The sequence below is a fragment of the Aquarana catesbeiana genome, linkage group LG01, assembly GCF_042186555.1.
Source record: "Aquarana catesbeiana isolate 2022-GZ linkage group LG01, ASM4218655v1, whole genome shotgun sequence".
Taxonomy (NCBI): Eukaryota; Metazoa; Chordata; class Amphibia; order Anura; family Ranidae; genus Aquarana; species Aquarana catesbeiana.
The window spans coordinates 704,441,501-704,585,679 of record NC_133324.1 but is presented as its reverse complement, the minus strand read 5'-3'; the positions used below and the strand labels follow the sequence as shown (position 1 = coordinate 704,585,679).

The window sequence follows — 144,179 nt, the reverse complement described above, 5'->3', positions numbered from 1 at the left end:
ATCACTTCACTAATTATGTGACTTATGAAGGCAATTGGTTGCACCAGAGGTTTTTTATGGGCTTCATAACAAAGAGGGTGAATACATACGCACTTGCCAATTATGATTTTTTTATTTCTGAAAAATAGTTTTATGTATATATTTTTCAAATTTTACTTCACCAACTTAGACTATTATGTTCTGATCCATCACATATAATTCAGATTAAAAAAAAAACATGGAACCAAAGGTTGTTATCTAACAAAATAGGTAAAAAGTCAAGGGGGTGAATACTTTTGCAAGGCATTGTATATTTATTAGTGATCCATAAGAGTAATATTGGCACTTGGGGCACTTTTTCTTACCCACGTAACATGGTTATTAGGAGGAGGGGAGTGTTAGTGGGATACATGACAAGATTGTCATTGATTAACAGTATGTGTGTTGAGTATGGTTCCTCTTTTTTGATATGTCCTATATAAATTCAATAAACTGTTTAGTACTTTCAAGGGTATAATTCTCTGAGGCACCCATCTATTAATTATAATTGCCATTTTTTATTTGTGTTATGTATAACATACGCACGAGAATCTTCATTGAATTCAATATGCATTTATTATGCAATCCTGGTATAAGATATTGTCTGCTTATTAATTTCATCTGCATATGATTGATATACATCTACAATTTATTGAGTGAATATTCTAAACTTCTTTAGAAAATCAGCCTGGTTATTTCTGCTGCAGTTAATAGCACGCAAAGTTGCTGGTACTCTAATTCCCCGTACACACGGTCGGATTTTCCGACGGAAAATTTGTGATAGGACCTTGTTGTTGGAAATTCCGACCGTGTGTAGGCTCCATTATACATTTTCCATCGGATTTTCCGACACACAAAGTTTGAGAGCAGGATATAAAATTTTCCGACAACAAAATCCGTTGTCGGAAATTCCGATCGTGTGTACACAAATCCGACGGACAAAGTGCCACGCATGCTCAGAATAAATAAAGAGATGAAAGCTATTGGCCACTGCCCCATTTATAGTCCCGACGTACATGTTTTACCTCACCGCGTTTAGAACGATCAGATTTTACGACAACTTTGTGTGACCGTGTGTATGCAAGACAAGTTTGAGCCAACATCCGTCGGAAAAAATCCTAGGATTTTGTTGTCGGAATGTCCGAACAAAGTCCGACCGTGTGTACAGGGCATAACAGTTAACCTAAAAAAAACAAAACATGAAAAACAACAAAGCTTAACAAAACATTTTTTGTGCACACTTTCTTGAGGTGACTGGCAGTATCTTGATCACTTGAATCCCCAGAATTCAAGATTCTAAGGGTCGGTTCACACTGGGACGACTTGGGATCCGACTTGTACGCCCTCAAGTCGCCCCAGAAAGAGATTCACAATTAAGTGAATGGGAGCGTCTTAATAGACACTACTGAAGTCGCTCCGACTTCAGAGCGTACTCCCTGTACTACTTTGATCCGACTTTGATCCAACTTCAGCCTATTGACTATCATTGAAGTCGGATCGCCGTCTCGCATGATCCGACTTCGGCATGCGACTTGTGCTCAGATGATCTTGAGGGGGAACTCCGCGCCAAATTTTAAATAAAAATCCGGCATGGGTTCCCCCTCCAAGAGCATACCAGGCCCTTGGGTCTGGTATGGACCTTGAGGGGAACCCCCTACGCCGAAAAAGCGGCATGGGGGGTCCCCCAATCCATACCAGACCCTTATCCGAGCACGCAGCCCGGCCGGACAGGAATGGGGGTGGGGGACGAGCCAGCGCCCCCCCATCCTGAACCGTACCAGGCCGCATGCCCTCAACATGGGGGGGTTGGTGCCTTGGGGAAGGGGGGCGCGCTGCGGCCCCCCCACCCCAAAGCACCTTGTCCCCATGTTGATGAGGACAAGGGCCTCTTCCCGACAACCCTGGCCGTTGGTTGTTGGGGTCTGTGGGCTTATCGGAATCCGGGAGCCCCCTTTAATAAGAGGGCCCCCAGATCCCGGCCCCCCACCCTATGTGAATGAGTATGGGGTACATCGAACCCCTACCCATTCACCTAGGGAAAGTGTCAATTTAAAAAAAAACACTACACAGATTTTTAAAGTAATTTATTAGACAGCTCCGGGGGTCTTCTTCGGTTCTTCTCCGCGCTCTCCGGGTCTTCTGCCGGGCTCCTCCGCTATTTTCTGCTCTTTTGCCGCTCTTTTTCTATAGCGGAGGAGCCTGGTCTTCAATCTTCTGCCTTCTGCCCTCTTCTCCTGATGTTGACACGACGCTCTCTGGGGCTGGAATGCACTCTGAGCGCTCCGCTCTGACTTATATAGGTGGTGACCACGCCCCCTTATGCCATCACAGTCCCTGGGCATGCTGGGACTGTGACGTTTTAGGGGGCGTGGTCATCACCCAATGACCACGCCCCCTTATGCAGTCATAGTCCCAGCATGCCCAGGGACTGTGACGGCATAAGGGGGCGGGGTCACCGCCTATATAAGTCAGAGCAGAGCGCACAGAGAGCATTCTAGCCGGAGAGAGCGTCGTGTCAACATCAGAAGAAGAGGAGAGGGCAGAAGACGGAAGACCGGGCTCCTCCGCTTTAGCAAAAGAGCGGCAGAAGAGAGCGGAGGAGCCCGGAGGAAGATCCGGAGAGCGTGGAGAAGAACCGGAGAGACCCCCGAAGTCGGAAGAAGACCCCCGGAGCTGTCTAATAAAATACTTTAAACATCTATGTAGTGTTTTTTTTTAAATTGACACTTTTTCCCTAGGTGAATGGGTAGGGGTACGATGTACCCCATACTCATTCACATAGGGTGGGGGGCCGGGATCTGGGGGCCCCCTTATTAAAGGAGGCTCCCGGATTCTGATAAGCCCTCCGCCCGCAGACCCCGACAACCAACGGCCAGGGTTGTCGGGAAGAGGCCCTTGTCCTCATCAACATGGGGACAAGGTGCTTTGGGGGGGGGCCCGCAACGCGCCCCCTCCCCCAAGGCACCAACCCCCCATGTTGAGGGCATGCGGCCTGGTACGGTTCAGGAGGGGGGGGGGGGGGCGCTCGCTCGTCCCCACTCCCATTCCTGTCCGGCCGGGCTGCGTGCTCGGATAAGGGTCTGGTATGGATTGGGGGGTGACCCCCCACGCCGTTTTTTCGGCGTAGGGGGTTCCCCTCAAGGTCCATACCAGACCCAAGGGCCTGGTATGCTCCTGGAGGGGGAACCCATGCCGGTTTTTTATTTAAAATTTGGCGCAGAGTTCCCCCTAAAGATTCATACCAAACACAGTGGCGGGGATCCAAGTCGGATCCCCGTTCATTGAAAGTCGGACACATGTCGCAGGGCAAAGTCGGATCCACAAGTTGCGTTGAAGTCGGGTTGAAGTCGTGTTGCAAAGTCGCGTTGAAGTCGTGTTGCCCCTGTGTGAATCGAGCCTAAGGATTAAATGACAAACTCATCATAATCACTTTTTATAACAAGTCAGAAAGTCGGTGTAATTATAATATCCAGGTTTCCAGGTACCTGGACAAAGTTTACACACATCCGATACAAGCATAAAAATTTTTGGGTCCCCTATTTTTCAAAAAGAATGACTTATAGACAGCAGCTTTAACTATGTAGCTCTTTACTGTATTGGAAAGCTTGCTCTAGGAACAGCAACAATACCTCTGCAATGCATATACCTAGCTTTTAGGCAATGCACATTCCTTATATGAATACAACATACATTAAAGTGGTTGTAAACCTCAGACATGAAATATGAAACACTGGTGAGTGTTGAGCCATAAGGAGAGTAGATGTCACTGTGCATAATGTGGTGAAGCAGTTTTGGAGATTAAGAAGCACCGGGGAAGTGAAATTTGTCAACAAAGTCATCTTAGTTAAAAGAGACAATTTGTTTGAACTTTTTAGAACTTTGCGTATTAACTGCAAGGGTGGATTGCTAATGTCACTTTATCTCTAGGTGATTTATAACATTGAATACTATGTCTTTGGTTTACTGATACACTACATTGTCAAAAGTATTGGGACGCCTGCCTTTACACGCACATGAACTTTAACCACTTCAGCCCCGGAAGGTTTTACCCCCTTCCTGACCAGAGAACTTTTTACAATTCGGCACTGCGTCGCTTTAACTGCTAATTGCGCGGTCATGCAATGCTGTACCCAAACGAAATTTGCGTCCTTTTCTTCCCACAAATAGAGCTTTCTTTTGATGGTATTTGATCACCTCTGCCGTTTTTATTTTTTGCGCTATACACGGAAAAAGACCGAAAATTTTGAAAAAAAATGATATTTTCTACTTTTTGTTCTAAAAAAAATCCAATAAACTCAATTTTAGTCATACATTTAGGCCAAAATGTATTCGGCCACATGTCTTTGGTAGAAAAAATGTCAATAAGTGTATATTTATTGGTTTGCGCAAAAGTTATAGCGCCTACAAACTAGGGTACATTTTCTGGAATTTACACAGTCTTTAATTTATGACTGCCTATGTCGTTTCTTGAGGTGCTAAAATGGCAGGGCAGTACAAAACCCCCACAAATGACCCCATTTTGGAAAGTAGACACCCCAAGAAATTTGCTGAGAGGCATGTTGAGCCCATTGAATATTCATTTTTTTTGATTGAATAATGACAAAAAAAAAATTACAAAAAGTTGTCACTAAATGATATATTGCTCACACAGGCCATGGGCATATGTGGAATTGCACCCCAAAATACAATTAGCTGCTTCTCCTGAGTATGGGGATACCACATGTGTGGGACTTTTTGGGAGCCTAGCCGCGTACGGGGCCCCCGAAAACCAATCACTGCCTTCAGGATTTCTAAGGGCGTACATTTTTGATTTTACTCCTCACTACCTATCACAGTTTTGAAGGCCATAAAATGCCCAGATGGCATAAAACCCCCCCAAATGACCCCATTTTGGAAAGTAGACACCCCAAGCTATTTGCTTTGAGGCATGTTGAGTCCATGGAATGTTTTATATTTTGACACAAGTTGCGGGAAAGTGACACATTTTTTTTTTTTTTTGCACAAAGTTGTCACTAAATGATATATTGCTCACACAGGCCATGGGCATATGTGGAATTGCACCCCAAAATACATTTAGCTGCTTCTCCTGAGTATGGGAATACCACATGTGTGGGACTTTTTGGGAGCCTAGCCGCGTACGGGGCCCCGAAAACCAATCAGTGCCTTCAGGATTTCTAAGGGCGTACATTTTTGATTTTACTCCTCACTACCTATCACAGTTTCGGAGGCCATGGAATGCCCAGGTGGCACAACCCCCCCCAAATGACCCCATTTTGGAAAGTAGACACCCCAAGCTATTTGCTGAGAGGCATGGTGAGTATTTTGCAGCTCTCATTTGTTTTTGAAAATAAAGAAAGACGAGAAAAAAAAATTTTTTTTTTCTTTTTTCAATTTTCAAAACTTTGTGACAAAAAGTGAGGTCTGCAAAATACTCACTATACCTCTCATCAAATAGCTTGGGGTGTCTACTTTCCAAAATGGGGTCATTTGGGGGGGTTTTTTGCCACCTGGGCATTCCATGGCCTCCGAGACTGTGATAGGCAGTGAAGAGTGAAATCAAAAATTTACGGCCTTAGAAAGCCTGAAGGCGGTGCTTGGTTTTCGGGGTCCCGTACGCGGCTAGGCTCCCAAAAAGTCTCACACATGTGGTATCCCCGTACTCAGGAGAAGCAACAGAATGTATTTTGGGGTGTAATTTCACATATTCCCATGGCATGTTTGAGCAATATATCATTTAGTGACAACTTTGCGCAAAAAAAAATAAAAAAAATAAAAAATTGTCTCTTTCCCGCAACTTGTGTCACAATATAAAATATTCCATGGACTTGGCATGCCTCTCAGCAAATAGCTTTGGGTGTCTACTTTCCAAAATGGGGTCATTTGGGGGGGTTTTGAACTGTCCTGGCATTTTATGCACAACATCTAGAAGCTTATGTCACACATCACACACTCTTCTAACCACTTGAAGACAAAGCCCTTTCTGACACTTTTTGATTACATAAAAAAATAATTTTTTTTTGCAAGAAAATTACTTTGAACCCCCAAACATTATATATTTTTTTAAAGCAAATGCCCTACAGATTAAAATGGTGGGTGTTTCATTTTTTTTTTTCACACAGTATTTGCGCAGCGATTTTTCAAACGCATTTTTTGGGGAAAAAACACACTTTTTTAAATTTTAATGCACTAAAACACACTATATTGCCCAAATGTTTGATGAAATAAAAAAGATGATCTTAGGCCGAGTACAAGGATACCAAACATGACATGCTTTAAAATTGCGCACAAACGTGCAGTGGCGACAAACTAAATACATTTTTAAAAGCCTTTAAAAGCCTTTACAGGTTACCACTTTAGATTTACAGAGGAGGTCTACTGCTAAAATTACTGCCCTCGATCTGACGTTCGCGGTGATACCTCACATGCATGGTGCAATTGCTGTTTACATTTGACGCCAGACCGACGCTTGCGTTCGCCTTAGCGCGAGAGCAGGGGGGACAGGGGTGCTTTTTTTTTTTTTTTTTTTCTTTATTATTATTATTTTTTATCTTATTTTTAAACTGTTCCTTTCATTTTTTTTTTTTTTTTAAATCATTTTTATTGTTATCTCAGGGAATGTAAATATCCCCTATCATAGCAATAGGTAGTGACAGGTACTCTTTTTTGCAAAAATTGGGGTCTATTAGACCCTAGATTTTTCCTCTGCCCTCAAAGCATCTGACCACACCAAGATCGGTGTGATAAAATGCTTTCCCAATTTCCCAATGGCGCTGTTTACATCCGGCGAAATCTAAGTCATAAAATGCTCGTAGCTTCCGGTTTCTTAGGCCATAGAGATGTTTGGAGCCACTCTGGTCTCTGATCAGCTCTATGGTCAGCTGGCTGAATCACCGGCTGCATTCTCAGGTTCCCTGTTGAGACAGGAGAGCCAGAGAAAAACACGGAAGACGTTGGGGGGGGGCATTCCCTCCCACTGCTTGTAAAAGCAGTCTAGAGGCTAATTAGCTGCTAGGATTGCTTTTACATGAAAGCCAATCGCTGGCTGAAAAGAATGATACCAAGATGATACCTAAACCTGCAGGCATCATTCTGGTATAACCACTCAAAGTCGTGAATGGCGTACCTGAAGACAAAAAAATGGTTAACAATAAAGCACAGTAAACGGTAAGGTATAAAAAATTGCATATCTGAAAAGCAAACATGATAAAACATAACAACAATAAAACATTGCAGAATAGAATACAGTACAGTAATACAGTAAGAGCAGAACAATAGAGAGAGAATAGAGAGAGAGAACAATAAAACGACAACTATTTTTTTTTTTTTTTATATTTTTGTTTGTGTTTTTTTTTTTTACACTTTTTTTTGTAACTAACTTTTATAACTGTAACCGGTTCCAGGTTCGGGTCTCTCAAAATGCGATGGCATCTTGGGAGACCCTGTGAAAGTGTGCCTAGTCTGTGCAATGCTGTACCCTACGCTAATACTCAACTAGTGAATGGTAGTGTTCAAAACATTCACCAATGCAAAGACCAGGATTGTCAGGACAGGAGGGACAATAATAGCGGGTGTCACGCCTATATCCGCGTTTGCTGCAGACACGACATCTTTTTTGGGGGGGGGTTCGTTGGGTAGGGGTACTCGGGAGGACATAAAGAAAATGCCTCTCATGCAGCCGACTGCATTTGGTTGGGGATGTGAATGGGGGAAGTACGGGCGCTGCAGAAGCGGTGGGTTCCCAATTAGGATTGGCGAATGCAGCAGGAAGGGCACTATGGACACGACGGGCCTGTGTTTGTCTTCTTGGTGGCAGCGGGACACTACTTGTGCTTGCCACCTCACCAGCTTGAACTGCATTTATGGGACTCGCCATGTCACCAAGTGTTACTGCAGTGCTGGTTTGACTACGACCGGGGTGTACTAGGGCGCTGGTGCTTGCCAGTTCACCAAAACACTACCAAAAAAACTGTTAGAGATTGCAGGGATCAGGCCTGACTCTGCGAACGCTGCAGTTATGCGTTTAGTGTTTTGTAAGTGTCAGTGATCGATCGATACTGCACTTGGGTGGGCTGGGCTGGGCTGGGCTGGGCCGGGCAGAGGGGCAAAACGCAGGTGCTAGCAGGTATCTGGGCTGATCCCGCTAACACTGCGTTTGTGGGAACCCTAAACTGCTGGGGACGCTAGTATAGATCTGATCAGATCAGATATTGATCCGATCAGATACTATACCACTAAGGGAGGTGTACGGTGTGTGCGTGGGTGTTAGCGGTACTGGCGCTAACCTGATGCTGCCTGGGGCTGGCGCTTGCCAGTTCACCAAAACGCTACCAAAAAAACTGTTAGCGATCGCAGGGATCAGGCCTGACTCTGCGAACGCTGCAGTTATGCGTTTAGTGTTTTGTAAGTGTCAGTGATCAATCGATACTGCACTTGGGTGGGCTGGGCCGGGCGGAGGGGCAAAACGCAGGTGCTAGCAGGTATCTGGGCTGATCCCGCTAACACTGCGTTTGTGGGAACCCTAAACTGCTGTGGACGCTAGTATAGATCTGATCAGATCAGATATTGATCCGATCAGATACTATACCACTAAGGGAGGTGTACGGTGCGTGCGTGGGTGTTAGCGGTACTGGCGCTAACCTGACGCTGCCTGGGGCTGGTGCTTGCCAGTTCACCAAAACGCTACCAAGAAAACTGTTAGCGATCGCAGGGATCAGGCCTGACTCTGTGAACGCTGCAGTTATGCGTTTAGTGTTTTGTAAGTGACAGTGATCAATCGATACTGCACTTGGGCTGGGCCGGGCGGAGGGGAAGAACGCAGGTGCTAGCGGGTATCTGGGCTGATCCCGCTAACACTGCGTTTTTGGGAACCCTAAACTGCTGGGGACACTAGTATAGATCTGATCGGATCAGATATTGATCCGTACAGATACTATACCACTAAGGGAGGCGTATGCTGCGTGCGTGGGTGTTAGCGGTACTGTCGCTAATCTGACGCTGCCTGGGGCGACGCATATCACCGCCGGGCGATCAGGGGGCTAAACCTTTATTAGGTAATAAACGGCGGGTCCCCTGACACTATAAAAAATAAACGAACTAACCAGCGTCACCCGTAACAGTTATACGGTGATCAGTGGTGAAAGGGTTAACTAGGGGGCAATCAAGGGGTTAAAACATTTATTAGGTAGTATATGGGGGTCCCTGTCACTATAAAACGCTGACGGCGAACGTAAATATTTACGTTCCTAACTAGCGTCACCAGCGACACTAATACAGCGATCAGAAAAATGACCGCTTAGTGACACTGGTGACAGGGGGTGATCAAGGGGTTAAAACTTTATTAGGGGGGGTTAGGGGGTATCCTAGACCTAAAGGGGGGTAATATTCACTGCCCTAACACTGTAACTGTCACAAACTGACACCATGCAGTAATCAGAAAAAAAAAAAAAAAATACTGCTTGCTGTCAGTTTGTGACGGGGGGGGGTGATTGGGGGGGATCGGGGGGCGATCGGGGGGGATCGGGGGTGTAAAGTATGCCTGGCATGTTCTACTGTGTGTGTTTGTGTTGTGTGCACTTACATGTCATCTCCCCTCGGCGCTGGAACGGAAACTGCCGAGCCGAGGAGAGATGACATCACATCCTCTGCCTGTGTGAAACTACACACAGGCAGGGGAGGATTCCGATTGGCTGGGAGCGATCGCGAGGGGGGGGCCACGATCGGATGGTCTCCCCCTCGCCTCCCGACGCTCCCAGTCAAATGCCAACCGCCGCTGGCACCGGGGGGGGGTCCGATCGGACCCCCCCGCCCGCGGGAGGCAGATCACGTACAGGTACGTGATTCTGCCTGCCCGTGCCATTCTGCCGACGTATATATACGTTAGGCGGTCGGCAAGTGGTTAATGGCATCCCAGTCTTAGTCCATAGGGTTCAATATTGAGTTGGCCCACCCTTTTTTAACAGCTATAACAGCTTCATCTCTTCTGGGAAGGTTGTCCACAAGGTTTAGGAGTCTGTCTATGGGAATGTTTGACCATTCTTCCAGAAGCACATTTGTGAGGTCAGGCATTGATGTGGACGAGAAGGCCTGGCTCGCAGTCTCCGCTCTGATTCATCCAAAAGGTGTTCTATCGGGTTGAGGTCAGGACTCTGTGCAGGCCAGTCAAGTTCCTCCAAACTCACTTATCCATGTCTTTGTGGACCTTGCTTTGTGCACTGGTGTGCAGTCATGTTGGAACAGTAAGGAGCCATACCCAAACTGTTCCCACAAAGTTGGGAGCATGAAATTGTCCAAAATGTCTTATTATGCTGATACCTTAAGAGTTCCTTTTACTGGAACTAAAGGGCCATGTCTATCCCCTGAAAAACAACCCCACACCATAAACCTTCTTCCATCAAATGATTTGGACCAATGCACAAAGCAAAGTCCATAAAGACATGGATGAGCAGATGGGGTGCAGGAACTTGACTGGCCTGCACCTTAACCTGATAGAACACCTTTGGAATGAATTATAGCGGAGACTGCAGGCCAGGCCTTCTCATCCACATCAGTGCCTGACCTCACAAACGCGCTTCTGGAAAATGTTAAAAAATTCCCATAGACACACTCCTAAACCTTGTGGACAGCCTTCCTAGAGGTGTTCAAGCTGTTATAGCTACAAAGGGTGGGCCAACTCAATGTTGAACCCTATGGACTAAGACTGGGATGCCATTAAAGTTTATGTGTGTGTAAAGGCAGGTGTCACAATACTTTTGATAGTGTATATGGTAGCAGCTTTTACACTAAAAGCTACCATAGAATTTTTCCTCTTGAAGCATGGTAGCATTGGTTGAATATTAAAAATAGCACTGTCTGACTGTTTCTGTAGCCCCAAAGCTGCTATGTAAAATCATGTAAGGCATACGCATGTCTCTGATGACTGCTATGCTCAAAAAATTTGGAGCGGGATTTGATAATTGTACTCTTGTACTGTATGCTATATTTTGAGAGCTTGCTGCGAGGCTGTACATGGGGACCTACAGTGTAAGTTTCTCCCTGCTTTTTTATTAATTAATACTGCAAATCTGAAGATATCTCCCATTGTTTCTTGATCATTATGCTATCAGTCAGCAGGGCAAAGGCATGGTAAATTGGCCCTGGGTGAAACATCAACTGCAGAAAAACTACAGAACACTGCTGACTAGTCCTTTGGAATTTTTAGGCACAGCTTTCATGGTATACATTGCTTTGAAAAAGGTATTCATACCCCTTGAAATTTTCCACATTTTGTCATGTTACAACCAAAAACATAAATGTATTTTATTGGGATTTTATGTGATAGACCAACACAAAGTGGCACATAGTTTTGAAATGGAAGGAAAATGATAAATGGTTTTCAAAATGTTTTACAAATAAATATGTGAAAAGTGTGGTGTGCATTTGTGTTCAGCCCCTGAGTCAATACTTTGTAGAACCACCTTTCACTTCAATTACAGCTGCAAGTCTTTTTGGGTATGTCGCTACCAGCTTTGCACATATAGAGAGTGACATTTTTGCCCATTCTTCTTCTTCTTTGCAAAATAGCTCAAGCTCTGTCAGATTGGATAGAGAGCGTCTGTGAACAGCAATGTTCAAGTCTTGCCACAGATTCTCAATTGGATTTAGATCTGGACTTTGACTGGGCCATTCTATCACATGAATATGCTTTGATCTAAACCATTCTATTAAAGCTCTGACTGTATGTTTTGGGTTGTCCTGCCGGAAAGTGAACCTCCCCACAGTCTCAAGTCTTTTGCAGACTCTAACATGTTTTCTTCTAAGATTGCCCTGTATTTGGCTCTATCCATCTTCCTATCAACTCTGACCAGCTTCCCTGTCCCTGCTGAAGAAAAGCATCCCTACAACATGCTGCCACCACCATGTTTCAAGCTGGGGAAGGTGTGTTCAGAGTGATGTGCAGTTTTAGTTTTCCACCACACATAGCATTTTGCTTTTAGGCCAAAAAGTTCAATTTTGGTCTCATCTGACCAGAGTATCTTCTTCCACATGTTTGCTGTGTCCCCCATATGGCTTCTCCCAAACTGCAAATGGGACTTCTTATGGCTTTCTTTCAACATTGGCTTTCTTCTTGCCACTCTTCTATAAAGGCCAGATTTGTGGCGTGCACAGCTAATAGTTGTCCTGTGGACAGATTCTCCCACCTGAGTTGTGGATCTCTGCAGCTCCTTCAGAGTTACCATGGGCCTCTTGGCTGCTTCTTTGATTAATGTTCTCCTTCCCTGGCATGTCAGTTTAGGTGGACGGCCATGTCTTGGTAGGTTTGCAGTTGTGCAATACTCTTTCCATTTTCAGATGATGGATTGAACAGTGCACAATGAGATGTTCAAAGCTTGGGATATTTTTTTATAACTAACTCTGCTTTAAACTTCTCCACGACTTTATTCCTTAACTGTCTAGGGTGTTCATTGGTCTTCATGATGCTGTTTGTTCACTAAGGTTCTCTAACAAACCTCTGAAGGCGTCAGAGAACAGCTGTATTTTTACTGAGATTAAATTACACACAAGTGGGCTCTTATTTACTAATTAGGTGACTTCTGAAGGCAATGGGTTCCACTAGATCTTAGTTAGGGGTATCAGAGTAAAGGGGGTTGAATACAAATGCATGCCACACTTTTCACATATTTATTTGTAAAAAATTTTGAAAACCATTTATAATTTTCCTACCACTTCGCAATTATGTGCCACTTTGTGTTGGTCTATCACATAAAATCCCAATAAAATACATTTACATTTTTGGTTGTAACATGACAAAATGTGGAAAATTTCAAGGGGTATGAATACTTTTTCAAGGAATTGTAGGTGATATGTAAAGAGTAACTCCACTTTTGTTGAGAAAAAAAACAAAAAACATTCCCCTCTGGGTGATCAATGTGCAATACAGGAATTTTAACAAATTTTGTTGCAGATTCCTACCTGTTTCTACTCAGAAGAAAAAAATTGCTCCAGTATGTCCTTTGGATATTGATTCTGAATGGGAAAGACTGCTTCGTTATAGTTAGCCGGTTTGCATTTTGTGTTCTAATGATTAGGGATGAGCTTCATGTTCAAGTCGAACCCATGTTCGACTCGAACATCGTCTGTTTGCCCGTTCGCCGAATTGCGAACGATATGGGCCGTTCGCGCCAAATTTTCACGGCCAATAATTCACTGTGGCATCGCAGTGCATTGCTGGCTGATGATTGGCCAAGCATGCACTATGACCCGCATGCTTGGCCAATCACAGCGCCGTCTGAACAGAGAGCCGTAATTGGCCAAAGCCAAGGAGGCTCTGGCCAATTATGGCTCAGGGGATTTAGCACACGCCCCACACTATATAAGGCCGCCTGCACGGCGGCCCTGTGTAGTGTGTGTTCCGGCGTTCATAGATAAAGAGAGAGAGAGACAGACAGTGTCATTTGATTTGAGTTAGATAGATTAGGCAGAACAGTCTGTCAGTTAGCTGCACTTACAGTGTATTGTGTATATATGCGCATCCCAGGTGTTGCATATATATATACACTGTATTCATTTTAGCTAGATCCGTTCCTGTTATCTTCTTACTGACAGGCAGGCTTGTCTTGTTACAGTATTTACAGCTACTTGAAGAAAATTGCTGGTGTTCTTTTGATCCTATTAGTACCACAGTCAGGCAGCTAGACTATTTACAGTTAGTGCAGTGCGTCCTGCTCACAGTGTTCAGCTAAAACTACAAGTTAGTGTGGTGCGTCCTGCTCACAGTGTTCAGCTAAACCTACAAGTTAGTGCGGTGCGTCCTGCTCACAGTGTTCAGCTAAAACTACAAGTTAGTGCGGTGCGTCCACCACACAGTGTTCAGCTAAACCTAGAAGTTAGTGCGGTGCGTCCTGCTCACAGTGTTCAGCTAAAACTACAAGTTAGTGCTGTGCGTCCTCCTCACAGTGTTCAGCTAAACCTACAAGTTAGTGTGGTGCATCCTGCTCACAGTGTTCAACTAAAACTACAAGTTAGTGCGGTGCGTCCACCTCACAGTGTTCAGCTAAACCTAGAAGTTAGTGCGGTGCGTCCTGCTCACAGTGTTCAGCTAAAACTACAAGTTAGTGCTGTGCGTCCTCTTCACAGTGTTCAGCTAAACCTACAAGTTAGCGTAGTGAGACCTCTGCACAGTGTTCATCTAAAGCTACAAGTTAATGCAGTGCGTCCTGCTCACAGTGTTCAGCTAGATCCGTTCCTGTTATCTTCTTACTGACAGGCAGGCTTGTCTTGTTACAGTATTTACAGCTACCTGAAGAAAATTGCTGGTGTTCTTTTGATCCTATTGGTACCACAGTCAGGCAGCTAGACTATTTACAGTTAGCGCAGTGCGTCCTGCTCACAGTGTTCAGCTAAAACTACAAGTTAGTGGGGTACGTCCACCTCACAGTGTTCAGCTAAACCTAGAAGTTAGTGCGGTGCGTCCTGCTCACAGTGTTCAGCTAAAACTACAAGTTAGTGCTGTGCGTCCTGCTCACAGTGTTCAGCTAAACTTACAAGTTAGTGTAGTGAGACCTCTGCACAGTGTTCATCTAAAGCTACAAGTTAGTGCAGTGCGTCCTGCTCACAGTGTTCAGCTAAATCCTTTCCTGTTATCTTCTTACTGACAGGCAGGCTTGTCTTGTTACAGTATTTACAGCTACCTGAAGAAAATTGCTGGTGTTCTTTTGATCCTATTACTACCACAGTCAGGCAGCTAGACTATTTACAGTTAGTGCAGTGCGTCCTGCTCACAGTGTTCAGCTAAACCTACAAGTTAGTGTGGTGCGTCCACCTCACAGTGTTCAGCTAAACCTACAAGTTAGTGCAGTGCGTCCTGCTCACAGTGTACAGCTAAACCTACAAGTTAGTGCTGTGCATCCTGCTCACAGTGTTCAGCTAAAACTACAAGTTAGTGTGGTGCGTCCACCTCACAGTGTTCAGCTAAAACTACAAGTTAGTGCGGTGCGTCCACCTCACAGTGTTCAGCTAAACCTACAAGTTAGTGCTGTGCATCCTACTCACAGTGTTCAGCTAAAACTACAAGTTAGTGTGGTGCGTCCTCCTCACAGTGTCCAGCTAAACCTACAAGTTTTTTTTTTTGCGAGCTCTGCACAGTGTTCAGCTAAAGCTACCTGTAGAAGGTTGGTGGTGTTTTCCTGATCCTATCACTACCGCAGACAGCTAAAAAAGCTACAAGTTAGTTTTTTGCGAGCACTGCACAGTGTTCAGCTAAAGCTACCTGTAGAAGGTTGGTGGTGTTCTCATACTACAGGCAGGCAGTTGATTTTGCTAGCTGCAGTATCAGTATATATATATATATATATATATATATATATATCCCAGCTTAGTGCAGCTACAGGCCATTAGTATGTCTGAAAGGCCAAGAAGGAGAGGCAGACAGTCACAAGCCAATAAGAGAGGGCAAGCAGGCTCTGTGTCTAGTGCTGGTTGTGGAGACGGTGCATCCTCATCAGCACGTGGCCGTGGGACACGCTTGGCCTTTTTTTCGGCAGCTGGCCGTGTTGAGCCGCAACATGCGGAAGACTTGGTCGAGTGGATGACCAAGCCGTCCTCATCCTCCTCATCCTCTCTCACCCATGCCCAGGGTACTTTGTCTGGCAAAGCAGCGGACTCTTCCCTTGGTTCAATGTCATCAGTGACTCCTTCCCTAGCCCCACCATGTCCTCCTGAGGAGTCCCTCAAACTGTTTGAACACAGTGTTGGGTACATGCTCCAGGAGGATGCCCAGCGTTTGGAAGGCTCTGATGATGATACTGAGCTCGATGAAGGCAGTAACGTGAGCACAGACAGAGGGGGTGCCCAAGAAGGACAGCAATCTGGCAGTCATGCTCCCCCTGCTGCAGCATACTGCCAGGTTTGCTCCAGTGATGAGGAGGGAGGGGATGATGAGGTCACTGACTCAACGTGGGTGCCTGAGAGGAGAGAGGAGGAGGAGGAGGCGGCACATCACCAACGAGGCAGGATGCCCTCCAGGGGCCAGCCTAAGGGCAGCACCTTGACTGCATCACACCCCAAAGCTCCACATGTGCAGGGCGCTGCAGTCTCTGCGCGTTATTCAAAAAGTTCTTTGGTGTGGGCCTTTTTTGAGACAAGTGCATCAGATCGCACCGCTGCTATTTGCAACATATGTCTCAAGCGTATCTCGCGTGGCCAAAACATCTCCCATTTGGGTACCACATGCTTGACCAGACATATGTTGACCTGCCATGCAGTTCGTTGGCAAGCGTATCTAAAAGACCCACACCAAAGAACAAAGAGGACCTCTCCTTGCTCCTCATCAGCTGAGATCTCCAACCCCACTATACCTTCAGTCCTCTCTGAGACCTGCACTGAGAGGAATGAAGGTATAGAATTAGGTGTGTCACAGCCAAGTACTTGTGGGCAATCTGCTTTTGGTACACCGATGTCAGATTGTACCAGGCAAATTTCCCTGCCCCAGCTGCTGCACCGCCGAAAGAAGTTTGCTCCCAGCCATCCACATGCCCAGCGGTTGAATGCTAGCTTGGCAAAATTGCTAGCACTTCAACTGCTGCCTTTTCAGTTGGTAGACTCTGCCCCCTTCCGTGAGTTTGTGGAATGTGCGGTTCCTCAGTGGCAGGTACCCAAACGCCACTTTTTCTCATGGAAGGCGATTCCGGCTCTCTACCGGCATGTGGAAGGCAATGTCCATGCCTCGCTGGACAGGGCGGTCAGCGGTAAGGTGCATATTACCGCTGACTCATGGTCCAGCAGGCATGGACAGGGACGTTACCTAAGTTTCACGGCATATTGGGTGACTCTGCTGGCAGCTGGGAAGGATGCAGGACAAGGTGCAGTAGTGTTGGAGGTTGTTCCGCCACCACGCCTCCAAAATGCTAATGATTGTGACACACCTCTCTCCTCCACCCCCTCCTCTTCTTCTTCCTCCATGGCCTCTTCCTGTGCTTTGTCCTCGGAACCAGCGGTGCTCCATAGCCGTTCAAGGGGCTACGCAAGTACGCAGGCCAAAAGATGCCATGCGGTGCTTAAGCTGGTGTGCTTGGGGGACAGGAGCCACACTGGGGCAGAGGTTCTGTCAGCTCTGCAGGGGCAGGTTCAGAGGTGGTTGACGCCACGCCAACTTAAGGCAGGAATGGTGGTTTGTGACAATGGCACCAACCTCCTCTCTGCCCTCCGACAGGGACAAATGACCCCTGTGCCCTGTTTGGCTCACGTCCTTAACTTGGTGGTGCAGCAGTTCTTGGGCAGGTACCCGGGCTTACAGGATGTCCTGAGGCAGGCCAGGAAAGTCTGTGTGCATTTCCGCCGGTCATATAATGCCAGTGCTCGGCTGACGGACCTCCAAAAGGAGTTTAACCTGCCCAAGAACCGCCTAATCTGTGACATGCCCACCAGGTGGAACTCAACGTTGGCAATGCTGCAGCGGCTGCACACGCAGCAGAGGGCCATCAATGAGTACCTGTGCGACTATGGCACCAGGACAGGGTCAGGGGAGCTTGTTTTTTTTCCCCACGCCAGTGGGCCATGATCAGGGATGCATGCACTGTCCTGTCACCATTTGAGGAGGCCACGAGGATGGTGAGCAGTGACAGTGCATGCATCAGTGACACTGTCCCCCTTGTCCACCTGTTGGAGCACACGCTGCCTGGAATAATGGACAGGGCACTTGAGGCAGAACAGAGGCAGGAAGAGGAGGACTTCCTTAGCTCTCAAGGCCCCCTTTACCCAGACAGTGTTCCTGCGTGCCCGCTGATCACACAGGAAGAGGACGAGGAGGAGGAGGAGGAAGATTGTGTCAGTATGGAGGTGGAGCCTGGCACTCAGCATCAGCAGCAGTCTTTAAGGGATCAGTCCCAAGAAACACATGGACTTGTACGTGGCTGGGAGGAGGTGGCTGTGGACCATGTCGTCCTTAGTGACCCAGAGGACTCCGGACCGAATGCCTCAGCAAATCTACACTGCATGGCCTCCCTGATCCTGCAAAGCCTGCGTAAGGATCCTCGTATTCGTGGTATCAAGGAGAAGGACCAATACTGGCTGGCAACCCTCCTTGATCCACGTTACAAGGGTAAGGTTGCGGACCTTATCTTGCCATCGCAGAGGGAGCAGAGGATGAAACATATTCGGGAGGCCTTGCAGAAAGGTCTGTGCAACGCGTTCCCAGAGACTGGGAGGTTACAAACTCCTGTTTCTGGACAACGTGTTGCTGAGGCTTCGGTCAGTCAAAGAAGGAGCGGTGGAGAAGGTGGCTGTCTGACCGATGCGTTCAGACAATTTTTTGGTCCGCAGCCCCAAGGTATGATCAGTTCCAGCAACCATCGCCAGCGTCTGTTTTACATGATGCAGGAATACCTAGGGGCAAGATCTGACTTGGACACCTTTCCCACCGAAAATCCTCTGGGTTACTGGGTCTTGAGGATGGATCACTGGCCAGAGCTTGCACAGTATGCAATTGAGCTACTGGCCTGTCCTGCATCCAGCGTTCTTTCGGAACGCACATTCAGTGCTGCTGGAGGCTTTGTAACCGATCGCAGGATGCGTCTGTCCACCGACTCGGTCGATCGACTGACCTTCATAAAAATGAATCAGTCTTGGATCACCACCAGCTACCAAGCTCAGATCCCTTCAAAGACTGCCTATGCTGATGCTGAGTGACTATCCCTGAGTAATTATCCTCTTCCTCCTCAATCATCACACTGATAGCTTGTAAGAACATTTTTGGTTCTGGGCGCCACCACCAGTGCCTAAGGCCCAATTTTTCAGCCCCTGTTTAACAGGGGCGTGTAATTACAATTTTTGATACAATACTTTGCAGCAGGGCTCGTTTCTGCGTTACAACTGGAGTATCTGTGAGGGGTTGCAGTGTTGTGGCACCAGCGCCAGTGCCTAAGGCCCAATTTTTCAGCCCCTGTTTAACAGGGGCCTGTAATTACAATTTTTGATGCAATACTTTGCAGCAGGGCTCATTTCTGCGTTCCAACTAGAGTATCTGTGAGGGGTTGCAGTGTTGTGGCACCAGCACCAGTGCCTAAGGCCTAATTTTTCAGCCCCTGTTCAACAGGGGCATGTAATTACAATTCTTGATCTAATATTTCACAGCAGGGCCCACCAAGAGCGAGTGAGGACTTACAGTGTTGTGGCACCACCACCACCAAAGGCCCAATTTTTCTGCCCTTGTTCAACAGGGGCATGTAATTACAATTCTTGATCTAATATTTCACAGCAGGGCCCTGTGAGGGCTTACAGTCTTGTGGCCACAACAACACCTAAGGCCCAAATTTCTGCTGAGTATATAGGGCAGGCCCCTACTTTCAAACATCTAACTTACAAACGACTCCTACTTGCAAACGGAAGGAGACAACAGGAAGTGAGATGAAATCTACCCCTAGGAAGGGAAATTCTCTCCTGTAAGAGTTAATATGGGAAAAACATTTCACCTTTCCACTGATGCTTTCCAATCCTTGTTCCACAAAAAACCCCAAATTTTCAAAAAACATTTGTCATTGGGACAAAAAGTGAGGTGAAATCTTCTGAAGAGGAGGAAAGACAGCAAAACAAATGTCACAGGGGTGATAACCCTTCCCTATGTTTTCCAAAAAGCTTAAAAAAGATTTTTTGGCTGGAGCTAAACACGTTAAAAATGTACCCATTAAAAATTACAAACAGATTCTACTTAACAACAAACCTACAGTCCCTGTCTTGTTTGCACCGCCTGTATACTGCTGTTCAGAGTATAAAGGGCCTGGTGGCCCCACACCTTTCCTTATTTTAATTTGGGTGCGGGGTTCCCCTTAATATCCATACAAGACCCCAAAGGGCTTGGTAATGGTCTGGGGGATACCCATGCCGTTTGTCTCACTGATTTTCATCCATATTGCCAGGACCCGACATTACATTAAACACGCAAACAGTTTTAAATGAGATTTTTTCCTTTAAAAATGACATTTTGTGCAGGGACTGTTCTAAACACGGGAAACACGCGCCACTTTACAGGCATACTACAGACACACCCCAGGTACGATATTTAAAGGAATATTTCACTTTTTTTTTTTTTTACTTTAAGCATCATTAAAATCACTGCTCTCGAAAAAATGGCCGTTTTTAAAAGTTTTTTTTGCATCGATACAAGTCCCCTGGGGTAGGACCCGGGTCCCCAAACCCTTTTTAGGACAATACCATGCAAATTAGCCTTTAAAATGAGCATTTTTGATTTTGAACGTTCGAGTCCCATAGACTTCAATGGGGTTCTAACGTTCGTGCAAATTTTCGGTCCGTTCGCAGGTTCTGGTGCGAACCGAACCGGGGGGTGTTCGGCTCATCCCTATTAATGATATAAGCTGCAGGGTTTGCTTCCCTTTTGATGTACAGTATTTATCTTAGTGCAGACCTCTGGGAGAAAAAGTCAGCCAATCACTTAAGCAGGAAATAACATTTCCTGGGGTGTTCTGTACATCAACAGCACACCATGACATCTTACAGAAAATTACAAGTACCACAGAGAGATGACAGCAATGAACCACTAAATTTAAGATTCAACCCAGATTAGAATAATGCACAGCCAACGGTATTTACTGCTCCATTTTTGGTTCCTTTTTTTCCACTGTTGTAAAATAACTAAGAAGATCTTTATGAATTTCAGCAGCTGCTCCTCTGCCTCTGTGTGCAATGTTTGCCCATGAGTCTGGTTACGTCTTCAAAAAGGTAAACATGGAAAGGAATGTCCACTAACCAGTCACTGCACAGAAATCATATTTAACAAAAAAAAAGAGAGAGACATCAAATCTAACCTCCCCACTATAAATAATGGTCACATTTATCCTTTTTGTTTTTTGCTTTTTTCCCCCACTGACCCACACATGGTCCTCCTTTTTATAAAGCATCCATTCAAAACTCAGGAACACCCACCTGCTTTATATGTGGCTGGGTATGCAATAGCTCCGTCTGTTGGTGTTGAAAGGAAGAAGTTTCTATGCAGGTTCTATGAAGGATAGAGTTATGCCTTAGCTAAGAACTATGTCTTAAAGAAGAGCTCCAGGTTCCTTTAGAAAAAAATTAAAAGTCAGCAACTACAAATACTGTAGCTGCTCACTCCTAATATTAGGACACTGTCTTCACCCCAGCCAATCGGCTCTCGGGTGCTACCACCGCCACAATCGGCTCCCTACTACGCATGCGCAAAGCACGCTGCGCTTTGTGAATGGCTCGGTGGCAGGGGAAGATGGAGGGGTGCCGAACTTCCAGGTATCAAAAACAGGTACCCGTTCCCCCCTTCCCTCCCTCAAATGGGGCCAAATGTGGCAGTGGAGGGGGCGAGCAAACAAGCGGAGGTTCCCCTTTAGGGTGGAGCTCCGCTTTAAATATTATCATTTGTGTTTTCTTTGAAACCTTTAGTTAAGATTATGTCCAGAGGATTGTTGCACAATAGCACAGGAAATAAACAAGAATTGGGAATTGGGAAACAGTTCTCGGAAAGCAGATAATTAAGATGATATATAATATCTTAGCATCTTAAAAACATGTATTCTTGCCAGTATGATGACCTAATTTTTAGACAAACATGTTATATAACCATAACGCAATTATCCTGTATTCTTATTGGTAAAGAACACGTTTCCACCTTTCTTTTCAATTCATTTGTCCATCCTCCATTCATAGACCCTGTTTTATTCATAGAAGCTGTAATATGGCTTCTACAAATGATGAAAAGAGAGGGCATTGTCTTGATTAGTGCCTGTCAAAGTTCCCTACGATTTATTACCCTCTGCCGCACCTGAAGACTACAGTGTCAGGGGTAGGGAGGTATCAGAAGATAAAGATTTCAAGAAAAGTGAGATCCAGCAGCACAACATACACATCAGATTTTTTCACATCATGTTTTACATCATGAATAAATATACATTTTGACTAAATATAGTCAAACATATTTTGACTATATACTGCATCAGTAGGTTAAACTCATTATGGGGCGGCACAGTGGTGCAGTGGGTAGCACTCTCGCCTAGCAGTAAGAAGCGTCGCTGGTTCGAATCCCGACCACGACACTACCTGCCTGGAGTTTGCATGTTCTCCCTGTGTCTGCGTGGGTTTCCTCCGGGTACTCCGGTTTCCTCCCACACTCCAAAGACATGCTGGTAGGTTAATTGGATCCTGTCTAAATTGGCCCTAGTATAGGTATGAATGTGAGTTAGGGACCTTAGATTGTAAGCTACTTGAGGGTATAGGGACTGATGTGAATGTATAATATATATATATATGTAAAGCGCTGCGTAAATTGACGGCGCTATATAAGTACCTAAAATAAAAAAATAAATTTAAGCTTTTGGGCCTGGAAGCAAAACTCAGTATTTTCCAAGCCATGGTTGGTTCCATACTGTATCATATGACAAATCTAAGCTAACAGAGATCGCCAGAAAATGTAGTTCTAGCACAGCAGGAAAAATCACACTCCTGTAATGTTCTCTTCTGTGCAGTTCTAAATGTGAAATTGTGGGGGACTCCCAATGGCTTTTTGAAGTATTGTTAAAGGCAGAATTAAAAAGAAAAATAAACATGTTATACTTACAGTACCTACTCTGTGCAGTGGTTTTGTACAGAGAAGCCCCAATCCTCCTCTTCTTGGCTCCCCTGCTGGCGCTCCTGGCCCCTCTCTCCTGCCGAGTGCCCCGAGAGCTAGCAGCTTGCTATGGGGGCACGAGGCTCCGTATGTCCATTTACATGGAAATAAAAAAACTTGAGCCTTTAGATCCACTTTAAGGATATGTTTTAAGAGCTTTTTAAATAGATCATAGTGGTGTTCCAAATGGTGAGAAGTTGACCTACCTAAAATGTATTTACATTGTGCCTGCAATTCTAATTTCATTTTCAATACAACTCATTTCAATGTTGAATTTGAAACAGTGAGTTGGGATTCTTTCATTTTTTTACATCCATTTTCTCATTACACATACAGTACATTCTTTTAGTTGTCCCGTCTATTAGGGATGATGTGTAATATGACCACATTTATAATGATGTAGCTGTGTATCCACATTTAAACCGATGTAGCAGCATAAAACAGCCTTAATTATCTTTACATATTATGTGGCCTCACTAGCTACCATTATTTTTTTGAGCACAGTTGCAATTTCTAGCATTTGTTTCAGTTAAGAAGACCATTTTGCTTGACTGCAGATGAAAATCAATGTAACTCATTACTTGTAATGTGTTTTGAACAGGGATATAGTTAATATGCAGCATCTGATGGTCCTGTTTTAAAATCATTGCAAGCACCGCTGTCAGGAAACAGACCAATAAACATTGCATATAGTGAAGTTAAACACATCAACGGGGAGAGCTGAAGCTTAAACATTCCCAGTTTAGAGAAACAGCAGATCACTTAATTTATTTTGTTTCTCAACTCTAGCAGACTAAATTTATATTAGAGAGGTAGCATAGCCAAAATATGGAATACCATTTTCACTTGTATGTAAATTACTGAGCTTGGCAACAAAGCTGATCATATTAGATTTGACTGTATATATATGTGTTCTTTGATCAAGCAAAAATTGATTGAAAGAGGAAATAAATTCTAAAAAGGGAACTAATGTTATCCTTCTTTTGGTCTGTTCATTAAATGATTGAAAGCATTGTGGTATACAGTATCTGTTATACAAAACAATAAATGCAAAACAATACGGATTGATCATGCCATAATTCCAGTGAGCTTGTATCTTCCTATGCTGTTTGCTTCTGCTGCACCAAAAACTAAAGCAGTGTTATTATCACTAACCAATTTGCTTTTGTGAATTACAGAACACCTCCACCTATGTTTTGGAGATAGGAAGAAAGGAAGGTAAGTAAAATCAGCAGCAAGGATCCTAAGGTGACAATGCTCCTCCTCCCTAGATAGAGTACAGTGAGTGAGCATTTGACCCTAGCACAATAAATGGGATAGGATCTCCAGGTAAAAATAGGGGGAAAAAACAAATGCAGCCACCATGTCCAAGGACTGGTTAGCTACAATATATTCTGCTTTTGCTATTGGGTTTGGACATACTTCACCTACTTCAAAACCAGGCAATTTCACCCCCTTTCTGTCCAGGCCAATTTCCAGCTTTCAGAGCTTTCACACCTTGACAATTGCGATGTCATGCAACACTGTACCCATGTGACATTTTTAAAATTGTTTTGAGACAGATAGAGCTGGGCTTTTTATTTTTTGATAAACAAATAAAAAAAATTAACATTTAAAAAAAAAAAAACATTTTTCCTAGTTTCTGTTAATAAAATTTTGCAAATAAGTAATTTTTCTTCTTCATTGATGGGCACTGATGAGGCTGCACCGATGGGTACTGATGAGACTGCACTGATGTGCACTGATGAGGCTTCACTGATGGGCACTCATGAGGTGGCACTGATGGGCAATGATAAGCTGCACTGATTGGAACTGATGAGGAGGCACTGATGAGACTGCACTGATGAGGCGGCACTGATGGGCACTGATAGGCAGCACTGATGGGCTCTGATTAGCAGCACTGATTGGCTCAGATGGGGCTGCACTGATAATCAGGGCACTGATGATCAATGTACTCACTGTGCCTTGTCAGACTTGCTGGTTATCCGCTCTCCTTTCCTTACACAGCATGTGAGGAAAAAATGCTGATCACATGTAAAGGGCCGCTGTGATTGGGCCTTTATGTGATCTGTGATCACCGCGGTCACAGAGCTCATTTGATGCATGCCCCCTATGCTTCTAAATATCTTCAGTCCAATCAACATTTTGAGACCTGGCTCCCATCTCAGATTCTCTATTGTTAGATGCCAGCTGCAAAGAATCTTATGAGGATATCTCTAATACTCAAGGAGTGGAGACTAAAGCTGAGCATATACCAGTAGAATTTCATTTTTGGAATGTTTGTATTTGTTTTTGACTATAGTGATAAAACTAATTTGTAAAAGCATAATGGAAAACTTTTAAAATTACAAAAATATTAACAAGAATGCAGTTTTCATTTGGGACAAATCCTATATAATGCAATGAAACCTCTTTAATACATCTGGGATTCCATTCAAATAGCAGGTCTGGATGACATTTTAGGGTTTTTCAAATGAAATTAGTTGATACAGTGATGGCAAGAAGGAATGTTCTGATGAAAGATGTTTCCATGCATGTTCAAATAAAAATCAAACTGTATTGTCAGCTTTGGGCACTAGCTGTATATCATGGAAATCACTCAGGCTAGAATGATTAGCAAAAAAAGCATCTCTAAATATTGTTTGAATATTCTCCTAGGTTTTATATTCATTTTTTGTATCTAAAATCACTTGCAAGAGCAAAGTGAAAAACTAAACACAGGTTTAATTATTTTCTATAGCAAAAATACTCTGCAAACCAATCTACTACAGGTTGTTTGTCACATAAAGATAACACAGAACCCACGGACCACAGGATCATTTTTATGAAGTTTAAAACATTTACAAAACAAACTGTAAAATGTGTATATATAGCCTATAATTCTGTAATTTGTCATCAATAAAAAAGGAGGAAAATTATAAGGAAAGATAACTTAAGTCAATATATCTAAATTCTATTGTTTTTTTCTTTATTGCAAAATGGCTAATTAATGTTTGAATGATGTCACTAGTTTTAGGTATAATTTGCAAATAACTAAGACATTATTTAACAAGTAATTGCACAGGACACATAAATACAAGACAACAGAGCTGGATATAGTAATCAGTTGACAAGCCTAAATACTATTATTAGTTAATGTGTAGAAAATAAACTTGTATAGGCAAGAAAAAGCAATATTTGGTTGTTTAAAAAAAATGATAGTAAACCTTGGAAAAATGTATCTGCAAGATGTTTATATATACAGTAGATTTAGGCAAGAAATCTTTCAATGCAATGAAAAAGTATTCTTTTTAATGTAAAACTTTGTTTTATAAAATTAACACTAGGACATACTATTCTCACATTGCCTGGCCCTGTAATATTTCAGATTATAACCATGTCTAAGAGAAATGAGTAATTAGTAAGAAAGTAGAACTGTGGTTTCAAAACTTTTTTTTAACCTTTAGGAAAAACTGAATTTAAAGAGTAACTCCACCTTTGTTGAGAAAAAAGCAATCACTCCTGGGTGATCAATTTACATACAGTATTTTAACAAATGTTGCTGCAGAATCCTACCTTTTTCTGCTCTGAGGGGAAAGCTGTTTGTTCCAATATGCCCATTGGATACAGCTTGTGAATGGGAGGGTCTGGTTTGTTATATTCAGCTGGTGCACTCTCTGTACTCCGAGGGGAAAAGGAAAAGTTGAAGTCTCTGTATCTATTTAGAAGTGGTTAACCTTAGGAAGTATCTCATTAAAACTAAAATTTCTATTGAAAAGGGTGCCTACATTTTTGACTTGCATCGTAGTGCAGACATCTTGGAAAATCAGTCAGGCAATTACACAAGCAGAAAATGACATTTCCTGGGCTGTTATGTACATCAATAAAGGATACACCTCCAGATTGCCATATTATTATTATTATTATTATCATTTAAGGTACTTATAGAGCGCCGTAAATTTATGCAGCGCTTTACATATAAATTGTACATTCACATTGGCCCCTACCCTCAAGGAGCTTACAAACTAAGGTCCCTAACTCACATTCATATATTAGGGCCAATTTAGACAGAAGCCAATTAACCTACCATCATGTCTTTGGAGTGTGGGAGGAAACCGGAGTACCCGGAGGAAACCCACGCAGGCACAGGGAGAACATGCAAACTCCAGGCAGGTAGTGTTGTGGTTGGGATTCAAAACAGCGACCCTTTTTACTGCTAGGTGAGAGTGCCACCCACTACTCCACTGTGCCGCCCATATTCTATTGAATTCTACAGAAAATTAAAGTTTCTGCGTAGTGAAAAGGTAATATTTACTAACATTAAATTACATGACTTGACTTATGTAACAATTGCATACACTATATTCTTTTTTTTTTCATTTGCTATATTTTTTCACAAAAGTGGAGCTCTTTAAAGCTTTTTGATTAAAGGAAATTAATTATTGATAATACCTGTATTTCTGTAATAATTATATTGTTCATTCTATTTATTTTTTTTTCTGCTGGTATAGATTTAATTTTTATTTCATTACTGATACAGAAAATTTTTTGTTAACACTGTACCCAAAAGCATTAAAGCCATATAAATATTTAGAATAAAACAATTAAAAAACAAAAGAAAATAAAAATACAAAACTCAAAGCAGTTATATTAGCCTAAGAGGCAAATAAATTAGCATGTAGCAAAAAGTAGCATAAAAAAAGCTAAAGATCTGTAACACAGCAGTGAAGATTTAAATAGAGTAAAGGCCATATGTGTGGGTTTATGCACATAAAAATCTACATGGTAATAATAATTCACAATATATTTTAAGAAAAAAGACCCCCAATTTCTATATGCCTGAATTTAAACATTGAAAATACTACTTATGTGCTTGTATCATATGCACATGTGGATATATTCCTAAAAAAGGGGCGTAACCAAAGCTTAAGGTATACATAAATTTAAAAAGAAAATTATTGTAGCTCACCAGTCCTTAGATGTTAATGTTGAATTCGTTTTCACTTTGTGGGGTAAAGCACAGAAAATACCTTTTGACCCAAACAGAAATGTGGTATCCTTGTCAATTCCTATGAGCTTAAAAGAATGCACAACAAACTTTATCTTTATTTTCTAGTCCCATCAATCCACTGTGTAATGGAGATGAATGGGGATAAGCAAATCTGTCCTGTTTCAATTTGCCAAGGATTTTGTTGAATGCTTTTAGAAATTTAATGAAAACAAACTTAGTGGTGAATCCTAGTGACATATTTTAGAAAGTGAATTCTGTCAGCAAACTCTGGCAGTTTTTAAGGACAATAGCAAACTACTGGGAAAAAGCCTAAGTAAAGCATGTACCAATGCAAAAAAAAAAAAAAAAAATTAAAAATACCATACTTCAGAGAGGACCTAATTTGATGTGGCTCAAGGAAAACCCTGAAAATTCACAAATCCTTTAAACAACATGCATGGACGTGGGGATGACTTGATGCTGTATGCGGTGTTATGGGACAATGCAAAATTGTTTGTCTGAGTGACAGCGTAGACAGGCAGCACATATTGGACTCTGAAATAGTCTTTTAGCTACAATTAGCTTGGCTTACATACAGCAATATCAGCAGCCCAATCCTTTTTCCTTTCAATTTGAAAAAAACATTTTTTTTCAGGTAGATTTAGCAGCAACACATTTTATTTTTCAGCAAGCTGCCATAAGCTTGCTTTGATCGACAGACAGAAAATTGGCTAGTAATTATCTGAAATTGTCTCTTACACAAACTGTTACTGCTAATGCTAAATTTTCCTGTCACAGGCCAATATCTATCAACCTCTCATTAATAATTAGGAGAGCACAGATGATTCAACAGTGTAAAATTTTCTAGAAAAATTATATTGATATTGAGTGCAGGCATGTGTTTTACAACAGGAGTTAAAGAGGGAGTCCACCTAAATCCACCTAAAAAAAAATATTAAAAGCCAGCAGCTACAAATACTGCAGCTGCTGACTTTTAATAAATGGCCACTTACCTGTCCCAGGGTCCAGCGGTGTCGGCAGCCGACACCGATAACCCGCTTGATTCTCGACAGCTGCCGCCGCCATACTAGGTGTGGGAATCAGGAAGTGAAGAGTTGCAAGTTCACTTTCCGGTTCCCTACTGCGCATGCACGAGTCGCGCTGCGCATCGTAACTGGTCCCCGCTATCTCCTGGGACCTGTGTGTTTCCCAGGAGACAGCGCGGAGGGACAGGAAGAGGTGTAGACTCCCATGGGAGTCTATGCCGGAAGTGGATGCAAATACCTGTCTTATACAGGTATCTGCACCCCCCTCCCCCCTGAAAGGTGCCAAATGTGACATCGGAGGGGGGGAGGGTTCCGAAAAGCGGAAGTTCCATTTTTGTGTGGAACTCCGCTTTAAGAGAATACAGATGATATGACACTAAAAAAATTGGCCAGCAACAGGCCAAATTTAGTCAGGGATAATAGGCCTAACCAGTAAATGCCAAACTTTTACTTTTACTATGGGGAATAAAATGATGCAGTGGTATGCTGTGAATAAATGTTAGCTCCAAGAGCACATGGGCAGTGGTAAGTTAATGCTGTGTTTTGAAAATTAAAAAGCCATATCAACAAATACTAAAAATCAAAAACCCCAAAAGTAATACAAAAATGCCAAAATACTTTGTCTAAAATAAAAGCCAACATTTGTTAAAGGGAAGACCTAAAAAATAACCTAAAAAACCCCTCTTAACATACATTAAAAAAATATTTTTGGGGGAGCTGGTTTACTCAAAGTAAATGAGTTGTTGCGGTTGCAAAATAATTACCCCCGGAGCTTAGTAATTGTGGTTAATGCACATTTTGACAAGAATACCTAATAACATACAAGGAAAAAATAAATAGCATTTTGCTTGCACATGATTGGCTGATGGAAGTCAGCAGAGCTTCACCTTATTCAGGCATTCTGCTCTGGGATAATCCCCTTGCAAAGTGAACAGTCTGTTTGACTTTAGTAAATCAACCCTTATACTGCTAAAATAAATTAAATTCCCCAAATAGTATCCCCTGAAAGCCTAAGATGCCTTGCTGAAATAAAAGAAATGTAACCTAAAATAAATGCCCTATTAAAATAAAAAAATGACATACCCCTAAAATGATTGAAAATCCCAGCATACTGCCCTCCTAAAACAAAAGCCCTATTGCAAAGAAAAAAAAATGTTACCATTGAGGCAGCAGCTAAAAATGGCAGCTGGTCTACCAGTTATCACAAAAAATTATGACAAAAAATACCCTGATAATAAGAACAAAAATGCAGCAAATGACTGATTTCCAAAGAGCCAGCAATCAGAGCTACAATATAGTCTCCAACTTTTTTTTTACAACAGAGCAGTTGAACAGAAATCTATCAGTAGATCTACTTCTGTTTAACCACAGTGGCCATAAAATGATCCAAATTCAGCTGGTCCCTGCTGAACCAGCTACATTTTCAATCCATGTATGGTCAGCTTAAGTTTGTTGGCTACTGCACTGTGGTTTTAAAAACAAATTCTCCCAGAAGATCCCAGGCAATGTCAAACCCATATGATTTGTTTCAAACCCATGGTAGGGGCAAACCTGAACCTCATTCCTAGAGAGGAACAAAGGCAGACATGTTTGAAGTCCAGCCTGTGTTACAACAATGGATGCTTCCAAAGATACAGTGGAGAAATGAGTGGAGACATGAAGGTACAGGTAATGTGTTATTCACAGGATTAGCAGGTAAGAATAGAGGTAAAACATCTGAAATTAGTAAACAAATGCAGCCAATGCATCTGAGAACTGGTAAGCTGCAATACAATAAATTATTGTTTTGAGGTTTGAATACTCTTTCATTTGCTGTAAGCTTCTGTTTACATTGGAACTCTTGTTTTAAAATAACAGAAAATAAAAAAGAGTGACACAGAAAGAAAGAGAAAGACCAGATGGAAAGGCAAACTACTGTTATTGTATAGGACTTCCAGAAGTAGACTTTCACACCTATACAGCCAAAACAATTTACTATATATGTAATCTAATAAAGTGCATTGTTGTCCCCTGTAGACCTAACAAGAAAATACAATACTCTGCAGAAATTCCTCTACCTCTATGCAATTATGTCACTGTTGTTACCATGTACTTTGGATAGCATTACAGAGTTCTTGTTGTTTAAAGGAAACATATAATATTTTTATATATTTTGTTTTTTGTTATTATGTTCAGAACTAAAAATACATTTTTCAAGATATCTTTGTTATCTGTTTTTAGTCCGATTAATATGAAATATATCATACCAGGTATAGCTCTAGGCTCCTAGTAACAACCTTAGCAGCTTTGCTATAAAAAAACAAAAAAAACCCCAAAATATAGATTTTAATTTACAAAGAGGGAGTCTGAATGCCAACAGCTTCTGCTGTGCTTTCTTTAGAAAACCCCTAAAGCTCTATGAATCCTGTGTCTTGGGTTTTTTTAATAATGACTTTATATGCAGTATAAAGTTAAAAAAAAATACTATTAGGGTTAAAAACTTAGAAAAGTAAAAAAAAACGAAATTGACCAAAAAAAAAATGAATTCCCTTTAATAAGTAATTCTGATCAACACAACATGTTGATAAGGAACCTTACTTGACAGATGACTTTAGGCCAACTATTAAAATCAAGAGATGTTGTTTAAAGTGATGACATGAAGAAAACAAATGCTACCCACCTGGCCAACCGCAAAAATGAACTTCTAATTATTTACATAGAACCTATACAGTCATACTAGTGATACATTTTTTTCAGCTGTATACAGGGGGTCCCCTACTTACAAACATCCGACTTACAAACGACTCCTACTTACAAACGGAGGGAGACAACAGGAAGTGAGAGGAAATCTACCCCTAGGAAGGGAAATTCACTCCTGTAAGCGTTAATATGGGAAAAAGGTGTCTCCACTGATGCTTTATCACCTATCCTTATTTCCCTAATAACCCCAAATTTTCAAAATCCAATTGTCATTGGGACAGAAAGTGAGGTGAAATCTTCTGAACAGGGGCACAGACAGCAAAACAAATGTTACAGGGGTGATAACCCTTCCCTATGCTATCTACAAAACTTAAAAATAGATTTTTTGGCTGGAGCTACACTTAAAAAATTTACCTGTTCCGACTTACAAACAGATTCAACTTAAGAACAAACCTAAAGTCCCTATCTTGTTTGTAACCCGGGGACCCCCTGTACTAGACATTATCAGCTACTCTAATGGTTACATTTCTATAATAGGGATGGGTTTTTATGTCTCTGTTGTATGATAACAAGTGAGACAGTGTGCTAAACTAGAAATTATAACCAGACAAACAATCATGTCTACCATATTACAGCTGGTGTTTTTTGAGTGAAATATAAATAATTTTTAGAAGATTGATTAGAATGAGAGACAGGCTGACTGCGGACCATTTAAAAGTTGGTTCTATGTGCTGTGATATGTAAATGATATATAAATAGTCATGTGCAGCTACATATTCATCCAAAATATGCCATTTCAAATCATTTCATTTTAGCCACTTCAACCAAATTCATGGAAAACAAACCTATTCTAAGCAAGCACTTTCAAATAAATGTGTTTAAATGGTTTGCCCAAAACTGACATAGACATCTTTATAACCAAATTACCATGTTACATAACTTATTGTCCACAAGTATGTTCTTATGAAATAATATTTTTTGAATGGCTTACATGGAGGCAGGGGTACCAGAGTGTGCCACACTTCATTAAGGTAGACAATTATGTTCTAGAGCTGTCCACAGCAGTAATACAATTTAAGGTAGTTAATTAAGTAGGGATTTCATCATTATGTATAACAGGAAGAATCACATAAAGCTGGCCCCTACTCTCTTACAGTTTTTTGGTCACACATTTTTTTTAAAAATACATTATCTAGATCATCTTAGAGGTACAGAATGACAGGATGTCTATAAGCACAAATGGTATTGTAAGATACATATTTGTAAAATATTACTTATTTAACAAAATAATTTAATTTAATGAAAACCAACACATATCAACTACAACAGGTTTCTTGAATGAGTTGTCCAACAATTGCTGTTTTTTTATAGTTGATGCACTAGCTAAATTTAAAATGGCCAAACATGGTACAGCAGGGTTGAAAATTAACTAAAATGTTAAATGGATTGCTGAATACAATCAGCAAATTAATTCCCCATACTCTACTGCAAAAATAAGTTAATAAGAGTCTATGGACCAAAAAACATTTGATAATTCTCTTTCAGTCACCTATAAACATACCCTGCACATTATCAGTTAACACCTTCTACATTAAACCTGTATCTGTAATCATTCACTTAATGCTTATGTCAGATGTTTATTATTTTATACATTGATTGCAGTATCAACGTTGGTGGATGAAATGGTCATTCACTCTCTATACCTTGCACACCACCCATCCCATTTCTAAGGGATAACCAAAAAATAATTTTTGTATATATTTATAGCCAAATTAAGTAATGCCTAATGTTCTAAAGCTGAATAAAAGAAAGATGCTGGTTTTAAAAGCCTGAGCTACTTGCTCACTTATTGAATTCACACAATAAAAATCCAAACAAGTAACTAAATTTAAGCTATTGCCTTTTAAAATACATTGTGTTTGGTTTGACATCTAGCAAATGACAACTGTTCTGACACAAATAAAAAGTAAACTCTGGCAAAAATTACAACAAACACACTAGAATGTGAAAAAATAAAATAAAAATAATAACATTTTAATATTTTGATGATATCTGAATCTTTTGACATGGAAGTAAAAATTAAATTTAAAATGATTGTCCTTATGAGCCACTTGTCTTTAATAAAACATATTACTCTGCATATATATATATCTATTTATATATCTATATATCTAGATAGATATCTAGATATATAGATATATATTTAGATATCTATATAGATATATAGATATATTACAATTTTACACTGAAAAAATATTATCATACACACAGATAATATTGAAGTGTTTAATATGTGAAATGGTCCTAGCTTCAAATCTTGCTGTGTAAAAAATGAATTTGAAAACACTATGTTTCATGATTTGTCTATTAAAAAACATTTCTAGGCAAGATTAGAAGATATATATATATATATATATATGTATATATTTCAAGTTTCCACAAAACTATGCTAGAGAAAGATACGTGTAAGTTATATGATTTGGGGCTAGTTTTTCAAAATAGTAATCTTCAGATACATATTTTACAATTTCAAACTGTACAGATTAACCAGTGTTGTTTTTTAACAACATTTACAGATCAAATCCTATTTTTTTTATAAAACATACTTGTAAAATTAAAATCCACAGGATAAAATAAGGAAGATCAAAATATGCCTTAGTAGGTCATAGTGCTCAATCTTGAAAGCTGCATCTTTGGTATTTAGAGTTCCATACAAATTGATGTAGCCTACAGCTTCTTTTGACATGGAGAACAGGAATTGGTCCAGATCTATAATTATGAAACACTATTTAATAATTATATTAACAATAAATAATTTAGGACCTGAATAATTTTCTTATGTTTTCATCACATGGGCGTTGTAAATCATTTAAAAATCAACTAAATTGTACCACTTTTTCAGAAAATTATATAATATATATATTTTATATTTATTTAGAAGCTTTGAAATAGTACAGTAAACACTTTGCAACACGGTGTATAAACTACAGAATGTCTTCTGAGATTCCATGGGTCTGTGGATAAACAATATTTTTTCTTTTTAATGACCCATGGGTGAAAAAAAACATGATCACAATCTTTCTTGTAAAGTTTGGATAATCTGGGAAACACTTGATCACACAAAAATAATATAAAACAGTCAAGTTTAAAACAGTGATATTGCATTTGTAATGCACGTTCTATCTGTACGATTGGCTTCTTGTGGTGACTATAAACATCTAAAGGGCTCAGTGATGTTTTGGAGAAAGAAAGATATATAGTGCTGTAAACAGGCACACACTGATAAGTGAGGCAAAGTCTGTCGCCTCCACAGTTTCAACAGTTCTCCTTCACATTTCAACTCATTTCTCAGGCCTGCTGAGAGCAGAAAGGTCCTTATATTGGACATGTCTTCAGCAGCAGACTTATAATCCTTCTGGGATTCCACACTAGATGGCCAAGATAATGATTCTATTAAGTTGATGCTTTTGTTGGTCAACTTGTGCAAATCATGCTGCTTCAGTCCAGTAGAATTGACTAGCATATCCTTTTTCGTGCTATGGGAAAACAACAAAACAGATAAAGTTTAAAATGCAGTATTCTAATGTGCACACAAGTTAAATTTGATCTACTAAAGGAATAGATAATGCTGACTTGTCATAGCAAAGTGATTATTCACTAGAGTCTAGTGCATACACAGAGGCCATGTTTACTGTGGATACCCAGCATTGTAAATAGAAAAAAAAACCTAGATTTTACTTCCTTCATTTTTAAATGACCAAAGTGAAATAAATTTTGCTTTATTCTTTAAGCTACATGAATATTTTCCACTCCTTTAGTAAATAAATCCCAATATGTTACATGTACATGATGTGGTGTTTGGCACTCATGAGTTTATTTATTAAAGAAGCAATTCCTATATTTTTTTTCAGGTAAGTATAAGTGGGGGGCTGGAGGGGGAGCTGCACTCTGAAGATTTTTTTTTTTTTACCATAATGCAGAAAATGCATTAGGTAAAGGGAAAAAAACCTTCAGCCTTTATAACCAATTGGGGGCGGGGGGGGGGGGGGGGGGTAAAACTGTGGTTCAATCATCTATTTTTTTAAGCCCCCCCCAATTGCAAGTGTAAACTAGGCTTAAAGTGTTACTACCCCACAACAGTAAAATAAGTGTGAATATGCAGTAAAGCTTGCTTGTTATACTCACTGTGGTACCTAAGGGGTGAATATAATATTTACTGCTTTATATAAACGCACCAGAGGGAGTACTTTTACTACCGTAAATTAGAATTACATGCTTTTTAGGAATACGTGTAGGTAAAAAAAATTGGTAAAATCCTGAGTCACAGGAACAGAGGAATAATGAGTTGTATTGCGTAGTTTCCCTCAAAATTGCAAACATTTTCAGTAATTATCTTGATTTTGTTTTTTTATCTTGATAGACTTATATTCATTAATAAGACACCCAGGAGGGAGAAAGCCAGCATTATTCTAAATATTTTAAAATAAAATGCTAAAGGGTCTTTATGGCTTCTAGACATACATATTTTATTTGTGAGTCAGTCTTGTTAGTACATCATGTTATGGTTTTTTACGAAAATTGCTATTCATATTCAGCAGAAATAAAACAGTATCTTGGACACATAAACAAAATATGAAGTTTGTTTGTAATATAACTTAAAGCAACCATCATAGTTTGTCCGTCATTTTGGAATAGGACTTTTTTTATTATCTGGAAAAGGAAATGTCTGTTTTACTTGAAAGTAGCCAGTCACATTTAAATATGATCATTACATATGTTCTAAAAAAAAAAAGGTCTAGTCTGTGGTATTCATGGTTAAAGTGAAACTTAAAGAGGAACTGCAGTCTGCTCACATAATTTGTAATAAAAACATCTTTGCCATTCTGAAGCTTCCCTCCAACCACTTTATTATTTTATATATACTGTGATTCTGTACTTGCCAAATATGCTGCAGAAATCTCCTTCCACCGAGTCTGGCTGTAGCCATTTTAACTGTGGTCAGCTGAAGCTGCTGCCTATTCACTTCCTGGATTTACACAGACTCACAGAGGCACACCTCCAGCTCTGCAGCCCTGAAGCTCTCATTGGCCCTCTTATGACTCATCTTCCCTCCCTTCCTGGCAAACTCTCACAAGAGTGAGGAAGAGAGCTGTTCATGATGTTATAAGTCTAGTCTAACGACCAGACAAGAAACAGAAAGTGGGCTGTATAAGGTATTTACTGGCAGAAAAAAAATGTTCTCTTTAGGTAAATTAACCACTTCCCCTCTCATACCTCTCCTATGGACAACAGCAATTTTTACTTTTCTGCTATGAACCTGTTTACAGTATTCAGCCATAACTTTGTCAATACTTTAGATAAAAAAGTGATTATTATATTCTTTGAGGACAAATAAGTCCTTCTTGTTGTGATTTTGTGAAAAAAAATATTCACTTCAATTATCCAATCATGTAAATAAGTAGGAATCAGGAATTTGCTTTTGAAATGACTAGATAACAGAAATTAATATTCATTCTTTTTCTTGAATGAAGATTCTCAGCTCTTTTAGTAAATCAGCCTCTGTATGTTTCTTTTGACATAAATGTTTTTACTTTGACTGTCAGCCTGCCAGTTTCGAGTACAGTCTAAACATGCCTTGGGTGCTGAGGTAACTCCCACATGTGAAGAAGTTAGGTCATCCCTGCCCAACAAATCAGGAAGACCAAAGACTCTAAACCCCAAAGAAGACTGGGAGAAGTGAACGCACCTGTATTGGAGTGACATAACATCTCTGGAAGGTAAGAGTGCCATAATGTGCATTATGCTGAAGATAATAAGACATTATGACAAGAGCTACTGTGGCCCCAAAATTTGCATGTGGTTTAGCTCAAATTTAAATGTACTTAATATGTATCAAAGACAATCTTTTTTTTTTTTTTTTTTAGTTTATGATTAGTTCTTAATTTTTAATGGTAAGGAGTTAGAACCTTTGTCAGGTTTTTTTTGCTGTCTGTGTCCTTGCTAGGGAGATTCATCCTCTCTATTTGTCTTGGTGGCCACTGTAACTGAAAGCAAGATCAAATCTGAACTGTTTAAGAGGCCTCACTTTGGAGAGAGTCTCTCTTATTGTGTCTACAGGACCATAAGGCTACTTCACACTGAGGCGTGCGGGCGCTGGCAGTACAGTGGCACTAAATATAGCGCCGCTTTACCATCATTTTAGCGGCACTAGCGGGGCGGTTTTAACCCCCCGCTAGCGGCTGAAAAAGGGTTAAAACCGCACGCAAAGCGCCGCTGCAGCGCCTCTGCAGCGGTGCTTTGCGGACAGGTTTGCAGTGCTGCCCCATTATTTTCAATGGGAAGGGGCGAATTAGGAGTGGTAAATACACCGCTCCTACAGCGCTCCAAAAATGCAGCTTGCAGGAATTTTTTGACCGCCCTGCAAGCGCACCGCTCCAGTGTGAAAGACCTCGGGGCTTTCACACTGGAGTGCATTGAGCGGCTCTTTCAGGGCGCTTTGCAGGTGCTATTTTTAGCACTTTAGCGCCTGTAAAGCGCCTCAGTGTGAAAGGAACCTAAGTGCAGGGAAACATTCCCAATGCGAAACAGATGGTAGAAATGGGTTTTAACCATTCTCCATCTTATATAAAATGTAAAGCATTTTGCTTTACATACTTTAATACTAAGGATAATTCAATAATACTAAGGATAATTCAAATTAGGTATTGTCCCATGTATGCTGCTATTTACAAGACTAGCACCATTTACAAGACTAGCACCATTTGGATATCACATACTACAAGCTAAATGCATGTTGAGAGATAGAAAGATAGATAGATAGATAGATAGATAGATAGATAGATAGATAGATAGATAGATAGATAGATAGATAGATAGATAGATAGATAGATAGATAATCTGATATCTTATATATATCCTATATATCTTATATATTGTGTAAATTAAGGCAATCATTTTGAAGTTTTGTTATGTATTTTATACTCAGCAAATTATTTTACCAAAATCTATAAGGCAAATATGTTAAAAAAAGCTAACTGGGGTTAGTAGTAAGTGTAACAACCTAAAAGAATTGTGTTCTGTTAATAGTGCAATTAGGAATTAAGAGACAAATCTGTGTAAGTACTTAATCAAATGAATGCTTGTATCAAGGGCTAAGGGTTGAAGCAGAAGTTAAATACTATACATTAATTTTATACAACTTATCAGCATGAAGTTACCAGGATAAATAAGTTGTTAGTATACAAATTTAGCATTTTAGAATGGCCAGCATTAGGATACTGAGTGCTGCAGATACATTTTTAAAAATGGAATTTCTGTTCCTCATGCACTATTTTCCAAGGTCATGTTATGCTAATTAAGATTGTGTTTTTGCAAACTGATTCCCAAGTGAGTTTCGTAAGGAAAAAAAAAAATCCTACCAAAATAGGTTTGTGGAAATGCATATGAATTAGATATGGCTATAAACAATTATACAAAAACCCAGTCTGTTCATTAACGCTGATTAAACATGTAAAAGAGAGCAAATCTGGAAAGTGCATTATTTGGGAAAATCTGGCTGTATACTGGTTGGCTCTAATAACATTGTGCAAAGAGCAGCAGGATGTGACAATTCATTGAAAACCAATCCATTTTCTTCTCTCAGAAAATCAAAGTTGGAAAATAATTTAGAGAGAATTTTTAAATTAGCAATACAATACAAAAAAATTGCTTTTTTGTATTGTGGTATGAAGGCAGACCTTAAGCTAAAAAGCAAGGTTACTTATTTCTTGTGAAATAGTTTCTTGGGATAATGCATCAGTATAGGGTTAGAAATCTTACAGGGTGGTTAACTCATACATTTATGTCTTGATTAGCAAATGAGCTATATTTGAATGAGCACAAAAACATGCAAAATTGTGTCAGATAAGCATCCTTGCTAGGTTTCCAGTAGACAACTGGAAACTGCTCACTAAAAACTGAGAACTGAGTCATCAGTGGTCTTTGATTGTTCGGTTCTCAGTCTTAGAAGTGGTGGGGACAGATGCAGAATTGAATTAATGTTGCATCCACCGAGGTAAGTATAACTGTTTGTTTTTTAAAAAACTCAAACTTCTTTTTAATGACTATGGTAGCCTCCCTGACGGTATTCCCAAGTGTGGCTCGGGGTTTAATTTCAGCACCATTAGCAGTAACCCCGAGCCACACTCAGGATTACATCTCAGGATCCTGGTGTGGTATACTTACCTTGTCCCCAGGATCCTGCGATGTCCCACCATGGTGTCTGCGGGCTCTGTCCTCCTCCGAAGCCTCTCTGTGCCAGGCTCCGTTCCCTGCGAGCATCGCTCCCTGTGATGCACGGGGGCGGAGCCTGGCGGCAAATTAAAAAAATGTAAAAATTATAACACATACAGTACTGTAATCTTACAGATTACAGTACTGTATGAAATTATTTCACATCCCTTTTGTCCCCAATGCTTTGGCCCATGCCCTGCATGCAGTTTTATATTATATATACTGTTCTTTCTGCCTGGAAACTTGAGATTGTCCATAGCAACCAAAAAGTGTCCCTTTACGTCAAAAGTGGCTTTAGACCAGCTAGAAAACAGTGATAGTAAATTAGAACACTTGCAGAATTGAGCGATAGTGAATGGTGGGGAAATGTAATTTATTATTATTATTATATTATTATTTTTTTAAATTATTTATATTTATTTATTATATTATAATTTATGATTTTGTGTTTCAAACTTCATCATACCCGGGATCTCTACTAGACTCTTGGTGGACAGATTTAAGTGTGCTATTGCTAAGAATTACAGGCCTACAATATAAAACGCCAAATTTCTATACAAAATAATTGTACCACTTTGAGACGCAAAAATCTGAAATAATCATACCGCCAGGGAAGTTAAGAGATTGGTGATGGCATTTTTATCAATTTAACATAGACAAAATGGTACTCTATATTACTGCTCATAAATCATAATAGATAAATCATCAAAGTCCTTATCAATTCATAATTTACATACAAAACATATAAGGTTATCTGGAGGATATCAGTGATGAAGAAAGGTTGCGAGCACTGAACTTTTCTTCTCTGGAGAATAGACGCTTAATATGATTTCAATTTACAAATACCGTACTGGTGACCCTACAATAGGGATAAAACTTTTTCGCGGAAGGGAGTTTAACAAGACACATGGCCACTCAATAAAATTAGAAGAAAAGAGGTTTAACCATAAACTACATAGAGGGTTCTTTACTGTAAGAGCGGCCAGGATGAGGAATTCCCTTCCACATGCAGTGGTCTCAGTGGGGGGGCATCAATAGTTTAAAAAAACAATTAGATAAGCACCTGAACGACCAAAACATACAGGGATAAACAAGGTAATACTGACTTATAATCACACACATAGGTTGGACTTGATGGACTTGTTTCTTTTTTCAACCTCACCTACTATGTAACTATGTAACAACCTTACCCTACAGAACTATAATTGGGGAATAAATGGGATCAGATTAGAAAATCAATTCACTCTATGTACAATTTTTGTTAAGGTCACAGATGTTCCAGACAATATCAGCCAAAATTAGCATATTGTTGCATAGGATGAATGCTGAGATTCCAGATTTGTACTCACTATTTAAAAAAAAACTTAAATGGTGTATCACTGTCTTCTAGTTCTTTATGTACTAGGTGTGTAGAACAAATGTATTAAAACGAAGGAGGGCCACACACAGATACTATAATACAATAAAGTGAATAAGGCACTGATCTGTACATTGCATATTAAAAGAGAAGTAGGGCCAAAGCTCTTTTGGCCCTACTTCTCCTATGGATCACAGGAGTGCAGTTGGTTCTGCACTCCTATGACCCATTTTCAGCTGACAGCGGAAGTCCGCTGTCAGCTGACGTCACTCAGCCAGTCCGGGATCTGGATCGATCTTGACTTTACAGTCTGGATCTACTCAGATGCCTGGACCGGCTGCTGGCTCAGGCTCTCAGCAAGCTGCTGAGAGCCTGAGTCAGCCACTCTTGCCCTCTTCACAGCCTTGCACTCCAGTGAGCCCTGGAGGGGCAGGGCAAAGATCTGGTGATTGACAGTGTGTACGTGGCATTAGAAGTGGCGTCGACAGATGCAGCATTGAATTCATTTTGCATCCACCTAGGTAAGTATAACTGTTTGCTTTTTTAAAAACCCATACTTCTTTTTTAATGACTATGTTAAGAGAGTGGTGATGACATTTTTATCAATTTAACATAGACAAAACGGTACTCTATATTACTGCTCATAAATCATAATGGATAAATCATCAAGGTCCCTATTAATTCATAATTTACATAAAAAAAAATATAAGGTTATCAGAACAAGAAACATATTTGAATTAATAATCAACAGCAGATTTAGATTTATTTAAGCAAAATGTTTTCAATAATTAAACGCACAGTGACAAAGTATAGTACAAATTGTGATGTGTGTAAATAGGTTGCACAATCTAGAAGACAGAATTAAATTACACATTTTTAGCTAGGCATGCTGAGTTTGTTTGTCATACCCCAGTTTCCTATTGTCCAGAATTAAATAGCTTCACTGTAATTGTGTAACATATGATAATGTTCCTATCTGTTCAAACCATATAGAGAAAAGCACATTCACTTATGAAAATATATATAATGATGCAAGTATTATAGACAATTATTGAAATTTCCAATGAACATGACATATTTCAACAAATACCCTTAGAGTCAAATAAAATAATCTATATTTTCCACTTGGCTTTGAAACTAACTGAAATAAACGAAAATACATTTTGGTACAAAGCCATGATGTGGCACTGGAAAGGTAAAAATGACAACCAGATTCATTGGCTTCCTGGGCACGTGATATGTGATGTTAGATGAGTAAAAAAAAATTATAACAACATTCATTCTTACTTTAGCCAACTTCTATCCAATTGGTATACCAGCATGCTCAATTTAAAAAGAACCTATAACTAACAAAATAAAATAATACTGACTGACATTAGTCTGTAACATAAGAAGATGAATACTCACCAATCCAGCAGAAGGTATGTTGAAAGTTTACTCTGTCATAGACTGACATATGCCTCAGCTACGAAATACTTTTGAGAGTGTCAGATAGCATGCCCCTGCTAGATGCTGGGGTTCCCCCTATCAACCTCTACATCACTACTGTGAAGCTTTCATTTCCCCAAGGCTACAACATGAAGCTTCCAACATGGATGAGAATCAGACCTAGACTATCATGACCAGCTATCATGACCAGCAGTAGCTGTTTCTAGCTGTTGTAGTTAAAATGGAACTTTGACCCCTTTCCCTTAAAATCATAGCTGCATGCTGATGTGGAGTTATTTTATGTTTATTAGTCAAACAAACATTTTTTCTGCTTTAACTTATAATTATTGTTTTTCCACTTTCTGGTTAGGTAAGGCACTGGTGATGATGATGAGACTCAAAGATGCATTCTGGCAAGGCTACGTCACCAGTGCCTCCCTCTTCAGTAAAGGGAGATTCATCTGCTTTTTTTTTTTAAATAGCCACTATGAGAAAAATAGGGAGGAAAAAATAATGTATGCAAAAAATAAAAAGCCTTTGTTATAATTTTTAGGAAAAGGGTTAAGTTCCTATTTTTTTTTCTTTATTTATTCAATGAGATAAGAAAATATATGAAAATTGTTTGTATTACCTATGACAGTCACATTCCATCATTTTATTATGTTTTGGCACCTAGGAAACAAATGAATAAAGCTGGCTAGTATAGTCATCAAAAACATTTATTTCAAGCAGTTTAATAAATCAGTCCTAAAGTAGAAGCAGTTCTGTGACAATATTACCCTTTTTACAGTAGATTTCTGATATACAGTAACTGAGACCACTTTTCTCTTATTCAACAAATAACAAAACTATAACAAATAAATGTTAAGGAAATGCAGTGCTGTGGCAATAATACAGCTAATGCTAATAACCCTGAAACCTTTGTCTTATCTGACCTTTAACATAAACGTGTGCATGTGTGTATATTCGTGTGTCAGGATCTTTAGTTTTATTTTCTGTTACTTGTGATTCATAACATAATAAATTGGAATCTTTTTGCATTGTATTTCACTAATTACAAAGTAAGTGCCTATTAAACACATGTACACTAAGTTCTACTTTCTGTTGATCTGTAATACATGTGGTTGAATTAATCTTTTCTTTGAAGGTTATGTGGTTTAAAGCACTTCTGAAGAGCTGACAGGGTTGCATTTGTTTTAAAAAAATCAGCTTGAAGCTTCTAAATTATTTTTTTTTAAATGCATGAACTTGAGTCGCAGTGACGTGCAACCTTGCAAAAGAATATATAATCAATAGTAACAGGGTTTTAGCAATGCCAAAGGCATCCTCTTGGCGCAGTCACTAGAGCTGTTTTGTGATGAATCTGTCTATTATCTTTCATCTTCCTGGACCCAGTGGAGTGTCCTGTGATGTGGGATCATGTGGCTGAGTTTTAACAAGTACCATCATTATGTATGACTGTTGCCAAAAAAGTAAGAACTCAAAAGATATTCAACAGGCACAAAGAAAATTTGAGGTGGTTTACCTGTCACAGTAATTGGGGTGCAACAGTGATCTGCAAAAAAAATATTTTTCTTTTGTATAAAGATTTTTTTTTTTCATATCCCCGATGATGTCACATATGACGAAACATGTAGGACCTAGTTTATGTCTAAACTAACCATGCCAATTGAGCTTGTATACAAGTTGTTTTTATCCTGGGAACTACCATTTAAATCACTGACTATTCACTGGATTGCTGTAAGTGTTTAGGAACCTTTTCTTAAAAAAAAAGTGTTTTATGGTTTTACACTATGTGGACCCCCTCCCCTTTTTCTTCCTTATTGGTCCTATCTGAGAAACACCAGGGGTTTGTTTGGCCAGCCAAGTTTCCTTCCTCTCCGGTCTAACCACTGAGGAGGATTTGGTTTGAGTGCTGGATCATTATTTAAACGCTTGTCTAGACTCTTACGTGGAGTCTAGAGATCTGGTAAGCTCACATCCTGTTTATTATCATGATGGAGGTGCACCAGGTGGATATTCATCCAAACAATCACATTTCTTTGGATATTACTTCAATTAACCTTTTTTTTTTCTCATCTGTCACTTTGCACTTTAGTGCTCAAGCACTATATGGACTATTTTTCAATGATTTACTTTGAACTTCATGTATTTAGCACTGCAATTTTAATTATGTATGTTTTTGCACAATTGTTTTTTTTTTTTTTTGTGATATTGCAAGCGGCTTTATTTCACTTAGGTTATCACCTGTGCAGTAATATTTTTTACTTTTTGTATTTCTTTCATGCAGCATGAATATTCTTCTTAAGTTGTCTAACTGTATTGTGAACAATAAAGCATTACAAGTGTGTAAGAGACCAGTGGTCTTTAGCACTGTGATATTTCTTTGTGGGAGGTGTCTTTCAATAAAAACAACTGAAAAGGGGAGGCATCACCAAGAGCAAATTTACCCTATGCCATAACTTTTTAAGTGAAGCTTTAATGACGTCTTCAATTATATTTTAGTTAGTTTTTTTTCAGATATGTAGAAAGAAACATAAAGTTCTATCTTCTGTCTTAAAAAGAGAATGCAAAATGCTAATTTGCAATATTTCAAATTAATTTAAAAAAAAAATAGTCCTGATCCTACTTAACAAAGAATTATGTATACAACCACAACACATTTCCTTTAACTCCTAATCCTTGACATTTAACCCTCACCCTCACCCTCACCGTACACACGATCGGATTTTCCAACAACAAATGTTGGATGTGAGCTTGTTGGCGGAAAGTCAGACCGTGTGTATGCTCCATCGAACATTTGTTGGCGGACTTTCCGCCAACAAATGTTGGCTAGCAGGTTTTCAAATTTTCCATCAACAAATGTTTGTTGGCGGACTTTCCAATCCTGTGTACACAAGTCCATCAGACAAAAGTCCACGCATGCTCGGAATCAAGTACGAGCCAGAGATATAACTAGTGTTCATAATGGAGATATCCCATATGTCTTGTACGTCACTACGTTCATAATTGTTGGCCAACATTTGTGTGACTGTATGTATGCAAGACAAGTTGGAGCTAACATCCTTCAAAACAAAAATCCACGGTTTTGTTGTCGGAAAGTCTGATTGTGTGCATGGGGCATTTCAGTAACACTAAATCTAATGCCCAAAGTTAGCCACTGTGTATCCTTACCTATGAAATCTAACATGCATTAAAAACCTAACTGTAAAGTCAAAACTTTTCTGTTAAATTTTGGAGAGCATAGAGAATGACAGGTCCATGCAATATGCAGGACCAACATGGGAGAGCTCAAAGGGGATGCAGGTTTCCTTATGTTTCTTACAGGTTTGCTATTGGTTACAGCAGCAGCATCTGCTGCACAGCAACAAGCAGCTGATTGGAGGAAATTGGCGGTTTGCATAGCCCGCTTTCTGAAGGAGATAAAAGCGGCAGTCCGGCCGTTAGAAAAGCAGACCCTGTGGAACCGGACCGGGACTCAGGAGCATGAAGCGCCGCTCACCTGAGAGAAGAGAGAGCTTGCTCCGCCGCCTCATAGAAAAAGCCGAAGGCTCCGGAGGTGAGGAGTGGCTTATGCAGTGCCTGGAGGATGGACGTGCTGAGACTCCGCCCGGCCCGTCGAATGTCACAGCCCAAGAAAAGAAGCCAGAAGCGGTCATGCGCAGTCCGCGCCAGCAGCCAGGGAGGAAAAAGAAGAGACAGAGAACGGAGGCTTCTTCTCAGCCCAAAGGAAAGGAGAGAGCTGGCAGCGTTCCTCACAGGAATGCACCTCCAAGGAAAGAAAATACTGCTACTCAGTCTGCAGCTGCTGCGGCCAGAAGTGAGCAAAATAGGAGTCTGCCTGCTGGTGAGACATTCTCAGATGTTAATGTCACTGAATTTAATGCTCTTGTTAAATCGTTATCTGGTATGTTGCAAAAGCTTAAAGGGGCACACACGGTTGGTGCTTTTGCTGAGGGGGCTGAGGGTGCACAGTTTTCTGGTGCTTTGTATGATGCTGATACTATTGATGATTTAAAAGGGGCACATTTACATGGTGCTTTTTCACAGCAAGCTGAGAATTTTTTACAACAGTATGAAAGTGATGACATAAGTACAATTTGGCATAATGTGATAGAGAACCCCCTGGGTGAGAATTTTAAACATAATACAGGTGGTATGGCCCGCAAGCCAGTTCAGGTTCGCAAAGCTGTAAAGCCTTCTGCACGCTCTGCGCATTCCATGGTTGCAGAGTCCTCCTTTAAGGTTCTTATGCCATGTGAAATATCACCGCTGGGCTTCCACTTATCCACTTCTGTCAAAGAAAAAATTTGGGGAGGTGAATTTGTTGATCTGTTGTCTTTATTGCCAGCTTCCAAGGAATTTCTAGTTAAATCTGACAAGAAATCAGATGAGCGCACAGAAGAGGATAGGCGCAGGGCCGTACCTAAAACCTTTCAGAACTGGCTGCAGGCCTTTTGCATTTTTGCATCCGTGTTGGGAGAACAATTTCCTGAGAAATGCTCAGGCCTTTTTCAACACGTGGATATAGTTTCTGAAGCATTTCGTAATTTTGGCGGTTCAGCCTGGTTCATCTATGATGAGAATTTCAGGCAAAAATTAGCAGTTCACCCTTCCTTGCAATGGGGATGTAAGGATGTGGGTTTATGGTTGAATCTCATGCTTCCGCAAAAGCCGCAGTTCACACCTAGAACGGGGCCTAGCCCACAAACTGCCTTTCGTAAAGGTTTCTGTTTTGCCTTTAATGAAGGACAGTGCAGATTCTTATCTAACTGCAGGTATAGGCATGAGTGCTCCTTCTGCAATGGGAACCATTCTGCGAATAGATGTTTCAAAAAATCATCAGTTGCTTCCCTCCCATCCTTTCCACGTGATGCTGGTGGAAAAGGCCAGGACCCCAGTGAGCCTGCTAAGCATGCAACCGTGGCTAGATCTCTATCCAGACCGCACGATGGCGCGGCTGCTATCTGATGGTTTCGAGGTCGGTTTCTTAGTTCCCTCCTTTTCAGGGTCTGGATGCACTTTGGTTAAGAATTTGCGCTCTGCTAGGTGTCATCCTGAAATTGTACAAGAAAAAATCTTTAAAGAGGTATCAGAAGGAAGAGTAGCTGGCCCCTTTTCCTGCCCACCTTTTAAAAATTTTCGCATATCCCCATTGGGCATTGTTCCTAAAAGAGAGCGGGGTAGTTTCAGGCTTATTCACCATTTATCATATCCTGTGGATGCTTCACTCAATGATGAGGTTGCAGAGGTTATAGCCCCAGTGTCATACTCTTCCTTTGATGAAGCACTAGAACTTTTACGTCACTTTGGGCACGGTGCGCTGTTGGCAAAAGCAGACATCAAATCTGCCTTTCGCCTGCTACCGGTGCATCCACAAGGATTCAATTCCCTGGGTTTTCATTTTCAGGAACAATTTTATTTTGATAAATGTATGCCCATGGGTTTCTCGTTATCATGCTTTTATTTTGAGTCCTTTTCAAAATTTTTGCATTGGGTTCTGTCTGAATGTTCCCCTGTCGGGGGTATTCTGCATTATTTAGACGATTTTTTATTTTTAGGTCCAGCAGACTCCCCAGTATGTTCGGTATTGCTAAAAAATTTTTTTCATATTTGTGACTCCTTCGGTATTCCCATTGCCCATGAGAAGACGGTACTCCCTGTATCCTCTTTAGAATTTCTGGGCATCACTATTGACTCATTGTCAATGGAGTTCAGATTGCCCGAGGATAAATTACACGGTATGAGAATAATGATCTCCTTATTTTTGTCAAAACGCAAAGTTTTATTAAAAGAGGCCCAATCCCTTTTGGGTCTGTTTGCTTTTGCGGCTAGGGTTATTCCCATAGCTAGAATTTTTTCCAGATGTTTTTCTCTAGCTATTAGAGGTTTTAAGAACCCTGGTTCTCATATCCGCATCTCTAAGAGTGTTAAGGAAGATCTAAAAATGTGGGATTCTTTTCTCTGCAATTTCAATGGGTCCACAGTATGGCAGCAATCTTTTACTAATGATTTTCAGTTAAACTTTTTTACAGACGCCGCCGGTTCATCGGGTTTTGGCGCTTTTCTTGATGGCCACTGGTGTGCCTCTAGATGGCACTCCAGCTGGTTGCAGCAAGACATTTTGCACAATATAGTCCTCCTCGAGTTATTCCCGGTTATAGTTTCTATTGTGATCTGGAAAGAACACTTTGTTAATCGTAGGATTATTGTTCATACGGATAATAAAGGTGTTCTATTTGCTATCAATATGCTTTCTTCCAAATCAAAGGCTAGTTATCAAACTTTTACGTTTTTTGGTGTTGCACTGCATGAGATTTAATATCTGGTTAAAAGCCAAGCATATTCCTGGGATTGATAATAACATAGCTGACGCCTTATCTCGTTTACAGTTGCGAAGATTCCGGGAGTTGGCCCCATCGGCGGATCAGTGTGGAACCCCGTGCCCGGATTTCCTCTGGGGCTTGATCTGGGACTGATCTCTGCGCATCTTAGGAACTCTGTAGCACGTAAGACATGGCTGGAATATAGTCTGGCCTGGTCCAAATGGTGTTCTTTTTGCTCTAGCAGGAGTATAGATAAATTGGAAGTGAACGCGTATGTCTCTTTAGCTTTTGTGTCTTTTATGATTCAGTCTGGTCTTAGGCCTGCCTCTATTAGCAAGGTGTTGGCCGGTGTTTCCTTTTTTCTAAAATTTGCAGGTTTGCCAGCCCTATCTTCCTTTTTTCAGGTCAGCCAGGTCCTTAAAGGTTTCAAGAATTTACACCCTTCCCAGGATGCCAGACGTCCCATTTCAGTTAATTTATTAAGCCAATTACTATCTATATTAGAAGAGATTTGTTTTGCCGAATTTGCACTGCTGCTTTTCAGGGCAGCCTTTTCGGTTACCTTTTTTGGTGCCCTCAGAGTTGGAGAACTTACTGCGCAAAACAGGTCATCTTCATCTTTTCTGCTATTTTCTCATGTGTTGTTGGAATCCGATTGCTTAAGTTTGTTTATCTGCCGGTCCAAAACTTTTGGTTTGGGCAATGGTCAGTGGATATATCTAAGAAAATCCCCCAATAACTTGATTTGCCCGGTGTCACATACGGCCAGTTATATGTCAGTGAGGCCTTTCTCTAACAGTTCATTTTTTTATCCACCAGGATTTGTCCCCTTTGACTCGTTACCAATTCTCAGCGGTTGTATCCGCATGTCTCAAGCGCCTCAACCTCGGGGGTCTCGGATTCTCTTCGCATTCGTTTAGAATAGGGGCCGCCACCACAGTCAATTTGTTGGGTTTCTCTCCTGAAGGTCAAAAACGGGTTGGTAGGTGGGTTAGTAGTAGATATAAAATTTATGTTCGCCCTGAATTATTAATTGTGTGATTTTCTATTTTCAGATTCTTCTGTATGCACAATCTGGATAGTAGGCCACTCCTACATTTTCTGGGCTGAAAATCAGGCTGCATCCAGGATTTATACGAACAATTTAGGTTTGGATAGTAATGTCTTTAAGGTGTTATGGTCTGGAGTTAGGGGCCTCAGATGGCGTAATCTTAAAGACCACTTAATTCAATTATCCGCAATTTGGCCTTCTCCCCAAGTTCTAGTGCTTCATGTTGGAGCAAACGATGTTGGTAAAGTTAAAACATGGGAACTCCTTTGTGAAATGAAGAGGGATATTTATTCCATTAAACTTTTGTTCCAAATACCAATTTAGCCTTCTCCGAAATGGTTCCTAGACTCCTTTGGTCCCCTTCTGGGAATTTATTTTATTTGGATAAGATCCGGAGACGGTTAAATAGGACCATACATAATTTCTTAGTGTCCTCGGGAGGTGTGTCCTTCCGCCACTTTGAGCTGGAAGGTTTCGTTCCGGGGTTATTTAGGAAGGATTTAGTCCACTTGTCAGACATAGGTCTGGACATTTTCAACATGGGACTTCAAACTTTAATTGAAAGGGCCGCGATGTTGGGGGGACCTCAGCCAAAGGTTTCTCTATTGGCCTCGGTCGGTGGGGAATCGTCGTCCAGCATTGTCTGGATGGACACAGTGTAAATTTGAGTGATGTATTATAGCCAAGATGGCTTTATAATTATTTGAAGTTCATTGCATTATAAGGTTACCCCTTGAACAACATTGTGGCCAAAATTTAATTTCCAAAATAAACAAGTTGTTATAAAGAATTATACGGTGTGTTGATTTTTTATTGTAGCATTGTCTCCTTTGTGCTAGCCCATGACTAAAAACCCATATCCTGTAGATATGACACTCTTTAAAGAGTGGAAATCCCCTCTTACACAGTAATCACTAGAACAAGAATGTTTTCTTTTCTATTTTTAATCTGGTAACAACTCAAAAATTTGAAAAATCGTGAATTACAGTCCTTGTGACAGTAGTTTCAAGAACTATCATACTACTGGCGTGAACCTCTCTAATGGGGACCGAGACTACAATAAAACCTGGCAGGGTTTGTAACTCCTCATTACTTTATCCAAACCAGTGCTGAAAAATATGTGCTGAACAAAAATAATACCAAGGGATACTTGGAACAAACGTATTTATCACAAAGAATATATGCTTTAAATGATATTAAGCTTAAAGCTAAACTTCACCAAAAAGGGGAAGATCAGCTCTCCCACCCCCCTTTCCCTCACATTTGGCACATCATTATTTTTTGGGGAGCAGGTACTTGGTTTTGACAGGTGCCTACTTCCGGTCAGTTTGCCACGGCAATCCTAGGGAAATTTTGGCCCTCTTCCAACCCCCGCAGCCTTCTGGGACACCTCAAAAGTCCCAGAAAGCTGCAGTACCATTTAGTGCAGCTCACACATGCACAGTAAACAGCCGGCTGCAAAACTGTATGCAGTCACAACTGGCTGTCGACAGTTAATATGCTGGTGCCAGGGACCAAATCCCGATGAAGAAACAGGCTGGTTGAGGACAGTGCCGGATGCTGGGAAAGATGAGTGTCTGTAGACACAGTCCATATTCCCATCGCACACGTTCCTGGAATGAGCTCTTTAAGGTACTGGGTGCTGTAGTGACCGCCAGCTGGATACTGGAACCTGTGCGATAAGTAGTTATGCATTCGCCAGCACACCAAGGATCATTTTTTTCATCCAAATGGTTTTTATTTCTAGATTGTAAGCTCTAACAAGCAGGGCCCTTTGATCCCTCCTGTATTGAATTGTATTGTAACTGTTCTGTCTTCCCTGATGTTGTAAAGCGCTGCGCAAACTGTTGGCACTATATAAATCCTGTATAATAATAATAATAATAATATTCAAGAAAGATCACATCACAAAATAGTATAGTGCAATGATTCAAAGCCAAGTGAGTGTCTGTTTCTCCAAGTTCAGCAGCTACAGCGTTTGTAGCTGATGACTTTTAATTTTTACACAGGTCACTGAAGAACTTTAAATTATCAAAGATACATTTTTCCTTATTTTATCATTGTATGGATGTATTTTCAAGTTTATTTACTTATTTTGCAAATGTTCCAAAACATTATGTAACTACACTCTCTCTCTGTCTCTCTCTGTCTCTCTCTCTCTCTGTCTCTGTCTCTCTCTCTCTCTCTCTCTCTCTCTCTCTCTCTCTCTCTCTCTCTCGCTCGCTCTCTCTCAATGCATGCAAAAAATTAAAATTTTATAATGCTAACTCCTCAAATAAAATTATTGCGTCTCTTGTTGAAACAGAAACTGTTAAAATATCATTCATTTTTCTGCATTGCTTCTGTAGCATTTCAGCAATAAAGCCCATTGTATTATGTGGAAAGTGAGAAATCACCACTGCTCAGATTTTTGTTTTCAACATTTATTTTCTTCTAAATAGTTTTATGTATGTGTCAGAAAATCCATTTTGCTTTAAAATGTGTGAAATAGATGAAGACTCCATGCTGCCTAAGCCATCAAATTCATGTTGTGACAGAACCAGGGAACTTTCATAGCAATAATCCGTTTAAAAATCCTGACTTTAATGTGCAATAATGTCTACGACCACTGCATAGAAACTGCATCGAAACAAATTCCCTTAGATAGCCAAGCTTCAAAGAGAGCAGAAAATCTCTGTACCCTTCTAACCACAACACAAATTTAATCCTGGCATGGTTCATTAGTGAGGATTTCCTTACATGGAAATCAAATGTAAGACTTTTCTGTGTGGTGTTACTAAAATACTTTAGGCATGATTTCTACAATCTAAAGCAGAAGAAACATTGATATGGTGCTCAGAACAACCAATCAGGTTTCCGCTTTTATTTTTTAACCAACTTTGAGGAAATTAATAAACAGATTTGACATGTTGTTACTGGGCAGTACATCCATTGTTTTTGCTCCAGGTTGATAGATAGATAGATAGATAGATAGATAGATAGATAGATAGATAGATAGATAGACGAATTGAAGGATTTTTTTTATCATTTTGGGACAACAGTAAGTTAGAGGAAAATCCCTCTAAAGTAAAAACAATCCCTGGTAGCTACCAGGGTCACCCTTGTTCTGGTAACCGCACAAAATTTTGGACTTTCTTTTACTTTTAGTGATAGCAGTCACCAGGACAAACAGAAAAGGTGAATCTTCCTAGGGCTGAAAAAAGTTTTGCCTACAGTTATATTTTAAACAGGGTGAATGACATTTACATTTTATAGCTGGGTGTAATCTTTTAGCAATAAACAGATTCAAAGACATTTGTGCATGTTGTCACCTCTTAGAAGCCTTGGGACTGTTGTCAATGAAAACTTGAGGTACACTCTGGGTTCTAAAGCTGCAAATAGAAATGCCTAAGGAGTGCATGGACAATACATCCTCATGAGATATGATTTAGTGGTTAGATTTTACAGATTAATCTACCATCTTGTGCATATAGCCATCTACTGACAATGGACCAACTGCAAAAAAAAAAAAAAAACACAAAAAAATTCCATTCTGTTTTCATATTTAGCATTTAAAGTGAAATTAACAATTTGAAGACCAGGCATTTTCTGGCATGTTTTGTTTACATGTGAAAATCATAATTTTTTTTTTTGCTGAACCCCCAAATATTATATATATTTTTTTAAGCAGAGGCCCTAGAGAATAAATTGGTGGGTTTTGCAATGTGTCACACGGTATTTGCGCAGTTAAATGCGATTTTTGAGAAAAAATACACTTTTTAAAATTTGAATGCAAAAAAAAAAAAAACACAATCCATAACCCAATTTTTTTGTAAAATATAAAAGTTTATGTCACGCTGAGTAAATAGATACCAAACATGTCACACATTAAAATTGCGCACGCCCGCACAACAGCGACAAACAAAGTAAATTTTACTATCCATATTTGACGCTTTAAAGCCTTTACAGGTTACCACTTTAGATGTACAGAGGAGGTCTAGTGCTGGAATTACTGCCCATGATCCAACGTTAACATTAAGGATACCTCACATGTGTGGGACGATTATGGTCTGTGCGTGTGCGGGACCAACACAGGCATTTGCCTTTGCACACTAGCACAGGGAGACGGGAGCACTTTAATTTTTTTTTTTTTAATTATTAATTTATTTTTTTTTATTTTTACACTGTTGCTTTCATATTTTTTTTTTGATCACTGTTATTGCTGTCACAAGGAATGTAAACATCCTTGTGACAGCAATAGACACTTGACAGGTACACTTTATGGAGGGATCTGGGTCTATAAGACCCCTAAATCCCTCCTTTGCTCTTGCTCATGTATATATGATGTGTACTCCATCTCCTACACCTTCTCCTCACCCCACTCCTGCCCCCCTCCCCCCATGCTGGTTTCTAATGTTCCACATTGGTGCTTCCTGTAATGTCTTTGTTTTGTAGAAGTTGAATTTATATGTTCTATTACTACTAACAAGTTCTGTTTGCTGGAGATTATATTTTGTTTGTATAGAAAAATTCCTTTCAATAAAAAATAGGATAGGAAAAAAATATATAGCAGTGAAGCAGGGAACTCACATGCATGTATTGGTGGTACCAACCTAAGTGCCTTGGTGTGCTGCAATTATTATTCTTTATGGGGAGGCAGTTTATGTTTTTGATTTTATTAACATAAAAGTAAAAAAAAAAGAAAATATTGGTAGCAAAAGGCTCATGAATAAGCACACTAATAAATAAATAAATAAATAAGTAAACTCTGAAAATGACAACAAGAGACATTGGAAGTTATCTGTTCAATAGTGATAATGTTGTGTCTTTCTCTTTTTTTGTGCAATACTTTTGGATACCCATACACAAAGATTTATTTACTAAAGGCAAATAAGCTGTTTACTTTGCAAGGGGTGTTGCATTTTGCAAGGGAATTTTCCCCAGAGCTTAGTGAATAAGGTTATATTCTGCTGATTGTCATCATCCAATCATGTGCAGACAAAAATGCATTTTTTTCTTGCACCATTATACATGTTTTACCCATATGTAGGGTGTAATAAATAACATGTTGCTAAGTACCCCCCTCACTCCCTGAGCCCCCCAACCTGTGACAGCAGGAAGAGGTTCTTCCACCCTGCAGCTGCTGTAACTTTTAAAATTGGGCCGCACAACCACATCATTTATTCACAGAGATCTCTGAATGAATAAATAACAACTCCCCTCTGCCACGAAAGGAAACTTGTAGTTCTCAATGGAATACAAGTGTAGTAATCAGCTCATTTGTAGTCCATGGACACTTCCTCCAGATTTGTAACTGAAAGCCCCGTGAAGATATGGCCAGAGAGCTAGAGGAGTAGTATGCAGGAGTCTGGTATTGCACTTATGATCCACTAATCATGGGTGCAATATTTTGCGGGCTCCTGTATAAAAAATAACTAAATGCACATTTTATTCCACACAAATATGTGCATTTATTATTCTTTAAAAAGTGAATTTAGCCTTTAAGCTCTGCGGAAAACTCCCTTGCAAAATGCAACTTACCTTACAAAGTGAGCTGCCAATTTGTTTTTAGTAAATAGAAACATAGAAACATAAAAAAGTGTTGCTAAGATTGCTTACCAGAAGCCTTTTTTTCTTCAGTTGATAAATTATTTAGAACATTTCTATGAAAGGGCAAAATGGCTAAGCTATCCTTTTCAATACTACTTAGACATTGTCAGTATGGTGGAGCAGGCTTCCCTAACATATGCAAATACTACTACGCAGCTCTCCTAGACCAAATGAATGCCTGGTTTGATCATGATACAGATAAATTATGAGTACAAATAGAAAAAGTCATAGTGTCTCAAAGAGACCTACTTTCACTATAATAGCGAGTTCAACTCGTAGACCACTATTTTATCCCTCCTACCCTTCAATTGATGCCACTTTGGCTGCATGGCATTTACTACAAAGACCAAACCCGCACAAAGCACAACACACATCTGCAAGGACCTCCCAATAGGAGCTTATGAATATCTCATTCCTTCTATGCCACTACACAGAGAAACCCTTACTCATGAAACTACATATAGAGAATTAAGTCTACAACATTCTGAAGCAACTACCTTTAGCTGCACCATTACCATATTAAATACCCAGACACCCAATACATGGCACAAACTGATACATGGAAGTATTTGACTACTTTGTATTAAAAACCTAAAGGCCTGTCCTGGCTGTATCTAAAACTACAGTACAATCAAAAGATACTCACACTAAGACCTCAAGTATGCTAGACTGGGAGAAGGATCTCAACACCAGCTTCACTATGTCTGAGTGGAACAAAGCAATACGATCCAGTCATAAATACTCCCGCTGTGCAAACCATTGGGACCTAGCCCTAAAACATCTACAAAGAAGTTACCTAACACCCATAAGGTTAGCACATATATTTAAAGGTTTGTCCAACCATTGCTGGAGAGAATGTTGCTCTAAAGGTTCATTATTTCACCTAATGTGGGAATGTAAAAGTTCTAATTTTCCCAACCCCATCATTAGCCTTGTTAAAACTTAACATAGAGCATACACCTAAGCAATTCAGGTGTATAATCACTCACATACTGGTGCCCACCTTACTATAACCTCAAAATGGAGAACCAACAATACACATAATGTGTCAGCGGTAATACAGAGAGTTAAAGCCCAGCACCTTTATGAAATATTCTTTGCATACTCCTCAGGCTCCACTGTCCAATTGCTGGACAAATGGCAAACATAGGTTGCAAAATTTACAGAACCCCCCCCCCCCATGATATGCAAATATCATGCTTACTTTAAAAAAATGGTGATGTATGACAAAGTTCACCGTGGTATGTGTGTGTCTCAATTCTTCCTTTTTATGTTTGTTTTGTTTTAATTTTTTCTGCTAATACAGTTTCTAAGACCAACTTTAACATCGTTGATGTGTTCTTCTCTCTTTACACAATTTTGAATTACTAGGTCTTGTATTTCCAACTTATGCTTAATACTTACTCTTTACTGACTCTAATTTCATGTTGTAATAATGTCCTTTTGTAACTTGTTATTATGAAACAATAACAATTGAAAGAAAAGTGTCGGCAGAAAAAAACACAGAGTAGTCCATTAAATCTGCCTGTTTTTGTTTTGTTTTTTATACATGTTTTGTATTATTATTTTTTTTTTTTTTTGAGGGGAGTTTGTTAACTTTTTTGTCTGAGTATATCTATGTTTATCCCAAGCATGTTTGATGCCATTTACTGTTGACTGGCTCACTACCTCTGCTGAAAGTTTTTGATTTTGGTTTCATATTGAAAAAACTGCCCTCCTGAACCATATTCACCCCCCTGATGTATTTAAAGGTTTCAACTTGGGTTGCACCGATACCGTTACAGTATTGGTGCCGATACTAAGCATTTTGGCAAGTATCGGTACTCGCGAAAATGCTCCAATACCTGAGACTGATACCGGAAGTGACATCACCTTGGGGGCAGACAGTGGCATTGCTAGGTGGGTGCAGGCCGGACCCGGGTAACACCTGTCACATGCATGTCCCAGGCAGCTGCGGTGACTGGGCTACTCCTCCCTGCAGCCCACCGGCCACCCATTCAATTCACTACATGGCATTCAGGGCCATGGAGCAGAGACTAGGTCATCTGACCAAGAAGAGGAGGAGCTGGAGAGGAGCCCCCATTGCTGCGTGTAGGGATAGGTGTTCTGAGGCATCTTTCATCTGACATCCAGCGGCACCAGCAGCTCCCATGACCCAGCTCACCTGGCACATGATGTGCCTGTTTTAACTGTTAAATTGTGAGTAGCCCTCTATTGGAGTAATTAAAGCATTTACATGTTCTGCTACACTTAGCGGTACTTCTCTCCTTTTGTTTTTGTCCTTCATGTATTTAGAGTCTGCTACGGCTCTACAAGAAGCTTGCCGTAGTGTGGGACTTATTATGGACTCAAATATTATACTTTCAATAAACATTGTTCATAGAAGATTAGGTATAGTGACCAAGCCTTTGCGCCTATAACTTCTCTCCCTTTTTACTTGGCTGCATTAGAGGCAAGAGGGGAGATTTGGAGTCCAGTAGACCCTAGATCTTTCCATGATTAGGACCTTTCACGGCCCATGCTATTACACAGGATGTTGTTCATCCCTTGTAAAAGCAATAGTTGATTTAAAAAAAAGTTAAAGGTACAGTGTTAAAAAATAAATAAATAATAGAATAAAAAAATAATAAAATGTAAAAAATAGGTATCGGTAATTGGTATCGGCATGTACTTGAGAAAAATTGTAGGTACTCATACTTAACTGGTATCAGAGCATCCCTTGTTTAAACCATGTCTCCCCTTTGGCTTCTTTCCTCCTGACAAATCAACCCTTAAAGAGCCCAACTGTTGCATAATCCAAATTTTGTCAAAGCAATGTGTGACAATCTAACCAAGCATGAATAAAACATGATTATTAGTTATAACTAACTATCAGGACATAAATTAGATGTATTGGAAAATCCATAAGAATATAGTTTTCTGAAAAAAATAAACTGCAAAACCTGCTACTCAGTAGGGAGTCTCACAAAAAAAGCATAGTCCATATTAGCAACAAGTGATCCTTATTAAGGCAATGCTCAGAAGTCTTCATGTATTAAAACATGTATCAATATTACCTCCCTAGGAATTTTTGAGAAAGAGAACCCAGTTTCATTTGTGAGTGGGTTTTTTTTTATATGAACTGTCTGCACTACCCCACAAACAACAACATCCATGTCTTCATTCCCCAGCTTTAATTTTATAAAATTTCAAGGAATAGATTAATATTTATATGGCAACAATGCAGTTCGGTAAATTAGAACCTGTGTACAGTAGATGACCTTTTGCTTGTGTCAGATGGGTTCTGCATTCTATGGGATTGCAAACCTACCTGAAGCAGGTCAAGTGAAGGTCAAAAATAGGTCAACTTCAGATCTAATGTACTTGCCAATAAATTCTGATTTATCTTAGAAAAATCTCAAACTGCAATCAAACTGATGCCATCAGCCCAAGCCAAGAGTTCATGGACACAGGCCCTTAGGCACACTACTTAACATGGTAAAAAAACACTCTGTATATGAAAATTAAGCAATTATTGAACCCCAATCAGCACATGGATACCACAATGAAGTACATAACAGTAACATATAAAACATTTCCCAGCATATCATTTAAAGTTACACTTCTAATACGAACTTCATTGAGCACATTAGACATTTGTGAACAAGTAACTGAAAAAAAATGAGTAGTCCTGTCTGATGAATCACCCAGCAAATGAGCAAAACTTCTAAATAATTGTGATCCATACATTAGCCTGAGGCTGGTTAAATCTTAAATCAGTGTGTTTGGTTTGCAGATATACATTTTCACATACCTACTGCTCTCTAAAATGCACTCAGGAATGCTTATTCTCAGATCTGACAGCTTGAAGTAAGAATTCTTAAAAAAAAGAGAATGTGCAAAAAAATGCAAGCTCAGGCGAATGGGTAGCCTCCCTGGCGGTATTCCTGAGTGTGGCTCGGGGTTAAATTTCAGTCCCATTAGCGGTAACCCCGAGCCACACTCGGGATTACATTGCAGGATCCTGGTGCGGCGTTACTTATCTTGTCCCCAGGATCCTGCAATGTCCCCCGCTGTGTCTGTGGGCTCTGTCTCCTCTGAAGCCTCTCCATGCCAGGCTCTGTTCCCTGCGAGCGTCGCGACATACGGGGGCAGAGCCTGGCGACAAATTCAAAAAAATGTAAAAATCATAACACATACAGTACTGTAATCTTACAGATTACAGTACTGTATGAAATTTTTTCACATCCCTTTTGTCCCCAGTGCTTTGGCCCATGCCCTGCATGCAGTTTTATGTTATATATACTGTTCTTTCTGTCTGGAAACTGGAGATTGTCCGTAGCAACCAAAAGTGTCCCTTTATGTCAAAAGTGGCTTTAGACCAGCTAGAAAACAGCGATAGTAAATTAGAACACTTGCAGAATCGAGCGATAGTGAATCGTGGGGAAATTTATTTTATTATTATTATTATATTATTATTTTTTTTAATTATTTATATTTATTTATTATATTATAATTTATGTTTTTGTGTTTCAAACTCCATCATACCCGGGATATCTACTAGACTCTTGTTTGGACAGATTTAAGTGTGTTATTGTTAAAAATTACAGGCCTACAATATAAAACGCCAAATTTCCATGCAAAATACTTGTACTGCTTTCAGCACCTAAAATCCGAAATAATCATACCGCCAGGGAGGTTAATTCTATAGGCACCAACATCTGTGTGCTTAGAGGTTCCAGTATTGGAAGTTAGCTAAATATTTTGTTTGAGGGAAATACCCAGTGTTGGCAGGGGTATGGATTGTTCTGCTATGGGAATGGCAGAACATATTCCTGGTACACTAAGCTGGTCTTTTTTTCTTTCCTTAAAAAAAATAAAAAAACAAAAAACAACTTTACCAATGAATCAGAGTGGCTGGAAGAACAAGCTTTTACTTTGCTCATGTGGTATGCATTTTCCATGTGGTAAGATTTTAGTAATCGAGGGGTTACAAGCTACATCTGTTTGTCGCATAGAGTATGACTTTGTATACCTGCTTTTAATTGGCTATCTTTATTGCCTCCTACAGATTTAGCTGAATTTTGTGACTACTATTTGTGAAATCTATTGTCTTATTGGACTTGAGAATTTACATTTTTATAGATAGTCATAACTTTTTACAGACAAAGGTGAAATAATATGTAGGAATATTACATTAACTTATACTAGAAATTAAAGATTTTATGTTCCAATTTAATGGTTCACATGCAACCTCTTATATATGGTTTTTAGCTATTTTATCGTTTTACAGTATTATAGCAATTCTTCTGCTCTTATATAGCCAAGTAAAGGTTATTTGTTGCAGGTTACTGAAAGCTATAGCAGTACAATTTTGTTCATTCAATTTTTCCAAATTGTTTTATCCATGATATAAATCTAGCAACACACAAAAATATTTATCAATTTATACCATGAAATATTTCACTACTAGAATAATGACATTTCTTTCATCTGTGAAAATAAACGGCTACCTGTTCATTTGAAAGGGGAAGGTACATTTTAGATATCGCAACAACTGCTCAGCTTTCTTTGCATAGTCTTAGAAGACTATCTTAAAGTAAACTTTTGGTGAACCTGTGGCTAGGTTATGAACATCCAAGTATTTACATATTCTTAACAATGAATAAATCAGTATAAAAATAGAAATCTAGGATTAATGGACCCCCTTCTCCCCCTCTTTGAGGCCCCTTGCACTTTAAATAGTATACATACTTTTTACAAGGGTCTCCATGGCCGGTATGGACACATCAAGGTCCGGCAGTGACAGTGTTTGGTCCTACACCAAACAATCCAGACATAATGACGTGTGACGAGTGCCAATTAGTGAAGCAGTACCTTGGCAATGTGTTCATGACAGCCAAACTCACAAGAAGTGGGCTGAATGATTTAGTCAGCAGAAAAAGGAGCACAATTGGGCACAGTTTGGTGGAGAACAGGGCCAGATTGAAGGTCAGCATTACAGTGAAAATAGTACTTTTTTTTTAAACTAATTTACTATTTTCTGAGAATATGTAACTATTTGAATGTTTATAGCCTGGCCATAGGTTTCCTTTAAAGCTGGCCACGCAAAGCCATATCTTGCCACAATTATGTGATACAATTCTTGTTGTATTTTCTAGTGACACTAGTGCTCATCGTCTTCTTCAAACCCTACCTGTACTAGCAACCATGGGCTACGCACGTACCTGGACACTTATGGCCACCTCTAGTTACCAACTATGTAATGCGTGAGGTGACACTTCTAGGAAAGATGCAGGAAGTTCCCTATGACAGAAATAGAAGTGGTGTGGAAAATTTGTGATATGTTTTCTTGTCTCTCTTCCCGTGGCCTGAACAGGAACTCTCATATGTATCAATCATTTAATTGTATAGTTTTAGCTGTGCATAATAATAATGTTTATTTGTGCTCACACATTCACTCATTCTCTAAAGTCTATGGCCTGCTTTAGTGTGCAGGGCTTCACGAAAGTGAACCTTAGGTTAAGGAAATATTTTCTTTTCAAGTTGTACTTAGTAGTCCTTTAAAACGGAACTTGATAAGACTTGATTGTTTCACACCAGCTGACTAAATGTACCAGGAGTTAAGACCGATTAATGATCATTTTAGGAATGGACAAAGTTAATAGCTGAAAATGTGACCTGCTGATTTGGTCTTGGAAACATCTGAATCATCAGCTCATAGAACAGAAATTGTAATGTTACAAATTCTGTTCAACACGTTGTACACAATCTGGATCCAGCAATATTATTATAGGGAAGTTAGATGAGATTATTCTTTAATCCTAAAGCACAAAGTGGGATCTTTAGTCCAAAATTTGTGATCACTTATGGCAGAGATGTACAAGCATAAATTAACGAAATTTAAAATGGAATTGCAGAATATGAACTGATTTCTTGTATTCTATGAAGAAATCTGAACACCCAATCTAGCACACAATAATCTATCTGTATGATATATGATATCTCCAAAGCTAGGAGCCTATAAGAATACTAATAGGTACACCTTTATCAGCCGTGAGATCTTTACATGAAACAATTGACTATAAAAGCACTGACCAGCGGAGAAGATCCCCCACCTGTTGTCACCAAGCGGGGAGTGCTGGTGACGGGAGGTGGGTCACTAGGATCATGTTACATCCTAATCATGGGTATAACATGTAATATGCTCCTGAAAGTGAACTTAGCCTTTAAATTAACAAGATCTGTCCCCTTTCCACACCACTTTATAAATAAAAAATATCAAAACAATTCAAAGGTCTTTACGGCTTGGCTTCCAAACTATAGTTATTTTCCATATTGATGTAGTACAGTTCCAAAAATAATTACCAATGGCCTTATTCCTATTTTGTCAGTTGTTAATGATCTTTTTTCATTGTAACTCTGGTGTTTACTACTGCATGTGTAATTTAGCAATGGCATAGGCCCCTCTTATAGCACCCAAATGGTACCCACATGATACTGTATGGCATAAGAGCTTGCATTAACATGGTGGAGATCATATATGCTCATGGGCCTTCAGCCCTGGGAATATCAGCCTATATTTTGGCATTCTGGAATGGCAATTTGGGGCATGTGTAGGGGAATAATACACCTTTGTTTGCATGTGATGTTACCCATGGCCACTGGACTACATGCCCCAGCCCAACAGTCATAGTTCCATACGCTAAGGCTGTCACTTAATTTTTTGTAATGTATCCAACCAATGGGTGGTACTGAAAGGTCTGAGAATCATTACTCATTTTAAAAAGATATTGTTACATAAAAAACATCAAAACACACATAAATTAAAATTAAATGCAATAATCTGGTTCAGCTATCTATTTAAATCAGCTATCTATTTCAACTCTCCTGTTTTAACTCAGTAAGTAAAGCTAACCCTGGAGAGAGTAAGTCAAAAAATAGAAGTCACTTTACTAACAGAACAGAGACCTATATCACATGGGTGACTGGCCAGAATTAGAGATACTTTAGTAGGTAAAACAATAATTGTGACAAAACATGGTATCCGACCAATGCCCTTTTCATCAACCCATGACAACAGACTGGTCTACCTCACACCATGCTGTCACTTACGTGACAATGACCCTATCAGCTGCACCCTGCACACAGATATTCCAGATTGCGGGACCATCATCTAAGTGTTTGTCACTGGGTTTACTAAGCAAATAACCCTTTTAAACTGCCACCAGATCTCTTTTGGGGCTATAAACCCTTCACAACAGCAATGACAACTATGATTTTAGAACAAACGTCTCTACACACAGTGTCACCGCTGACAGGTATGTTAAGAGGATTATAGTACTGGGTTTACTAAGCAAATAACCCTTTTAAACTGGCACCAGATCTCTTTTGGGGCTATAAACCCTTCACAACAGCAATGACAACTATGATTTTAGAACAAACGTCTGTACACACAGTGTCACCGCTGACAGGTATGTTAAGAGGATTATAGTACAGTAGCACAAGGATTCTTTTAGTTTGCCTTAGCACATTTAGAGACAGTTTTAACACTTTTCAAAATATAGTTTAGAATGAAAAGGGTAAAATGGTGCAAATAAAAATATCTACAAAGAAGATACAAAGCTATTACAAAGTAACAAAGAGACAACAATGCAAAAGAGAAATAAAAGGGAGTTGAGGTTGAGAATACTTAAAAATGTCTGGTTTGCAGGGTCCAATGAATAAGCAAAAATGGTACAGTGGCTCTCTCAAGTCTAGCTGAGTGTTCCTTGGTTTGATGTTAAAAAAGAGAGCTGTCAACTTCAGGAGCGGTTTCCTTTTCTCTGATATCAAGGGGGTGTTGTCAGAGACCATCGGATCAATTAAGCGGTTGTGGAGTGGCCAAGGGATGTCACTGTGTTTATGTTAGTATAATGGCCCTCCCTTGCACACGCAGTTTTATACCATTATTAATATTTGCAAATATGTACAGATTACATTCTGAAACTTGTAGATTATTGTTCAGCATTACATTTTGTGTCCAGGCATACCAAACACAGGGTATCTCAGAGAGGTCTGTTGTGCAGAAGGTAGGAGACTGCTATCTCCCCTTCTGTATGCTATAGCTTAGTCATGTATGACCTTGATTTGTTCAGTATGATATTTCTCATTCAAATATACAGTGGATCCTCGGATTGCAAGCATAATCCGTTCCAGGAGTATGCTCGTAATCCAATGTACTCGCATATCAAAGCAAGTTTTCCCATTAAAGTCAATGGAAACTAAAATAATTTGTTCCGCATTGACTTCAATGGGATGCAATACCGCATGCAGCCAGAGGCAGGGGGGCACCGGAGAGCCTCCGAAACGGCCGAAAAGGCCCGAGGGACACTTAGGCTGACCTCGGCAAACCTCGGAAAGACTCAGTTCACAAGCCTTTCCGAGGTTTGCCGAGGTCAGCCAAACTGTCCTCGGGCCTTTCTGTGCATTTCCGAGCGGCGCCGATCAGCGACATTCGGCTCTGCTCGGCTCCAGCGCCCCCCACCTCAGGCTAAAAGCGGTACTGCACACCGCTTTTGGCCTGAATCCTGCTCATTTTGTGAGACAACACTCGCAAACTGAGTTAGGATTTTTAGAAATACAGTGCTCGGTTTGTGAAACGCTCATTAACTGCGTTACTCGCAAACCGAGGTTCCACTGTATACTTAATATTAATGTGTCCTGTCTGATTTTGTGAATTGTGTGTAGTTTTTTGAAATTGTGAATGAGGCATGGGTCTCTGAAAGGTCGCCTCTCGGCCCTGAATGCCTTTTTACGATACCCATTAGTTCTGGGTAGACATTTTATGGCATGCTATGTATTCCTAATAGCTTTAATTGCTCTACAAACCATGGGTGACAGAACTGAAAGATTTTGTTATAGTTTTACAATGAGTCAAACCTAATCCCCTAATCCCCAGGAAAGTGATAAGCTGTAGAGGTTTATTGATAGAATACACTGCCACATCTCCACCTCAGTGGAGATAACAGGTTCTTTGAAAACCCAGATTCTTGTTTACTCAAGCCACATGTCAGTGAAGAGGCACCGTTGAAATTATTGCTATGTTCTGGAAGGGGGGATTAGAACTGCTAGGTTTCTGGTTTTAAAACAGAAAAGAAAGTGACAAATAAAATGTCATTAATAAAAAATAAACTGCGCTAAATGTCCTTTAGTTGGTAATGACATAAATAATCAATAATGTAGTCCAAATGTCACTTTGGGTGAGAGAAAAAAACACTCTAGATCTTCCAAATGCCACCATATGTATGGAAATATTCACAATCCAAAAGATCACGAAAATGAATTGCCCTTACCAGAGCGCCAAATATAGTAAGCGGATGGCTTAAAACCCAGCCGGGGCCTTTGGATAAGGACCGATCAGCTCTATCAGATTTCAGACGTGATACCCTCAATACAATACCGAAAAAGAAACAAAAAAACTTGCCATAGTATAATATTGCCATAGCATTGCTCATCTGATCTCACTAACCTGAGATCCATCTGATCCGGATTTTCTGATACAACCATCAATTTCCCAGTGCCACATAGAGTCCAATGAATGTCAAGTCTGTGAGTTGGTAAGCACACTCAACAGCTGTGGTGGTGGGACATCACCTTAGTTTTAAATGCACAAAAGGGTGTTGGTGTCAGGTGCATGCTCATGTTTCGTTGTAAAACAATATTATACTATGGCAAGTTTTTCTGTTTCTTTTTCGGTATTGTATTGAGGGTATCACGTCTGAAATCTGATAGAGCTGATCGATCCTTATCCAAAGGCCCCGGCTGGGTTTTAAGCCATCCGCTTACTATATTTGGCGCTTTGGTAAGGGCAATTCATTTTCGTGATCTTTTGGATTGTGAATATTTCCATACATATGGTGGCATTTGGAAGATCTAGAGTGTTTTTTTCTCTCACCCAAAGTGACATTTGGACTACATTATTGATTATTTATGTCATTACCAACTAAAGGACATTTAGCGCAGTTTATTTTTTATTTTTTATTACTGTTATTTGTGTTGTCACACTGTTTACTGCTGCTTTATTTTAATTGTTTTTTTTTTTTAAATAAAATGTCATGGCTGACTTTTTGGGGTGCTGAAAAACATGGCTGCCCAATATGGCTTTTTATGTGCCCAGTACGTGGTATCATTACAATAATCACATACTGTATGTATTTCAACTATGCAATTAGCCAAATGTTCTTATTTTCCCTTTAAGCATACCTTTCCTTACTAAATTCACCTCCTCTAATGTTTATCCGCCCCTCCATCTTGCACAATTGCAAACAGTTTAGCAGCATTTAGTAAGTAAATCCATTTTTTTTTTACTTTTACAGTTCTACTCTCTCCATCTTCTTGATTCCTTGCTTTGATGAGGGTGAAGATGATGCACCGATGGGCCTCCCCATCTTACATACCTTAGGACACTGGGAACCAAAATATCACTATAGCCTGCATAGATGACAAGTGCACATTCCATTTATACAGATATGAAATTCAAGACACAATATGCAGTAGTGGGACACTATGGCGAGGAAAGCAAAAGCAGGTACACAGAAAATGTCAACTGTCGCCGGTTGAATCAAGATCCAAGATGGTGACAAAGAGCCGAGGAAGGAAGATGTTAGATGGGAGGAAGATGATGCTGGACTCCATGGACTAGTAAGTGGTTTTTAAAATCATGCAGAGAAATAAATTGAGTGGTGGGTATGTAAACACTAACAATGTACTTCTCTTATTTCCTCCCCTTTGGTGAGTTAAATATACCACTTGATTTTTTTTGGATAATTTTAGTAAATCTTTAGATAACTGCAAAAAACCTTTTGATCTTGTCCAGTGCTGGGACAAGGTCATTCAATGACACCTCTATCATTGGTGTCAGAGGCTGCAAGTATAACCCCAGAATTAGTGTCAGTGATTATAATATTAAGCCTCAGCACTGATGTCAGTAACTGCAATAATAATCTCCAGCATTGGTATCAGAGACCACATTAAAGCCCAACCTTGGTGTCAGTGACAATAATATTAATCCACAGCTTTAATGTCAGTGGAAATGATAATAACTCCCAGCATGTGTTAGTGGCCTCAATAGTAAACAAAATAATAGCCCCCAGCAATGGTGTTAATAGATCCAATAATAATCCTCGGCATTGGTGTCAGTGATTGCAATAATAACCCCCAGAATGTGTCATTGGGGCAATAATAACTCCTAGCATTTCTGTTAGAGACAGAACTATTAAAGTGTAACTCAAGGCAAAACTTTTTTTTTTAGTTTTGGATAGAGTGGAGAAGGATTAGAATATTGTTTTTGCTGTCTGTGCCCTCATTAGGAAGATTCACTCTCTATTTGTCCTGTGTACCATTATCAATGAAAGTGAAAGTAAAAGAAAATTTTGGGTTGTCCCCAGAAAAATAATAGAGCGGACATCTTCCAACGAGGATACTAGTTCTGGTGACCTGGGGGTCCCTGAAGGAATTCCCTTAATTTGCAGGGATTTCCTCTCACTCCCTGTTTGGCTATGGGACAGGAAGTGAAGGGAAATCACTGAAATGGAACACAGATTCCAAAAAAAAAACAAATATGACAGGGGTTATAACCCTCCTTTGCTCTATTCAGAATAAAAAAAGGTTTTGCCTATAGTTCTACTTTAATCCTTTCACTAATAGTCAGAGGCAGTTCCGTTTAACCCCTCTCCCCTTCACTAGTATTCAGTAGCAGTGCTTTTAACCCCCCTTGCATTGATGATCAATGGCAATGCTGTTAACCACCCATCTTCACCTTGCATTGCTGGTCAGTGGCAATGCTGCAAACCCCCCCTTTCCTGCATATGATTTAGCCATCTAATAGTGGGAATGGGAGGGATAAATACAGAGAAATGTGCATGCATTGCAAAGATTACAGCATTTTTTTTTGCAATTTTGTCTTGGCAGACACTATAATGAAAATATTACTACTCCACTGTGTGTAATACTGTAAAATACTAATGTGCATTTTTTTTTATTATTATTAATAATAATAGTAATAAAAAAGCAAATTTTAAACGGACGTTCCACTTCTGATGAAGTATTGATTCATATGTCATACAGTATTCACACATCACTACATAGTAACATTACAATGGGGACACTTTTAGGTCTATTTATCCCTGCCCCTTTTTTACTTTAATGTTACACTAGGTGCAAAATATTGCTCTGCCTTAGATAGGATATGTGATACAGATAGCTAATGGGCACTCCTTTGCCAGTTAAACTAAATGAACATGTCTAAAAACTAAAGTAATGGCTTTTACTCCTCTTTTAGTTAAAAAATACGTTTTTACAAACATACTGTATAACTCTTCTCTCTAGCAACAATGGTATTTTTGTTGGAGTTCATCTGCTTTTCACAAGTAAAAACAGATGATTGCTGTGCAAGAATGTTGCAAAATTATGAAAAATGTTTTTATCGTGACTTGCCTTTCTCAGTCCCAACAAGCACAGCATTGCACTGTGGGGATGTTAGGTTAGAATTTTTCATTGTTTCCACTATCTGTATAACTCCACACTTCAACAAGAAATTAAAAGAAATTGACAATGGCTTGTTTCCTACTTCAACATTGATGCCAACTCTACCACACAGGAGGTTCAGTTTGCATTGAATTAAATATACACGTTTTACTGATCTTACTTCTTATCCTTACAAACAAGACTAGAAGATACTGTAAGCTGGCCATTCACCAGAAGAATTTTGTTTAAAAATGTTCATTTCAGGAATGTTCCTTTGATTTTTGAATCATTAGTGGGGTCAAGATGTTGTACACTTTCGAATGCAGTGATAAGAAAATCTGAATGAGCAGGATGGAACATTTTCCAAACAGTGAATGTGGTTTTCATTCAGGAAACGACATTCATTCCAAAATCAGATGTTAAAAACTAATGAAAATTTCAAGCACTTTTGAAAAATATTCTCCAAGTCACTGAATGCACTAATAACTATGAATGTTTGTACGTATGTTTTTTCATAAATCTATTAGTGTACAGCCAGCTTTAGGCCCTAGACAAGTCTTGGAGAACAGAGCTACTATGTCTATTGGCATCACCAAATAACATCAGTAAAAATAATCCTAGCTCAGTGAAAGCCTCCATGCATAAGAATTCTGAAAAAGAATTACAGAAAGCAAGTTATATCATGATTAATGTAATTTTATGGTGAAATTATTAAAATTTTACTGGAATTCAATGTATCATTTCTACAAATGCCTTATACCGTATATACTCGAGTATAAGCCGACTTTTTCAGCACATTTTTTGGTGCTGAAAAAGTCCCCCTCGGCTTATACTCGAGTCAAGCACTTTTCTGCAGCAGAGAATTACATTTTCTGAACCAACTTTGGGGCCCCGTATATTGGGGCCACCTGGTGCTAGGAACCCCAAATCTGGTGTGCAAACCCAGTGGAAGTAGCACTACAACATATTCAAAGCTCCGGGGTTCCTAGCACTAAGTGGCCCGAGATACGGGGCCCCAAAGTCGGTTCGGGAAATGCCATTCTCTGCTGCAGAAAAGTGCTTGACATTTTCCAAACCGAATTTGGGGCCCTGTATCTCGAGGCCACTTGGGGCTAGGAACCCCAGCTTTGGATATAATATAGTGCTAGTGGGTATGCACACCAAATTTGGGGTTCCTAGCACCAAGTGGCCCCGAGATACGGGGCCCTAAAGTCGGTCAACCGTGTCCATCTGCAGCAATGTCATTTCGGGACCCTTTGCGTCCAGAGACCCCAAATTTTGGCTACAGATAGAGGGCATCTAGGAACCCTTAACTACCAAGTTTGAAGGTCAGGGGACCTATGGCTGCAAATGGGCACAGTGAGGTATGCAAATGGGCACAGTGAGGCTGAAAATGGGCATTGTTGACCCTCTTTTCCAGGTAATTCTGCATGGCCACATACATAAACAAAGCTGAATCAAAACCTTTTTTTCTCCAAAATATCATTAGTCATGCAACAGAGCCAAACTGAATTAATATATCATTAAATGTTCATAAAGATCTATAGGCTCAACATATAACTAAAGGCACTTCATGTTTAGCTTTGGATAGAACAGTGAGGGACCACTATCAGATGTTTACTTGCTGTCTGTGTCCTTTCTCACCAGAAATACAAATGATGGTGAATCTAAAATTTTAATTTGCCACCACAACAGGAATAGAGGGGAAATCTTCCCATAATAACAGTCTAAGAGGGGATTTCCCCTCACATTTGAAATATATCCTCTCACTTCCTGTTGAGCCTACAGGACAGGAAGGGAAAAAATCTCTCTATTGAAACACAGATGACAAGAAATAAAGACAGCAGCTTTAACCCTACTCTATCCAAATTAGAAAAAAAATATTTTGGCTTTATATACTGTATACGTTAAAGCTGAACTACAGCAAAGCAGACCTTGGTACAGTAAACACAAGTATTTTTTTTTTTATATACTTGCTTAATTTTGACTAAACTCCCCTTTTAAAACCCAGTGACATTTTTACTGTAAACAGAATGAATCTGCTCTGCTCAGGCACAGTGAGCAGGAAATATCAGAAGCAGTGATGTCACTTCCTGCCATGGGAGTCCGCAGGTAGGGGCAAGGGGGGTAAAGTGCCCCCCCTGGAATCGGGGATCGGATCTTAAATTTAGTACAGTTGCGTCGCTATCGGGGTGCGGGCAGCCCGCACCCGGGTGCCACCTGCCAGTGGGGTGACACCATCAAGGTGCTGTCAAGCCCACCCATCAGTGTAATCTGACTTCGGACTCTTTTCCCTGCTCAGTCCAGCAGAGAACTCTGCGGCGCTGTGACAGGAGAAAGGCAAGCTGCGGGCTATCAGAGGTTTCCTCCGCTCGCCCCCCCTTTCTCCTGTCAGGGAAAAGAGACGGCAGCTCTCACCAGGTTCCCCGCCCAGCTTCCTGCCCGCTCCATTCCTTCCCTATTGGCCATAACTGAGGGCCAATCAAAGGAGACTAGGAGAGGAAAGCATCATGGGACATGTAGTCTTGATCAAGAGAGAGATTGAGAGACTACAGCCTGGAAAAAAGCTGAGGGAGAAAGTGCTACAGGAAAAAGAACAAAGAACAAGGAGTGTGCTGGGCGGAAGCCAGAGCGAGAGCCACGCTGCCCAGCACCACCAGAGAAAGAGCCACACTGCCCAGCACCACCAGAGAGAGAAAGACTGAGCCACTACCAGGGTACAGACATGCTACACTACTGACCAGAGTCGCCCCCGGGGAACCCAGAATGAGCGATCGTCCAGCCGGAGGAATCACTGCTGTCATTTCGCTGGGTCTGGTAAAAGGGTCTGTTGGCCATTATCCATTACTTATCCTACGGACTGTACTACATCTGCAGTCTCTGACTATGATAATGTGATAAAGACATTGTTGAAAAGGGGCGGTGCACGGGTGACCCTAAAATTTTGGCCCCCCCTGAAAAAAGTTCTGCGGACGCCCATGCTTCCTGCTAGTATTGGTCACCCTTCTTTGAGACTAGAATGCCCATCATGCACTGGCAATTTGTGTATACAATCAGCAAATTTGTAGGCAACAATGTTGGTATGTTCATGATCAGCTGTGTGCCATTCATAAGCTTGTGACTCTACATCACTGCACTGTGCTTTGCAGTTCCTTGTTTATATACTCCTAAAATAAGCAGTATCAAGTGTTTGTTCATTACAATAGTTTATATAAAGCTTAAAAGTCATTTAAGCGTAAAGCTTGTATAAAGCCATTTTTTAAACTGAGTTTATTAAAGGAACACACACTGAAACCAGGTACACATTTTTATATAATTTTATATTTACTTTCCAACGTGCCTCACCTGCTCCTCGCAGTCAATTGTTGATTTTGTCTGTGAGGTGGGGTGCTTGAGTCTAGTTCTCATCTGCATATCTTGCCAACTGCAGATGTGGATGAGGGTGACAGACCAGTAGTCGGCTGGCCTGTCAGTTAAAAGGTCAATCAAACACAGTTACGATGGGCAGATCAGATCAGGAGTAGAAGACTGCCAGGTCCCCCTACTAACACAAGCCTCACTGCATTTATGTCACCACTCACAACCAATTAGGGGACGGGGCCTTTTTATAACAGATTGAAATCTTCATTCCCCGGTGCTTACTTAAGTGTACATTGAAACTAGAGGAGATTTTTTAAAGTTAAGGAAGAATCTTTACACACCTGTAATAAACATTTCTGTCAAGAGTTCAAGGGAATTTTGCAAAGAAATTAAACTTATCAAAAATGTGCACTTTTAGACATGTATTGATATACATGTCTGATTGCTAGTGTATTAAAGTGTATTGTATTTGTATTTAACCCTCAAGTTGTAAAGCGCTACATAAGCTGTTGGCGCTTTATAAATCCTGTATAATAATAATAATAATAATGATAATACAACTTTTTCACCCCTGTTATGTTACATTTTTCTATAGTGCATTTATCATCTGAAGACCAATTAGCAAAGTAGACACCAAAGATTAAATATGCACATGCCAGGTGCTCTTATTTAATAAATACTAAATGACAGAAACTGGTTAATTTCCAATAATTGAAACAGTGATAATGAATTTCATAATCATTGCACCATAGCCTCAAATAACTGCATTCCACCATTCTTATTTCCTAATGTGTAACTGGCTACAGTGTGTGTGCTCCTTTTAGTGAACTTGAACAGCAAGTTGGAGGTTACTTCTATACATTTCTGGATCTCATCACAGACAAAAAATGCTGATGAATATGTGCTACAACACAAAAAAGCTTTTGAACCTTCTGTGAGAGTTGTGAAGGTTGCCCTTAATGTTAATGTATAATTTAATATGCATTATAGATTTTAATGCTTAAGTTTGAGAACCAACTATACAGCCGATGACATAATTTTGAAGTGGTTGATTCTGCTAAAGGGATCAGCAAAGCAGAAAAATAAACTAAAAATGAACATCTTGACTTATTCCTAACTGAAAAGATTTAAAATATAGAATGCAATGTATATGTACAGGTTGTAAAGTAATGTGCAAGCAATAATGAACTGTACAATGTACACTCTAAATTTGAAGAAGAAATGTAATAATACATACTAGGTATTAAAAATGCATGTTAAGGTTGTAGATAAGATTTAGGCTTAAAAACTTAAACATATCTACAGATTAAGGCCCCTTTCACAGGAAGGGTCCAATAAGGTCCGCCTGTAAGTTTTTCTGTTCAAATTTTTTATTGGTAACTTATCAAAAAGCACCACGATGTATTCATTGGAAGACATTGAAAATGACAGTAAATACAGAGATCAAGGAATACAAAAAGAAAAGTATTGGTTATAAGGGCACAGAGCGATACAGTGTTACATCGAAAGTATGCAAACTGAAGGCCTCCAAGGCCTTCAGTTTGCATACGCTGGAGGCAAAAGCATATTAGAAAAATAAATGCAACAGAAAAGTATCACTTTGTGGGTTGGAGGTGGGGTAACGGGGAGAAATTCTACACCAATAGATCATGCTACCAATGGTGTGCATTGGGTGGGAAGGTGAGAAAGAGAGAAGAGGAAAAGAACAGATAAGAAAGGGAGGAAAGAAAAGAGGAGTGAGAGCTGCGAGGAAGGGAGGTGGGGGGCACCACCTAGGCCCAAGTCTCGGAGTATTATAATCATGGGGGGGGGGGCGTGGTTAAGGTTCTAAGAGGGATTTGTTGAAATCTAAAGGTAGGAATTGATCTATCCAAGGTTGCCAAATTTTAAGGTGCTGGGGGACTCTATCTAGAATAGTGGCCTCAATTTTACTATGTATCATGGCTTGAGTGATTCTATTTTTAACTTCAACAATGTTTAATTTTGGGGTTGTCCAAGCTCTAGCTACCGTTTGTTTGGCCGCAAACATGAGCTGCAGAAGGAGGAGGAGCTGAGCCTTAGTGCAGTCTAAGGTGACATGGTTCAATAGTGCAAGGGATGGATCTGGGTCTAAAGGAACACAGAGCAAAGTAGAAGCCATATGGAAGATTGTCATCCAAAATTGTACGACAGGGCACGTCCACCAAATGTGTGTGTGCGTGCCCTTCCCGCCACAACCTTGGAAGCACACCGGGGGGGGTAACCCGGTAAAAATTTGGAAATCCTTGCCGGGACTAGATACCAGCTCTTGAGGACTTTGTAGTTTGCTTCAAGCGCAACAATGTTTTGGGTGGAAGTTTTAGTGTTGGCCCATATACTTTCCCAATCCCCCGTATCCAGGTCGATTTCTAGGTTTTTAGACCACTGTGCAGCATAGTGGTAGACTAGACGGCGGGGATGTAAAATGACAGTATAAGCAAGATATGATACCTGGGGCATGCGGGTCTGAATCGCATATACCCTCATATAGTGATAAGCAATCTAGTGATGAGTGTGTGCGTATGATTATTTGAGAAAAATGGGCAATCTGGAAGTACCAAAAACACTCACCAGAAGGGATTTGTGCTTGCTCTTGTAAGGCAGGGAATGTTTTCAGGGTGTTGCTGATGACAAGGTCTTGTATGTGACACAGTCTTGATAGGAACCAGGCTTGAAAAGAGTCTGGTTTGGTAAAGGCAGGGTAGAAGTTTGGGTGGTTGAAAAAGGAGAGAAGTGGGGAGTGAGGGGATGCTAGGTTAAAAGGGCCCCGTAATTTATCCCAAAGTCGAAGGGAGTGTTAAGTTATAGGGTTGGGTACAGTGTCACAATCAGAGCTGGACATCCACAGCAAGTTAGTCACTGCTAGGGGGTGAAGATCAATCATTTCCAAACTCACCCATAGTGGTATTCCGGTTTTTGCGTGAGCTGGGCTAGTTGGGCAGCATGGTAGCAACATATGAAGTTAGGGACCCCTAGACCCCCACTGAGCCTACTGCATAGCAATATGGTTCGTGACACCCTGGGTTTCATAGGGCCCCATATATATTTGCATACATGATTTTGTATAACTCAAAAAAAATAAGAAGAGATCGCGATCGGAAGGACTCTATAAAGGTATAGAAGTTTAGGTAATAAAGACATCTTGACAGCCACCACGCGCCCGAGCCAGGAAACGCATAGCAGCTGCCAAGTAGCCAGCAAAGAAGATAGATGAGATAACATAGGGAGGTAATTTGCCTGGAAAAGGTGGGTTTGGTTGCTAGTCAAATTTATTCCTAGGTATGGCATTGATGACGAGGACCATAAGAATTGAAAATCATCCCACAGGTGATTGAACTCTGTGGAAGGGACACGTTGAGGGCCCTGGATTTGGACTGGTTGACCTCTAAACCTGATACTAGTGCAAATTTATCTAACGTATGGATAAGGTTTGGGTGTGTTGTACACGGGGAAGTAATCAATAATAAAGCGTAGTCTGTGAACAGGTGTCATTTATGGGTCCTGGAAGCAACTTCCAGACCCCTGACAGCCCTTGTTCTTATCAGGGCTGTCAGGGCTTCAATTGCTAGGGCGAAGATTAGGGGAAAGTGTGGGCAACCCTGCCTGGTTTCCCGTTGAACAGGGAAGCAGTCAGAACGAAACCCAGCATACTTAACATTAGCTTGTGGTTGATTATACAGAGAGCCTATCCACTGTATAAAGTTTGGACCGAAGCCCCAACATTGGAGTATAAAGTGTAGGTAAGACCATGAGACTGTGTGTCGAACGCCTTCCTAATATCAAGGGACAGGAGGTGCATGGGTATCTTACGGGATCTAGCTAGGTGTTGTAGCAGGATTACGTATCGGATGTTGTCGCTAGCTTGGCGTTGTGGTATGGAACCCACTTGATCTTTGTGGATTAGCCCCAATGATCAGGTTGAGTCTAAGTGCTAATATGTTGGCTAGGATTTTGATGTTCAAGTTGAGCAGGGAGATGGGCCTGTAATTGGACCAGAGGGTGTTATCAGTATTGGGTTTGGGTATCATGGAGATGATGGCTGTCAACGTTTGCCTTGGCCGAAGGTGTGTTGCTTGAGCGGAGCATTGAAGGAGTTTAAGAGGAGTGGGGCTAGTGTGTCTGCAAATTTTTAAGTACGTACTTGAGAGGCCGTCAGGTCAAGGACGTTTATGAGGTTTAAGTGACTTGATTGCTATGAGGACTTCTTTGGTCATAACAGGGCACTCCATGGACTCACGATTGGCGTCGGATAACTTAGGTATAGTTATATCTTGGAATAGTGTCTCTGCCTGATTCAAAGGGAAAGGAGCTTTCACTTCGTATAATTGTGCCAATCTCTTGCGGAATTCAGAGAGCACTTTAACAGGATTACTTGAGTGGACATCTTTAGCCAACTTGAGTTTTATAGGATTGCAAACCCGTTCCGGGCGACGAGGATGCAGAGCCAAGAAGGTGTCTGGTTTGTTGGCCTTGGTGTAAATCTTGTGGTTGGATCTACGAATGACCTTGTCTGCCGATTCGGCTAGGAGTCAAATTCAGTCTTGTTTTTTTCTAGATGGAGTCTGTTGGGCTCAGTAGGGTAGGATTAAAATTGGAGGAAATGGTGGTGGTACTCTGTTTCGAGTTGCTGTAGTTTAAGTTTTTTATCACCGTGAAGGTGTGTGGAGACCGAGATACAGGTACCTCGGATCACTGGTTTATACTCTTTATACGCTTCGCATAAAAGGACCAGAGAAATATCCGATAATGCGTTATGCAAGAGGTATTCCTTAAGGGTGGGCTGGATATCAAAGCAATAGGATTTGTTGCTTAGGTGTGCATCATTCATACACCAGGTGCGATCCCTGGATTGTGGAATCAAAGATGAGACAGTAGTGATAACTGCACAGTGGTCAGACCATGGAATAGGGTGTATACAGGAGTTCAGCAAAATCGTCGAGGACGCCACAGGGACAAAAATGTGGTCTATCCTTGAGAAGGATTTGTGCGGGTAGATGTAATGTGTGTAATTCTGTTTTGAGGGATTACATTCTCTCCAGCAGTCAAGCAGGGAAGCCTGCAGAAACTGTAGGGAAGGAGAATGCGACTCCGGGGTATACAGAGATTGTGCGGATGGAGTACTAGGTTCAAGTCACCGCACATGAATAAAGTTCCCTTACAATGAGTTTGTATAACCTGTAGGAGGTGATAGAAAAATGGATTGGGATTGTTGTTAGGGGCATAATATGAGACAAATGCTCTTTCAATGTCCTGTAGTAGGCCCACAAGGACAATGTAGCAGCCCTCAGGGTCTCTAATCTCGGCAAGGGAGGTAAATGGTAGGGTGTGATGGAAGGCTAGCAGAACTCCTCTTTGTTTTGTACTGGCAGAAGCAGTAAAAACTTGGGAATAGTGGGAGCTAAAGAACTTTGGAGCACTGTGAGCCGCAAAGTGTGTCTCCTGGAGGGCTACTGCTCCAGCTTTCAGAGAAGAAAATGACTGGAAGGCTTTAATCCTCTTGTTAGGGGAATTGAGTCCCTTGACATTTAGCGATAAAATGTTTAAGGGGGCCATCTGGAGAAATGGGGTAAATCATCGCGGGGAGACACTGGGCCCATGTGAGCCGACCGACCTCGTAGGAAAAGAAAGGGATAGCAGGAAAAAAAAGGAAAAACAAGGAGAATTTCTAAAAGCAGGGAGGTAGGCGGGAAAGGGAAGGATGGTAAGGGGGGCTTTAGGGTACAAGGGATACTTGGTCATGGAGACATCAATTGACAATAAGCACCCATGTAGCCTAACTACACTTGCTGAGCATGGATTCATCAGTAGCAGGGTTATAATTCACACAAAATATTTTAACAGTTCAATGTAGAAAACTGAGTGGTATTAAACAAAATACATTATATATGTAGTGGATAACTAGGATCTGAACCTGTGCAACCCAGATAGGGTTGTGTGACCTGCTGAGGCATTCCATTTGGATGTAAAGAGTTCACATCAGGGGACAGGCCTCTTAGCCCCCGGTTGTAAGGAAGCTATAAATGTTGAGCAAGGGTGAGGTTCCCCACGAACAAACAAGAATTGTTCCCCAGAACGAGGGAGAATAATAAAATACGTTCAGTCAGGTATGAAGGTCTTTGGATCTCGGAAGCCATTGGTAGATACCCGAGAAGGAGTCCCTTTCCGGATGGAGGATGGAGCCGGCTGGTTGCACTTCGGTGTGGCGGTATAGGGGTGAGCGGCTGAATGGGCCGGTATTCGGGGCAACATAGTCTCTGACTGCTGGACCGGGGCTGCCAGTTGCAGGGATTCCAGGAGGCATTGTAATGACTCAGGCGTGGTACAAGAGTGTTGCTGGCCCTGATAGGTGAACTGTAGGGTGAACGGGAATCACCATGTGTATTTGAGTTGGTGCTGCAGTAAAATCTGGAGCTGAGGCTTCATGGCACGGTGCTTGGCTATAGTGAGGGGGTGAAGGTCAGAAAAGAGTTGGTACGTATGGCCCTGGGCAGCAGAGAGGATTTGCTCCTTCGTGCAGAAGAAATGCAGTTTGACAATTATGTCATGTGTTGGCCAGTCTGGCGGCAAGTGAGGGCCCTGTGAATTCTATCAAATTCTAGGCGCTCGATTGGTATTGACGGTGACAGTTCTTGAAACAGAGCGGTGATAAAGGATTGCAGGTCATCAACGGTTTTGGGGATACCGCGGAACTGCAGGTTGGATCTGCATGAGTGATTCTCTGCATCTTCCAGACGAGAAAGAAGCATAGCGATCTCATCATACTCCTGGGCATGTTCTTGTAAGGTAAGCTCCATATTGTCCACCCTGGTTTCCAGGTCTGCTGTGCGTTGGTCCAGCTCCCTGAACTCACGGGATAGTCTATCAGTGATTTGGTCAGAGGTAGCTTTAAGGGCCCTCTGCAGCATAATATCCATAAGTTTGAGGAAGTCTTTCTGGGACATACCTTTCTGCGGCAGTGCAGGAGAGCCACTGAGATTGAGCTCTGCCTCGTCCTCATCATCACTGTCCATCTGTCCCAATCTGGCTGGTGATGCTGCATGCTGCTGTGCTAGGGCCTTCGCCGCCATTTTGGAGGATATATAGGAAGAAAAATTGGGCTTTGGACTTTCTTGGCACAATAAACACTGTAGTAAATATGGTTAAAAAATCCAATTTTTTAAAGATTATTAAAAATATCAAAGGACAGAGACAGAAATAGGTTCATAACCATACATTTACAATTTATACACTACATACAAAGCTCTGTAGTATAGAAATCAATTATGAAGTAATTGGGGTTACCAATATACATACGATTATAAATAAATTTAAGAAGAGCTATGTAGAGATAGTGATCGATGGTAAGAACTCGCTCAACATGTTACACACCGAAGCGCTTCTTCAGGAGCACAGAACACATTACTGGAATATATAAAACATCCAATGAATACAATGAAGATAAAGAAGAAAAAGATTATTAATAATAAAAGGAGCTAAATAGTCAAGATATTAGAAGTTTGGTATCACCGCCATTAAGGCCCAAACAGTAGTGCTAAAACAAAAGCAGAGTAAAGTTCATGTATCATGGGGACGTGTGTAACATGATAGTGATATTGGTACATAGCATATATACCTAATTTAGTCTATTCGAATCACAGGGATTGTGACTGCCAGGAAGGGAGAAAAGTTACAGGAGAATATGGAGAGGATAGATAGGGTGTATGGAAAGGATAGAACAAGAAAGAAACGGGGAGTGGGGAGGAAAAAAAAAAGGGGGGGGGGAGAGGGAAGAGGGGAAGGGGAAGGGAAGAACATGGGAGGGAAGGGGAAGTGAAAGTTGAAAGAAAGAAAAAAAGGAAAGGAAGTGAGAAGGAGGGGAGATAGGAAAATAAGAAAGGACTTGTAGGCTCAGTTTGAAAAGCTGATGACTCTAACCATATACAGATGTAAGAGTATAATTGTAAATATACATGTGTCTCGCAGTTGTCCCTTAAGGGGGAACACTTCATACTTAGTGATTTTCTTATTCGGGAACACTTAATACTTAGTGATTTTCTTATTGGGGATTAAACGTGATACCCATTATGATGTATTAGCATAGGCCAGTTAGAGGAACCTACTAGTAGCCTGGTGTAATAGAGCAGTGTATTGCCAATATCTGTATATGCATGTATATACCAATGGTGAGGGGTATTGATTGGCTGGTGATAATGGTAATAGATTCCTAGTATTATTAACCTAGTGAGAGATATGCGTCCTAATCCCCCCCCCTTTTTTTTTTTCCTCCCCACTCCCCGTTTCTTTCTTGTTCTATCCTTTCCATACACCCTATTTATCCTCTCCATATTCTCCTGTAACTTTTCTCCCTTCCTGGCAGTCACAATCCCTGTGATTCGAATAGGCTAAATTAGGTATATATGCTATGTACCAATATCACTATCATGTTACACACCTCCCCATGATACATAAACTTTACTCTGATTTTCTTTTAGCACTACTGTTTGGGCCTTAATGGCGGTGATACCAAACTTGTAATATCTTGACTATTTAGCTCCTTTTATTATTAATAATCTTTTTCTTCTTTATCTTCATTGTATTCATTGGATGTTTTATATGTTCCAGTAATGTGTTCTGTGCTCCTGAAGAAGCGCTTTGGCGTGTAACATGTTGAGCGAGTTCTTACCATCGATCACTATCTCTACATAGCTCTTCTTGAATTTATTTATAATCGTATGTATATTGGTAACCCCAATTACTGCATAATTGATTTCTATACTACAGAGCTTTGTATGGAGTGTATAAATTGTAAATGTATGGTTATGAACCTATTTCTGTCTCTGTCCTTTGATATTTTTAATAATCTTTAATAAATTGGATTTTTTAACCATATTTACTACAGTGTTTATTGTGCCAAGAAAGTCCAAAGCCCAATTTTTCTTCCTATATATGTAACATGTAAGGACGTGGCACTGAGTATTATCTACCACCAGTATCCACATCACCACTATGTGTTGATACTCTAATTATTCAATGCCATTTTGGAGGAGGCGCGGACCAAAGATTCTTTGATGGGTTTTAGCTTATTTTTACCGCTGTGGCCTGTCAGCACCATCACGGGTGAGTCGGTCGTGTTCTGGAGGCTGACCGCGGGGTATGTGGGAGGGCGGTTCAGAGTCCCGGTTGAGTCCCAATAATGCAGCGGGGAGTGCGGAGCTCTAATGGGTTGCGTCCACCATGTCAAGCTTTGCGCATACGCCCCCCGCCTGTAAGTTTTTAAAGCAGACCTGATCGGACAGTCCATTTACCCCTATGGACCGGTGGGTGTGAATGTACTTGTGTCCGTTTACTCCTGCCCACCTCTGGTCCAATCCAGTCTGCTAAAAAAAATGGAAGAGGATCCATCCTCCTCCGCCTAGGCAGATCAGCAACAATTAACTCTGTGCCCCTTGCTTTTTCAATATATGGTCTTTCTACATTCAAAAAAAAAAACACAACAAAACATTCTAACAATTATAACAACTGAAGGTTAAATTACTATATTGCATATGCATCATTTTATATATCATATTTTTTTTTTAGGACAGCAATTTCCATGAATGCACCCAATGTATTATTTAAATTGTCAGTACATAACTTATTGTCACACATTTTCCTTTTGCCTGTTTTACATGCTTTATATGCATATTTTTTTAAACAGCCAAGGCAAGCAAGGTGGGCCAAGCTAAGAACGTTATACATTTTGAAACTTTCATAATCTGATTCACTGAAGAACCTTTAAAATACATAAAAACAATTTAATAATAAATATCATTATCTTTTAATGGTGATTTCATTGCATTTATTAAAACCTGTAAGTGCATTATGATTTAATTTCATATTTTAAGCCTACTGTATATATTTACCGTAAAACCTGTTACATTTATGCAAATGGAGTATGAACATATGTGCAGAAATGTAGATTTATTATCCTGTAACCTAAATCTGTGATTGCAACAGACGTGTAGGAGCCTCAAGCATTAAGCAGCAGAAGAGAGAGGGCACAAAGAAACTATACACTGATCAGAATAAGTAAGTATCTAGGTCAGTGGTCATCAACCCTGTCCTCAAGGCCCACTAACAGGCCAGGTTTGCAACTGAAATACATCACAGGTGATAATAATTTGCTGCTCAGTGATTGCAGTATTCTAGTCTGCATCTCCCCAAGGTAACACATAAAACCTGGCCTGTTAGTGGGCCCTGAGGACAGGGTTGATGACCACTGATCTAGGTGATGTAAAAACAAGACTGTAACCTCTGGAGAGCTGTATGGCCAGAAGGGTATAGATACCTAACCATCACATCTATATACGTTTGTTGGACTTCTCATTCCAAAACTGTGAGCATTAATAAAAAAAATATCACCACAACTTAAAAAAACATTGTTACATCTCCCAGGGAACCAGGTGCACACAGCCCTTGATACCATCCAGATCTGTGCTGTGGTTAGAAAATAAAAACATATTTCTATATAAGGAAATATATAATATAAGAAAACTAGATGCTCCAATGTCCTTCAAAAACTCAAACGTGAAAAAAATAGAAAAAAACTAAGTCCAGACCTAGTATTGAAGAGGTTGTGTGATTAATTTACAGCTGGCAGATAGCTCACACAGCCCCTCTAGTGCTGAATTATAGTTTTCTATTTTGAGTGCATTTGTGTGTGTAAATGTAGACAACCCCTCCCCCTGCTGTACTGAATGGCAGCACTCATGCCAAGGAACAGAATTGCCAATCAGACCTAATTATGTATTTGTCTCCTTGTAATCAAGATAGTCAAACAGTGGTGAGGGTAGGAGGACATTAGCTTCCAAACACAGGACAGACTGGAATGGAACCAACTGCTACAGTTGTGCTACAAAGGAGGAATAGATTTTCCTCTATTCCTTCCATTTGCTTATAGCAGCCTTCTTTGGGGAAGGCTTTCCACAAGCTTTCAGCATGTGTTTGTAAAAATATGTGCCTATTCATCCAAAAGAACTTTGGTGGGGTTAATTACACATAGATCACAACTGGCCTTCCAGTAGACACCAAAGGTGTTCAGCAGAGTTTAGGCCATTGTTCTGTGCATGCTACTTGAAATTCTTCACACCAAACTCATCAAACCATATATTCTTTGACCTGCATTTGTGCATGAGCCAAAGTCATGGTAAAATATAAAAAAAAGGCCTTCTTAAAACTTACCACAAGGTTGGATAGCCTCAATTGTCTGTGTACATTTTTATTGGAAATACTTGAATGCAATAATTTGCCAGGCTATTCACACTTGTGTATTGAAGGTGTGGTTGTCAGATTCACAAACTTTTGCCCACATGGTGTTGTACACCAGCAATATATTGCATTCTGGCAAGATGGCATATACTAGGCACAAAACATCCTAAATTTGAAGAGGAATATCGTTGTTATGGCAGCAGCTAGCTGCCATAACCCCGGTATCCTCTTCTTTGGCCAGCTGTCCACTTTCAGTTAAAAGTGGTCTCTGCGGCGGATTTCCGCAAGATCACTTTTATCAGCGGCAGGAGATGCCACGCTCCGGTGCCCTCCGACGCTTACCGGAGCCATCGGCAGCGGCGGAGGCCATCGGATCCTTTCACATGCTGGGTATGGAGACGACTGAGGGGAAGATGGCCCCCACCCATCTCCTTACCATTGCAGGGCGGAAGCAACGTCAAAACATAACTTCCGCCCATAGCTCTTAAAGGGCCATTTTTTTTTTTTTTTTTTTAAATGACAATTTTTTTTATTACATTTTAGTGTAAATATGAGATCTGAGGTCTTTTTGACCCCAGATCTCATATTTAAGAGGTCCTGTCATTCTTTTTTTTCTATTACAAGGGATATTTACATTCCTTGTAATAGGAATAAAAGTGACACCATTTTTTTAAAAGAACAGTGTAAAAATAAAAAATAAAAGGCAAAATAAATAAGGAAAAAAAAAATGTAAATGCACCCCGTCCTGCTGAGCTTGGAGAAGTGAACGCATACGTGAGTAGCACCCGCATATGAAAACGGTGTTCAAACCACACATGTGAGGTATCGCCGCGATCGGTAGACCTCCTCTGCAACTCAAAACATGCAACCTATAGAATTTTTCAAACGTCGTCTATGGAGATTTTAAGGGTAAAAGTTTGTATCCCATCCACGAGCGGGCGCAATTTTGAAGCGTGACATGTTGGGTATCAATTTACTCGGCATAACATTATCTTTCACAATATAAAAAAACTTGGGCAAACTTTACTGTTGTCTTATTTCTTAATTCATAAAAGTGTATTTTTTCTGAAAGACCGCTGCGCAAATACGGTGTGACAGAAAGTATTGCAACGACCGCCATTTTATTTTCTAAGGTGTTAGGAAAAAAAGTATAATGTTGGGGGGTTCTAAGTAATTTTCTAGCAAAAAAAACTGTTTTTAACTTGTACACAACAAATCTCAAAAAGAGGCTCGGTCCTTAAGTGGTTAAATTAATTTCCTACACAGAGTCTTCCTCTGCAGCCTATACTTGCCCATGGCATTATCTTGTCTAATTTTCTTTCGACAATATTACTACTAGTTTACACATAGCAGCAACAAAAGACTTGGAAAACTGTGGAATAACGCAATGAAGAGTTGTAGACAGTGATGCTTCTCTACAAATTTTCTTCCACTGTATTGAACAACATTGCCTTGGGTGCACTTGTTATAACCAACAATACGCATGTACTTCTATAGAAAGGCTAGTTATATTTCATTAAGTTCACTCTAAAAGCTGGGCTGGCTCAGCTGCTAATTGATGGGATTGCTTTCTGTGAACTGTATTTTGACAAGTCCTGTCAGAAATAGTTTATTTAGAGTTTAATGGATTGTATTCAATGTGAGCTGAAATTTCCTATTCTGTTAGCATGTTTATACTGCAGGGTGAACATAAGGCTTTCCGGACCTATTGCTTACAATGAATATAGGCATTTTTTTATTTTATTTTTGTAAGAAATCACAGTAACATGATAAAGTAAATTCTGTCTGTTCTGATCATGAATATAATTCTACAGCCAAAATATAATCTGTTCATATTTATGTAATAAACAAGTATTTAAATAATGCATACATGTATACATTTTTCACAACACATAAGCAAATTAAAAATATCTAGAAATGTTTATTAATGTTTACAAGAATGATCACATTCATTCACAATCTGCTAATTTTATAATGTACACATGAGCTGCAATTCATTGATCCTCTTAAATATACTTCTGCCAGTTTGGCTAGAAGCCAAAATTCATGATCATCCATGAATCAGACAAACTGGAATTTAAACGTTAAGCCGATTTACCTGTGCCTATATAGGGATTCAATTATTAAAATACTGTATCCTGTTCACTTTTAAAACTGAATGTTTACCTAGCTTAGTGAATAAGGTAAAGCCATATTCACTTGAATTATTCATTCAAATGCAAGCATTGCTATTTTTTTTCCTTAAATGTTATTGTGTTTTTAACGTGAACACAGCCTTACCCATTTAACTAAGCAAAATGAGCATACGCTACTCCTTTAATAAATCAGTCCAATAATTTTACTAATATGGCAGCAAATTGTTAGATGGGGAATCAGATCACTAATATCTGTATATAAAAGTAATACACTTGTGTACAATTAAAGACAAAGAAATATGCTACATGATATATCAATAAATCCCCCTTACAAATGAATAGATAGGACATAATCTGTCAACAGTTAGTCAATGGCCCCATTAACACTATACATGCATATCATGCATTGCTGGCAGCCTATTTTTTTTTACTTGACCGCGCTTAAAATCAAACGTGCACACTTTTTGCAATACAGAATATAATAGTGTATGTAACTGTTGAAATGCTGAAGTGCCATTAAAAATGTATTGCCCCACACTGCACTGCATTATATTACTGGAACCCTTGGTTACTGGTAACTGCACTGAAAAAGTGTGAATGGAGCATAAGGGCATATTCGGTAAAGCAGTGAATTTGACATTCTTTCAACAACAGCAGGAAGTTAATCATTCTAAATAAAATGATTATAAAGCTTAATTTTTGTTTTAATTTAAATAATAAACATGGTATACTTATCTGCTTTGTGCAATGGTATGGCACAGAACAGCCCTGAACCTCCTCTTCTCAAGTCCCCCGCTGGCAATCTCAGCTCCTCCTCTTTGCGTGCCACAATAGGAAGCAGCTTGGGGGCACATCTGTAGACTCCCTCCCGAGCCGTGCTGTGTGCATCTATAGACACACACATCATGGCTCAGCCCCACCTCCATTCCCTTCTCATAGGATTTTATTGACAGCAGCAGGAGTCAATGGCTCCAGCTGCTCTCACTGAAACCTGTGAGAAGAGAAAGAGAGAGCAGTGCTGCTGGACTCGGGCACAGTGCTGGATCAAGACTGGGAACATTGCAGTGAATGCATTAAGGCAAAAAATGCCCTAACTTTAGAACCACTTTAATTTATAACACATAAACTAGAAATATTCACCTACAGTGATTATTTGGTGAATGTGACATTTACTGCTTTATAAATGTACCCCTAGATGTGTAGGACCACAAGCCTGTCAATCTTGGAGAAAACTATGGGGTAATTCTTCTACTTCCAAGGTAATCATTACACGCACACACACGTGTGATCATGCCACTCTTGCAGATAGGGGACTATGTGCTCTTGACTTGCCAATGGTTGAGAATACTTGGCCATGAGCATACAGTTATATTTAAAAACAAAAAGAGTGTTATATTTGTCCATCTGCACATGTAAACAGCAATAAGGCGCATATATCATTACACTCAAATTGATAGAATAGCTGCCATCTGTTTCTCCCACTACGGAAATGTGTAAACGATATTCACAGAGTAAAGAATCTAAAACAAATTTTTGTGTAGGTTGGAGGAATGTAAAACACCTGTCCAACAACTAGACCATAAAAGAAAACATAGAAAGGGGGAGAAATATTGAAGACATATGCTCAAAATCTGATTGGGTGTTACCGATCATTAATTAGACATACATGCATTCTATAGTATTTTCTAATATATATATATATATATATATATATATATATATATATATATAATTTTTCAAACATGGAGACATTATTGTCTGTGTTATCATTGTCACATTTAATGGTAATTGCTATCAGTGTTATTAATATACAAGACTGTCTAGTGTCGTTAAAAAAAAAAAGTAAAGTTGAGATATGTCTTTTTACCTGCCAAATGCTAGCATGGTTCATTGGCTTAAATATCTTTTGCATGTAGAAACTGCAAGTTAATCAGCCTGCAGAACCTGTTTAAATTTCAGAGCTACTTGAGGTGGACTGGAAAATAAAACCTGGCTAAAAGCTATGGCATTTTTAAAAGAAATATGCTTAAAAATGGAATGAAAATCAAGCCATTAGTCATCAGAAAGAAAAATGAATTGAAAAAGATTAGCATAGTCTGAATTTCACCGATACAACTGTGTTTTGAGATAAAGCTACCCTGTATACTGTGCAGAGATATACCAAGCAAGATTTATAGTAAATCAGGTACCTTTCAAATGTATTTAATTCACCAATGGGACATGTTACACCTCTGATGCTCACAAACAGTCTGTATCAATTATTAGAACATTTATCCTGTTCTGCTTTGCCTTGTCCACTGCCACATGACCGAGCTTCCAATTAGGTCACTCCCTTACATTTGAAACCCTTTTTCAGTAGGTAGGAAGATGAATTATAAAGCTATTAGTAAAAACTTAAAGTGTCAATAAACCCAGACTATGAACAACATTCATTACATGCTATATAACACCTTTGTGGGTTCGTACTCGCAAAGCCACTAAAGCATTTGTTTTATGTAGAGTGAAATATACCTGGTTGATCCTGCCTTCAGTTGTCCCTCCCATCTTCTCTGTGTCCCCACTGCAGGTTGAAATTGTGTAGACCAGCTGGTATCCCCTTTTGGAGCATGCTTAATTTCAGTCCCCTTCTAGTGTATGCTCTTCATTTCCTACTTTTATTAAAAAGCCCACATCACTATAGAGTCACAAATGTGGGTGTGGGTGTGGTAAATGATATTCCCCTCACTCCCTCTTCCACCATATTCTCCTATTGCTAAACACTATGGGGGTGGGATATGGTATGCTGATTGATTATATTCGTTAGTTCACTAAAAAACACACAAAAAAACTTAGTTTAATATAAGTCATGATTAGATATATCTAATGCAATTGCTTATACCTGTAAAGTAAAGAGCCTTGGATACAGATGCCATCTGAACAAAATGAAAGCTAGTGATAATCATCTTTGACTCCACATATACCATATTACTGCACAGAAAATACACATTTATTGGGAGCTGTAAAACAGTTATTTGATATTTATAATCAAATTTAAATGTCTCTTCTAAAACTGTTGTTGTTTTTAGTAATAAGACTGGCACAACACCAATCAGGGCTCACACTGTAGAGATCAAACATCAGAAGAGAATAGAAGCCCTTCCCAAGGATTTTTCCCTGCAGATGTCAAAGAACAGGGAAAGATCATGTGACCAGTAGACCCTTCTATGACATAGGCTACCTCCTATATTTCTGGATCATTTTCTGTACATAGTTCGACATGACCACAGGGATCGAACACCTTGCCAAAAACAACTTGCCGGAAGAACCTCCTGGTGGATCCCCCCTCCCTGCTCCTACAATACCCCCATCCTTCTTTCGACCCACCCCTCCATCCTACCCCTATTCCCCTACTTCTATTCCCATTCCACTTTTTTTTTCCTCTCCCTCCTCTCTTCCTCACTCTCTCTCTCCCCCATACATGGCAGAAGCAATACTTCCTCTTGGAGTACCCTATTAGGAAAAATTACAGTGACCATTGTATTATTTTCTACCCCTCATTAGATTTTTAACATGCTCTCCCTCATCTCTTAATATGCATCACCCCTATTATCCAGGAGCCTGATTCCCTCTCTCCCCTTGACTCCCTCCGCTTTTTCATTCCTTACCATCATTCCCCTATTTTCCCTCTAATGTTATGTTACCTTACAATGCATCATATGTTAGATGCTGGATTACTCACTTAATGCTACTTGTACTACTATGTTTGTAATGATAATTACCTCTAACCATAAGCCTTAGACTTTTGTTGTAAATTGTACATTGAATACCGTATATCTCCATTGTACTTACAGACAGGACTCTATTTTCAATAAATTGTTTTTGGAAAAAAAAATGTGACCACACAACCGCACTGCAGGATTAGGGTTCTTAGATGATGGAAAAATGCCGTGGCATGATATATATATATATATATATATATATATATATATATATATATATATATATATACAGAGAGAGAGATGGTTTATGTGAATTAATTATGGCAATTAACACTTTTCTGTTTAGTATCATTTTAAAGGCTAAGTTCACCTTTGTTCACCATTTTTTTTCTAAATTCCAGCTCCCCTATGTACCAATATAGCATTCAGTACTTTTTTTGCAAAAATATCAAAACATTCCATTAAATCTACAGCCACTTACTTCACTGTCCTCATCCATGTTTCCAAATGTATTCATTGCTTCTACCTTACTTCCTGGATAGACTATAGGTCATGACACAGGTCATGACCAGCTGACTTCATTAGCATACAACCCTCCATCATCTACCCTCCTTCCAACCCACCCACTCCCATCTGCACGTTTTTTAAATGAAATGCAATCAATCAGTGATCACCCTTCTCACTAAATACACAATCTACAATCAGATTGCATAGTATATGGCCATCTTTATACAAGTACATAAAAGGGAGTGGACAGAAACACTCATCTTTCAAGCCCCGTTTACATCTCTGCATAGCAGGAACTTGCATTCCCACATGTGTTTTGGTTTTTTTAGCAAGGGGGGAGGTGTTTTGGAGCATTTTCACTCATCACACATAGGGCAACCCACCCACCTGAATGGGCTGCCCTAAACACAGCAATCTCCTCAAAGAAGCTTCAGAATTTTTTCTAAGAGCGGAGCTTGGTGCGTTTTCTACTGTGATTTTTGGTGCAGTGCATTCCTGAAATGCAAGGAAATGCACAGATGTGAATGGAGCCTCATTGTTCTTATGTAAATGCACCAATTTCACTTTCAGGCCCCATTCACATCTAGCATAGTGGGAGCGCACGTTTTGTGGCACGTTTATCCTGTGACACACATAGGGCAGCCTGTTGATTTCAGTGGGATGCACTACATGTGGCTCATGGGACATTTTGGCATTTTGTGGATTGCTTGTTTTTTACTGTGCTTTTTGCAGCATTTGCCACATGTTTTTCACATGGCAAAATGTGTGTTTGCTTCTGTGTTTGATGTGCCGTTAACAAATAATGGCACTGAAAGCGCAACTAGTAATTTTAGGTGTATAAACATGGCCATACACTATACAATCTGATATAGATTGCCTTTAGATTTACCAAATTTATATAATAGGAGGAAACACCTATCTAGCCAATCACTCTATATCCAATCAGGCAGGCCCTTGCATTACATAATTGATGGCAGATCTAAAGGAGATTGTACAGTGTATGGCCATCTTTATAAACCTAAAATTACTAGTTGTGCTTTCAGCGCCATTAATTGTTAACGGCACACCAAATACAGAAGCAAACATACATTTTGCCATGTGAAAAAATGAGTGGCAAATCCTGCAAAACGCACATGAGCCACATGTAGTGCAAATGATTGAAATCAACAGGCTGCCCCTATGCCTGTCAAAGGAAAAACTAGACAAAAAACACTTGCTCCCACTACGCTAGATGTGAGGGGCCTGAAAGTGAAATAGGTGCATCTACACAAGAACAACAAGGCTCCATTCACATCTGTGCATTTTCTTGCATTTCAGAAATGCACTGCACCAAAAATTACAATAAAAAATGCACCAAGTACCGCTCTAAAAAAAAGTTCTAAAGCTTCTTTGGGGTTATTGTTGCGTGCAGGGCAGCCCATTCAGGTGGATGAGCTGCCCTTTTAGACCCTGCATATCTCAATAAAGAGAACATGTCACCAAAAAAATCATCACATAGGGGACTGTTTGTCCCCTATGTGATAAAAAAAAAAGTTAAGTAAAAAAAAAATTTCAGAATTTTTTTTTTTTTTTTGCAAAAAAATAACGTTACACCCAAGCACATAAAATCCCCTCCCAAAAAAATGTTGAGGCCCCCTCGCCCCCACATATACACACGCACAAACATAATGCATGCTTCGGGGCGCCTACATGTGAAAACGTAGATTGCGATACACATGTTACATATCGCCGCATATGCCAGAGTAAGAGCAATAATTCTAACACCAGACCTCCTCCGTAACACTAAACTGATACCTATAGGGGGCCTTTGAAGTGTCGCCAATAGAAAATATAGGGTACTGAAGTTTGACGCCATTTTATGGGCTCAAAAAAAATTAAGGTTTGGCATGTTGGGTATCTATTTACTCGGCGTAACCTCGACTTTTATATTTTACCAAAAATGTGGGTAATGTATTGAATTTGTTTGCCCTAAAATTCACGTTAGGGTGTTTTTTACTGAAATATTTTGTTTCCTAGACCTTTGCGGTAATATCGTGTGACATAAAAAATTGCAACTACCGCTATTTTATTCTCTAGGGTGTCTGCTTTCAGAAAACCTATACTGTTTGGGGTTTTGTGTAATCTTCAGGCCTAAAATGATTTTTTAAATATGTGTGCAAAAAAACGCAAAAACGGCTCTGGCAGCGAAAGGGTTAAGGGTCATTACTTTGGAACAGAACACAACAATTAGAATAAAAATAGACCTACGCATAGCAACCAGTTAGGATTCTTGTTGATTTTTTTCCATAAAGTGAAGAATGGAGCTTGATGGGTTGCCATCAGAAACAACATAACCTTTGGTTTATTATTTCACCAATTGAATGCATCGGTCCAATTATAGTAAATGTATGTTCCCAATCCAGTGCTAATTTTCTGTTATATTTCCCAGGACAATGGGAAGTCCTGTGAAAGGGGGGAAATCGTTAGAATTGTTAGAATCAGATAGCAGCTTTCAGCCTCCAATACATTTGTCCTTCGCTCTCTTTGCTTTCAGTAAATAAAATGCTTGCAAACTTTAGCCTGTTCAACTAAACAAATGATTCTTAATAGCATGTTCAGTGTTCATTTAGAAATTGTACATATGCTGAAATTGTGAAAGGTGCCATGACATCTATAGCTATATTTCATAAAGCATTGGTCTTACAGACATTTGTTTTCAGCACTGTCTTTGGTAGTGTCGTTCATCTGAAACACATAATACAGCATATTTACACAAAGGGAATCATTATTATCATAAAGGACGTATCTTATTCCTCTGCCAGGGACAAAGCTAAATATGAATGCGGTGTTTATATCTCTGACTAATAATGGCAATGAGACATACACAATAAAGACTAAACAAAGTGATTGAGAGGGGGGCTGAGGACAAAAAGTCCAAGCTTGTAGAAACTGTAACACTGAGGATAAAATATGACTTTTAAACTTTGCCGTGCACAAAGCATTTGTTGAATTCAGCAAAGCAAACAGGATTAAGAAGAAACTGTTATATAAGCAGAACCTACTCGCAAAATAAGCGAACCGCACAAGATCGTGACAATGAACAAAAAGACCATCAAGCTAACCTTATATATTGCTGCCATTTATGGGATTCTTTAGAAATTACTGATATTTATATACCCACAAACCTAGAAAATCTCAGCTTACATGCACTGTACTTTTTTTTTTCTTTTTTTTTGTTAATAACCTTGTCTGTATCTCTACTGAAGGTTACAAACAAGATCCTTGCAACTGATGCTCACTATTTAGAAATATGAATTTCTCCTCCAAACCAGACACAGTAAAATAGTGGTTTCATTTCCAATTTATTATATGATTTTATTTGTGTCTCAAGTTCTCCTGTAAAATTCATAGCATTGTTGCAATGTGTTATTTTCGCTAGTTACAAAATGAATGTCTGTTATATTTGACTTGTTTACTTTCACACAGAAATATTTTCATTTGCACATTTATTTAATGAATAATATTTGGTAGAGAGAATGTATCTGCTTGAGCTCCCTCTGCTGGACATTTCATTTGGTTACAGTATTCAGGATTATAAAAGGAAAGAGTGCCCGGGGAGAATTAATCTGTAGAGAGCTAATAGAAATCTTTTCTCAGTTTTATTGGCTGATGGGTATAGTTTTACTGAGAACTTGGGAAAAAAAAATTGTGACTGCATAGGTGTATTTATGGCTGGTGCTAGCTGAAATCGACACTCTTTTTTGTCTTATTGTTTCTTACATTTGTTGGTTCAAATATCAACAATTGAATGGTATTTTTTTACAAATGGTAAACAGCTTACTACTACTACTAATATGCGTAAAGCCACCAGAGTCAGATCGGAGGCAGTAATGTGATCTCTTAAATATGTTATAGGCTTTAATATTATGCATGACAAAGGCATATGAGAGACATGCCCAAAGGGGAGGTCATGCTGCCAATAGCTACAGGGAAAAATGTGACTTAGAGGAAATATATGACATAAGGCTTGCTTAGATTTAAAAGGAGCCATAGACAAAAGAAGATACAGAATTTTAAAGGAAAACTATAGCATTGTGGAGAATAGACCACATTCTCAGATTCAGATTCAGATTCAGAATCTGTATTGCAGGGCTGCTTTAAAATGAATGCACACATGTATTTCTGTAGAATACTGTACACAGAGAGAGGGAGAAAGATAGAGAAAGAGAGAGAGAGAGAGAGAGAGAGAGAGAGAGAGATTAGGATGACCATATTTTTATAAGTGAACCCCACCATTCAGGAAGTGCTTATAAAGATTGGGACCTCCCTAGAGGGAGGTCAGTATTACCACACATGCACTGCTGTCATTTACATCTAAGTATCACAGTGGTTCCACTGTTCCAGTAACACAATGCATGGCAGACAGATGTCCCCTCAATCATTCCTAAGGAGAGCTCTGTGCTTCTATGGTCACTCCAAGAGACATATTGAGATAAATAGATAGATAGATAGATAGATAGATAGATAGATAGATAGATAGATAGATAGATAGATAGATAGATAGATTAAACATTTAAAAAAAAAGTATAAAGTAACATTATAAACCCAACATAATGAGGCTTCCCTCAGTGCTTCTTGCCTCTAACATACAAACTTACCTCTTAAAATAAACAGGCGTAACTAATATGTGCTTACTCCCGCACAATAATCAGACCGCATATTGTAATAAATAGAAGTCTGCTAGCACTGTCATATGTTCCCACATGAAATCATATATATAGTACCAAATATAACTGCAGCACTACTTCACACCAAAACTCTTCTTATAACTAAATCATACAAAATTTCAAACAAAACTGAAAAAAATCCCCAGCATGCAGGTACTTTAAAAAGAATGATGTTGCATGGATATTACTTCACCAACACCATGAAATAATGATCACAAAAAAAGTCCAGAACAAGTCCCAAAATGGTGCTCCAATATTGTATTGTTTGTAATTGTAAACACCTTTTCCGTGTATCCTTTATGTAAGTCACACTGTGGACTCTAAGCTCTCACCTTGGATGTTGACCCATATGTCATATAGGTCAAAAACAGCACTCCTCCCCAGTGGGCACATCGCCTTAAGTTCCAAGGATTCCTGCTTTCCTCCAATGGTCTTCTATTTGGAGTGCCTCCCATTTCCTCATATTCTACTTATCCACAAATGGATATCATAGTGCTATGGTTAAAACAATGATTTTATTTAAAAAAAAAACATAAAACCACTTCCATTTTCATGTGCACCAATCCTGTGCATATTTTAAATAGCATAGATGCTGTCACTTTAAAAAATAGTTGGAGCACATCTTTGCTTTCCCTGGCACCCGTGCACTTATTGGTTGTCACAATGATGTCACTGGCTCTTCCCTACACATTGCATCACACCCATGTGAGTTCTTCAGGGGACCCTTGAATTATTATTGATGCAACACAATTGTATTTAAATTACCTGCCCGCTGGAGATTTTTTTTGGTGTTTTGGTGTGAATTATCACACTACTATAATTGTTACTAATACCTTAAAATATGTCTAGATGAAGGTCAGGGGGCTGGAATCATAGTGAGTACAGTACTAAGGACCATGTAAGGTAACTACATTGTCTACAGTAGCTTACCAGTTTTTTTTAGCATCTCAGATGTCAGGACCTCAATGTAGATTCTAGACTCTCCACACCTTCTAACACCATAGCAAGCAAATGCAGAAATAAGTAGAGTAATGGGAGTAGTTTTTAGCAGTTCTGCATACAATTTCTGTGGAACCCTAATTTAAACTTTTTTAGTCCTCATGCACACGGACACAAAAAAATGCTGTGTTTAGATCTGTATTTGCTGTTCTATTTTTTATGGATCTGTACCCAGCTCTGTTAAATGTGCCCCTGTATAGGGAGGTGTTTAGCTCTATTTATTAGAGTAGAGTTAAGGGCTGTGATCTTGAAATTCCCAAGTCCTGCAATAAGAGAACAGTATTTAGCCATTTTTACCCTGTACAGATGTTAACATTTCCGTGCGTAAAGCATGTAGTGCAATACACTCTATTGCAGCCGTCTGGCTCCTAGCAACATAGGGTGCTAAGCGGCAGGAACTAAGAGGCGAGCCGCTGGGGGCTGTAAAGCCAGCATGGTTGCATATTGCGGTTCTCCATCAGGTCTGATCTGGAAGCAAGTGAAAGCTGCTGTTTCTGCCTACAGTTTGTAGAATTTAAATTTTAGGACCTGGTTACATTAGGTGCAACAGCACCAAATGTTTACATGCATACAGTGTACTGACAACATTGTACACCGGATCCTGTTACCAGAAAATGGCAGAAAGATCCAGCACTAACAGGTCTGTTTTATTACGCCCCTGTGCATGAGCCCTTATACTGTGAGTTTTTTTGCAGATGAGACACTCTTGCACACTTATAGCCTGAGGAAGACTGTATTAGGCATGCAGGGTTATACCAACCACATATGGATTGAAATTCAGCCAGTTCAGCGGGACTGGCTGAATTTTGATCCATGTATGGGTACCCTGGTTGTACACTAGTCGATCAATCGATCCACTTGTGTAAAACCAGCCTGTCTGGTTTTCTCTGAGTGATTAGTGCCTCTGGCTAAAATCTGGCAAAACTAATCATTGTGTTCTGAGAGCAGGGATGGATCCCCACCCGCAGAACACAATAGCTCTGCAGGAGGGATTCCCCCATCAGCAATGACTGCATTAATAGGGCAGCACAGTGATGTAGTGGATAGCACTCTCACCTAGAAGCAATAGGGTCGCTGGTTCAAATCCCGACCACGGCACTACCTGCCTGGAGTTTGCATGTTCTCCCTGTGCGTGGGTTTCCTCCGGGTACTCCGGTTTCCTCCCACACTCCAAAGACATGCTGGTAGGTTAAAAAGCACCCTGAGGCAATTCAGTTTGCATAGGTAGCGCTATACAAGTCACTCATTCATTCATTCATTGATGTGGGGATCAAGCAATTTTCTTTCATTCTACCCATGGTGGAAGGAAAGAAATTACATAATGTGTGGCCTGTCTTAGTTTCAGTGCTGAACGGGATGAGTAGACACTCTGAAGGCAATAAATCTACAGCACTAAGACAGCTAAACACATTCATTTTACTGCACAGCCTGCTAAAGGGATCTGTAACTTGTGACAACCATTCTTATGTACCCTCCTGTAAGACTGACCTGACATCAGTTCTTCTTGATTTGAAATTTCACAGAGGTGCAGGGTCTGTGTCAACAGCAACCTCTCCAATCTTTATTAATACAAGAAAGGATATGAGTTATATTCACTTGCACACAGATTGTATATGTTTAAATTGCTGCAACAGCATTCCCTAATGGGGACCCCTTCCACCCCTTGGCCCCATGCCAACCACATGGGCTGCTATGGGTACTGATATGACACTGTAAAACAAGCCATACGTGGATGAAAATCTGGTTGCTTCAGCAGGGACCAGATGAATTTTGCTATATTTATGGGTAGGCTGGTTGTACAGAAGTGGATCTACCAATCAACTTTTGTACAACCAGCCTGTTGAATTTCCCCCACTCAATCAGCACTGTCAGCTATAGCTCACTGGTTGAATGAAAAAAATGACTAATCTATGGGCTGATTAAAGCTGTGTATAACAACCATTGCTCAGTGTCTGTGGTTAGGCAAGTACAGGCAATGTCTGGCCTCCAGCTGAATGAACCTCATAGTGCAACCACATAAGAAACATTTGTTTCCTTATGGTAATATACTCATTAAATTCTAGTTTCAAAGCAAAAGTGCTCTAGTTTATGTTCTTTTGTGGTAAACCATTACTGACATAAGGGTTACAGTATCTTCTATGTTCATCCTATACATAAAATTATCATACACAGTTAATAGATATGTAGATAGGAAAAATAATTACAAAGTATAGGCACCTTGAGTAAAATGATATCATCCTCTCTGCAGAACCCTTGATCCTGTGTACCAACTGTACACAAATCTGTTTTCTGCACAACCTACAGCTAAGGTCATACCTCCCCTGAAGCTAACCCCCTCCTTTCACTAATTAAAATTCAAATATGAGATATTCTGTTGACTGTTCAAGGGCTTCATCAGTGCAAGTATTCAGCTTTTGATCATATTGTCCTCAGACCAAAGGGTGGTCTGTAAGACTGACCTATGACTGTGGATGGTCAAATCTGTTGCAGAATTACCTCTGAAAAGAAGACTTCTTTGGCGATCTACTTGTGTATGAGCATCTGTAATGAGACCTTTACAGATATGCATGCCTTCTTGGCACAATAAATTGAGGAGATACATGCTTTAATAGCATTAAAGTAAATCCAGTTTGCATGGAAACTGATTGATACAGTCTTTATATTCTTTTAAAGCAATTCACATTACTATACATATATGCAACTGTTTTAACATAACCATGGCTATATTAAATCAGAATTCAGTCTCAATTGGCTAAGGAAAGTATAATGTTGCTAAATCCATTTACATTTAAATCTGAAAAAAGCTCTGTGAAATAAACTTTACATAATTCAACATTTTTCTTAGAGATAAACTTAAGTTTTTATTGAGTTTGTTAATAAGGGCGGTACAGACTGTTCATTCACTGTTATGTACAATAGCACAAAGAGCTCATTTTTATTTTTGCCATAGTCATAAGAGTCGTCTAACATGTGATTCTGAAAGAACATGTTTCGAATCAGCAGGAGATGACATATAAGTCTGGGTCATGAGTCACGCAACAAAGAGAAGCCATTTCCTATTTATACAGATCTAATAGATTATATAAGAAAATTAAATTATATGGTTGCTTAAGTCATAAAGTTTGACAATAATAGAAGTCCATCAAGTTCAACCTTTCACAGATCTTTTTTCCAGCTCATACAGAAGAAGATGAAACACCTTCTGAAGCCATTACCAAACTGCCTTAAAGGGCAAACATATCTTCCCAACTTGAAAATGTCACTCAGCAGTCTCTCTAGAATTATGACCTGCTCCTAATATACCTATATACTCCTAGATATTAAAGTTCTCCTGATGCTATTATTCACATTTAATGATAGAAGCAGCCACAATCTATTTAGTTGAATTTTGAGTTGTGCTATGGGAAGCATTGATACATTTACAACATAGTTGGGGCTATTTACGAAAGGCAAATCCACTTTGCAAAGTGCACTTGAAATTGCACTGAAAGTGCAGTCGCTGTAAATCTGAGGGATAGATCTGAAATGAGGAGAAGCTCTGCTGATTTTATTATCCAGTCGTGTGCAAGCTAAAATGTTGTTTTTTATTTTCCTTGCATGTCCCCCTTCGGATCTACAGTGACTGCTCTTTCAAGGGCACTGTGCACTTGTAGTTTGCACTTGTAGTGCAAAGTGGATTTGCCTTTCGTAAATAACCCCCAATAGCTGTAAATGAAGGGAAACATTGATAGTCCAACAAACTGCAATTAAATAGAAACTCCACTCAAAACAGAATGAGACAGGGTTCAATTCTTCACAATAGAGGCATCTCCCCTCTCCAACCCCCATCAGGGCTGTAACTGGCTGGGATTCCTAAGATACCCGTATTTCTGGTTTATTGGAGTTCTCCATGTTATGTCTGAACTAAAGGTGAAAGAGATCCCCCTGCTGCGATCTCAGACACTACGCCAACCTAAATGAATTAAATATTTTTTTGGATCAGAGGCTCATTCCTGCTCTTACTAAAGAAGTACACATATTGTAGACACTACAAACCTGCTCGTACTGCTCCAGCAAGAATACACTGCATAATAACACAAAGAGGTTGATTTACTAAAGGCAAATAGACTGTGTGCTTTGCAAGCGCAGTTGCACTCATTTTGCCCAGAGCTTAGTGAATGTGGGGAGCTTCGCTTTTGTAAGGTGCAAGGAAAATGAAAAAACTGCATTTTTACTTGAACATAATTGAATGATAAAAATCGTCAGGGTTTCACCACATTAACCACTTAAGCCTCGGACCATTTGGCTGGCCAAAGACCAGAGCACTTTTTGCAATTCGGCACTGCATCGATTTAACTAACAATTGCGCGGTGGTGCGACGTGGCTCCCAAACAAAATTGACGTCCTTTTTTCCACACAAATAGAGCTTTCTTTTGGTGGTATTTGATCACCTCTGTGGTTTTTAGTTTTTGCGCTATAAACAAAAAAAAGAGCGACAATTTTGAAAAAAAAAGCAATATTTTTTACTTTTTGCTATAGTAAATATCCCCCAAAAATATATAAAATGCAAATTTTTTTCCTCAATTTAGGCCGATACGTATTCTTCTACATATTTTTGGTAAAAAACAATCACAATAAGCGTTTATTGATTGGTTTGCACTAAGGTTGTCCCGATAACGATACTAGTATCAGTATCGGCACCGATACCGAGCATTTGCCCGAGTACTTGTACTCGGGCAAATGCTCCCGATGCTTCCCCCGATACCTGGACTGTCAGTAGTGATCGGCGTGTGGGGGAGTTACAAGCTTCTCCCCCGGCGGCTTTCAGCTGCTTTAGTGACATACATAGGTGATCGGTGCTTGTAACTCCCCCACACGCGATCACCGCTGACTGTCACCTCATCCTCCTCCATGCCCCCTCCGTTCCTCTGTCCCTCTCCGCTGTCCCCTCCGTTCTGCTGTGCCTCTCCGCTGTCCCCTCCGTTCAGCTGTTCCACTGTCCCCCTCTCCTTCTCTGTCCCCTCCGTTCTGCTGTGCCTCTCCGCTGTCCCCTCCGTTCTGCTGTCCCTCTCAGCTGTCCCCTCCTTTCTGCTGTGCCTCTCCATTGTGCTGTCCTCCTCCTCCTTCCTTTGTGAATGGATAGAGTCAGCTGACTCTGTCCATTCACATAACTGAAACATTGTAATCTCCTGTGATTAGGATGTCTCAGTTTATGAATGGAGCCGCTGTCTTCTCTCCATTCATTCTCAGTGCAGCTAAGGCTGCAGAGAAAGGGACTGGGGAAGCTCTATCCTCTGTCTCTTTCTCTGTCTCAAGGGGGAGATATCAGAGGTCTGTTAAGACCCCTAATATCTCACCAAAGCCCCCAACAGGGCTGATTAAAAAAAAAAAAAAAACACATATTGCAAAAAGGATAAAAAAAATATTATTGTAAAAAATAAAAATTGTAAATAAAAAAAAACACACAGACACCATTCACCCCCCCCCCCAAAAAAAAAGAAAGCATTGTTAAAAAAAAAAACCCTAGTTTGCACAAAAGTTATAGCGTCTACAAAATAGGGGATAGTTTTATGGCATTTTTATTAATAATTGTTTTTTTACTAGTAATGGCGGCGATCAGTGATTTTCATCGTGACTGCGACATTATGGCAAACGGATCGGACACTTTTGGCACAATTTTGGGACCATTCACATTTATACAGCGATCAGTGCGATTAAAAATGCATTGATTACTTTGTAAATGTGACTGGCAGTGAATGGGGTTAACCAGGAGGGGGCGCTGCAGGGGTTAAGTGTGTCCTAGGGAGTGATTTTAACTGTGGGAGGGAGGGGCTATGTGTAACATGACACTGATAACCGCCCCCGATTACAGGGATCTGTGATCAGTGTCCTGTCACTAGGCAGAACAGGGAAATGCTTGTTTACATCAGCATTTCCCTGCTCTTCCTCTCTGTAAGACGATTGCGGGTATCCCCGTGGACATCGAGTCTGCAGGACCCGCAATCACACTTATGGAGCTCGCGGCGGGCGTGCACGTGACCACACGGCGCCAAATTTAAAGGGACGTACCTGTACGCCCATTTGCCTGTCCGTGACATTCTGTCGACGTATATGTACATGCGGTGGTCGGCAAGTGGTTAATTAAGCTCTGGGGAACATGAGAGCAACTGCACCTGGAAAGTGAACAGTCTATTTGCCTTTAGTAAATCAACCCCCCAATTTCTTAAAGAACATTAAAAAAAAAAAAACGTGCCTGTATGTGTAGTTTTTCTAGTGTTATCCCTGACAATAAAAAGATGTCTGCCACAAGTTATATTTGTTCAAAAAGTTTTGAGGCATATTGTGGAAGTAAGAAAATATAGTACTGGGTAACAACGTGATGCGCCAATATTGATTTACTAACTTTAGAGAATATTTACTTAGCAAAGTAAATATTCACTTTCAAAAATCTGTGTCTCATTAGAATAAAGTAGTATTAAACCTTTAGTGTTTTGTAGCTTACCACATTAATAAAATGAATATAAATTTTCACCAGTAATGTGTTTGTTAAAATTCTTAACCAAGCACTTGCAGAGCACAACCTTTAGGCCAGGTGCTGCTGGCTCCTGCTCTCTTAGTGCTGCTTTGCTAAACTTCATAAGAAAAAGTTAACAGTGTAGAGTGTAGTCTTGTGTCTGTTGAAGAAGGGTGGTGCAGGGGAGTGCCTTGCAATTCTAGGCTATCGGGCTGTGTGTTTCTATTGGTGAGCACAGTGTACAGAGACACAGCTTTAGTACCTGCATGCAAGGGTGGCTCCATAAGATGCTGCAAGAAAAAGCAACCACCCTGAAGCAGGAGAACTGGGACAGTGGTCATGGCATCTGTTTACACTGGAATATGTGCAAGGATTAAAGTGATACTAAACACACACTGTTTAATTTACACTGTCCCCTCTATTTCTGTATGTGGATGATGGTGCTGTAATTATTTTAATTTAAAGAAAAATCTTTTTCCTATTTGATATACATCTGTATACAGCTCTTTTCCAGCCTGTCTGCAGGACAGCATAAGCAGGAGGAGCGTCTACTCCTCTACTGCTGGTCACAAGTTCAAAAAAAAAAAAATACAGGGTAAATACAGAGTAAAAATAAATAATTAATATTGATAAACTGTTTTAAATTGTCATACAAATGTAAGTTGGAAATCAAATCTTTATTATTTTTTGGCATTAACACAGTGTGGGTGGATTTCTGCCAGTCACAAGCTGTGTAACGCCCCTCCAGTCTGTGTCTTAGAATAAGAGAAAGGTGAAATCTCCATCAATCTACATGCAACATCCCGCCCCGATTGTGTTTAGCTGGTTAGTGAGCATGAGGGGGAGGAGGGAGTGGGCTGTCAATTACCACTGTTTATATGCCCACATGTGTGACTCTATAGTCACATGGACTGCTCAGATGTGATAGGAAGGAAATGCTCAGCATAGAAACCCACTGAAAACTGAGAATGTGCAGAGCTGTCAACACTGCTCTGCAAAATCCCTAGCTGAATTGGGGACATGGACAGAAGGTGAAGCTAGAGAACAGCATGATTAATCAGGTTTTTTTACAGAATACAGAAAATGAATCTCACAATGACTGAGTATGTGTAATAAAGCATTTATTGATAGTTTTTTTTTATGATGTGGGTTTAGTGACATTTTAAAAGATAAAGAACCTGCATGCTCAGTAAGTGATTACATCAACTGATGAAAGTGCTTAAAACGTATGGTTTATTATGACTGTGTGTATGTGTGTGTATTTATTATCATATATTCCAAAGGTATGACTTTTTACTTTGCTCCATGCAAAGCTTTAGGCATTCTTATTAATTTTGGTAATATAGAGGTCTGGGTCCTTCTTTGAACATTCTCTGATTACTTCCATCAGATTAGGTGACCCATCAGATTTCATAATGGAAGTGACGTTCCATCACGGCCATCTTGGTACACCCTGCACTCGGCCACACTAAGCCTACATTCTGAAGTCGCCAAGTGGACATCTTTTTACATTCACAAAAATCTTGCATTCAAAACTTATTTTTACCAGTAAACTGAGCTTATATCGTGAAATTCAGTATTTAGAAGTCCGTGACACTGTTCTGATGTTGAATTTTAAAAGCAGCAGCAAGCCTGCTGATCTCACACGTTTGCTAATCTAACAGAAGACCGCTGCCTTTAAAATTCAACTTTAAAACAGTGTCTCGGACTTCTAAATACTGTATTTCACGATATAAGCTCAGTTTAGTGGTAAAAATAAGGGTGAAATGCAAGATTACGGAACATCACTTCCGTTACAAGATTTGACAGGTCGCCTAATCTGATGGAACACAGGCCAACACAGCAACTGTGCATAGTGTTTCCAATACCTCAGTGCCATATTTTCTAAGGCAGTTGTACAAATCCAATGCAAAAGCCAACTACAGTACTCCAGCCAAGCCACATAATATTCCATCTCTCCCTTCTTGTCTGTATTAACTAATGGTAAAAGTTCTGGTGTTAAAGTGGTTGTACACCCTGTACAACCACTTTTACCTACAGGTAAGCCTATATTAAGGCTTATCTGTAGGTGTTGAAAATATCTCCTAAACCTCCACGGTTTAGGAGATATTTACAATAAAGCCGTGCGCCGATGTCTATGGCACATGCTTACTTTAGAAAGGGCAGATCGTGCCGTTTTTAAAGGGGTCATGCCGTGACCGGAGGCTCCCGCGTGCATGCGCGGGAGTGATGTCATGCCACTCCGGCCAGACACAGAGCCGGAGTTCGCGGCCCCGGAAGGAAGAGGGGTGAAGATGGACGCTCGCTGCTAGTGGGGACAGCGGTGACATCACAGGCTTCGGTTTCAGGTAAATGAAAAATAATGGGCTATTATGCGATGCATAGTAGCCCATTATGCTTTACCTTTGCAGAGAAATAAAGAGGAAGTAAAACCCATCAGGGTTTACTTCCTCTTTAAAGAACTGCTATTGCAAAAAATGTATTTGCAAAAAATGTATTTGTCCTTTGTGCAGGCAATATATGTATTAACAGTAGTCTTTTAAAAAATTCCTTTTTATTTTGTATTGCCTTATTTGTTACCAAGTTTACACGTAGATCTAGCTGTGCAGCAGAAATGACAGGACTTGGGACAATCAGATGGGCATCAGCAACATCAATATATTTTTTCTAAACATTAAAATCACAGGAATATAGCGTGACCACTGTGTGCACCCTTGGCTGTGTTGACTATAGTGTCAAAAGTATTCAGGCACCCCTGCCTTTACACACACATGAACTTTAATGGCATCCCAGTCTTAGTCCGTAGGGTTTAGTAGCTATAACAGCTTTAACTCTCCTGGGAAGGCTTTCTACAAGGTTTAGGAGTGTGTCTATGGGAATATTTGACCATTCTTCCAGAAGCACATTTGTGAGGTCAGGCACTGATGTTAAACGAGAAGGCCTGGCTCGCAGTCTCCACTCTAATTCATCCCAAAGGTCCACATCATTTGGTGGAGAGGAGATTATGGTGTGGGGTTGTTTTTCAGGGGTTGGGCTTGGCCCCTTAGTTTCAGTAATGGGAACTCTTAGGGATGGCCCCTTCCTGTTCCAACATGACTGTGCACTAGTGTACAAAGCAAAACATGGGTGAGCGAGTTTGGGGTGGAGGAACTTGACTGGCCTGCACAGAGTCCTCACGTCAGCCTGATAGAACACCTTTGGGATGAATTAGAGTGGAGACTGCGAGCCAGGCCTTCTCGTCCAACATCAGTGCCTGACCTCACAAATGCTCTTCTGGAAGAATGGTTAAACATTCCCATAGACACACTCCTAACCCTTGTGGACACCATATCCAGAAGAGTTGAAGCTATTATAGCTACAAAGGGTGGGGCAAAATATTGAAGCCTACAAACGAAGACTGGGGTGCCATTAACCACTTCAGCCCCGGAGCATTTGGCTGGTCAAAGACCAGAGCACTTGTTGCGATTCGGCACCGCGTCGCTTTAACTGACAATTGCACGGTCATGCAACGTGGCTCCCAAACAAAATTGACGTCCTTTTTTTCCCCACAAATCGAGATTTCTTTTGGTGGTATTTGATCACCTCTGCGGTATTTTTTTGCTTTTTTTTTTTTTTGCGCTATAAACAAAAAAAGAGCGACAATTTTGAAAAAAAACGCATTACTTTTTACTATAATAAATATCCCCAAAAATATATAAAAAAACATTTTTTTCCTCAGTTTAGGCCGATACGTATTCTTCTACATATTTTTGGTAAAAAAAAATTGCAATAAGCATATATTGATTGGTTTGTGCAAAAGTTATAGCGTCTACAAAATAGGGGATAGATTTATGGCATTTTTATTAATAATGTATTTTTTACTAGTAGTGGTGGCGATCTGCAATTTTTATCATGGCTGTGACATTATGGCGGACACATCGGACACTTTTGGTGCTATTTTGGGACCATTCACATTTATACAGCGATCAGTGCGATTAAAAATGCACCGATTACTGTGTAAATTTGACTGGCAGTGAAGGGGTTAACCAGGAGGGGGCGCTGCAGGGGTTAAGTGTGTCCTAGGGAGTGGTTATAGCTGTGAGGGGGGAGGGGCTCTGTGTGACACAACACTGATCATTGCTCCCGATAACAGGGAGCTGTGATCTGTGACACTGTCACTAGGCAGAACGGGGAAATGCTTGTTTACATTAGCATCTCCCCATTCTTTCTCTCCGTGAGACGATCGCGGGTATCCCTGCGGACATCGAGTCCGCGGGACCCATGGTCGGGCTCACGGAGCTCGCAGCGGGCACGCGCACGCGCCTGCTATGCAGGCCTCGTGAGATCACGTACAATAACATGATTTCGCGCAGCGGAGCCAACCTGCCGCAGTAAAACTGTGGTGGCTGGTCCGCAAGTGGTTAAAGTTCAGGCGGCACAATACTTTTGACAATATAGTGTAGTTTGCCCCAAGCCCTGTTACTGGGGGTTTATATATTGAATACTATCAATATTAATTACTTATAGTTATTGGAATAAAATATTTTTCATGATAGTGTACCTTGAAAGACTCTAGGCTCATGATAGCCATCCTTTTAATGTGTTTATTGACTACGTACACTCTATTAACATTCTATTTGTGGTACGATAAGCCAGTTATTGCTATGTTGGCTAATATCACTGTTAATTTTGCATAAAGTAAAACCAATGTTATTCATTTTATTTGTAGAGTATTCCTAGGTAACATTGAAGCATCTGAAATATCCAGATAACAGCTCAGATCACTCTGAGTATCATTTATGAACTATTATTCTAAAAACAGTCAGGGACACCAGTTCATTTTCTCTTGACAATTGTATATTGTGACAGGACACCCTTCAGTACCCATCACAACATCTTGGTAGAGGGGAGATGGGGGTCGAAAGAAGGAGGCGGTAGTGTGTTATGAGCACATTCACAAATTATCACCTAACACAATAACAACTCTTGTTTATGCTCTACAAGTAGCAACTATTACAAGGAACATTTGTTGTTCCTTATGGTCTTTACAGTATGTTTTATCACATTCTTTTGTGCCTACCAGTCCATCGGTGAGAAGATATATGTGCATTATATGTATTTTTGTGTAGTACTGTCGCTTGATCCAGTCAGCGTCTTGTTTTCTCTCAACAGTCACTGAATTCTATGTTTACAGCACCATGGGTCAGAGTGAAACATTCCAGTACAATGACTAAATCAGATACACAGTGCCTTGCAAAATACTTATATACAAACCATTAGGTAAAGAAAACAGACAGAAATTTATAAATCCAGTAGGGAAATGTTATGTTTCTTCCAAATACAATTCAACCTGAGTTAAAAATTCTTTTTTTTTCTAATGGGCAAAAACTCTATACCTCAAGAGTAAAATCTAAAAGTGATTATAATTTTTTTTTTTTTTTAAGCCAGATAAATAAGAAATGTTGCACATAAATATTCTATATTTTCTGTTTTGCCGGTGGCATGTACAAATACAGTGCACCAGGGATTCAGATGGCTGGATTACTGCTGTACTCTGAACATCAGGATTTCAGCTTATGAGTCAGCCAAATGACTCAGAGGAGGGGCACAGCTCCGCTTTTCTTTTTTAAACTCTTTTTATTGATAACATGAGCGTAATGAAATACAAAATTTGGTACACAACTACATATTAAGTCCAAGATTGCATATATTATTATTATTATACAGGATTTATATAGTGCCAACAGTTTGTGCAGCGCTTTACAACATGAAGGCAGACAGTACAGTTACAATACAATGCAATACAGGAGGAATCAGAGGAATCTAAAGACTAGTTAACCAGTCCTATGAAATAGCCCCACTTTTCTTACCAGAGAAGATGCCATGTAAACCTAGTGCTGACCTTTCTTATTAAACAGCATGCACTACACACACTGAAGCTTTGATATTAAATGTTTCAAAGTTTGACTTTATGGGGGTTGATATACTGAAACTGCAGAGCGAAAAATCCGGTACAGCTCTGCAAAGAAACAAATCAGCTTCCAGGATTTTTTGTCAAGGCTTAAAGTGGTTGTACACCCCATTCATGAAATCTGACCTGGGCACATAATCTGTAGTATTTACTTAACTGTCTCCAAAGCTCTAAGTCCCGTGTCTTTCTGCTGCTCCGTTCCTCTGTTATCAGCATGAGTCACTTCTGACAAGTTCTTCAACACATGATCAGACTTGTCCTGACATGCCCCCTCTCCCCGCCCAGCCTTTCACTGGGAAGCTCAATGTGCTGCTGCTTCTCCTCCAACCAGGTCTTATGCAGCTGAGAACAGAGGTAAGGTACTCACTTATAAAAAAAGGTATTTATAATGTTTTTTTTTATATCTATACAAAAATGTTTTGCCTTTTATTTCTATTTTAAATGTAATGGGTTGCTTTACAAGGTGATTGTTTACAATCACTTTAATTGAACAAGCTGGAGTTAAAAGCCGGTTGGCTACTATGCACAGCTGCAACAGATTTTGCATCAAAAATACAATTCATTTTTTACTAGTGAAAAACTAGCTTTTGAAAAAGTTTTTTTTTTTTATCATCCATTCAATGTCAGTAGTAAAATTTTTGTGCTTGAATTTTCAGACCTGCACACTTGGCAAGCATTATGGAAGACCCCACTTTTCCTATTGGTGCCTGAACTTAGCTCACCAGACACTGCCTGTAAAAAGTGGTTGTAAACCCTTACATATACTCAGTGAAGTGACTAGATGAAACAAATCCTCCTACATAAGTTGTACCTGTTTATCTGCAAATATCTCTGCCTCCTAAAACACACAGATCAAAGACTATTTCTCAGCAGCAGAGGGCAGGGGTGGGGTTCTGATATCATACACTGCACAGCTCAGAGGGGAGATCTGAGTGGAGGGAAGGAACACACCCTCACCAACACATCATACAGGAAAACATGCACAGCTGAGTTTATAAATCACAGGATGTGTGCTGGAGCTCCCCTTCCCTCCCCTACCGGAGCTCCCCTACCCAAGAGGCTCCATCTCTTGGAGTCTGGAAAATGTTTAGCAGTGAATAATGCAGACAACAAAGGAACTAGGCAGCAGAGGGAAATCACACTCAGCGCTTTGGATTGAGGCAAGTACCACTATAAAATGTCCCTTTTCGATAGACTTATCCTTACAAATAAATGTGATCACAAAATACTAAAATGTAAACAGGTGTGTGTTACCAATAACGCACTTATGAGAGGTGCATACTGTATGTGATCTAATCATGTGAATTTGAATGCAATTTTGAAGTGTTAGGATGTGATGTTTTTATATTTGCTATTTCCAAGGATACCTCTGGTGAAAAGCACCCGACCAAGACATTCTTCACAACTCCCCCATCAAAAGTGCAGGAAAACATGTTAGCATATATGCTTTTCTTTGTGCTTTTGATGTGTTTTAATATATGCTGGTATAGTCAAACTGTACCATGCAGTTTTTTTTTTTTTAATGCAGCGTGAGCAGATCTGTTGACAGTAAACTTCAGACAAAGTGCACTGGTGTGCAGAGTAAATCACTATATCACTTATTTAAGAAAATTTAAAAAAAAACAACAAAAATATTGCCAAGCCAAACCTAATAAATGAACATTAAGTCAGAGTAAGGAAAAAAATGTAGAAATAGGAGGAACAATAAGGTCCAAGGATGAAAAGGGCACCAAGGAGGGAGGTAGAAAGTGAAAAAATGGGAAGAAGTTATGGTACAGCTTTACTTCTAAGAAGCAGAACAAAAGGGTGTGTAGTACAAAAGCATCCTATGGGAGGAGAATGATGAGATCCAAATCAGTGCTTTACGAGACAGCCCTGAGCAGTGTGTATTGATGGACAGAGATAAAAGGACTGTCAGCAGGCTTGAAAACACTGAAATCACAAAAGCAAAAAAAAAAAAACGACAGAGACAAAAAAGGGCAAATTGCAATGGGTCACACTTTGACTGTCACAACGATACAAAAAGGTGTGAATTTGACAATTATGTTTATTATTTTCTTAAACAGTAAAAATATGCACAGTGATGTAAATAGGATCAGTGCTCACATCAACCAATCAAATTCTTGCTATTGAAAGTAGCAGTGAAAAAAATAAGCAATACAAATAACTATATACATGATTCCCCCTCAAATAAAAAAAAAATAAAAAAATACACAATATAAACATGAAATAGAAATATTAATGCTTCCAACAATCTATCCAAAAAAAAAAAAATCCTACACACGTACATATGTTGTACAAAAAGACATTTGCTTTTGCTTTGGCAGCATTAGCATGGTAGTCTTTAGCATATTGAAAAACCATACACAAAACTGTTTCTCCAAATTCAATTGTTTTTAACCTCATTGAAAGACATTTTGATGGTTACATTCATAGTTTCAACATTTTTCTTTGAGTGCTTTTGATTTTTAGGTGATCAAAAAAGAATTTTCTTTTAACATTAAATGGGAAATGTAACTGAAGTTTATTTTGAGAACAAAGTGAATTGTAGCTAAATTATTTCAAAAGCATGCCTTCTTTTAGAAAAAAATATATATACAATAAAGTGCATATTTGTGAAACTCTAATGCAAAAAGTAGAAAAATATATTTTTTTGCATAAAACGGATTAGTCGTACTTGTACCTTTTTTACATAAATCTTTTGAGGGCTTTCCAAAATTGGAGGCTAAAGACACACATCTTGACTTCACCAAACAATACATATGGCATCCGATTAAAGGTAAACACCTATAGTGGGTTTTTAGATTTAGTGTGCAAGGCACAATAACAATTTCTTAGGCACTTCAGATAAAAAGACTAATTACAGTTACTATGGGGTTTACTTACTAAAGCTGGAGAGTGCAAAATCAGGCTCACTTCTGCGTAGAAACCCCAGCTTGTTTAGTTAAGCTTTGGCAATACAACATGGAAACTGGTTACTATGCAAAAGTGATCCTAATTTTGCACTCTACAGCTTTAGTAAATAAACCCCATTACATCCATTTTTACTATTGTTAGAACCTGATTTGTGATCCGCCTCTGATTGCCTGTACATTGGCACTCAGACTGGACATGATAGGGAAAATGCTCTGCACAAATCAGGGCTATGCTGCAGTGCATATGTGTGTACTGAACAGGGAACATGTTAATATTACGAGATAGCAGAGTGGGTGAGGTAATGATTTGGCAGCTTACGGCTGCTGTTTCTCCTTCTACCTTAATCAGCAGGCTGGGGGGAACTTGATGGACCTGTGCCACAGAAAATGTTCTGGCTACACTTTTTTGGCAGACCTGCCTGGATTACCAGAATGCTTGAACTGAATTGAAGATCCATCAGCAAGTAAAATAGTTCCATCCTATATACATGGCCGTCTTTAACACAGGGCACAGGGGGCAGCTGCCCCAGGCCCAGTCATTGTTGTGGGGCCTAAGGCAGCTTCTCCTTGAGTCCCCACTGCCCACAAATAGTTGATAAGTGGATTGGGGAAAGCCCAAGAAAATGTTTGCCCAGGGTCCAATCAATATTAAAGCGGAGTTCCACACAAAAATGGAACTTCCGCTTTTCGGAACCCTCCCCCCCTCCGGTGTTACATTTGGCACCTTTCAGGGGGGAGGGGGGGTGCAGATACCTGTCTAAGACAGGTATTTGCACCCACTTCCGGCATAGACTCCCATGGGAGTCTATGCCTCTTCCTGTCCCCACCGCGCTGTCTCCTGGGAACACACAGCTCCCAGGAGAGAGCGGGGACCACTCGGGACGCGCAGCACGACTCACGCATGCGCAGTAGGGAACCGGGAAGTGAAGCCGCAATGCTTAACTTCCTGATTCCCTCACCTAGGATGGCGGCGGCAGCTGCCGAGAACCGAGCGGGTTCTCGGCGTCCCCTGCCGACATCGCTGGACCCTGGGACAGGTAAGTGGCCATGTATTAAAAGTCAGCAGCTGCAGTATTTGTAGCTGCTGGCTTTTAATATTTTTTTTTTTTTTGGCGGTGTGGGTGAACCCCCGCTTTAAAGATGGCCCTGCCTATATATGTATTTCAACTACTTATTTATCTTCTTGCCTAGAACTCAGCTTAAAAAGCAAGGGTTGTATAGCACCCTACCCAAAACTCAGAACTTTTATCACATTAAAAGCAAGTAGGATGTCCACATTCCTAATCCTCTTTGGAGCATAGCATTTTTAGCCAAGGCTACGTGTGACCATTCTGCAGGCATTGTAGTTGTGTACAGTAATCCATAGCAAAATCAGGTTTCAGCGGATACAAAAGTCAGACTAATTCAAGGTTTTTGACCATAATATCTGGCTGTTATAAATACTGCACTTAACATATTGCTCTTTAAAATTAAATAAAGGCCACTAAGAATCCAAACATAAAGTGTTCTTATATCAAATTCAATAAACACTGATTCTAATCTATTTTGTTTAAATTACATATTGAGACATTCAGGTGCAGTGGAGATTTTGGACTGCAGGGAGATACAGTACTATGAAAAATGTCCATGCGTCGCCTCCCATGTACATACAGTGCTGTGCTCTATTTATTGAGATTTACAGAGATTATTTCTTCTACACAGAATAAATAATGTCTGACCTATGCTGGCTGGCAAATTTTGGGACATTTACAGCACTTGTAACTTGACACAGCTTAATTTTTGTACAATAGCACGCATCATTCACTTCTGTAGAATCCATGTTATGCCTGTTCCAGTATTAAGAAAATAAATAAAATGATGTGGGACCTGATATACAAACATGTTTTGGAACACAATGCTGGCATTATTTGAAAACCCTGTGCTTAAAGAAAATAAAAACAGGAAAATATTATAGCAACTCTGGCACAGGTGTCATCAAATGTGCCTGCACATACCTGCAGTAGGCTTCATGTCTCTCCCATTACACCCAATCATTGGGCTGTTCTGAAGAACATAATTCTGACACTTCCAGAATAGTGCCCAATTTGCCCACACCCTACCACCCTCCAAACATTCCTTGGTGGTTAGCAGTCCTAACTTGCAGCACTAGGGTCCTTGGTTCGAGTCCTGGTCAGGAAACTATCTGCTTGGAGTTTGCATATTCTCCCTGTGCTTGTGTGGGTTTCCACTGTGTAACCCAGGTTCCTCCCACACTCCAAACAGACATACTTGTAGGTTAACTGGCTCCTGTCTATAAAAAGGCCCTGGTGTGCCCAAGATGGCCACCTCACCATCCACCCCAAACAGCAGACGAAGTGCTTAGAGACCCAAGTGAAAAAAGCACTACAGATATAATAATATTGGATGATCACTATGATTAGTGGCCTCATTGTCCAATAGGAAGCTACATAAAGCTGGAAGGCTTTTCGCATGTTTGGCAGGTGACAGCATAGGCCAGCCCATTTATTTGAATAGGCTGCTCTATGTGCGATATTCGTGCCAAAGAAGCTCCTGCACCTTTTTATGGCAGTGAGCCATGCACGTTTTTGCAAAACGTGGTTTGATGCATGACGGAATGCATATCAGCAAGCTATGTTTGGGGTGCCATTACAAAATAATGTGACCACAAATGCAATGCACATTTTACATTTCTGCATAAATTCCCAGAATTCCCAGATTTGTACCTGAAAAGCAGATTTTAGGTTGTTTTGATTTTTTTTTTTTTGGGTTGTTTTATACCCAAGGTTTTAGATTGCAAAATTATTGGTAAAATAATTTTGATAGCATAACACAGTAGGAAGTACAACAAAAAAAACACGTTAAAGTGTTACTAAACCCACAACAGTAAAATCAGTGTGTATATGCAGTAAAGCATGCTTGTTATACTCGCTGTGGAACCTAAGGGGTTAATCCTCTGCATTGTGTAAAAAGGTTGTTTGATCTTATCTTCTCTGATCCTTCCCTCCTTCCACTGTCCCCTGATAACATCCTGATAACACAGAGTCTATGGAGTCAGGCTGCACATGCTCAGTTTGGTGTGTATTGCTAGAGAGGTTTTTTTTGTCTTGGGAGTGTGCATGTGATCAGCACAGGGCCAATCAGCACTGTCCAGATAGAGGGTCAAGGATCTTGCAGCCTCACAGGATATTCAAAAAACTCATCCTACAAGCTTTAACCAGTGTTTGGCTGGACACTGATAGAAGTCACAAGACTGCTATATACTGCTGATGAGAAAAGGTATTTAGCAGTTTATAATTACTAAAATAATTGCATTTACATGTTCTGTGTACTGTGTTAGATATAGTAAATACATGGTCCTGCGTTTAGTAACACTTTAAATTTGAGTACTTATGTTATAAGCTGCAATATTTTTTATAACTACATTAGAAATGTTAGTGATTTTGTAGATATATTAAGAGTCTGGTATGCATTTTCTCTCTCTTGCTTTATTATTATTATTATTGAAAATCAGAATAAATAATTTAATAATCTTAATAAAAAAATAATTGTACAAAAGCGATTCATACTAAATATACAAACAGATTTGTATGCATGACCTCCTTATTTTAACAAATATTACAGCACAGATGAACTAAAAATGAAATATTTCTGAGATTTTGTAGAAGGTGTCTCACTTTTCTGGTACCATTGAGAACTGCCTGCACAAAACATCAAGTGAAAACCGCATCAGAAAAGAAATTAGCAGAGTTAAAGGTTGCTGTTTCTTACTATTAACATAAGGAAACAAAGAATGCTTAACAGTGGGGAGCTATCTATTTCCAAGGTGCTAAATTGCTAAATTAAAAAATTTGTAACATTGAAAATTTAGGATGGGATAATTCTTTCTGAAGTGCTACAATTAACTTTTCAATATGTTATAAAGGGCATATAGCAAATTTTATATTGCAGTGTATTTATCGCAAAAGCATGGTTTTATATAAAAGGAACCCTTTTCTTGCTAAAAGGATCACTAAATCGTGAAGTGAATAAAGTGACAGCACCCTCAGGTGCAAATTTGCACATTTCAATAATTTTATACTCTCCCCACAACACTCAAAATCCGGGTCGCTTTGATTCACAAACCTTGACTTAGGCTGGCCATAAATTGTATTTTTTTCTTTCCTTCAACCATGGGTTGAAAGAAAGAAAACCACTTGATTTTCAATTGTTGGATTTTTCTTCCTTCCGAACCAGGCACATTTCAAATGTTCTATGGCCAGCTTTACTTTGCCAAAGAATAAAAGCTGGACTAAGCCCCTTTGATGCCCCACAAGTTTTTATTGGACACTGAGGCTGCCCATTAATCGTAACCCAGTGGGGAGTTGATGGCTAGCCCTTTTTTTGCCAAGAAAGTCAAAATCTGCATACCAAAGCATCCTTGGTTTCTGGGGTTTTGGGGGCTTGTGAAATAATAACAAAGCCTGTGCAGGAACTTTAAGAAGCTTGCACTTCATTTACACTTTTATCAGTTAGTGTAAATTAAGTGCAATCCTTTTAAAACTGAAAAAGGTTGCTTTCAGATAGTTATTAACAGGTTGTGTTTTTCAGCATACAAAATGGTTGCATTTCTAATCCAATAGCAACTTACTTTATTGTTACCTTCCTTCTTTGACTACTTCCATTATCATGCTATCAATATTTACAAATGTAAATACACCTATGGCTTCCACTTTTTCAAACTACTTTGTATTTTAAAAGCATAGTTAGTTTCCACGTAGAAAGGGGGTTAAATGCATACTGCAGTCATGATGGAGACATAACAGTTAATGGCCAGGTTGTGTTTCATTTTATCATATCCACTTCCTTTAAAATGCACAGGGAAGTGATTTTGTAAGTAGCCATGCTGATAAGGCACTGCTGAGCTAGTCACTAGTTAAAATGATTCCCTAAGAAACATGGATGAAACAGGTATGTAACAATAAAATGCTATCCCAGTTATGTTTTACTGTGCCACCAAGGAGTCACTGTGGCATGCATTTTCCAGGTCCCCATCTTGGTACAGCTCACAGCTCTCTTGGAGTGCAGTGAATAGGCTGTGGCTGATAATTGGCTAAATCAACTTTAAAAACCCTACCAACCTACTCTACAGTTCATGGTGGTCAACTTTTCTTGTAGACTGCCACAAAGCTACTTCCTGTGTTGCATTAGATCAACAAAACACTGTCCCTATCAAAATAGAATTTAGGTTAAGACTACTAACCACTTCCCCCAGATGGACATCGAATGATGTCCTTGACTTTGAGTGAAGATGTCTGGATGATGCCTACAGCTACAGACATCATCCTGATATCTTTTTTTCAGCCGGTGATTCCCTCTGTAGAAAAAGCTATCCTAGAGGCTGTTTAGCTGCTGGATTGCTTTTACAGGCTGGTTTGGTGCCATTCCACAAGTGTGCGCAATTTTAAAGTGTGACATGTTTGGTATCTATTTACTTAGTGTAACATTATTTTTTATATATTACCAAAAAAGTTAAGTTACATATTGTGCTTTTTTTTTCTTTAAAATTCATTAAAGTGTATTTAAAAATAAATAAATAAATAAAAATTACTATGCAATTACCGTGTGACATAAAAATATTGCAATGACCACCATTTTATTCTCTAGGGTGCCTGCTAAAAAAAAACATACATAATGTTTGGGGCTTCTGTGTAATTTTCAGGCAAAAAAAATATGATTTTTACATGTAGGAAAGAAATTGGCCTGGGCTAAAAGTAGTTAAAAAAGTTTCTCTCCCCCTTGTTATCACTGAGGCCTATAGGTCAATAAAGTGCAAGTTTGCTTGACTGCCTTTAATTAGAAAACCTTTACTAAACTGATTGTGTGGCTTAATCCAGCCTTGATCTAAGGAAATGTGATTCAGTCCTTGGATATTATACTCTCCTATTCATCTCATATTTATATATATATGCACTTCATTTTAAGATTTTCAATACACGTAAGTCTATGTGGTAAGACTATAATTAAAGATGCTCTTTGAATAAAGGTATTAAAAAAAATAGACTATCCAGGAGTACCTGTGTATAAATATAATAGGTTGGTCTATCCCTTAACAATGGTGAAGAATGAATAGGTAAACGTATTCAACTAAGCTCTGTATGCATTCTTCCACTGATTTTATGTTTACATTGCTGGTATCAGTTGGATATTCGATTACATATATAGATACGACAATCATGAAATCCAATTCTTGGGAAGAAGGCATAATTACACTGGCTTTTTAGCACTGCCTACATTCCATGATGAAAATGTTTGACAAACAGATCACTTGTTCTCTCCTCTTAGTTCTAAAAGAGCACTTAAATTACTAAGGTAAAAAGATTTTTTTGGCTGTTTGACTATTATCTGGCATTGCCTATGAGTACCTTGTGATGAATAAAATGTTTGCAAGCATGTTTCAATGTGCATAGAAATCTTTATTTGAGATGACATGCAAGGTACTTACTCAGATATGGTGGCTTGTAAGGCGCTCTGGTGCCAGAGAGTAGGCCATCCAGCTCCTTCCTCTCCTGCGTACTACCTCCTCCATTTCCATTGCCCACTCCCGACAGCCCTTGTAATGCCTTCTCTTTGCCGAATGTGGAAAAAGATCTCTCCCCTCCTGGAGGCACCTCGGGTGCTTCAAACACTTCAGTGTCTGGAACTGAGTCCATGCCGGGCACATGAAGGTTACTGCGGTAATCTGCCGCCTGGCGGCCATCACCGGAAGGTACAAAAGAAGGCATCCAGCAGCGATCCGAGTGGCCTAAAGCTTTGCACTCTTCTGTGCAGTTGGAAAACAAGTCAGCACCTGTAACAGTTATAAAACATGGCATCAGTTGGCACCAACCAAGAATAGGTTTGCAATTAGAATGTTCTTACATAGTCAATTAAATTACAAATGTGGAACTCTGGTAATTATATTTTCAATATGTTCTTAAGTTGAAAGGGAAAAAAAACTTGCACGTTGTGAATTTTTACAAATAATTGCTTTACGTTGTATTAAACCCCTTTGGATGTCATGGCTTCGCAATGGATTACAAAGTGCTGGTAGGGAAAATGTACAATTGGATAACATGGGAATTCCAAGAGCACTGGCTTTGTACTAGACATCAGGTTCATGATTGCTGTGTAGTAATCTTTAATTAACTGATTTTCCACTGTATGTCACCAAATCAGATAATGCTAATTTTTGCCCAGTGCAGCAGTGTCTTAATTAATTGTAAATAAAAGGAAGAATACAGTGTGCCAAAATGCATTTTCATTTTAAGGTCTTGGTTAAGTCTAGAATAAATACAACATGATGAAAACTCAATCTTTAGGCCTCCAGAAAGGTGACAGTGAAAATCAATTAATGAATGGCAGTTTCTGAGTGTTTAACACATATACTTAGCAACTAGAGTATTGATATACATGAATAAAGAGTTCTCATTATGTGATTGCCCATAATCTTTACTTTGATGATATTTTTTTATGGCTTGAGCAAGAAAATTAGCAATTAGCTTTTGCATCTGCTGTATTCAAGTTATATTCATCACATTCTGTATATGTCTCATTGCATGACGAGTATTGTTATATAACATGTTGAGCTTGAAAATTGTAATTAGCGTGTTTTACACTGCTGTCTTGAACAAGGTGTCATGGGATGGCATAATTCAGTATAGATAACTAGAGCCATGCTCTCTTGAAAGTGTTCTCGCTGGGCCGGTGCCTCAGTGCACCAGAGAGGTCAAAGCTAAAAGCTGATGTATTCATATTTACAGCAGACGTCTGGTGTGTCCATATGGGGGGAACAATGTGTAAAATACCAAGGACGGGACGTCTGCAGAATAGTCTATACAGCATGTCTGTGGGAAAATGCAAATATGTTAAAGAGACTCATTTTGATTTTTTTTTTTGTCTAAATTACATGATGAATAGCAAAATGACTGAAATGACCACAGGCAGCTGTTAAACTGCTCATTTGCAATTTGGTGTCATTTGATAGCATCTATTTATAACTGCAGCTAGCATATATTTAAGTAGATCTCTTTCTTTCTTTTATGTTCTCTTTTCTTTTTTTTCTTTCTTGTTACTGCCTTACTTTTTCTTTTTTCTTTCTTTTTCTTTCTTTCTTTCTTTCTTTCTTTCTTTCTTTCTTTCTTTCTTTCTTTCTTTCTTTCTCTTTCTTTCTTTTATTCTCTCTTGCTTTCTTTCTCCTTACTTTCATTTCCTTTCTTTCTCCTTACTTTTTCTTCTTTCTTTCTTTCTTTCTTTCTTTCTTTCTTTCTTTCTTTCTTTCTTTCTTTCTTTCTTTCTTTCTCTCTTTCTTTCTTTCTCCTTACTGTCTTACTTTTTTCTCTTTCCTGTCCTTTGTTCTATTTTATTTTCTTTCTCCTTACTGCCTAACCTTTTCTTTCTTTCTTTCTTTCTTTCTTTCTTTCTTTCTTTCTTTCTTTCTTTCTTTCTTTCTTTCTTTCTTTCTTTCTTTCTTTCTCTCTTGCTTTCTTTCTCCTTACTTTCCTTTCCTTTCTTTCTCCTTACTGCCTTACTTTTTCTCCTTTCTTTATTTCTCTCTTTCTTTCTTTCTTTCTCCTTACTGTCTTACGTTTTCTCTTTCCTGTCCTTTCTTTTTTTTTATTTTCTTTCTCCTTACTGCCTAACTTTTTCTTCTTTATTTCGTTCTTCCTTTCTCTCGTTCCTTTTTTCCTTTCCTATCCTTTCTTTCTCCTTACTGCCTTATTTTTTCTCCTTTCTTTCTGTCCTTTTTTCTTTTTTTTTCTTTCTCCTTGCTGTCTTACTTTTTCCCTTTTCTTTAAATTTCCTTTCCTTTCTTTCCCTTTACTGTCTTACTTTTTCTCCTTTCTTTCTTTCTCCTTGCTGATTTACTTTTTCTCTTTCCTTTTCTTTCTTTCTTTCCTTTCTTTTTTTCTTACTTTTCTTTCTTTCTTTCTTTCTTTCTTTCTTTCTTTCTTTCTTTCTTTCTTTCTTTCTTTCTTTCTTTCTTTCTTTCTCTCTCTCTTTCTTTCTTTCCTCCTCCTTACGGCCTTACTTTTTCTTCTTTCTTTCTTTCTTTCTTTCTTTCTTGCTTTCTTTCTTGCTTTCTTTCTTTCATTTTATGTATGATTGTATATACTGTATATATTATCTGTCTTTCATTCCCCTTTTTTTATTTCTTATATTTCTGAAGTATGCATATCCTGTAAGTTTCTTTCCTACAGACTGACACTAACCAAAGTGCTAAAATTCTAGAAGCCAACCACCAACCCATCTGACTTTCCTAGGGAAGGATTCATACATTGTTTTTTTGTGCTGTGCATCTAACCTTTGCAGCACCTCTTCTGTTATTGTGATTGAGTGAGTTCCTGTTGCAAATGACCATGATTAGCTAAACTGAGTGTTCATGTAAGGTGAGATGTTGATGCAGATACTATTGACAGATCTCTAGATCTCTTCCTGCAAACACTTGTGCTTAGCAGCTCCTGGCAGCTGTTCTCCCCCATGTCCTTTAAACCTATTAAGACATTTTAAGCGACAAGCTGCATTCTGAATGATTGATTTCATTCTGCCTTATATAATTTGAACAATGTGTCTATTAAAGACTACAGACAGTGTATTATTCCACTGTGGTGCAGATACATACTCATTTGTCCTATCTTCCTAATGATGTTTGCGTATACTGATGCAATATACTATGTATCTGGAGGAAAACACAGACAATGCACCCAGGAGTTTGTTTTTCACATATCTAACCTCAATTTGTCACTGGCTTCAAACATTTGCTAGCTGAAAGAACAGTGATGAGATGTTGGGAGTGCTGAGGCTTATGGCTGCTGATTGATTTGCACAAAGACATGCACTGTGGGGTTGTTTATAAATCGGGACTGTGCAGTAATGCTTGTGTACACAATACCATATGTATGCTAATGCGCCTTCCCATGCCAACTGTGTATACAGAGCTTTACATAAATATTATACAAGGCACAGTACAAGGTAGGAGAACCACAAACAAACATTGTTTTGTTTGCTTCAAATAGGAAAAGTGGAAATAGATTGAAAGACCTTTATTTCTTATTTTTAATCTGCATTTAGATTTTCAATTTATTAAGCATTAACTTGCTGCTTTTTATCACTAGTTATCTATTTTATCTTCCCGCAAATAGTTTGATGTATTCTAACATACATTGCTAGCTTCCTTATGTCAACAAAGTTTTCATATTTATGAGGGGTGCATGAGGAATAATATATTTCAATTCAGTTACATTCCTGTCCAGGAATCCCATGCAGTACTGTTGTCACAATCATGTTTCGGCATCAAAATAATACGTTTTTTTTGTACTTTTAAATGCTATGACTTTTGTTTTTTGCAAACCCATTAGTTACAATTTTAGCTTCTTGAAACAAAATAATCCTCCCTAGTTGTGCGTTAAGCAATGTCTTTCTAGCTGTTTTCTCATGATACCTACTTAGTATTCCACCGGTGCACCTTTTTATAATTAGATTCATAATGTTAACTGTCCTGTGTCATCCGTGTGCCATAAATGCACTATGTAAAAATAAAAAAATAAAAAGAGCAGAATCATCAACAAGTGGTAAAGGGCAGCAAATGGAAGAGCTTTTATTACAGATTAATCTCACTTTGTAATGACTTTTATTTTAAATTAAGCAATGTAGCACATAGTAAGTCTGCCTTGAATTCTAACCTTCCATTGATAATAAGTATTCAGAAGTCTGGAAATAAATTACTGATCAGTGAGCTGTTGAAGAATGCAGACGTGAACTGCAGCTGGGATTAAAGAATTGGAGAGGAGTGGGGAGGGGGGAGCATACAAGGAACATAAAGCGTTTTATACAGAAACCGACAAGTTCAATCTTTTATACTTTGTGGTGCAAATAAAAATAATAAGGAGAGAAGGTATAAAATAATTGGAGAGGTTTTCTTTCCCATCTAATCCTTTCTTATAAATGATCATTGACTGTGCTTCAAGAGTTTTCTGACAATTTAGACATGTGCTTGAAAGAAATATCAGTATGAATTATTAGGAGCAGAGGGTTACAATTAAAATAAAAAGATAACTAGACCTCCACATCTGAGAGATGCAACGAGGTACATTATGTATTCTAGATAATTAGGATATACCGTATAAGCATTATGGAAAGAAAGAAAGAAAGAAAGAGAGAGAGAGAGAGAGAGAGAGAGAGGGAGAGAGAGAAAGAAAGAAAGAAAGAAAGAAAGAAAGAAAGAAAGAAAGAAAGAAAGAAAGAAAGAAAGAAAGAAAGAAAGAAAGAAAGAAAGAAAGAAAGAAAGAAAGAAAGAGAGAGAATAGATAGATAGATAGATAGATAGATAGATAGATAGATAGATAGATAGATAGATAGATAGATAGATAGATAGATAGATTATGATTACCAGCTGTCAGGGTTTATTAGTTTAACAGCAATGGAAACAGGGTCTTTAAAATAAATTACAGATTTTAAATCAACTACTGCAGAATAGAACTGTATGCAACCAGTGACATCTATTCATGAGACATTGTTCCTGCACCCTGAGAGAAGGGCAAAGGGCTTGAATCTGCTGGTAGGGAGAGGGTGGGAAAAGTGGCTTGCGAACAGACTGAGAGATGCATCAGCTATACATCGGGTGGCTGCCGTCTAGATACTAATCTAGAATCTAGCTACTTGAAAGGCTTCATTTATTTAATTTATTACCTTGATCCAAAGAATATGGATGCCATAATGCACAAGCAACTAGCCAGGACATGGCTACACAACCTAAGTTGCACTAACCTAGTAAAAGGTGATTTGTAATTGATTGCTTTGGTTAGCAACACATTAGTGTTTATTGCCTTGTAAAAATGAATAAGCCTATTAGCCCACATATGCCAATAAAGTATAATTATATCAAAACTGAAATATCTAATACTATTAGATCGAATTGTTTCACTGCTGTACAGCCAGCTTTAGAGACAGATGCCAACACTGATGCAATGCCAAGGGGTCATGACCTATAGTCAAAGGGTCAGACCATGGTCTCATAGGCATAAGATGCATAAGGCTATGTAGTTTAAATCTTGACCAATCTTATAGTGCCAGATTCAGCTACTATACTGATATAAGTCACAGTAGTGTAAAGTAAATTGGGTGCTGACATTTCACTAAGCTCATTAATAAGAGAACTAACAATTACCAATCAGTAATGAGTTCATTGTCATTTATTTGTCTTTAATTTATATCACACACTTATGTGGACTACGGAGTTAAGAAGGGAATTAAATAATCATAGAAAGTCAGCGGAGTAGCTTAGCAACTGCTATTTTATAATTAATTCCCCCAAATTATCTTTCCCTCAGTGCAATTCACTTTACTGCCTACAGATAACTAACCATGTCTGTTAGAGATTGCCATCAAATGTGTTTTGGTTTCCTCATTGATAAATGATTGATATTATGGCTTTATGGCCTTGCAATTCATAAACTCTGATACCACATTATGGAAATCACTTGCGTGAGCCTGCGTGGCAGAGCAGGGCCGATCAGGCTGCTAAGCTCAGCCTAAATTATTTCCAAATGAGTTGTCTAACTCAATCATTTCATTACGGTGAAGGTATTTAAACTGAAACTCTATTCCCTCCTTATCACAAGGAGATAGCTCTAGTCATACTCAACATTCCTGAAATCTAGTTTCCAGTACACCGTGTGGGCCTGAAAGCATGTCTGATTCAAAAATCACACACCATGATGCTTAATAAGCCACTGCAATGTTGAACATATTAAACCAGAGCTTTAGACCAGTGGCCAGAGAAATTGAGAGACTACCATAGACAAGTTATAAATTAATGTCCACTCACTAAACGGACCATAAAATTGCCAAGAAGAGCAAATTATCTGAGATCAATGTCAATATATGCACCATATTTCTGTATAGATATAAATGCTAAGTTGAAGCAAACATCACTGCTTCTGTAGAAGCTATAAGTCAGATATTTTACAAAGCATTGACAGCACCAACCACAGCTGGGGATATAGTAGACTGTATGCAATAAAACAGAAGAGCAGCTAGGCTAATATCACTTGTACCCACTTAACGCAACTGGTATACCACGTTACTGGTACTTCCTACAATAACCTGTAAGGGAGCAGAGACAAAGCACCTGTAGCTCTCTCTGCTCACTCAAAGTAATAAATATGTTAGGTATTATACATTTACTGATCTCCAAATGCTTCATAGGTAATGTATTAACCACTTGTATTCCGGAAAGGGAAAGAACAAAAAGGGAAGACGTATGCAAAGCTCATTAGTGGCTGCCTAAAGGTTATCACTTGCTTATATAAACAAGAAGCAACAAATGACTGGCCACAGGCGATGCTTGCACTGATTATTCACCATTTGGCCTCATTTTACCTTTTAACTTTTTCTTTTAAACTAAAGGCAACAAAAAGCAGGCAACCTCAATGGCTTATCTTTGTTTTTTTTCTTTATCTCACTATTTATATACTGATCTCAACTTGGCTTTCTAAATCTCTTTATAGCACCTTTCCTTTCTATTTTTCTTTCTTTCTTTCTTTCTTTCTTTCTTTCTTTTTCTTTCTTTCTTTTTCTTTTTTTCTGTCTTCTTTCTTTCTTTCCTTTTCTTTTTTTTTTTTTCTTTTCAGTCTTCTCCTTTATTTTTACTTCCCTCCTTTCCATATCAAAAGTACCAGACAACATAAAGACAACAATTTATTAAAACTTGCAATGAACATAATAGTTCCAATGAATAGCAATATAAAAAATCTGCTAATACCAATAAACACATGAGGTTTAATTTCCATCATAACAAATCTGTTTACAAGACGTGTGTCGTTCTTTTGTCTGGGTAAGATTCAAATAATTATACACTGTCTACAGGTAAGTAAAAACACAGAATACATCTAAAGTATCTGCTCAGAGGCTGTTAATGGTTATTCTGCTGTTTATTAGCGTTGCCCTCAGGGAGTTTTAACATGAATAAATAACACCTATATTCAGCTTCAATGGGGTGTTAACATCCTCCCTAGTGTCTTCTTCCACTTCATTTCTCGTCTGATGAGTCTGCAGTTTCTATTTGCATACACTAATCTGTTGATTACATTTTCTTATATTTTAAGTTATTTTAATATCTCTATCCATGTACTACCTTTATAATGACTTGTTGCCTATTAAGGCATCTGGGAGCCAGGCCTGCTTAAGTTTAATTGCACCTTTTTTTAATTAGTCGTCTGCATATATTTTCTGTGTATTGTTGATCTGCATAACAGATGCCAATTAAATATTGTACGCTCCTTAATTACAAACTATTATTCTGGTAAACTAACCCCTTTTAAGCTTCACTGGGTTACCAGCTTTGAAAACCTGAGAGAAAAAAAAAACGCAACAAAGTCCGACTACTGTCTGCTGCTAAATCCTATTCAAGCGCTTACATTAATAACCGGCTTTATAATAAAATAGGTCGAGACAGATCTCTTTAAGTCAAGACAACAATAAATCAGAGCCCCACATATAGGGCCCAAATAAAGGATTCTCTGTGCTGAATGTAAACTTCTGGCAAGCCTTAGTTAGTGTGCAGTTTCCCAGACACTAAATAGACGCTCTGTTCACTTTAGCATGAAGTCCCACAAGGAGCAGCGACCTCCAGGGATTCTTGGCTCTCCTGAACTCTCATTAGGCCTGCATATTAATGACTTGTAAAAATAGAAAGGGGCCTGGAGTGTAGCCTTTTCTATTCAAAGGATTTCCCATCATTGGAGCTCACATACAATGCAGCAAACTGCACACAAGGCAAAGGCCAAGACACAGGCTCTCATATCTCCAGCAACGTCTGCTTCATAAACTCAGCCTGGTGTCTGCTACTAGCCAGGGGTAATAGTGTGTATAACACTGCACTCAGTGGAAAGGGAGGCGAGAAAGGGGACAGCTGGAGAGTGCATTTCTATAGACACTGGCTGCAATTATCAGACACATTCAGGATCATGGGAGAGAAGGATTCGGAGCCATAATCCTCAAAAGCACCATATCAAGAGTGCACACAAGACAAGCAAACCTGTTACGCTATTGTTGAAATGACAGCCACTAATTATTTGACATTGTCCTAGCTAAATATAGTGTCAAATGTGCATACAGCTGACATCTATCTATCTATCTATCTATCTATCTATCTATCTATCTATTGTATCTCTCTATAGGCACACACAGATTGATATATAGAGATGCATACGTAGATACCGAGACATATCACCAAAATAATTAGGACGTGGAGCAGGTGAAATTCTTCATAGTATACTCTGACAGATCTGCATATGACTCTGTTAAAGAATGACTGGCTAATCCAAGATTAGCTGGATAATGTGGATAATGCCAAATCAATCTTACGGTATTAGCATTAGCATTAATGCATCAAATTCAGGAATCACTTATTTGTGCGTGCTTACCTAAAATATTACATCTGATTTGTTATAACTGGGAAAAAAAAGTGATGCTGTTGCTCAGGGAAACCAACATATTAATATTTCTCAAATTCAAGGTAAAGCTAAGACATGAAAGATTACATTTTTTGATACCCAGTGTTCTGTTTTATTTGATGACTTTTGTTGATGTGATGTATGTTGATTTTGTTTTTTTTGTATGTATACAAAACTTCAAAAGGTATAACATATGTATTTATGACACTTGATGTGTGTAAGTCTTGCAATAGTGGGGATAAAGAACCAATTTTGATTTGTACTCTCATCAGACTTACCAGAGGATTGACCTCGATTAGTGGCGTCATGATCACTGTCTCCTTGCTCACTGTCTCCGTGCCCACTATCCTTAGAGCTTACTATGTCTGCTTCCTGGAATGCAGAACTGCAAACACAAACAGCACAGCATTGAGAAGAATGAACAAATCAGATATTCTTCTGCCATCCTATGGACATTTTGGGAGCTGCACTCAATAGCTGGATAGATCTACAGTATGCTAGCAATACAAGTGTTACTTTCCCCCTCAACAGGATGACACAGACAGGATATATCACAAACAGCAAGGCAGGTGAGGGCAAAACAGCAGAGGAAGTGTAATATTTCACACAGCTTGTCTGTTATTCTCTCTGTCACTTCTAAACCTCCACGCCACCAACTCAGAAATCTGTAGAAGTTCTTTGGGGGCAGCACTGAAATATTTCTCCTTGAATCTCTGACTCATTAACCTTGGTGTTCTGGGGACAAACCTATATAAATGGGATTTTTTTTTTCATTGACAAAATGTTTAATACCATGTTACTATCCACACTAATGGGTACTGTGCAGAAATAACACAAATGAAAGAAAAAAAAAAATGACACGCCCAAGTACATTCCATACCTGTTTACCCGTCGTGGTCTGTCAACTAGATAACTGAGTTCAGTGCGTTGATGTTTATTCTAAAAAATAAATGAGACACAATTGGACTCTAAATGTCACTGCAATATGGAATATGAAACAGCTCGGAGCTACTGGGTTGGATGATTGATTAAAGAGTATACAGGGATGTCTGGGCCCCCAGCATATAAAATATTGAAAGTGCTTCTTTATTCAGCGAGCTGGGTTCAATGGCAGAATATATACAAACATAAAAGGGCAGCTGCATCACCTAACGTCCCCCTCTTCTTTTCCCTCCCCTTCTGGAATAACCAGAAGTAATGGCATTTCTTGAGCCCATGATAGACACATGCACTTATTACTGTGCTCAGAAACTGGGTGGGGATTACGGCAGACATACTGTACAACTCTCCATGTACCAATATCAATGATTGCAGAAGATGAAAGGTTTCCATATATAGCATCAATGCTATAGGCTTACAGAATCAGAATAACTCTATTGCTTTCATTTCTCCGACATATGATGCAATCATTAAATAAAAACGTTTTAACTTTTCTTTTTACATTTTTATGATGCTCATACACTATTTACGTGCCACAGAGTAATAACAGTTTATGTCAGTGATCTGCTGCATAAATATGCGCACAGGATTTTTACAGACATTACTTATAAGCAGCAAGGAAAAAAAAAAGATTTCCAATAAATCAATATACAGATGAATTCAGAAATGGTGATCAGTTTAAGGTGTCTCTGCGCAGACAGATAGCTCTCTAATTTCTCAATGCCAGACCGGGCTCATTCACATTCAAGCAGTGTGATCTGCGCCTGCAACAGTTTTCTAAGGGAATTCTAATGGCAGATCCTGATGGAACAAGAAATCATATACTACAATCCAAGCAGATTCCAGCCATACCAAGCCATGGATACTGCTAATATAGGATTATTATCATCAAATGGGCACATTTAAGAGCAGTAAAGGCTGCGGGGATTTAAATGGAACAGCCTTCAGGATTATGCAGGGGTTTCTAGAATAAATCAACAGAGCAACAACATATAAAAAAAAGGCAAAGTATGACAGAAACAAGCCATAAAACAAGCAGATTTAGAGGATTTCTAAGAACGCAGATGATGGGACTCTAGACAGGGATGTCAGGGATTTCATCTGGGTTAAGGTGATTTGCAGATAACCAGGGATAACTAACATTTAGTTACAAGAGGGAAAAGTTCTGTAAAGCTGGGTACACATTATACAATTGTTGTTGTTCAATTTCCTATAGATTTACCTTCAACTATGTAATGCAAGGGCATGCCTGATTGCATACAATTTGAAAGTGTTTAGGTTTGATCTCATGTATTGAATTTTATTGTAGCTGCCCTCATGTTGTAAACTGTTGGCGGTAAAAAAAAATCTAATAATAATATTATATGGTTTTGGTAAATCGAAAGGAAAGTTGTACAAGAAAATTGTATAAAAATGGTATAATGTGTAGCCAGCTTAAGGTGTTAACCTTTTAGGAAGAGAGGGAAAGCAATGGGTGCAGAAGAAATGAATGGACGTGACATAAATAGGAATGTGACTTACCTCACTGGACAGGATGCTGCCATTGGAGATAATATCAGGCTGTTGGTCAGCGTAGCCGGTAACTATGGCACCGCAGGGGTTGTGCTCGGTGTCTGTGCTCCTGGATGGGCTGCAGGGCTTGAGGAACATGAGGTCGGTTTTGGCAGACTCTGGGGTCAGGCAGACCTGATAGCAGTAGTTCTGGTTATGATGGTGAGAGCCGAAGCTGCCAGACTCCTCCACTGGCACTTGGGTAGCACTGGGCACATTGGAGCTCTGCACCAGCATGATGTCTGACTTGCTGAGCTTCTTCTTGCGGGCTCTGGCTTGCCTGCTGCAACAAGAGCAGCAGCACATACAGCAGTCGCTTGCCAGGCAGCTGTAGATGTTGAGTTTCTTCTCCTTCTGACACCTGATGGCCAGCACTATCATGGCCAGGAGGAAGATAAAGGAGACTGAGCCTAGGGCGATGATGAGGATGAGGGTGAGGTCTAAGGCTGTGTCATTGGAGCGGCTGCTGGGCCTTTGCTCCCCTCCTTGTCTCTCTACGGAGCTGTCCACTATCTGGACCTGAATGAGAGCGGTGGAGGAGAGCGGCGGCTGTCCATGGTCCCGAACCTCCACCACCAGCTCAAAGGGTCTATGGGGATCTCTTTTACTGGTGATCTTCCTAGCAGTCCTTAGTTCCCCGGTTCTCCAGTCCATGCGGAACAGACTCATGTCATTGCCCCTTAAGATGCTGTAGGTCAGCCGGGCGTTCTCCCCTTCATCGGAGTCTACAGCCACCACACGGGTGAACAGGTAGCCGGGCTCGGCAGTCCTTGGAAGGAGCTCCTTGGCAGTGCCATTGCGACCTTGTGGAGAGACTATAGAAGGGGCATTGTCGTTCTGGTCTACAATGACTATATTGACGGTGGCATTGCTAGCCAGTGGAGGGCTCCCCCCATCTCGTGCCTCCACCATGAAGCTGAACTCCTTGAGCTGTTCATAGTCAAAGGTGCGCAGGGCATAGAGGTAGCCGTTCTCCGAGTTGATGGAGACATAGGTGAAGACGGACATGCCTTGGATGTCACATTCCAGGATGTAGTAGGAGATGTCAGCGTTGTCTTCTTCATCCTTGTCGGTAGCGCTGACCGCTGAGATGTAAGCTCCCGGGACGTTGTTCTCGGTGACATAGACGTTATAGACCGCCTGGGTGAAGCGCGGGGCATTGTCATTGACATCAGCCACCTGCACCTGGATTGACTTGGTGGAACTTAGCGGTGGCGAGCCCTTGTCCCTGGCCATCACTGTCACCGTGTAAGAAGACACAAGCTCCCGGTCCAAGGTGCCATCGGTAACGATGGTGTAATAGTTCTTATAGGACAGCTTGAGCCGGAACGGCACGTCCCCTAAGATCTCACAGTGGATCTGACCGTTCTCCTCCGAGTCCTTGTCGATGACGCTAAAAAGGGCCACCACCGTGCCCGGAGGGGCCCCCTCGCTCACCGCCTCCTTCACCGTGCTGAAGGTGATCTCGGGAGGGTTGTCGTTGAGGTCCAGCACCTTGACTAGCACCTTGCAGTGAGCGGGCACAGCGTTTGGCCCCAGGTCCTTGGCTTGGACATACACCTGGTACATGCTGCTTTCCTCGTAGTCCAGCTCTCCGGTGACCTCCATCCGACCCGTCCTGGGGTCCACGCTGAAGATCTCCCTCACCCTGGGGCTGTTGTGGCTGCTAAACGAGTAGACCACCTCCCCGTTCTGACCTTCGTCCAGGTCGGTGGCGTTGAGCTGGATGACCAAGGTGCCCGGGGGCGAGTTCTCGGGCAGGGAGACGGTGTAGACGGGTTGCTCGAAGACCGGCACGTTGTCGTTGGAGTCCAGGACTTTGATGGTGAGAAGAGCGGTGCCGGTCCTCTGCGGGATGCCACCATCCATGGCCGTCAGGACGTACCTGTGTAGGGCTTGCTGCTCCCGGTCCAGCTGCTTCTTCAGGACCAGCTCGGCGAACTTGTTGCCGTCTCCTTGGGTCTGCACGTCCAGGGCAAAGTAGCTGTTAGCGGTCATCTCATAGGTTCTCAGGGAGTTGTTGCCCACGTCCGGGTCGTAGGCGCTCTCCAGGGGGAAGCGGGTCCCCGGGGTGGCGCTCTCTGAGATCTCCACCTGGATGTCTATCTCGGGAAAAGCCGGTGGGTTGTCATTAATGTCCAGCACCTCGATCTCCACTCGGAAGAACTCCAGAGGGTTCTCCAAGAAGACCTCCAGGTGGAGCAGGCAGCTTGGGTTCTGCTTGCAGATCTGCTCCCTATCGATCTTCTCCTTGACATAGAGCACCCCGTTCTCCAGGTTCAGCTCCAGGTAGGGGCTCCTGGAGTTGGGCGCCGTCTGGAAGCGCCTACTGGCCAGCTTTGTAATGTCCAAGCCCAGGTCCTCAGCGATATTCCCCACGAAAGTGCCATGGTCCCTTTCCTCCTGAACCTTATAGGCGAGCTGGCACAGCACTCCATCCACCATGCACGCCAGCAACAAGATAACAATCATCTCCAGGACCAACAAAACGAAATAAAAAATAGATGAATGAAGAAGAAAAAAGAAAAGTGCACTTGTTTTATTCCTCCCACATCCAGCTTGTGGTCAGTGTACAGCAGATGAAGTGAGACATCCCCTCATCAAGATTCAGTACAATCCCCCTTGTTTTATTCTCCTCTGCCAACCATAAATCCCAAGTCAACAGTCCCGGGCTTAATGTCCTCACATAGTCCTTCCCATGACAGATCCGCACATGGTGTCTCTGATAACACTCAATTCACTGATAAAAATAGGAGACCAAAAAAAAAAAAAAAAAAATAAAGATTTTTTTTTGGAATAAAAAAAAACTTAAAGGGTGCCCCCCCTTTTAATTCCTGTAGTCCCCCAACTCCATGGACTCCATAGTGATCCTGGTGACTTTTCTGTTTTTATTTCTCTAGCTTGGGACTGTACTGAGCTGTCCCTGCTCCAGCTTCTGTCATCTCTGCTGGCACTGTCTGAGCGCACAGCTCCCAGTTTAGCTGTTTTTGCGCAGCGCCCTCCTTCTGCCAACCAATGGGAGGCCGGAGATGACCGGGAGGTGTGGTCTGCTCCCGGCACGTCAGTCTATTAGCGGCGTCATCCGAAGGAGAGTGTGCGGGGAGAGAGAGAGAGGGAGAGGGAGAGAGGCGACTCTTTCCTTGCAGGCGCTCCGTGCCTTCACCTCCAGGGAGAGCGGGCTGGAATTACCAGGATGAGATGGGGACCCCCTGATTACCAGGATGGGATGGGGCGCCTCTGATTACCAGGATGGGATGGGGCGCCTCTGATTACCAGGATGGGATGGGGCGCCTCTGATTACCAGGATGGGATGGGGAGCCCCGATTACCAGGGTGAGATGGGGACCCCCTGATTACCAGGATGAGATGGGGACCCCCTGATTACCAGGATGGGATGGGGCGCCTCTGATTACCAGGATGGGATGGGGGCCTCTGATTACCAGGATGGGATGGGGAGCCCTGATTACCAGGATGAGATGGGGACCCCCTGATTACCAGAATGAGATGGGGACCCCCTGGTTACCAGGATGAGATGGGGAGCCCCTGATTACCAGGATGAGATGGGGACCCCCTGATTACCAGAATGAGATGGGGACCCCCTGGTTACCAGGATGAGATGGGGAGCCCCTGATTACCAGGATGAGATGGGGACCCCCTGGTTACCAGGATGAGATGGGGAGCCCCTGATTACCAGGATGAGATGGGGACCCCCTGATTACCAGGATGGGATGGGGCGCCTCTGATTACCAGTATGGGATGGGGCGCCTCTGATTACCAGGATGGGATGGGGAGCCCTGATTACCAGGATGAGATGGGGACCCCCTGATTACCAGGATGAGATGGGGACCCCCTGATTACCAGGATGAGATGGGGACCCCCTGGTTACCAGGATGAGATGGGGACCCCCTGATTACCAGGATGAGATGGGGACCCCCTGGTTACCAGGATGAGATGGGGAGCCCCTGATTACCAGGATGAGATGGGGAGCCCCTGATTACCAGGATGAGATGGGGAGCCCCTGATTACCAGGATGAGATGGGGAGCCCCTGATTACCAGGATGAGATGGGGAGCCCCTGATTACCAGGATGGGATGGGGACCCCCTGATTACCAGGATGGAGAGCAGGGAGATCGAAGCCCCCCGTCTCTGATCACTTAGATAAGGAGAAGAGGGGGAATCCAGGACCTGTCTGCGGTCAGGGATGCTCACATACACCGTAGCCAGGTACTCTGAAAGTTAGAAGGCAGCCAGGCTTCCATTCCCTGCACGCTGTAATTACAGACACAGGCTGGTGTCACTGTACACGCCATGGTCTATGTTACCGCTACTCCTCTACAGACACGATGCTTAGTCTGATACCTTATCTGATGAGGAGACTTCACTATGGAAAGTCACTGACATCACTCACTGCTCAACCCTTCCTCATCATCGCTAAACTTACTTCATTTATCATCTGTGGGAGCATAGCGATCTCTACCTATCCATCCATCCATTCTTTATTCATTGCCTGTGGGAGCATAGCGATCTCTACCTGTCTGTCCTATCTATCCATCCGTCCATCCATCCATTCTTCATTCATCATCTGTGGGAGCATAACGATCTCTACCTGTCTGTCCCATCCATCCATCCATCCATCCTTTATTCATTATCTGTGGGAGCATAGTGATCTCTACCTGTCTGTCCCATCCATCCATCCATCCATCCATCCATCCATGAATCCATCCTTTATTCATTATCTGTGGGAGCATAGTGATCTCTACCTGTCCATCCCATCCATCCATCCATCCATCCGTCCGTCCATCCATCCATTCTTCATTCATCATCTGTGGGAGCATAACGATCTCTACCTGTCTGTCCCATCCATCCATCCATCCATCCATCCATCCATCCATCCATCATCTGTGGGAGCATAGCGATCTCTACCTGTCTGTCCCATCCATCCATTCTTCATTAATCGTCTGTGGGAGCATAACGATCTCTACCTGTCTGTCCTATCCATCCATCCATCCATCCATCCATCCGTCCATCCATCCATTCTTCATTCATCATCTGTGGGAGCATAACGATCTCTACCTGTCTGTCCTATCTATCCATCCATCCGTCCATCCATCCATCCGTCCATCCGTCCATCCATCCATCCTTCCATTCTTCATCATCTGTGGGAGCATAACGATCTCTACCTGTCTGTCCTATCTATCCATCCATCCATCCGTCCATCCATCCATCCTTCATTCATCATCTGTGGGAGCATAACGATCTCTACCTGTCTGTCCCCTCCCACCCGTCCATCCATCCATCCATCCATCCATCCATCCATCCATCCATCCATCCTTTATTCATCATCTTTGGGAGCATAGTGATCTATTTATCTAGCTGCCTGTCATACCCATCTATCCATCCATCCATCTATCGTATCTAACTTTCCTACATTCATCATCTAAGACACTGTGTATGTGGAGGCATAGTGATCTCTGCCTGTCATATCAATCCATCCATCCACCCATCCTACATTCATCCACTAAGACACAGTGTATGTGGGAGCATACCGAACTATTTATCTACCTGTCTGTCCCATCCATCCATCCATCCATCCTTTATTCATCATCTGTGGGAGCATAGCGATCTCTACCTGCCTGTCCTATCCATCCATCCATCTGTCCTATCCATCCATCCATCCATCCTTCCATAATAGCTAACTTTCCTACATTCATCATCTAAGTTACAGCATATGTGGGAATATACCGTTCTGTTTATCTGCCTGTCTGTCATACCGATCCATTCATCCATCCATCCATCCGTCCGTCCATCCATCCATCCATCCATCCATCCAATCTAACTTATTCATCATCTAAGACACAGTGTATGTGGGGGCATACCAATCTATTTATCTACCTATCTGTCATATCGATCCATCCATCCTTCCATCCATCCAATCTAACTTTCGTACATTCTCATTCAAGATTCAGCATATGTGGAAATATATGGCTCTGTCTAACTACCTGCCTATCACATCCTCCCATCCTGTCTAATTTTCATACATTCATCATCTTAGATACAGTATATGTGGAAATATACCAAACTATTTATTTACCTGTCTATCACATCCATCCATCCTTCCTTCATATCAACTTGTTCTACATGCATCATCTAAGATACAGCATATATGGGAATATAGGGCTCTGTTAATCTACCTGTCTATCACATCCATCCATCCATCCATCCATCCATCCATCCATCCATCCTATCTAAATCTTCTTACATTCACCATCTAAGATGCAGTATAATCTGTCTGTCTGTCTGTCTATCTATCTATCTATCTATCTATCTATCTATCTATCTATCTATCTATCTATCTATCTATCTATCTATCTATAATCTACAGTCTTTCTTTCTTTCTTTCTTTCTTTCTTTCTTTCTTTCTTTCTTTCTTTCTTTCTTTCTTTCTTTCTTTCTTTCTTTCTTTCTTTCTTTCTTTCTTTCTTTCTTTCTTTCTTTCTTTCTTTCTTTCTTCCTTCCTTCCTTCCTTCCTTCCTTCCTTCCTTCCTTCCTTCCTTCCTTCCTTCCTTCCTTCCTCCTCTCCTCCTCTTTCCGTATATATATTTAGAGAAATAGCTAGAGGCAGATCATATTTATCTTGCGGAAAGCACATGAAGGCAGCCCAGGACTCTGAGGACATTGCAGGCTTTCCTCAGCACCATGGTGACATTGCACTTAGGACATTAATAGGTGTAACACTGTCACTTGTTGATGTGAGAACATCCTCTGAGGACACATGTGAAATAGAGAGCTGGGAGAGCCCAGCTGAGATGTTACATCATGGCAGAGAAGCCTTGCACTCCTCCTGGGGATAATGGTTGGCACATCACACGGGGAAGCACCTAGTACCAGCACAGGGTCATGGAACACACAACACACGTCATCCAGAAGGGCACAGGGCTATACCTGGCACTAGAGACTAGGGAACCCTCTAATGCCAGGGGAGAGCTGAATGACACTGATACAGGTGGAAAGCCCTACTCACAATCTATATATATGTATTTATTTATTACAGATACTTTTATTGCACCATCAATTTACGCAGCCCTTTACATATATTTTGTACATTCACATCAGTCCCTGCATTCAAGGAGCTTACACTCTAAGGTATATATATTGCTAATTGTAGTAGCACCATAAAGTTGGCTATACACTATGCAATCTGACTGTACAATCTCCTTTATGCAATAGGTGGACACACTTGAACAATCCAATCAATTCGTATCCTGGCAGGCTCTAGCACTATGTTTTTATTTATTCTTTATTTTCAATATTTACAAAACATTTTGTTACAAGCAAAGCCTCTTAGTAACAAACACAGAAAAGAGCACAGCGTTCCTTGCACTACATAGCTCAGAAGAAGATTGTACAATCAGATTGTACAGCATATGACCACCTTTAGATGTAAAGTCTTCTATGATCTAGATTTGGGGTCTCCAAACTATGGTCCTCCAGTTGTTCAGGAACTACAATTCCCATCATGCCTAGTCATGTCTGTGATTGTCAGAGTTTTACAATGCCTCATGGGACATGTAGTTCCACAACAGCTAGAGGGCCGTAGTTTGGAGATCCCTGATTGGTTCATGTCATGAGCGGCACCTGATAAGTGCACATCCTCTATACACAGACAATAAGCTGTGATGGTAATGGCACACATGCTGTATAAATCAGTGACAGCACAGAGGAAGTCTAGGGCTCTCCTGTTGTGCTGTGCTGCTAAGAATCCCACCCATGTCACTTTACCTGCAGGGGGCCATAGGAATCCCTGTGTGCCAGTGCCCTGAGTATTATGGGATGTCAGTGGCAGGCAGGGAGGAGGTATAACCCAGCCTGCAATGATCTGTATGATGGTGACTCAGAAGGAGCCCTTGGTTGCTGTTCTCACCAATGCCACCCAGTAAAACAAATAGATGTGTTTAAGGCAAGTTAATCGGTGGGCGTCGTTTTCTCCGCATCAAAAATCTGTCTTGAGCTGAATAGAAATGCACTCGGTAATATCTGAAATTCCGCAGAAAGGACTAGTTATTTATAGAATGCACTTTGTTAAATATATAATAATACAGTAATACTGGGCTGAGCTGCTGTCACCCAACCATACCCCACATGGGAAAGTCTGATTACATTCATACATACCTGGCTTTTATTACGCTGGCCCATTTGGTATCAATAGGGAGCAGCAGGGACACAGCTTGCATTATTCCACATTCTTTACAACATTGAGTAAAATAGAAGGCATGTCTGTCAAGTGAAATCACATTGTGTGCTTGGTTTTCTCCACCACCCTGGCAGCAGCAGGAATGGCATTGATATGAATAACCCCCCCCCCGGTGCAGTCATTAGGAAAGGGGGACAGAGCTGGGAAAAAAAACTCCACGCGGGAGTGATATTAAACCCTCAGGTTTTTTTTATGCAGCTGATTTAATCACATAGGTTAGGTTCACATTATTGAGTGGGGGGAACAAGCGCACAATCGGGTGCGCTCCTCGACATGCACGTGGAAAGCCGCTGCTCCTTAGCAGATATGTGGAGCGTATTTCATTCTTAATGGCACCCCTACGCATCGGCAAAGCATCATGCGGTTCCATACGGCACAATTTAAACAAAGAGTCCGGGGACTTCTTTCCCTGCATTCTGCTGGAAGGGCAGTCCACTGAAATGAATGGTCTGCTATGCAGGTGGAATGCAGCCCACAAAGGTGTGAACCAAGCCTCACTGGGTATGCAACTTCTTTATCCTTTAATACTTGCCTATATTCCAGTTTAAAGAAGAACTCCATCTTTCCACACACTTTACATAGTTTGGGCCAAAGCTTCCTCTGATTGGCCGAATCAGAGAGGCGGGCTGATGATGTCACGTCTCGGCTCGCACCTGGAACACAGTGCGTTATGCTGTATGTACCAGACCCAAAAACGCACAGGACCCTTTTTTCAAACCGCACCGCAGACACCCCAGACATGTGTGAACCAGTTCCATTGAAAGCCGTTAACATTCCCATAATATGCAAATTGGATGCCGTTTAAAACACATCCAACTCGCATATACACTATACTGGCAAAAGTATTGGGACACCTGCCTTTACTCATAGCAACCCATCACCAGTCATCTTTCAATACTGCAGCTGCTGAAATGTAATATCTGATGGTTGCTAGCTGTGAGTTATCATAGTTTGATTTACTAAGTAACCCTGTGCCACTGGGCATTTTAGTGCACCTGGTACAGGTGTAGCATTTATCCCTGCTGCCTGCAGCCTATTAAGCTGAGTTTACATACACTATATTGTCAAAAGTATTGGGACGCCTGCCTTTACATGCACATGAACTTTAATGGCATCCCAGTCTTAGTCCGTAGGGTTAAATATTAAGTTGGCCCACCCGTTGCAGCTATAACAGCTTCCGCTCTTCTGGGAAGGCTGTCCACAAGGTTTAGGAGTGTGTCTATGGGAATGTTTGACAATTCTTCCAGAAGCGCATTTGTGAGGTCAGGCACTGATGTTGGATGAGAAGGCCTGGCTCACAGTCTCCGCTCTAATTCATCCCAAAGGTGTTCTATTGGGTTGAGGTCAGGATTCGACCCAATAGAACTGTGCAGGTTAAAAACTGGGCAAGTTAAAATAAATCACAAAAGTTGCACCGCTCCAGATGAAATATGAGATCTCTCCTGCTATAGCAATTGCTGGGTGCCAGCCTTGGTCTACAGTCAGAGCATAAGTAGAGAAAAAAGGGAATGGTGGCACTAACCAGCATAAAAAAATATTAGTTTTGTTTTAGATCCATTAAAAACGAGGACACAGCCTGCACACACATCTCCTGTAAACACATTTCACACACTTGTGCTTATTCCACCCCAAACTCATCCATGTCTTTATGGACCTTGCTTTGTGCACTGATCAAAATCATTTGGTGTTGGGGGATTATGATGTGGGGTTGTTTTTCAGGCGTTGGGCTTGGCCCCTTAGTTCCAGTGAAGGGAACTCTTATGCGTCAGCATACCGAGACATTTTGGACAATTTTGTGCTCCCAACTTTGTGGGAAGAGTTTGGAGATGGTCCCTTTCTGTTCCAACATCACTGCGCACCAGTGCACAAGGCAAGGTCTCTAAAGAGATGAATGAGCGAATTTGGGGTGGAGGAACATGACTGGTCTGCACAGTCCTGACCTCAACCCGATAGAATACCTTTGGGATGAATTAGAGCGGAGACTGCGAGCCAGGCCTTCTCGTCCAACATCAGTGCCTGACCTCACAAATGCTCTTCTGGAAGAATGGTCAAACATTCCCATAGATACACTCCTAAACCTTGTGGGCAGCCTTCCCAGAAGAGTTGAAGCTGTTATAGCTGCGAAGCGTGTAAAGGCAGGCATCCCAATACTTTTGACAATATAGTGTATGTAAACCCAGCTTAACAGGCTGCAGGCAGCAGGGCTAAATGCTACACCTGTACCCCGCCCCCCCCCCCCCCGGTGCACTAAAATGCCCAGAGGCAAAGGGTTACTTAGTAAATCAAACTATGATAACTCATAGCAACCATCAGATATTGCATTTCAGCAGCTGCAGTAATGAAAGATGACTGGTGATGGGTTGCTATGAGTAACTGCATTTTGCATATCACTCATTGCTCTTCCTTACTAAATAAGTAATAATGTACATGGCCTTCTGGGATTTGTAGTTCAGCAAAACCCAGAGAGCACAAGTTTATTTAATAGGGTAACAGAAGGAGACATAATGAGACATAAGCCGCACATCGAAGCAGACCCACTATGGAGTAGTGTGTGCCAACCTCAGCCTGGGCTCCAACCAGGCCACACCTCAGCATGTTTTGCAATCACCAGGCCACCAGTGGCCTGGTGGGAGCCCAGGCTGAGGTTGCCACACGCTACACCATAGTGGGTCTCCTTCGATGTGCGGCTTATGGTACATCAACTTCACCACACACTGGCATTTGGAGCCGGGATGAGCTTCCTCCCCAGCCTGCACTCACAGCAGTGGACATAAGACTAGCACCCCTTCAAAGCCTGAGTGGCTCACATACATTTTTCTTTGGTTCACAAGGAGATTTAATGCTATGCAAACTGCACTAACTCATTGCAATCATCAAAGTCATTTGTCCTTAGTATTTAGTTGCTGGCACAATGAAATAAGACTGCTGATTGGTTGCTCTGGATCACTGAAGTTTGTACTTCAGTCAATGCTTCTTTCTCTTACTGAATAGACCAGAATGCATAAGATCCTCTGGGGTTTTAACTCATTACTACTTAGTAAGTACAGGTGTCTTTAATGAATGGAACTGCAGTAATCCATAGCAACCACCAGATTGTATTTCCCTAGCTGAAAAATGATTGTTAATTGGGTGCAGTGGGTTACTGCACTTTGCAGATAACTCATTGCTCTTGGTTACTTAATAGGCAAGACTGTATAAGACTTTCTAGAGCCAGTTCTTTTGAACCAGAGACCATAGGCTTACCTAATAAGAAAGTGCAAAGGGACTTCATGCTATAAAAGCTGCACTGACTGATAGCAAGCATCAGATTTCATTTTCCTTCGTTTCCAGCAGTTGGAACAATTGAAAATAATGGCCAGTTGGTTTCTGTGGTCACTGCACTTTGCACATCACTTATCACCCTTGGTTACAGAATTAAGCTGCATAGTGTATGGTCATCCTGAACAATACTATAGAAGACTTTCTGGGCTCAGTTCTTGAAAGGATTATAAGCACAAGCTTAGTTTGTAAGAAAATAAAAAGAGATACAATACTATAAAAGTCAAGTGTCTCAAGAAAAATGTAAATAACACTGCACTAACCCAATATGCAAAAAGCAGCTACATAAAATATGACCAATATTATAAACACAAATAAAAATAAAATGTAGCGCTAATGAAAATACCAAATGGTGAAAAACACATCAGTGATGGTGGCCATTAGAAAAGGCCCATGGATGAAACACATATGACGTGATATAAGAGTAAGTGATGAGTGAGATACAGTAATGTCCCAATCTGTAGCCATAAACCAGACAACGAAAAATCCCAGAATAAACTGTATACGAAATGTTGCACTGGTGCAGGAATCTTCTCCTCTGTATGTCATAGATTGTACGATCATATAATGGGAATGGATGAAATACGCTTACCAGAGGAAGTGGATTTGGATGCCGGTGACACCGAATCAAACAGGCTCAGAGATCCTTGATGGACGGTGGTTGGTCCCAGAAACCCCGGATTTCAAGGGGGATCTTTCCTCTGTAATCAAAGTCGCGGCTGCCAGTTCCGATGACCGAGGAAGGGTCACGACCATAGGAGAGTCTCCAGAGTGTGAGTGGTTCCCAAAAAGATATATAGAAACGCCAATAGTGCAAATCAAATGACGTATTTTTATTGGATATCACCAATAATCAACAAGCAATATAAAAAGCGTGATCACGTAAAAAACGATAAAATCAAGTGTAGGGAAGAGTAAGGCTACTATAGGGTTATAAGGCTACTATTGGTTACTATAAAAACTGTAGTAACCAATAACAGCTATCATTTTTATTGTTTCTAGCTTCCAGAAGTGGAAAATGATTGGAAAACGGTTGCTAAGGGTTACTGCACTTTGTACTTCACCCAAAACTGGAGGAGACAGAATCTGGAGCAGTTGTGCATGGCAACCGATTAGCATTAATCTTTTATGTTCAGTTCGTTTTTGAAAATCAATGATAGAAGCTCGTTGGTTGCTATGCACATGTGTTCCAGATTATGATGTCAAATATTGCACATGGTGAGATGGGGCTCCACACTACACAATCACATCCAAGGTGCTCTCCACCAGAGCAATCAATCATACCGACAACATACACCAAGATCAAAAAATATATTCTTCCTTTATTAGAATATCCTGCAGGAACAGGTTCTCTTCTAACAAGTTTTGCATTAGGTACATTGCTCCAGATTCTGGCTGCTCCAGTGTTGAGAAATGCCTCAATGTTCTTTGTTAAAAGCATGTATAAGGTTTCATAGAATTGGTACTTTGGGTGAAAAGCTGAAGTATAGGTATGACATTTTATAGCATAGTTACATTGGTCTAACTTGGTGCCATACAGTTGCGGCTGGTGGTTTATTATTTGGGGGGGGGGCCGCAAACAACCAACCCCCCCCCGCGCAGCAAATCAACCCCCCCCCGCTGTCTGCCAGTCAGTCCACTTACACTTACCCCATCTAGGCGGCGGGCATCAGCCGGCATCCAAGGAGCAGCGGCAGGGATCGGGCATTCGAGGAGCGGCGGGGATCGCGGCATCCAGGCATTGGCGAGGACTGGGTATCCAGGCATCAGTGGGGACCGGACATCCATGGCATCGGTGGGGACCAGGCATCCAGGCATTGGCAGTGACCGGGCATCCAGGCATCGGCCTGCGGGGACCGGGCATCCAGGCATCGGCTAGCGGGGACCGGGCATCCATGCATCGGCGGGGACCGGCATCCAGGCATCGGCCAGAGGGAACCAGGCATCCAGGCATCGGCCAGCGGCTCTCCTCCTCCTCCTCCTAGGCATCCAATATAATCACCTGTCCTTTCTGACGGGTATCAGGTCCGCTTCCTGACTGGTCGGGAGGAGGATCAATGTTGCAACAGCGAATATTCATTCGCTGTTGCAACACACCTGGGTGGGCTCCGGTCTGCATTCTGAGCCCACCCTATTTTGAAGCCTATTAGAGCCTCTGGCTCTAATCAGGTGCTTAAAAAAAAAAAACACAGCTGTAATTCATGCCCCCGGTGCCCTGAAATGGGCCAGATGCATGAATAGGGGGGTGGTTGTGGCGGCCATGGATAAATTTATGCTATGAATTAATCTATCCATTGCATATATGGGGGTGGCCTGGAGAGAGAGGGCAGTGCCTGGGCACCCCTAATGGACAGGCCACCCCTGGTGCCATACTTGTGGAATCTGTGTGAAAGCTGAAAGTCACTGTAGAAGGCACCACTACTAGAGTCATTGCTGCTGCCTGCCGGGTCCCATGCCACTCGCTCAGCATTGGCACCATTCACAGAATGCCCTGCAATTTTCTTAATGAATGCAAGGTTTTCTCTGATTGGGTTGAGGTGGAGAGACAGGGTGATGACAGCTTGATCGTCACTTAATCCAAGCAGAAACACCTTGCTTTCATAGAGAAAAAATCAAGGTGTTCTGCGAATGGTGCCCAAGAACAAGTGACTCTTTGTGTTCTCTATGCAGCAGGGCAGAGACTCAGGACCCGGGAGTGGTGGCTACTCCAGTGATTTCCGATTCCACAGGGAACAGCCAATTATGGTACAGCTGAACCATTGTAATTATGTTATAAAATGTATATCTAAACTTCAGCTTAAAGTGGACCTACACCCTCAGCCAGAGGAGCTCTATCTCAGCCAGTGTTTGATCTCCAGTTACCATGGTGCTACACAGGGCCATCTTTAATATTGACTGGACCCTGGGCAAACATTTATTCGGGCCCCCTCTTCTGTGCAATTTCGCTCTCCACATGGTTTGAGACATACAATAAATAGCAGCTAGACTCAAAATCTGTTTACTGAATCAGATCAGGCAGCAATTGTGATTGGTTGACAGAGGTTACAGTGTATCATTACCGCTCACTGACTGGCTGCTAGAAGTTACAGCACACATTATGGCTCACTGTTTATTTTCTAGAGGTTATGGCACATGACTTCTGCTTGTTGATTGGTTGCTAGAGATTACTGTACATCAATACTGTTCACTTATTGATTGCTAGAGGTTACTGGACATCTATACCACTCACTAAATGGTTCCTAGAGGTTATTGCATATTCTTACCATTCAGTGATTGGTTACAAGAGGTTAGTGCACAGCATTACTGCTCACTGATTTTTTGTCAAAGGTTACAGCACATCATCTACTCACTGCCTGCACACTATGGACTGGGGTGGTGAGGGGACCCATCAATAGACAAATAGGCGGCAAATTCAAAGAGACGTACAGGTGTGCAGTGGTCAGCAAGCGGTTAATAAAGGACTTGTCCCAAAGTGTCTCCTGTCATTTTTACTATTTTTGACACTTTTTTTGTGAAATGGTAGGGGTACAATGTACCCGTTACAAATTCACATGGGGGGGAGGCCGGGATCTGAGGGTCCCCTTGTTAAAGGGGGCTTCCAGATTCCGATAAGCCCCCCTGCCCACAGACCCCCACAACCACCGGAGAAGGGTTGTGGGGATGAGGCCCTTGCCCCCATCAACATGGGGACAAGGTGCTTTGGGGGGCTACTCCAAAGCACACTCCTCATGTTGAGGGCATGTGGCCTGGTACGGTTCAGGAGGGGGGGGTGCGCTCTCATCCCCCCTCTTTTCTAGTGGCCTGCCA

At 40.4% G+C, this 144,179-nt stretch overlaps 1 protein-coding gene across 3 annotated transcripts; it reads right to left on the bottom strand.

Moving 5' to 3' along the window:
• Positions 1-34,224: 34,224 nt before the first annotated feature.
• On the bottom strand, positions 34,225-131,797 carry PCDH10 (protocadherin 10). 3 transcript variants are annotated; one of them, XM_073603802.1, is made up of 6 exons: positions 128,775-131,797; positions 127,195-127,253; positions 126,593-126,699; positions 117,326-117,670; positions 43,018-43,058; positions 34,225-34,866 (listed from the first exon to the last, which is right to left on the bottom strand). In XM_073603802.1, the coding sequence occupies exons 1-5, from the start codon at positions 131,274-131,276 to the stop codon at positions 43,045-43,047; spliced, it is 3,027 nt and encodes a 1,008-aa protein (XP_073459903.1). In that variant the 5' UTR covers positions 131,277-131,797; the 3' UTR covers positions 34,225-34,866; positions 43,018-43,044. The 3 variants fall into 3 exon arrangements, with proteins under 3 accessions (XP_073459903.1, XP_073459899.1, XP_073459898.1); XM_073603798.1 differs by lacking the exon at positions 43,018-43,058; XM_073603797.1 differs by lacking the exons at positions 34,225-34,866; positions 43,018-43,058 and adding an exon at positions 114,429-114,542.
• Between the last annotated feature and the right edge of the window lie 12,382 nt (positions 131,798-144,179).

What these genes read in the sequence shown, in the direction of transcription:
- PCDH10 (XM_073603797.1), bottom strand. Translation starts at nt 131,276, where the DNA reads ATGATTGTTATCTTGTTGCTGGCGTGCATGGTGGATGGAGTGCTGTGC. An exon ending in AGACCACGACGGGTAAACAG is followed by an intron (nt 126,700 to 127,194) that starts GTATGGAATGTA and finishes TTGTGTTTGCAG; the next exon opens with TTCTGCATTCCAGGAAGCAG. An exon ending in TTACAAGCCACCATATCTGA is followed by an intron (nt 114,543 to 117,325) that starts GTAAGTACCTTG and finishes TGTTTTGTGCAG; the next exon opens with GCAGTTCTCAATGGTACCAG.